General features: G+C 38.8%; 1 protein-coding gene across 11 annotated transcripts; it reads left to right on the top strand.

Annotated features, from left to right (window-relative positions):
* Nucleotides 1-42,584: 42,584 nt before the first annotated feature.
* On the top strand, nt 42,585-125,943 carry LRRC3B (leucine rich repeat containing 3B). 11 transcript variants are annotated; one of them, XM_058183316.1, is made up of 5 exons: nt 42,585-43,369; nt 98,023-98,172; nt 118,893-119,045; nt 120,599-121,569; nt 123,774-125,943. In XM_058183316.1, the coding sequence occupies exon 4, from the start codon at nt 120,764-120,766 to the stop codon at nt 121,538-121,540; it is 777 nt and encodes a 258-aa protein (XP_058039299.1). In that variant the 5' UTR covers nt 42,585-43,369; nt 98,023-98,172; nt 118,893-119,045; nt 120,599-120,763; the 3' UTR covers nt 121,541-121,569; nt 123,774-125,943. The 11 variants fall into 11 exon arrangements, with proteins under 11 accessions (XP_058039299.1, XP_058039296.1, XP_058039301.1 ...); XM_058183313.1 differs by adding an exon at nt 113,030-113,177 and having other exon boundaries at nt 120,599-125,943; XM_058183318.1 differs by having other exon boundaries at nt 42,585-43,198; nt 120,599-125,943.
* Nucleotides 125,944-144,179: the final 18,236 nt, after the last annotated feature.

Raw genomic sequence — 144,179 nt, 5'->3', positions numbered from 1 at the left:
TCTTTGCAGCAATTATAATATATTTGTCTAAAGTTATTTTACAAACATTGTGTAACTCTTCTTTTTATAATCGACCTTGTCTAATCATCAAAACCACAAATTGCAAGTTAATTTTTGCACTTTTACAAAAAAGTCCATAAGATAATTTCAGTCATCAATATAATTTCTTTGGCATCATGTACAATGATACATAATTTTATTTAAAAATTATCTTTGAGATCTTAACATGTAAAATTTAACCCTGCATATTATATTGTATATTTTAGAAGTCTAATGTTTATCAAAAAAACAAAAGATGCCTGTGTGTAAGAGTGCTTTTGCCTTCTTCGGGTTTTATCCAGTAATTTTATTTAGTACAGATAGTCTTCAACATACAGCAGTCCATTTAGTTACCTTTCAAAGGTAGAACATTACTGAAAAAAAGTGACTTATGACCATTTTTCACATTTATGATTGAAGCATCTCCTTAGTCACATGATCAAAATTCAGACAGTTGTCAACTGACTCACATTTATGACAATTGCAGTGTCTTGAGATCATATGATCACCATTTGCGACTTTCTGAAAAGTAAAGTTAATGGTAGCCATTAACAACCTTATTAAGATAATAATAATAATTATTATTATTATTATTAACAACCTTAACAACTGAGCATATACTAAGGCTTTATAAAGTCTAAGTAAGGCCACACCTGGAATACTGCATCCAGTTTTGGTCACCACATTACAAAAAAGATGTTAAGACTTTGGGAAAAAATGCAAAGAAGGGCAACTAAGATGATTAAAGGCCTGGAGACTAAAACATTTCAAGAACGGTTGCAGGATTTGGGTTTAGCTAGTATAGAGAAAAGAAGGTCTGGGGGGGGGGGACATAATATCAGTATTCCAGTATTTGAGAGGCTGCCACAAACAGGAGGAGGTCAATTTATTTTCCAAAGCACAGAGGGCAGGACAAGAAACAATAGATGGAAACTAATCAAGGAGAGAAGCAACCTGGAACTAAGGAGAAATTTCCTAACAGTGAAGACAATTAACCATGGAATAGCTTGCCTTCAGGAGTGCTTCACTAGAGGTTTTTAAGACTGAACAGTCATTTATCTGAAATGATATAGGGTCTACTGCTTAAGTAGGGAACTGGATTGGAAGATCCAGTTCCCTACTTAAGATCCCTTTCAGCTCTATTCTGATTGAAAAAATGACTAACTTAACAACATCAATGATTGACAACTGTATCAAGAAAAGTCACAAAATGGGGCAAAACTCACTTAACAATATACATTTTGGGGTCAATTGTGGTCGTAAAGCGAGGACTACCTGTATCACATTAAGTAAGTAAAATTAATACAATAATCTAATGCATATTGTGTGTGTGTGTGTGTGTATGTTTGTGTGTATGTGTAAACTGGATAACTTTATAATTTACCTTGCCTTAATCCATGCTGTTATTTACAAGCTGGCTCTTTGTGCAAAGAATTCCTAATAATTAATCTGCCTACCTCAAATATAAAAGTGACACAAATGAAGAGACGTGCCAGGTCAGATGTTAGATATTGGGGAACCAAGACAATCTGATAATAATTGAGCCAGGGAAACAAATCATGCATGCAAGAGACAAGATACCTTGGAATGTTACTATCACAGCATACCTAATGTGGGGGATACCTAAAATAAATGAGGGAACTATGGATTGACAGAAGATCTGAGTCCATACTAAGAAACAGTGAGTTACCCAATGCTTCAATATAGTGAAGAAGAAATTACTCTCATAACTTGAGATAGATAACTACAACTAGATCATTTGACTCATCATCATTGAGTCAAATGAACAAACTCTAAGTTAAAACCGTAAAGCCAGACCCCAATTTGTACTAACAAACTTTTCTTATCGGAAGCTAGTCTCCAGCTTGTTTATCAGTTTAGGAATGTTAAAAGCTAATACATCTTGAACATCACTTTAAAAGAAAAAACATAAATCAGATTAAGGTACAAAGTAAGTATGTTAGTTAACAAATAACAAAACCCATGTTATTTGCCCCTCAGAATTAACTAACTTATGGCAAGTGATTTAAATTTATATCCCATCTTTCTTGCAATGGGGTAATGTATTTAGAAATAGTTCTTTTTCCATTCATTCTCCACTTGCTAGTCTCTGGACTGTCTCCTCATAAATTTGTTATCAACCAGATTGATAGCATTAGGCAAGACTGAAGTAATCTTACAGATGACAAATCAATGCAATAGAAAATGGGTGTAATTAACAGGACACACTACTCATTAGCTGAAGTTAAAATGGGAAAAAATGAAGGGAATATCTGTAGATACAAGTACTCCATTATTATTCATAAGGGAGTACCTTATGTTACGTAAAGGTAAAGGTTCCCCTCGCACATATGTGCTAGTCGTTCCCGACTCTAGGGGCGGTCCTCATCTCCGTTTCAAAGCCGAAGAGCCAGCACTGTCCGAAGACGTCTCCGTGGTCATGTGCATGGAAAGGTGCATGGAATGCTGTTACCTTCCCACCAAAGGAGGTCCCTATTTTTCTACTTGCATTTTTTACATGCTTTCAAACTGCTAGGTTGGCAGAAGCTGGGACAAGTAATGGGCGCTCACCCCATTACGCGGTACTAGGGATTCGAACTACTGAACTGCCAATCTTTTAATCGACAAGCTCAGCATCTTACCCACTAAGCCACCTTACCTTATGTTAGGAACTCATAATTGTATAAAGCCATCTTTCTATTACTATGTGGATAAATTATTTCTAAGTATCCATTGATTTCCTCTGCTTTCAGCTGGGTCTTCTAAAATGCAATGACCACCATGAGTGTTTTGTATTATTTTACAAAAACAGTGTGTTTTGTTTGCATATGGCACTAGATTATTTTTGACTTTTAAGGTACATGGAAGTTAACAGATGACAAAGAAAAGGTTTCATGTCTTTGAAATTGTCCCTAAAAATTCAAATTCAGGAAGGCTCAGTTGACTCACTTATTTGTTTTGCATTAATTAGAAACTTTATAATCTTTTTCCTAGGCTTAATAATGTTTGGCTATTGCTTTGTTTCCCTCAGGAACATTTGAATTTGTTCTTTTGCTGTTTTTCTACTGTGATTTTTTAAGGGTATTTTTGTTACAAGTAAAGAATCAATAAAAAAAGAATCAGAACACAAAATACAAGCTGAGTGGACACGACTTTGTAGATGACCCTCACTCTGTCAAGGACCTTGGAGTACCCAAATCAGATGATCTAAATGCCAAAGCCCACTGTAACAACATCGCCAAAAAGGTATTAAGGGTTGTAAACCTATTCTTCTGTAGCTCTTCTCTGGTAATATTACACTACTAACCAGAGCATACAAAGCCAGACCAATTCTCAAATACAGCTTATCTATCTGGAACCCGCACTGTATATCAGACATTAATACAATTGAACATGTCCAGAAATATTTCACAAAAAGAGTCCTCCCCTGCTCTGCTCGTAACAAAATACCTTATGCCACCAGACTTGAAATTTTGGGCTTAGAAAATTTAGAACTACGCGCCTTCGGTATGACCTAAGCATAGCTCATAAAATCATCTGCTACAATGTCCTACCTCTCAATGACTATTTCAGCTTCAACCACAACAATACATGAGCACACAATAGATACAAACTTAAAGTGAACCGCTCCAATCTTGACTGCAGAAAATATGACTTCAGAAACAGAGTGGTCAATGCCTGGAATGCACTACCTGACTGTTCTGTTTCCCTCTCCCAATACTCCCAACAAAGAGTCTGTCAAAGGCCTCCTTTTCAAATTTATTTACATAAATGGCTGGATTAGGCTGGATTCCTCTGGCACAAAGATGTTTGGCCACGTATACCCACGTGCCTGCCAAGTCTCTGGAGATAACTAGGAAATTATAGATAAGGCCAGAGTTACTTACGAATATATTCTTTCCTCCATTGAAACAATTTGCCCGCACAAATTCACTGCTTTTCCAAGACACAAAGCCAGTAAGTTCTGCCTCCTGCTTTATAGCCCCTGTGACTCATCTGTGACTCATCATTCTTTGACTTTGTCCCAACGCCTCATCTGCTGCGCGCGCCGGTCACATCTGCACAGTCTTGCATCAAGTCAAGATTGTTCTTGGGGCGTTGCCAAATCAGAAGAAGGCCCGGGGGAATCAGGCCTTACTAGCCCCTCCTCCTCCTCCTGGGTGAGTGCCAGGGAGGGAGGGGGCCCAGGGGAAGCAGGCCTTACCAGTTCCTCCTCACTTTCTGAATCATCGTCCTCCAGGAGTCCGAGTCCGGGAACCTGGGTCACAACACTGACTCTGTAGTTTCATCCAAAAACCCCCAAAATTTTATTCTTAGACTGGTTACTGTTGACCTCACCCCATTCCTAAGGGGTGTGCATAAGAGCACCAGCGTGCCTACCGTCCCTGTCCTAATGTTCCCTTTAATTGTATTCATTTTATTTATTAAATTCATGCTGATACTTATATATATATATTATCTAATACACATGTGACACAATAACTAAATAAATAAATAAATAAATAAAATATGCTGGCCTACAAACCAGGATACTCTGAGTTCTGAGTCTGTCATATGGGCGACTTTCAGCCAGACCTTCTCAGCCCAACCCCTTTTGTAGGTTTGTGGTTCTGGGAAAAATAGTAATCAGGAATATTAAGTATGTTTGCTGTCTTGAGCAAATTTTCAAATAAGTGAAATAAAGTAATAACAGCACAATTTTTCAAAGCAAAATATATCAAATCCTAATCTCAATCGTCCAAATTCCCAGGCCTTGAGAACACAGAAACAAACATGCTCTGGAACTGTTGGATACAGGTTTATTCAAGCCTGAGGCCTGGCACAAATGAGTACATAGCAGTCCGTTGTAAAGTCAGCGCTGAGAACTACCGCCTCCTAGCACTCTATATAGGTGGGACCACTCCCCTCAGTTCCACCCATGCAACCATCATCCAGCGTTGGCATCCAGTTTTGTGTTAGCAGTCTACCATCTGATGCTTAGACCCCCCCCCTGGCCTCCATCCCATGGGCTATAGACTACTTCCGCCCTGCATGCTGTTGTATCCTGCGCCAGATAGCTGGGTCCCGGAAGGCTGCCAGTTAGCTGTGCGGGCGAGAATGTCATCATTGCCTCCCTCGCTACCGCATTCGCTGCAACGTCGCCGCCTGGGCCACTGCCTGGCATACCGCCATGTGGCTGTTCCTGCCACTGCGCTCTCCAATTCCCCCCTCCCCTCAGGCATGGCAAGTCAGTCAGGGCTTGACACCAGCTAAACACAGTATCTATGCTTTCAACTTCATTGAAATATATATTTTGATCATTAACATTATTTATTTTATAAATGATATTTATATTAGTCTATGTGGCCCAAATACAAGCCCAAAATAGAATAGAATAGAATAGAATAGAATAGAATAGAATAGAATTTTATTGGCCAAGTGTGATTGGACATACAAGGAATTTGTCTTGGTGCATATGCTCTCAGTGTACATAAAAAGAAAAGATACCTTCATCAAGGTACAACATTTACAACACAAATGATGGTCATAGGGTACAATTTAACACTTAATGATACAACACTTAATGATAAGCATAGGGTACAAATAAGCAATCAGGAACAATCAATATCAATATAAATCATAAGGATTACCAGCAACAAAGTTACAGTCAAACAGTCATAAGTGGAAAGAGATTGGTGATGGGAATGATGAGAAGATTAATAGTAGTGCAGATTTAGTAAATAGTTTGACAGTGTTGAGGAAATTATTTGTTTAGTAGAGTGATGGTCTTTGGGAAAAAACTGTTTTTGTGTCTAGTTGTTTTGGTGTGCAGCGTCGTTTTGAGGGTAGGAGTTGAAACAGTTTATGTCCAGGAGGGATCTGTGAGGGATCTGTAAATATTTTCACCGCCCTCTTCTTGATTCGTGCAGTATATAGGTCCTCAATGGAAGGTGTTGTGCCTCGTCCGCTTTCCCAGCAGCCGGGCCCGTCTTATCTGCTTCTGAACGCTGAGGAATGTCCTAGCATGCCTCCCGGCCCCAGCCCTGGCTCCATGCCCAGACAGGCCGAGGAAGAAGAAGCGCCTCCAGCCCCCAGCCCTGGCTCCATGCCCAGGCAAACGGAGCAACTAGACCCCTCCCCCTCCGCCACAGCATGTGAGCCTGAGGAAGGTCAATTACCAACAGCTGCAGACTGGAGTGTCCCTCGCTTCAGGAGAATTGATAGGCAGCGTCAACAGAAGGAAGGGAGGGGCAGGCCTGGATAAGTGCTGAGTCATGGAGCCACACCCCATGGCCTATATAAAGGATCTGCTTTCTGGCATTCTCTGAGTCAGGCAAAGTCTACCTTATCTTGCTGAAGTCACTTCCTGGTCTCCTGCCTGCCTTGAGAACTTTACTAGGACTTTGGCAGAGCTGTAGAGGCACACCTGATTCGGATTTCCCTGACCCGGCCGTCAGCGGAGGAGTGGGACACGACAGAAGGCAGGTTATTAGTAGCAATTATTTTTTCTGCAGTTCTAATTATCCTCTAAAGTCTGTGTCTTTCTTGTTGGGTTGCAGACAGACAGTTATAGAGGTGCAAATGACAGACTCAATAATTCCTCTGTAGAACTGGATCAGCAGCTCCTTGGGCAGTTTGAACTTACTGAGTTGGCGCAGAAAGAACGTTCTTTGTTGTCCTTTTTTGATGTTGTTTTTGATGTTAGCTGTCCATTTTAGATCTTGCAATATGATATGATAGAAAAATAGGCAAATGATTAGGATATTACTTAAAATTACAAGAATAACCAGCATTCTCAATCTTCAGTAAAATGTCATTTTCAGATTATTTAAATTTAAATATTCCTGTTAAGACGCAAAAGCCAAAAAGTCCATTAAACATCATAGTTTTATTATCTTCAGTCTTTTCTTTCCTAAGAGGAATGTTTTAAAGTCTTGGTTGTGGAAGGGATAAGAAGAAAAAGTAAAATCCCAAATTTAAAAAGCTGTTAAATGTAGCAGCATTGTATTGTGTGATGTTACAGTATAATCTGATAAGTATGTTTGTGTTCATTTTTTTAAATTTCAGCTTCTTTGTTTCACATTCAATTTCTCCTCAATGAAATAAAAGACACTATTTTTAGGGGGGTGAAATGCTTTTTTGGATTTAACTATTAATCAACGCTCTTTGTTGTTCGGCTTTGTAACGGCGTTTCCAGAAAAGATGTGTGCCAGACCTGGTGCCTCAATCTAAATTTAATACATAAATAAAAGCTATCACAAGCTTTGGGCCTAGGTCTGTATCACTATCCTCAGTCTTTTGTTGCTACTGGTCAGGAGTTTAGGTTGGATGGGAACCTTGAGTCCAGCCCTTATTCTGCGCTGGAATTCAAATTTAAAGTATCATGACAAATGCCTTTCCATCCTTTCCTTGCAAATAATCAAGTTACATTACATGCAAACTTTTGTAATTATTTCTAAAATTGTTTTTACTGATTCTTTTTTGACAAGACTTTTTTGTTACATATTGAACTGAGTACATATTTGGGAAACGTCTATTTATGGTTGGCTGCCAACAAGATCTCCAACGGAGATGCTAAAGCAGACCAACTGATTTCCACAATGCAATCATTTGACAAGAAACCCTGCTAAGTAGCCTGTGGGCCACAGTCTTGTATTAGATCGGCCAGTTTGGGCGAACCGATAGAAAAAATTCCGCCTGGCCCAGCCCTGCCCACCTGCTTGCCCCGGCCTGCCATACTCAGTCACTCCTCATCTTGCCTATTCACCCACCATTGCTGCTGCCTTAGCCCACCATTGCTGCCTGCCTTCTGCTGTGGCCCTGATCTCCCTGGGTGAGTGAACCTGCAAGCAAGCCCCAGTCAAGTTGACTCCTGGGCCTGCCTAGGCCATCATCTCGGGGTGGACACGGTGAGGCTCGGCTACCTTTTGGATCTGGCTCTCAGCATCCTACCACCCACATGCTACCCGCTTGTCCTCTGCCTTCCCCGGGGCATGCATCCACATACTGGCCACTCACCCTCTGCCTCAGATCAGGGGATGTGTCAGTCCCTGGCTCAGGCTTTCACCTGGGCCTCCATGCCACCTGCTTGCGCTCTGCCTCACTTGCCTTCTGAAGGACCACCTTGGTGGGGAGGGGACATGGCGAGGCTTGGTCACTTTTTGCAAAAAGCCTCCAACTGCCAGTAGTTTTCGGTGCAAGAAGAAGCCCCCAACCCTGCTGCTAGCTCAGTTCCAGCTGGCTGCTGGAGGCTTCTTGAACCAAAAACTACTGCCCTATGGAGGTTTCTCGCACCAAAAAAGTGCGGCTGCTGCAGGCTTCTTGCGCCAAAAACTCCTGGCAGCCGAAGGCTTCTCGTGCCGAAAAAGAAGCCTGAAGTCCAGTTGCTGCCATTGCTGCCCTATTCTTCGCACTGGCCACATATACACACCCCACTGCCTGCCGGTGGCACTCATGGCCAAACTTGGCTAGGAGAATGGCCTGCTGACAAGCTTCAGGCTGACACTGCATGGCATCTCCCTGAGCGCTTGAGGCTCACTGTGGTGTGCCAGATGCTTTTCCAGCAAGAGCAGCATTGGAAAGAAGTAGCCACTGATCCAGAAAACACATGGAGCTGTTTCATGTGCTTTCTAGGTCAGTGGTTGTTTCTTTCCTTCACTACTCTCACTGGGAAAGCATCTGGCACAGCACAGCAAAATATAGCAACTGGGAATTGCCGCTTTGGGTCCTGTAAATCCCATCCAGAAAGTGCTGCGGGTGGCAGAGAGAAACAACATTCAACCTGGCTGTTTCTCTCTTCACAGTGCTTTCCGGATGAGACTTAGAGGAAAGCAGCACCTCATGGCTGCTAAATTTTGCTGTGATGCAAAAAATGCTTTCCCAGGGCCCCAAGGGTCACCCTCCCAGAGCGCCACTGCCACCACTCTGGACCTCTCCTTCCACTGCTGCTGCCGCCGTAACCTTGGAACTCATCTTTGGGATGGATCAGTAAGTTCTTGTTTTGATCCCTGGGAATGGCCTCATCATGGAGGGCTGTCTGGGGTGTTTTCTCTTGGGCCTCCCACCTCGCATTGGGTGGCGGGAGGAGGAACTGTGTGGTGGGGAAGGTTGCCTGCAATTTTTGCAGCCAAAGCCTTGATGTCTGCATATGTATGAGGTCTTCTGCCTTGAGCAGAAGATTGAACTATAAGACCTCCAAGGTACCTTCTCCAAAACAAGGTCTCCAAAACAAGGGAGTATGCTTAAATAGTGTGTGAGGGAGGGGGAGGAGAAAGAGAGAGATGTGGCTTCTTAGGGGTGCATTTTCGAGAAGTATCAAGAGAAATGCTAAAAGGGCAATCAGTTTGGGATTAAATTCCAAATGAAATTGGGTCTCCAGGATAAGGAGAGAAGAAGAACTTTCAACTGCAGGTTTCTAAAAATCTTATTAAAATGAATGTCTAGAGGCAGCTCTTTAACTCATTACTCTGGAGCAAAAGAGATAGGGCCTGAATGACGGTCTTAGCTATTTAGCTCAGGAATAATGGAATAACAGAGTTGAAAAGGACTTTGGAGATCTTGTAGTTCAACCCCCTGCTGAGGCAGGAAAACTGAGTATGCCAAAATCTGAATGGAGGGACTGGGAAAGGTGTCAGAATAACAGAATAACACTTAGAGGGGACTTTGGGGGAGAAATGGCTATCCAGCCTTTTCTTAAAAAGTGATCAAGCACCCAGAATATCTGGAGACAAATAGTTCCACTGGTTAATTGTTCTCACTGTCAGGAAGTTTCTCCTTAGTTTTAGGTTGCTTCTCTCTTTGTTCAGTTTCCATCTATTGCTTCTTGTTTTGCCTTCTGCTTCTTTGGAAAATATATTGTCGTCCCCCCTCTTTGTGGCAGCCCCTCAAAAGCCTGTGTTGTGACCTGCCTATCACACTCTTAGACAAAGCATGTGAGCCATTTCCTCCTTTCAGTGGTCCATGAAAGTACATCTATAGTATGTAGATGCAGATAATAAAGTTGAAAAAAGATGAACAACATTTTTACAGAATTATAGATATGTTGAGGCTGGGCGTGACAAGGAGTGGCTGGGAGGGGAGGGACCCAGTCACATGACCATCTAGCCACGCCCACCCAGTCACATAACCACGCAGTCATGTTCACCCAGTCACATGACCACCAAGCTACTCCCATCCAGTCAGAGGATCATCAAGCCACACTGACCAAACCATGCCCAAGAACCAGTAGTAAAAAAAAAATTGAATCCCACTATTGCAATCAGTCAATTACAAAAGGCAGCTTTACTTGGAACAGCTTACATCCTGTAAGCATTCCTTTCACACCATCAAACTTTTGCCTATCACTGATATTGTGAAAGACTTGAAAGGTGGATACAAATATTAAATCCAGACTTAATATCTGGCTGAGTGTGCAGCCAAAGATCATAATAATAATGTTGGAAAAATCTAATGGGGTAATGGATCAGTTTTTGATATCCAAATAAGGAGTTATTATTTTTGGTAATTTATTTATTTCATTTTTATCCCATCTTTATTACTTTATAGGTAACATAAGGCAGCAAATATATCTAATGCTTCTTCCTTTTATTTTCTCCACATCAACAATTCAGTGAGATGGATTGGGCTGAGAGACAGCAAATGGCCCAGAGTCTCCCAGACAGAAATGTTTCATATTTTTAGCGGGGGTGGGGGGGATTGTAATGTTTAAATGTTAAGAAAAGGCTGAGGGGAAGTAGACTAAATGGAAATGGAAGATATACATTTATGTTATTAGATATTTTGTTAATTTTTATAGGATCTTTGTTGATTAATAAGCAGATTTGTTTGTAGAAAACGGGGTGAAGTATTGAATGAAGAAATATCTGGTTGAGTTTTAAGAAAGTAATATGTTATGTACTATTGTAAATTATATTGATAAATAGTTATATTATTAATGTAATTATAACTAATACAACAAATATGCAAACTTTTTAAAAAAGAATTTAAAGAGTTTTTAAAGAATTGTATCCAGTTCACAAATTGTTCACACTGTTCAATGGAGATGAAAAGTATTATAAATAAAACAGAGAAAAAAAGAAAGCAATATGTTGCTAATAAAGTTTTGGACTTTGTGAGAAACTAAGTGAAATGTAATTTTGATTTTCAGATTTGATTATTAGAATTATATGGAATTTTAGAATTAATACAGACAATAGTTAATATTAGAATAAATTGGGTGTGCTTTTTGTCTATATCTGTACCAAGGACAGCAAAAAGTCATTTTTTTATTTTCTTTTTTCCTTTATTTTTTCCTTCTTTGATCTCTTTTCTTGTTTTTCATTTTATTCTTTCATTTTTCCCATTCTTCCTTGTTTATTTCTTATTCATGTTTTTAAACTTTAATAAAATCATACATATAAAAAATAAAATCATGACATTATGACTTACTATTATAATTTGAAACCAAGAAAGCAGAGCTATTTAAAGTGAAGGTTTGAATTGCGGAAAATAATTTATCCAAACTCAAATATCTCTGAAAAATGATTAGCAGATGAAAGGAGACTCATTGTCATTAATAAAATATTCAGGGATGTAGAATTGCAAGATATTCAGAAAAATTGTGAAAATGGAATATCCAAAATAATAGTAGAATAGTAGGGGGCACCTGGATAACAACAAGTAGAAATATAAAACTGACCTCTCCACCCGAGAAATAAAATTAAAAGAGAAAATTATAGCGTATGCACAATTCTAGTTGAAAAGGAAACATTGATGGCATTGAAAGTAATTTCCCCACACTATAAGGAAGGATGTGAATAAAGCATTTGCAAGGATTAAAATAACATCTGTTGAACAGACCAATCAGCTTGCATACAATATAACAGTGGTAGTTTCAAAATAATTTGTTATTAAAATTAGGAAGCAAGCAAAATCATACTGAATCACAAAATGGAAGATCAGCTGGAGGCCATGATAAAGATACGAGTAATTTAACGAACATGGATGAGAACAAAATTAAAGACTGTAAAGATCAAGACAAGACTAATTTTTAAAAATGCCTTGGCACTAGAAAAATTGCAGAAACTCTGGAAATCATAAAGCAACAACTAACAGCAATGGCTTGACAAGTCATCCAATTTTAGCCATTTGAATCAGAGGCAATTCCATGAAAGTATATGTGGCCACAAACATTCTTAAAAATGGAAAATCAAACAAAAAGGAAACACTCCAGTTTTGGAAAGATCTATGGGAAATCTATGGTAAAAATGTTGGGTGGATAAAAGAATTTAAAGATGAATTTAGTAAAAAATCAAATGGAAGAATTAATAATAACAGTAGAAGTTGTTAAAAATCAGATGAAAAGGATTTAAAACTGGACGTCACTTAGAAACAATGAATTGCATGGCTTTTGGCTTAAATGTCTGATTAGCGTCTGATTAATGTCTGATTCAGCAAATTATAGCTAAATACCTTAATAAAACATTGCTTTAAGGAGACATCATGGTTAATAACTGGAAAAATTCATCTGATTCAAAAAGATCCAATCAAAGGGATAAGACCACACTTTCCTGGAAAATTGGTCAAAACTGTGAAACTGCAGCTCAAGTTTCTAAATGTAAAACTATGCATTTAGGAAAAAAGAATCCTCTGGCAAGGAGTGAGGAAGGTACAGTGTCAGAAGAACAACAGAAGAAAAGGATTGAGGGGTGCTTATAGCAGAATGACTGCAAAATGAGTAAATTGTGTGGCTAGGAAACTTTGAAGACGAACAAAATTCTGGTGTGGATCCCTAGAAGAGATCACCAGCAGGAAAAAGGAGGTTTTAAACCTGCTACATAAGGCTTTAGTTAGACTCCATTTGTCCTGTTCTGGAGACCTCACTTAAAAAATGTTATCAATATGATTGAGCAAATCCAGAGTGGGCAACAAAGATGGTGCAAGGTGTGAAGGACAACAGAAGAGATTGGAGGAATTGAATAAGTACCCCCTGGAGGACAAAAGAGAAAGGGGAGAAATGATTGAAACCTTTAAATATATTAAATATGAATAAGGTCCTAGAAAAGAGTATTTTCAATATTAAGCAACTATCAATAACATAAACTCACAGGAGGGTAGGGGCCTCTGGTGGCTCAGACTGGTAAGACAGTCTGTTATTAACAGCAGCTGCTTGCAATTTCTGCAGGTTCAAGTCCCACCAGGCCCAAGGTTGACTCAGCCTTCCATCCTTTATAAGGTTGGTAAAATGAGGACCCAGATTGTTGGGGGCAATAAGTTGACTTTGTATATAATATATAAATGGATGAAGACTATTGCTTGACATAGTGTAAGCCACCCTGAGTTTTCGGAGAAGGGCGGGATATAAATGTAAAAAAAAAAAAAAGCTAGAAAGTATTTAGAAAATATTACTTCATAGAAAGTGTAGGGGAAGCTTGGAACCAACTTCCAGTGGAAGTAGTGGGTCAATCATAAATGAGTTTAAACATGCTTGGGATAAATACATGTCTATCATCTAATAAAAGTTAAAAACAAATAAAAAAGCAAAACAAAATAAGGTAATAAATTAATAAATTAAAAAACCAAAAAAAAAAAATTAAAGGGCAGACTCATCAGACCACTGGATCTTTCAACTTTACAGTTTTCTATGTTTCTAGGTTTCTAAATTACATGCCAATAATGTTTAAATTATTCAGTCATAATACTAGGTGTCATAAAAGATTATTGTATTAATATCTTTCCAGTAGAATAGAAAAGAAAAAGCAGACATGCCAAAGTTCTGAGAGATGAAATAGTTTTGGAGAATTGTAAAAGCCAAAAAGCCAATTTACATAAGGTCTGGACTGATTATAAAAAAGAATTTGATTCATTACTACATAGGTGGATCATCAAATATTTGGAAACAACTGGTGTCAGTAAAACATTAGAATGTTTATAGAAAAAAATAAGTAGTGGAAGACATAATTGCTGGCAGGTAATGAAAAATATGGGTTGTCAACACTAAGAGAAGGATAACTCACTATCGCCCATATTATTTGTCATTGCCATGACCCTACTTTCAGTGATTCTGAATGTAAAAAACTACAAGCCCATAACGTTAATGTAACTTTTGCTCAAAATGTTCATTTTCGATCTGCCTCTTTGAAAAATCTGCAATGTGCTTTGCATTATGTGGGCATTATCCACATCTTTGTTAGTAGACACAAATCATTACTTTCATTTTTTTTCTTCCACTTATTTCAACACAGATACTCTCTATAGAAGTGATGGCAAACCTTTTGGAGACCAAGTGCTCAAACTGCAACCCAAAACCCATTTATTTATCACGAAATGTCAACACAGTAATTTAACCTGAATAATGACGTTTTAGTTTAGAAAAAACAACTCATACATGATAAACATATTTTCTCTGGAAAAAAAAACCACAATAAAAGAGGTTTCAATGAATCAAGAAACTTTTTACTGAAAGGTAAAAGTTTGCATTTGGCATGCTTTTGATTAATGTGACTTTTGCTGTTTTATGCACACTTATAATTTTTCTAACGTTGGCTCATACTTTGTAAGTTTGAGAGCAACACATGCAGCACTCAGGTCATCTGTTAATCTAGGGGTGTCAACTCAATTTCAATGAGGGTGGCATCAGATTGTGGTTGACTTCAGGGGGTGGGACTGGTGACCGTGGCCATGGTGGGCATGGCCAGCTCCCACTGCTGCTGTGCTCGCTCTCCTTGACCAGGTTGTTTGTGTGTGCGGGAGGGCAAAGTATGTGGGTCAGAGGGAGGCCCACTCCCTCTCCTTATGAGAAGACCTGGCTTTGTAACCAAAGCATCCTCAGTGATAGGATGGGAGACCACCAGGAGAGGTCAGGAGGATGGGACAAGGGGATGGCAAAAGGCAGCAGGGCTGCTGATGGTCAAGTGCTAAGGCAGGATTTATCTCATTCCCTCACTCTCTCTCATTATAATCTCCTTCTTTCCTTCCCTTTTCTTCTTTTTCTTTACCTCTTTACCTTTTCATTCTTTCTTCTTCCTTCCCCTCTTTCCTTCTTTTTCCTTCCTCGTTTCTTCCCATCATTCCTTCTTTTTCTTTGTCTTTCTTGTCCCTTATTGCGTGCTGAAACGCAAAAGGGGAAACATTTCTCGATGCCTCCTCGCCTTGTGATCAAATGCCACTTTTGCTTGTAGTTTGTGGCCACTTAAAAGACTGAGAACAGATCAGGCTCAGTTGATCCCATGCTTGCATTTCATGGGGATGTCCACTGACTACATTACAGCAAAACTGTCAAAATGATGGCTCTGATAGTCGATCAGAGCTCCTCTGTTTTTTATTTGCAACAGCTTTAGCATTTAAGAACAGAAGTAAGTTAGTTGCTTTTCTATTCATACATAATCCTTAAAAGGACTCTCCTGTAGGGATCCTGCCATGGTCTAATTCAGACTGGAAATTTAGCAAAGCAAACTATTTTTCCCACTTGCTTTGTCTTGTTTTCCCCACTGGAAATAGCTGTTTGCAGTGCACAAGGAGGGGATATTTTCTTAAAAAGCTCACAGTTCAAGAATACCAATGCGCACATGAGATATCTCAGTGTGGGGAAGGCCATGGGTGGGACTAGTGATAGAACAGGTCCTCAAGGCCTCCCCAAACCACTAAGATACCTCATGCTTCTCCGTCCCTTCCTGCCACAAGGACTCGCTTACCTTGCAAACCTTCCTCTCTTGTTTCTCTGTTTCTTTGTCTTTGAGGAAGAGAGTGGAGAATTGGCTGGGAAATGCGGAGAATGTAAACTCCTGGATGCTATAATATCATGCAGATTCAGGCACTCATCCTCTTTTGCAGAGAGTCAGGGTCCCAGAAACTATTATTCTCAGTGTGAAAAATGTTTACCAATCTCCTGCTCCCTCATCCCCCAGCTACTTTCCACTTAACTACTTAATGAGAGTTCTTTGTCCCACGGATAAAGCAATGCAAATGGGGTGAGGCAGAGAGAGAGAGGGAGAGAGAGCAAGAGAGCAATCCAATTGTGCATGTGTGTGAGTATGTATGGGAGACAGAGCGATCCGTACTTCAGCCAGGGCATCCAAACTGCTGGCAATGGCGTGGGTGACACCTGAGCAGCGAAGTGGGGGGTGGGGTTGAGTACAAAGTAAGATGTGAAACTTCCCCACAATGCTCCACACAGGCTTACGTAAGTGCCCTGCCAGCCAGGCACTGCAGCAGCAGTTCCAGGAGGCCCTCCCCCCTCCCCCCCCCGCATGGCAAATTTCAGCTTCAGTCGGGGCATGCAAGCTGCTGGTGGCAGCAGCCACTTAAGCATCATAATTGCCCCCTCCACAACCAGCCAGCCAGCCCTGCCTGACCTGCTCCATGTCAGCTGGCACAAAGCCTCACCATTCTTCTCCTCATCTTCGTTGTTGTCCTCCTTGCCCAAGCAGCAGCAAGTTCTCATTCCTGCCCCAGCACAGCGAACTCCCGGTGGGCTGGATATGAATGTGACGGGCCTGGCCCTGCAGTGCTTCCTCGCTTAGTTGAAGGCTTCATTCAGCCTTCAAACTATAAGGCGGCACATGTAAGTGAGCAATGCACCAGGGCCACCAACAGTATTGGCTCCTGCACCCAGCTGATTCTTATTCCACGGCCAGCCTTACTGTTTGAAGGCTAGTTGAGTGAGGAAGCACTGCAGGGCCAGGCCCTTCACACTTCAATACACTTTGGCCAAGCCCGGCTGCTTGCTTGAGGAGAGTATCCTCACTTGTGCACACCTTCCCGGCCCCACCACAGGCGGCCAGGGGGTTGTGTGAGGAGAAGGAGGTAACCACCGCTACAGTTCGTGCTTGCTGCTCAGCTGTGGGCCTGTTCCCCTTTCCATTGTATTCTCCTCCCGGATTCCATTCCTACCCCGCCAGCCCTCGTGTTAACGAGGTTGGCATCAGCCACGGCTGGGTTGGGCCAATGTCTCAGGACACAGCGATGTATGCCTATAAAGAGGGCTCTGCGTGACACCGGTGCGCCATCACAGCTATGTAGCATTGCCAAACTTACTCATTTTGATTTCTTACCAGGAATTGGGTTTTTTTAAACATGGCAACGCTCCCCCCTTCCTTTCTATGGTGTCTATTTCTTTTGAACAAACTGTATCAGCATTCTGCACAAACCGAAAAATATCCACCATCCTAGGAAACTCCAAAGACAAAATTGAGTTAGAAAATCAAGAGTATATGAAATCCCATGCACCGCCTGTCCCACCACATACATTGGACAAACCAACAGAAGAATAAGTGCACGCATTGAAGAACACAAGAACTCAATCAAAAAAGAGGAACCAACTTCTTCCCTGGTCCAACATCTTAAAGCCACAGGACACAATATTGACTTTAAAAAGACCAGAACTATCGCCAAAACTGAACACTTTAACAACAGAATAATCAGAGAAGCCATTGAGATAGAAAAACACCCACACAGCATGAACAAACGAGATGATACCTCCCGCCTACCAGCCATTTGGAAACCTGCCCTTATTGACAAATGAGTCCCTAACACGAGGAATGACACCAGACCCACACTCACGAGGTCCACACAGGATGTCACCACCACACATCCACCCAGAAAGCAGACCCAAATCCACACTGATCAAGGACCAGAAGCATGACCAAGGACCAGAAGCCAGACCGCAGCTGCAACATTAGCCATTTCAAATCCCTCCAATCCATACATGCAGCAGACTGACACCCACTATGAAGATGTAGCACAACCACAAACATGAAGCCAAACAACAGCAATGCAGCTCACCAGCTCAAATCCCCCTGCAATTTAGACTAATCTGAGCACAACCAAGCCCCCACCCAAACAGGACACACCCCCAGCCAATCAGAGCACAAAAAAAACCCATCCAATCAGAGCACACCCAAGCTCCCACCCAATCAGTTCAAACCCCCACTAGCAGTTAAAAAGGAAGAAACAGCTGCAATCACACATTGCTCCCAGAAGCACAAAGCTGAAGCCTGAAGATGACGAATGAGACTTCGTCGAAACGTCATGAACACTTCCAATTTTCTGTGGAGAAAACCCGAATAACCAAAACCTACATATATATATATATATATATATATATATATATATATATATATATATATATATATATATATATATGAAGAAAAAAGAGAAACAATAGGACAGGAACGGTAGGCACGTTTGTGCTCTTATGCACGCCCCTTATGGTCCTCTTAGGAATGGGGTCAGGTCAATAATAGAAAGCTGTTGGTTAAAGCTTTTGGGATTATGGGAAGAGACCACAGAGTCAGTTAAAGTGTTCCAAGCACCGATGATTCTGTTACAGAAGTCATATTTTCTGCAATCTAGATTAAAGCGATCAACATTGAGTTTATATCTATTGGTTGCTCTTGTACTATTGCAATTAAAGTGAAGTAGTCTTTAACAGGAAGGACATTACAGTAGATGATTCTATGAGTTAAACTTAGGTCTTGGACTTCCGGGTGGCTCCACCTCTTCGCTGAGCCCTAATTAAAGGGGCTCCGCACTGAACATCGTAAAAGCCAGGAAAAGCCGGCTTTAATCTTTTTCTCTGGATGAAAGAGGAAAGATAAGAGCGCAGGAATGTTGGTAGACCTCCCCAGAGGCTTTGTTTTAATTAAGCAGAGCTTCGAAGGGTCGATGGGTCCCATAAATATTTCTGCCATCTCCGACTTCAGTGCGTGTCTGCAAAAGCAGGAAAAGAAGAAGGTGTCCATCTCTGCTAATTGTCTTATCTTTATGGATCTCTTTAAGCAGACGGAATGAGTGCAAGCGGACGATTATTGGATTGCAAGTATTTTTGATTTCCTGACTTCTACTTTCTAAAAAAGAGAATTTTTTTCCTTTGTTCTAATTGACTCTAAGATGGCGCCTGAACGGGAGTGAAAATGACGAATGGAATTTTAAACAGTCTGTGCAACTAAGAAGATAAGAAATGTTATGTGTGGATTTTAATGAAGTGAACTGAGCTCTCCTATATTTAAAGGGAGAAGAGAAGTTTCTAGACTTATATTTTGTGAATTTTAAAACTGAAATGGCTACTAAACCACCTAAGACTGGGGGTAGAAGGGTTCTGAACCAGCTTTAGAAGATCTGATTAAAGAGCAAGGAAAGTGTCTGAAGAAAGGTTTAAGGAGATTATGGATAATAATGAGAAAATAAGAGAAGAAATAAGAGAATAATAAAAAATAAGAAGATATCTTGATGGCTTTTCAAGGTTTGGCAAAAAGACTGGAGGTGGTGGAGGAGGAGGTGCAAGAAATTGTTCAGTCAAATCAACAAATAGAAAATAGAATGGGGGGAATGCAAATCAAATTGGATAAAAATGAAGATCAAGTGGTGGTGATGCAGTATAGAATGATGGAAGGAGCTCTGAGAATTAGAGGTTTGAATGAAGACAAAGGGGAAGATTTAAAAAAAATTTTATCAGAAGCTCTGGCTGAATTTATTGAACTTGATCCACAAGAGGTTGCTTATCAAATTGACAAAATTTATAGAGTTAATTCTTGGATTGCTAGGCAAAAGAAACTTCCTAGAGACATTGTGGTTTATTTTTTGAAAAGAACAGTGAGGAATCAAATTTTGCAAGTTGCTTTTCAGAAAAACTTGAAAATAGGGAACAGGAGTTGAAGGTTTTGAAAGAGATCCTCCCAAGATGTTAAGGGATAGAAAAGACTTTACATTTTTACACAAGAACTTAAGAAATACCAGATTCAATTTAGATGGGAGGTTCCAGTTGGCTTGACAGTGTATTATCAGGAAGAAGATATCGATTGACACAGTGCTTAAGGCCAAAGATTTTCTTTCTACAGTGCTGAAATTTGAAATAGAAATAATAGAAAAAGAATTCAAGAGACTCAAATGGGTGTGGAAGCTGAGGTGATTCCAGTGATGTTACCATCAGAGGAACAACCACAAGAACAAAGACTGACGAGGGAGCCCTTAAGCGTAAAGAAAAGGAGCAACAAACTCAAAGTAAAGTTCAGGATTCTGCTACAGAAGCGGTGGAGGAGCACGGCCGAAGATACGGAGGACGATCTTCAGTTGATTGCCCAAAGGCTTCAGCAGCCCAGTAATGGCAAATAAAATCTTGACTTGGAATGTCAATGGTTTGAACTCAGCTCAGAAGAGAAGAAAAATATTTCATTATTTGAAACAATTTAAAATGATGTTATTTGCTTACAAGAAACGCATATTAAATTATCAGATCAAAAGTACCTAATAAACTCAAAGTTAGGTAAACATTTTGTTGCTTCAGCTTTGGAGAAAAACATGGCATAGTGGTTTATTTGAGAAAAGATATACCAGCCAAGTTAATAGAGGCAGATATTTATGGAAGATATATTGCTATTGAACTTACAATAGAAACAAAAGGACTCTCTTGCTTGGTATATATGCACCCAACCAGCAACAAGAAAAATTTTATAGAATGTTATATGATAAGTTGATCTATGGGATTATAAATCGTATTATATTGGGAGATTGGAATGGAGTAATAGATACACGAAGGACAAGAGAATTTCTTCCAAGAAGATACCTGCACATGCAAAGCTGCCTAAATCCTTTTTGATATGATAGAAGATTTTGAGTTAAGAGATGTATGGAGACTGGAATTTGGAGGAAAGAGACTATACTTTTTCTCTGATAGGCATCAATCCTTCTCACGTATTGATTTTATTTTAATTTCTAATGATTTGCTTTTTAGGGTGAAGAAAACTAAGATATTTCCAAGATGTTTGTCTGATCATAGTCCTGTTTGGATGGAATTGCAATATGGAAAAGAGGGTAGAAGAACTTGGAGATTAAATGAAAATTTGTTTAGATATCAGGATAATGTAAATCAATGTAAAAAGCAGATGAAAGAATTTTTTGATTATAATTTGAATAATGAAACATCGATAGAAATGGTTTGGGACTGCAGTAAAGCTTTTATGAGAGGTGTATTAATATATCTTAATAATAGACAGAGAAATAAGCAACAAAGACAGCGTAGGTATTTAGAAGAGGAAATTTATAAGAAACAACAATTATTAATACATAACCCACATGATCAAAAACTTAAAGATGCAATAAAGTTACTACAGAATCAATTTAATATGATAATGGCTGATCAGGTGGCAACAAATATACAATATGCCAAACATAATACTTTTGTAACGCAAATAGACCTGGTAGGTGGTTAGCATACACTTTAAGGAAAAGACAAAACAACGTACTATAGAAAAATAGAATACAAAGGTAAAGAGAGATATCAACAGGATAAAATTAAAAAGCTTTTTAGAATATTATACAAATTTATATCTTAAAGATAATATATTGAATAGGGATATTGATAATTATTTGAAGGAATATAAGGTTAAAATTTAACTTTAGAACAAACGGATGAATTGAATCGGCCTATAACCTCGGAAGAAATTATTTTGGTAATTAAACAATTAAAATGGGAAAACTCCTGGTACGGATGGGCTTACAGTTAGTTATTATAGGAATTTACAGGATGAGATGTTAGGTCCACTTAAGGAATTATTTAATCAGATACAACTAGGAGAATTCCCCTCATGGAGAACCTCTTTTATTTCATTGATACCAAAGAGGACCAGGTTTGTTCTAAACCTGGGAATTATAGGCCAATCTCACTTTTAAATAATGATTATAAGATTTTTGTTAAAATAATAGCTAATAGATTAATGTTGATTCTGCAGCGAAGAATTCATAATGATCAATCTGGATTTATAAAAGGGAGACAGATGAGGAATAATGTTAGGCAGATTATTAATTTACTGGAGTACTTAGAAAAGAAAAATTTTATTCCAGCAGCATTTATTTTCTCGATGCAGAGAAAGCTTTTGATCGATTGCATTGGGATTTTTTATTTAAATTAATAGAAAAGATGCAATTTGGAGATGGTTTTTTAAGAATAATTAGGGCAATTTATGGAGAGCAAACAGCACAGATTATAATCAATGGTAGCTTAACAGAACCTTTTAAGATTGCGAAAGGAACAAGACAGGGATGTCCTTTATCACCATTATTGTTTATTTTAACTCTAGAACCATTATTGGATAAAATACGAGAAGTAAAGGAGATAGAGGAATTAGAGTTAGACAGTATGAATATAAGTTAAGAGCTTTTGCAGATGATTTGGTGATTACTTTAACAAACCCTATAAATTCTACTAAATCTTTGTTGGAAATAATTGATCAATATGGGAATGTCTCAGGGTTTAAGGTAAATCAGAAAAGACAAAAGTGATAATAAAAATATGGCCAGACAACAGAAAGAAAAACTAGAGGAAGTAACAGGATTTGAAATTGTAAAGAAGGTTAAGTATTTAGGGTTTATATTACGTCATCAAATGTGAAATTGTATAAGAATAACTATGAGGTTTTATGGCAAAAGTTCAGAAGGAGTTGATTGTTTGGAAAAATTGCAATTATCTTTGCTGGGAGAATTGCTGCTATTAAAATGAATGTTTTACCTAGATTTTTATTCCTCTTTCAGATGATACCAATAATTAAGAAAGATAAGAATCTTGAGGAATGGCAGAAGGGAATTAACAAATTTATATGGGAAGGTAAAAAAGCTAGGGTTAAAATGAAAATAATTCAAGAATCTCGGAAAGGGAGGTTTAAAATGCCTAATTTTAAATTATATTATGAAGCAGCTGCTCTCTCTGCAATAAGTGATTGGTTTAATTTAACAGAGGACAGAATTTTGAATATAGAAGGTTATGATTTGTTATATGGATGGCATGCATATTTAATTTATGACAAAAAAGTGGATAAGGCCTTTAAAAATCATGTGCTAAGAAATGCCCTTCTGCATTAATAGAAAAATAAGTCTTATAAACTAAATTATAAGGTTCCTATATGGGCATGTCCTAGACATACAGTAGAAAATATAAACATAGAACAGAAGCAGGAAATGATTACATATAAAGATCTTTTGTATACTGAAAGAGGTAATTTGCAGTTAAAATCTCTGCAAGTATTAAGAGAGGAAGGGAAAAATTATACTTGGTTTCAATATGAGCAATTACATGCTAGATGGAAGGGAGATCAAAAAATTGGTATAGAGCAGAACGAGGAAAATTTGGTAAAGCAAATTAGAAATCAGACTCAGGAGCATATAAAGAGATTGTATAATGTGTTACTTGAAATAGATTCTGAAAGGGACTTGGTAAAGGACTGTATGATAAAGTGGGCACAAAATTTTCAGGAGCCAATATTATTGGAAACGTGGGAAAGAATTTGGGTTAGAAATGTTAAATTCACGCAGGCACAGAATCTGAGGAAAATTTTTATAAAATGTTTTATAGATGGCATCTAGATCCTAAAAAATTATCGTGTATGTATCCAGAAATGCAAGCAAAATGTTGGAGATGTAATTGTGATGACGCTACATATTTTCACATTTGGTGGACTTGTAAGGACATAAAGGCCTTTTGGATAAAAATTTGGTGGATTTTACAAAATGTTCTGAAAAAGAAGATAAAGTTCCTGCCGCAATTTTTCTTGTTGGGAATTATTACGGATTGTACAGTAATTGAGACTAAATTGATTTTAAATCTAATAACTGCAGCAAGATTACTAATAGGACAATATTGGAAGAAAAAAGAAGTACCAACAATACAAGAATGGATATTGAAAGTTGCCAATTTGGCTGAGATGGCGAAGATATCAGCCTTTTTGAAAGACAATACGCAAGAAAGATACTTAAAGGAATGGGAAAAATGGATTGACTATATTCAACGTAGATTTCAGACTAAGAGTTATCAGACTGTTTTTGAATGATTATGATGTATTATTTTGATTGCTTTTGGGGAAGTTAGAATTGATGATTGTAGGGGTATAATTAAGTTGGGACGAAAACTTTTTAGCATATGTTTGTTTTACTTTTAACTATACCTTGTGCTCGTTCCGGGAAGTCGGGGGGGGGAGGGGGGTTGCGAAGGGAGGGGGGAGGAGGGGGGGAAAGGGGGAAAAAAATTTTGTAAAACTTTTTGAATAAAAAAAAAAAAACTTAGGTCTTGTCGAAGGCGATGGAGTTCTAAGTTTTCTAAGCCTAGGATTTCAAGTCTGGTGGTATAAGGTATTTTGTTGTTTTCAGAGGAGTGGAGAACTCCTTTGCTGACTGTAGGGGCGACTGTAGGGGCGAGGCATTGGCCCCCATGGAAAGGGTTCGCAATCTAGGCATCCTCCTGGATGTACGGCTGTCTTTAGAAGATCATATGACGGTTGTCGCCAGGGGAGCTTTTTATCAGGTTCGCCTGATACGCCAGTTGCGTCCCTTCCTAGACCGGAATTCCTTATGCATGGTCACTCATGCCCTCGTCACTTCCCGCCTAGACTACTGCAACACTCTCTACATGGGGCTCCCCTTGAAGAGCACTCGGAGGCTCCAACTGGTCCAGAATGCGGCTGCGCAGGTAGTAGAGGGAGAAACTCGAGGCTCCCATGTAACACCTCTCCTGCGCAAGCTGCACTGGTTGCCGGTGGTCTTCCGGGTGCAATTCAAGGTGTTGGTTACCATCGTTTATTTTATTTTTATTCATTTTATTAGATTTTTATACCGCCCTTCTCCCGAAGGACTCAGGACGGTGTACAGCCAAAAGATAAAAACCCAATATATATACAATTAAAACAAAAAATTTAAAACAAAGCATATTACCAAATGGCCGACATATAAAAATTTAAAATTTAAAAACCCTAAAATAATAATAAAACCCCAATTAAAAATTTAATAAAACGAAGAATGGATACTGAAAGTCATTAATTTGGCTGAGATGGCTAAAATCTCAGCGTTTTTAAAAGACAATACGCAGGAAAGATATTTAATTGAATGGAAAAAATGGATTGATTATCTACAAAACAGATATCAGATTAAGAAATATCAGATTGCCTTTGAATAATCAGAAAGTTATTTTATGTAATGGGGAGGGGGTTGGGAGATGAAAAGCTTTGGATGTGGTTATTTGGATTGGAAGGGAAAATTTTATTCTATGTTTGGTTTTTGGTTTATGTATAACAATACCTTGTGATTGACCCGGGAAGCCGGGGGAGGAAGGGGTTTTTGGGAGGGGGAAAAGGAAATGTTTGTTTTAAAACTCTTTCAATAAAAAAAATAATTAATAAAACTATTAAGCCAGTCCCGCTTGAATAAATAAGTGTGTTTTTAGCTCACGGCGAAAGGTCCGAAGATCAGGCACTTGGCTTAGGCCAGGGGGAAGTTCGTTCCAGAGTGTAGGAGCTCCAACAGAGAAGGCCCTGCCCCTGGGGGCCGCCAGCTGACATTGTTTGGCGGATGGCACCCTGAGAAGACCCTCTTTGTGTGAGCGTACGGGTCGGTGGGAGGCATAAGGTAACAGCAGGCGGTCCCGTAAGTACCCGGGTCCTAAGCCATGGAGCGCTTTAAAGGTGACAATCAAAATCTTGAAGCGCACCCGAAAGACTACAGGAAGCCAGTGCAGACTGCGTAGCAGTGGTGTTACGTGGGAGCAATGAGTGGCTCCCGTTACTACTCGTGCAGCTGCATTCTGACCTAGCTGCAGCCTCCGGGTGCACCTCAAGGGCAGCCCCATGTAGAGAGTATTGCAATAATCCAAATGAGAAGTGACCAGAGCATGAGTGACCATGCATAAGGCATCCCGGTCAAGGAAGGGACGCAACTGGCGAACCAAGCATACTTGGTAGAAGGCCCTCCTGGAGACGGCCGCCAGGTGTTCATCAAAAGACAGCCGTCCATCCAGGAGGACACCCAAGTTGCGTACCCCCTCCCTTGGGGCCAATAACTCGCCCCCAACAGTCAGCCGCGGTTGCAGCTGACTGTACCGGGGTGCCGGCATCCACAGCCACTCCGTCTTGGAGGGATTGAGCTTGAGTCTGTTTCTCCCCATCCAGACCCGTACGGCTTCCGGGCACCGGGACAGCACTTGACAGCTTCGTTGGGATGGTCCAGGGTGGAAAAGTACAGCTGAGTATCATCAGCGTACAGATGGTAACTCACCCCGAAACCACTGATGACCTCACCCAGCGGCTTCATATAGATGTTGAACAGAAGAGGCGAGAGAATCGATCCCTGAGGCACCCCACAAGTAAGGCACCTCGCAGATGACCTCTGCCCCCCTGTCAACACCGTCTGCGACCGGTCAGAGAGATAGGAGGAGAACCACCGATAAACGGTGCCTCCCACTCCCAATCCCTCCAACCGGTGCAGCAGGATACCATGGTCGATGGTATCAAAAGCCGCTGAGAGATCTAATAGGACCAAGGCAGAGGAACAACCCCTATCCCTGGCCCTCCAGAAGTCATCCACCAATGCGACCAAAGCCGTCTCCGTACTATAACCGAGTCGGAAGCCGGACTGGAACGGGTCTAAATAGACAGCTTCATCCAGGTACCGGGGAAGCTGCCATGCAACTACACTCTCTACAACCTTCGCCACAAAACGAAGGTTAGAGACCGGACGGTAGTTCGATAAAATAACTGGATCCAGGGAAGGCTTCTTGAGGAGGGGTCTCACCACCGCCTCTTTCAAGGCAGCAGGGAAAACCCCTTCCACCAAAGAAGCATTTATAATCCCCCGGAGCCAGCCTCGTGTCACTTCCTGAGTAGCCAGTACTAACCAGGAGGGACACGGGTCCAGTAAACATGTAGTTGCATGCAACCTCCCCAGTAACCTTTCCACGTCCTCGAGAGCCACAGAATCAAACTCAACCCAAACAACCTCAACAAGATGCGTCTCCATCATCTCGGCTGGATCATCGCAATTTTGGTCCAAACTATCCCGAAGCTGAACAATTTTATCGAATAGATAACCATTAAACTCCTCAGCACATCCTTGTAAAGGGTCATCCCGTCCCTCCTGATGAAGGAGGGAATGGGTCACCCGAAACAAGGCGGCTGGGAGGTTATCTGCCGATGCAATGAGGGTGGAAACGTAGGAACGTTTTGCCTCCCTCATTGCCACTAGGTAGGTCTTAGTAAAAGACCTCACTAGTGTCCGATCAGCCTCGGAACGGCTAGACCTCCAAGTGCTCTCTAGGCATCTTCTCCGGCGTTTCATCTCCCTCAGCACCTCGGAAAACCAGGGAGCCAATTGAGATCTACGCTGGGCCAGTGGCCGCAAAGGCATGACACGGTCCAAAGCCCCAGCAGCGGCCCGTTCCCAGGCCGCAACTAGTTCTTCAGTTGTGCCATGGGTAAGATCCTCAGGGAACGGCCCAAGCTCCGTCTGGAACCTCTCCGGGTCCATCAGGCACCTGGGACGGAACCAACGCATTGGCTCCGTCTCCCTGCGGTGGTGGGCGGCGGTCCGAAAGTCTAGGCGGAGGAGAAAATGATCTGACCATGACACTGGTACCATCACTAAATCTCCTAATTCCAGATCATTAACCCACTGTCCAGAGATAAAAAACAAGTCTAGTGCACCTGCCCCAATGTGTGTAGGGCCATCAGTTACTTGAATCAGGTCCAAGGCCATCATGGAGGCCTGGAACTCCTGAACCACCGTTGATGACAAGCCAGCCAATGGCAGGTTGAAATCCCCCAAGACCAAAAGTTTGGGAATCTCAACCGCCACCCCGGCAAGCACCTCTAGTAGCTCAGGTAGGGCTGTAGTCACGCAGCAAGGAGCAAGGTACGTGATCAACAGACCCATCTGATTCCAATGGCCCCACTTCACAAGGAGGGATTCACAACCAGCTATCTGAGGTACAGTGGACTCCCTCGGCTCCAGACTCTCTTTAATCATAACCGTCACCCCCCCACCCCTACCTTGGGCCCTCGGCTGATGGAATGCGCGGAAACCTGGAGGGCACAGTTCAACCAGGGGTACACCCCCCTCTGTGCCCAACCAGGTCTCCGTAATGCCCATGAAGTCCGCGGACTCCCTCTGAGTAAGATCACAAATCAGGGGAGCCTTATTAACCACGGACCGGGCATTGCAAAGCATCAGCCGAAGACCCAAGCTCTGAGGATCCTGACCATTCGGGGAACGAGTAAGGACTGAGGGGCCGGAGCACGTGATCGCTTTTAAACATCGAACACGTGCTCCCGAAAAACGATACGGTCCCTTGCCTCTGCCATATCTGCCTCTCCCACTTACCGTACAGATGGAATGACACTCTCTACTCTGAACACTCCCCTCCCCCCCGTCTTCAGACCAACTAACATAATGCCGTGAGCGTGTGCTGGGACTGGACCTACCCCCCTGATGGGTTTCCCCCAACCCCCACCCTAACCCTCCCTCCCCTTAAAAATTCCCTATTTAAAAATCCCTAAAGGCTCTTTCTCTTCGCATGCCACCTCTGTGGGTCCCAAGACCCGTCATTGAGGCCGGCCCTAGATAATGAAGCGGGCCATTCCTGCGAGGCGGGGGCACCTCGCAGGCGCAAGAGTTCATATACAGAATATCGCATAGAAAATTAAGAATCGGCGAGAGATGGTAATATCCCGGTTGGCAAAGTATTATTAAATAATGATGATGATGCTTCCTCCAATGGATACCCATTTGTCAGGTGACAATTCAATTGGGGGCTGAGATATGATGACACAGATGATATAAAAAAGAAATAGACAGATAGCATCCATGGCAGTTAGTCCATGATAAAGTCCTCGTAAAAAGATCTTAATAAGTCAAGGATATACTGCTTATCCGTCCATAATCCAGTCTTAAAAATCCATTGGGTATAAGGTGAGTGGCGTTACCGTCCCCGCCATCGATGATCACCATTGATTCCTGGATGAGTCCCCCGGCAGATCTCAAACCAGTCCCAGGGCATCTTCCACAGTGGTCCTAAAGGTACCACTCACGGCCTAAGAATCCCAAAAGGCCATATAAAGTGCAGATGACATTGCACTAGTTAGGAAGAAACAAGCCAACTGGGCCAGGACTCCTCTGGCACCTGCCACGTCGCCACCCTCCGCCAAGCTGCTCCAATGGCAAGCTGCTCCAAGGTCGAAACCTGTCCACAGCAAGCCGCACACTCCAAAGGGCCAGGCCCTGCCCAAGGCCTGATCATTCGACAAGGCCAGGCCTTTCCCAAGAGCCAGGCCATGCCAAGCATCTCCCAAAGAGGGACAGCAAGCTGGAAAAGCTGGAAGCTGGAAAATGCCGCAGATCCCAATGCAGCGGGGAGTGAAATCAGAGCATTGTGATGACAAATCTCAGGGCAGGGAAGGCGACCGCAGGGCCGGACACAACCCTTCACCCCTTCCCCGCCCAAAAAGTCGGGGGGGGGGGTTGAAACGCCGATGGAACAACCGATGGAACATCGATGGGGACGCCGATGGAAAAAAGGCAGGTTACAGCCTCACCTCACGGCCCGATGCAATAAAACACCGATGATAACGCTGCAGCCTCGCCTCACGCCGGTGAAGCGCCGATGATCAAAGAGAGGCTGATGAAATAGAATGCCAATGGAATCGGCGATCAAACGCAGGACAGGCCGCGGCCTGTCGTTAAAGCGCTCCATGGCATAGGACCGGGTTACTTACAAGACCGCCTGCTGCTTTCAAATGCCTCCCATTGACCAGTGTGTTCCCATAGGGAGGGCCTCCTCAGGGTGCCGTCGGCCAGACAAAGTCGACTGGCGACCCCCAGGGGGAGGGCCTTCTCTGTGGGGGCTCCTGCCCTCTGGAACGAGCTACCTCCAGGGATACGTCAACTCCCTGACCTCCGGACCTTTAGACGCGAGCTAAAGACATTCTTGTTTTATCGCACAGGGCTGGCCTAATAGTTTTAATGGGGGCGTTTAATTGAGTTTTAGTTTTTTTATTGAATTTTAGTTGTTAGCCAAATTGAATAAGTCTTTTAATAATGTTTTTTAATTTTTATATTTCTGTTTTATTTGGCTGTAAACCGCCCTGAGACCTTTGGGAGAAGGGCGGTATATAAATCAAAATAATAATAAATAAATAAATAAATAAACCCTTCTTGTAAAATATTTCTGGACACGTTCAATTTTACTGATGTGAGAAATGTGGAATGGGTTCCAGACAGGCGAGCTGTATTCAAGGATTGGCCTAGCAAATGTTTTATATGCTCTGGTTAGTAGTATAGAGTTTTTGGAAAAGAAGCTACACAAGATTAGGTTTACAACTCTTAGAGCCTTTTTTGCTATGTAGTTGCAGTGGGCTTTGGCACTTAGATCATTTGATATGAAAACTCCAAGGTCTTTAACAGGGTGGGGGTCATCTGTAAGGTAATGTCCATCAAGCATGTACTTAGTGTTTGGGTTCTTTTTTCCAATATGTAAGACTGAGCATTTGCTGATTGAGATTTGGAGTTGCCAAGTTTTAGACCAAGCGGTTAGATGATCAAGGTCTTTTTGAATGGTAGATGTATTGTCGGTGGTGTTAAATAGTTTGACATCATCAGCAAAGAGAACACAACTACTTGGGATATGGTCACAAAGATCATTTATGTATAGTATGAAGAGTGTTGGTTCAAGAACGCTGCCTTGAGGAACACCACTTTTGACAGGAACAGGATTTCATAGAGCATTGCCAATTTCGACCACTTGTCTGTTGGACAGAAAAGCAGATATCCATTTGCGAAGGGTCCTGAAATGCCATAGGATTTTAGTTTTAGGAGAAGTTTATCATGTACTACTGAGTCAAAAGCTTTGCAGAAATCTATGTAGATTGCATCTATTGTTTTGCCTTGATCAAGATTTGTAGTCCATATGTTTTTACAATGGAGAAGTTGTAAGTTACATGATAATTTTTTCCTGAAACCAAATTGTTTATTAGAAAGTAGGTAGGTTGTTTCTAAGTGGAAGGTAATGGATTGGTTGATGATTGATTCCATAACTTTGCAAGTGACGCAGCACAGAGAGATTGGTCTGTAATTTTCCTTTTTTGAAGATTGGGATGACTGTGGCTAGTGAAGTTTGGGAAGAGAACTGGTCGTGAAAGCTTTATCAAAGATTATGCTTAGGGGTTCTGCTATATTAGTGGAAAGTTTTTTTAAGAAGTATGTATAATAATATTATACATACTTATAAATAAAAAAATATTTTTATAAATAAAAAAATTATAATAAAAGTATTATAATCCAATGTTCTTTTTAATCTTTCACTGAGTAATTTAAAAGGTCCCAGTTCTGCAACAATCTCGCTTTCTATTGTGAATAATATATTTCAGTTGTACAAAAGTGTTATGCACCTAAGCAAAATGAAAAAATAATAATCTTTAAACAAATACTTCAGAGAGAAATAATGAACAATTTATTCAATGTTATTTTGTCAGGAATATCTTAGCCAACTGACATTGAACATAAGTACAATTGATACCTTTTAGGATTAGAGAGATACTGATTTATCTATTAGTGTGGTTTGCTGAGCAACAAATGTATTTAAGAACAAAGTTCCAAAAGGCATTAAGTTTAGGGAAAAAGAACATTATTTACTTTCATGGATTCATTGAACCAAGACACATTGAGAATATAATGCACAAGAATCACGAGGATCTCCAAAGTAGCATCCTTATATTATTTTCTATTGTTTATTTATGCATTTTCCCCAAAATTAAAAATATTCTGACTACTTTGTTAGTTGCCATTATTATATACTATTTAACAGCATTTTTAAATAAAGTATTTGAGACTAAATATTTAACATTTTAATTATATTTCATTTATTTTTATATTATTATATATAAGTTAAAACCGGCCCATATTGAGAAAACAGTTAGGAAATTATCCAAAACCGGCCTTTTGTTTTCTGATTCTTGTTGGTTCTTGACTACCATAAGTATAGCCTAAATAAAAATAATCAACCCAGGCAGTGGTGGGTTCCAACTGGTGTTACCACCGGTTTGCTTCACGCATGCGCTGTGCACACAATCGGCATGCATGTGCTCGCTTCACTGGTACACATGCCAAATTTGTACTTTGCAGAAGCGCATTGAATTCCAGAACAGCTGAGGCATGGCAATCCACTCTGCCATGCCTTTTAGCTGGGCTAAAAATGAAGGAATAAAGGTAGATATAGCACAGGGTGGGGGAGAGCCCAGGTGACGGTTGGAGTGAACCGGTTCACTCTCACATCAACATTTCCACTACCGGCACTCCTGAATCGGGGAGAACTGGTAGCAACCCACCACTGTTATCATGTTATTCTAATTCTGACAAGCTTTAAATCAGTGTGTTGATTTTCATCTTCTTAGCATTTTAGCTTCTGCTATTTTATCAATTACCTTTTATGCTGTTTTTATTGTTCAATTTTAATTGTACTTGATATCTTAATTGCTGATGTAATCACATTTTAACAAAAAGAAGTAACAATACATTAAGTAAATGAAACAACAGGCACACTACTTTCGTCTATTGGGAACTGCATTTATTTATTTTTCAAACTCTGAGAACGGCGGGGGCCATAGAGGTAATACACTGATATCATCAGAAACAGCAGGGCAGCAATTTTCCACTATTTTTAATCACAATTTTTATTTGCTTCCTCTGAGTTGGGTAAAACTTACTTAAATCTATTGCAAAATTAACATATTTGCAAAAGCAAGGGAAGTCATATTCCAACTGTGACAGCTGTCAAACTTTTTGCTGGCAGTCCCATTGATAAGCAATGCGGTTGTTAAAAAAACAACACATGACCATCCTGCTTAGTGACAGCAGCACTGGCAGTCTCAGTTCCTGTCACTGAATGGATCCTATATGGTCATTAGGTGAGGACCCAGCCAAATCCAAATTATGCTTGCATAAAAGATTGCCTCCATTTCAGCTGCCCCCATCCATCTAGCTCTACTCCATCTCAGTCCTTTTGGCCGGCTACCTACCTGCTACTACTGTTGCTCTGCCACCCAGCTTTGTTATTACTGTGCCTGCCATATCACACCTCAGCTAGAGCCTTCTTTCACTCCACCTTCTTTCAAGCTGGTGCAGCTGGGGCCTTTTCACTCTCATCCCAGCTGGGGCTTCTCTTATGCGCCTCCATTTACGTCCCACCCAGTCTCCTTGGGCTATAAATTGGCACTCTTAGTAAATAAATTATATGAGGTAGATTGTAGCCTAGTGCTTTGTTTGTGTGTGCTGTTTTGCCTACAAAAAACAAACAAACCACAATAAGTATATAGTAAAGTAATAAATAGTAAAAAAAATTGAGAATGGAACACAAAAGTGTATTGCTGCCAACAACCTCCCCAATTTGCCTTTAGCTATAGAGATGGTTTGTGTTAGTGTAAATATATTCATGAACTGGAATAGGCATAGCAACAGGTCAGCCAATGGGGAACTGTTGGTAACTGAAATATAGTATTTGTTGTATGGGGCTATAAGAAACAGTTTGGAGCCTGGGTGTGGCTTAATTGTTCTGTATATAAGCTTGAGGGCACTAGCTTCTCCCTCATACATTTTGCCTTTTCCATTTTGTTGCTTATATTTGCTTGCCTACTTTTGCTTGCTTCCTTTTGCTGGCCTCCATTTTGTGCTTCTATTTTGTGCTGTGTTTGCACTTATTATTTCTCTTCTCTACAACATGGAAAAACCTACAAGACTTGTATATTTGCCTTATGTGTTATTATGTATATAAAGAAATTTTGAATCCTGCTGAATTGTCTGATTGTGTGTGCTGCAACAAACTCTGATAGTTTGTAATTGGTTATGTGCCCAAGAGCAATGAATACCGTGATAGGTATTTTATAAAGTTTAGTTATAATTGAAAGAAATAAGAAAACATTAACAGAACTTCTTTTAATATTATTAAAAGAAATAAGAAAACATTTTCATGCCATGGAAATTTGTTTGCCTCTTTCCTATATTTTAAAACAGTTTTTAAAAGCTTAATTTCAGTTTTACAGCTGAATCAGAAACTGATTCAGGGTTTTATTTTTTTTTTCACATCAGGTGCTTCATTTTTGTGGTTAAGATGGTCAAAATAATTTTATGATTTTATTATAACCATACTGTAAATATTGTGAGAACTATTTTGATGTAAAATAAAAGTATATATATAAAGCATAATAATAAGGTGAATATGAACTGTATTGCATTGACATTATATATTCAGCATAAACGATTCTTAAATGAAAATTCAGATTCACAAGATGACTATGTGCCAATACCAAGGCTTGGTCAGTCATGTGTGCTCCACCCATGAATTATGTTCAACAAAAGGCACATTAGTCTCATATAGATCATATTATTACCACAGAAGGATTCTAATCCATATTTGTATGAAATACTGATTTGTTGAAATTAGGACGACTTCTGCCATTTCTTCAGTATAGATAAGTTAATGGGAAGATTAGTTAATTAATGTATCAGCCTCTCATGCATTTTATAGCACTATGAAAAGGGAATGGATTAATTCTTTATTAAAAAGTGCATAACTTGAATGGCTAAAGTCATTTAACAGTTTTTCACATATTAAAGGATTATGTTATCTTGCTTTTATCCACAAAGCTATGAACTCCAAGATGAATACCATGAAAGAACTACACGACTTAGATCCTTAATAGGCCTAGGAAATAATTTTATTTAATATTTAGAAATTAAAACTACCACTTTATTGAGTTATTAGACCCTTCATAATTTATTATTAAATATTGATAGATACTAATCTGCTATATTTTAATATAAACTTAAAATTAAAAATTTCATTACTACCTTCATTTATAGTTTAATAGTAAGTTATAAGGATATCTTGCATATCGTAGTTTCTTACAACACTGACAAATAAATGACCTTTGAATCAATATTTGTGTTTAAATCCAAAAATGTCTAGCTTTTCACATGTCCATCAAACATGTTAAAATGTCCCGTTTTGTTCATTTTCCAAGATAAATTTGAAGTCCCTTTATTTACCAATGGTACATCATTTTATAAAAATTGTCTTAAGTTCTTAACATACTGTATACTTTAATCCATTGAACCACATATTTTCTCATCAATCCATCTCTATATTATATTCTGTGCATCTGTCATGCTGGCCATGTGATCAGACAAATATCTTGGGGCAATGCTGACTCCCTCTCTAAGAAATTGAGATGAGTACTGACCCCTAAAGTCAGACATGACCAGACAGGGGAAATCTTTATATTAAAACCAACATTTTTAGCCCACTTTATCATATATTCAATCAACTTTTTTCAAGCAATCAACTTGAACAAACATAAACTCTACTGCCTACTTTAAATCTTTCCAATAACTGTAACATCCTGCTATCAGTTCTTCTTTTAATTTTATTTTACATTCCCCTTGACAATTTTAGTATTTCATATTAAGTTAGCCATTTGTGTTTAACTATTATTTTAGTTGTATAAAATATTTCTTGAAAGTCACAAAGGTGCAGGCACAGTTCTGGGTGTATCTTTGCCGTATTGTCAATATGGTATGCCTAACAATATTTTAAAACAGTTTTTAAAAGCTTAATTTCAGTTTTACAGCTGAATCAGAAACTGATTCAGGGTTTTATTTTTTTTTTCACATCAGGTGCTTCATTTTTGTGGTTAAGATGGTCAAAATAATTTTATGATTTTATTATAACCATACTGTAAATATTGTGAGAACTATTTTGATGTAAAATAAAAGTATATATATAAAGCATAATAATAAGGTGAATATGAACTGTATTGCATTGACATTATATATTCAGCATAAACGATTCTTAAATGAAAATTCAGATTCACAAGATGACTATGTGCCAATACCAAGGCTTGGTCAGTCATGTGTGCTCCACCCATGAATTATGTTCAACAAAAGGCACATTAGTCTCATATAGATCATATTATTACCACAGAAGGATTCTAATCCATATTTGTATGAAATACTGATTTGTTGAAATTAGGACGACTTCTGCCATTTCTTCAGTATAGATAAGTTAATGGGAAGATTAGTTAATTAATGTATCAGCCTCTCATGCATTTTATAGCACTATGAAAAGGGAATGGATTAATCCTTTATTAAAAAGTGCATAACTTGAATGGCTAAAGTCATTTAACAGTTTTTCACATATTAAAGGATTATGTTATCTTGCTTTTATCCACAAAGCTATGAACTCCAAGATGAATACCATGAAAGAACTACACGACTTAGATCCTTAATAGGCCTAGGAAATAATTTTATTTAATATTTAGAAATTAAAACTACCACTTTATTGAGTTATTAGACCCTTCATAATTTATTATTAATATTGATAGATACTAATCTGCTATATTTTAATATAAACTTAAAATTAAAAATTTCATTACTACCTTCATTTATAGTTTAATAGTAAGTTATAAGGATATCTTGCATATCATAGTTTCTTACAACACTGACAAATAAATGACCTTTGAATCAATATTTGTGTTTAAATCCAAAAATGTCTAGCTTTTCACATGTCCATCAAACATGTTAAAATGTTCCGTTTTGTTCATTTTCCAAGATAAATTTGAAGTCCCTTTATTTACCAATGGTACATCATTTTATAAAAATTGCCTTAAGTTCTTAACATAGTATATACTTTAATCCATTGAACCACATATTTTCTCATCAATCCATCTCTATATTATATTCTGTGCATCTGTCATGCTGGCCATGTGATCAGACAAATATCTTGGGGCAATGCTGACTCCCTCTCTAAGAAATTGAGATGAGTACTGACCCCTAAAGTCAGACATGACCAGACAGGGGAAATCTTTATATTAAAACCAACATTTTTAGCCCACTTTATCATATATTCAATCAACTTTTTTCAAGCAATCAACTTGAACAAACATAAACTCTACTGCCTACTTTAAATCTTTCCAATAACTGTAACATCCTGCTATCAGTTCTTCTTTTAATTTTATTTTACATTCCCCTTGACAATTTTAGTATTTCATATTAAGTTAGCCATTTGTGTTTAACTATTATTTTAGTTGTATAAAATATTTCTTGAAAGTCACAAAGGTGCAGGCACAATTCTGGGTGTATCTTTGCCGTATTGTCAATATGGTATGCCTAACAATATTTTTAAAATCCACATTAACCTTGACTTTGTTGTATCGCAAATATGCAGCTGCCCAAATCCTAATTCCAAGAATCTTTTATTTCTTAGTAGCACATACTAACCAAATGGCAAATTGCCACACAAATTTAGATATATCTTTCTGCCACTGCTGCTACTGTTGAAATGTAGCATCAACTGGCAAAATAGCTATTATTTGAAATGAAACCATAATTCTAAGTAAAACATTAATTTTTATCTAGAAATTCTTTACAAAGGCAGTTATAGTTTCTCCCATTTAAACATGGCTTTTTAAAATTCATTCCATGTTTTATACATATTTTGAAATTACATATACAGTTCATATTTGTTTTACTTTCTTCTCAATCTTTAAACCATGTTTGCACCAATTCTGTTTGATCTTCTATTTGCATATCTTTCATTAACATCATATTTTGTTTATTAATCTTGAAACCTGCTAATGCACCATGGTTGGCTCAGGAATTCAGGGAGTTAAAAGTCCACAAGTCACAAAAGGATCATCATTTCCCACCGCTGGATTATATAAAAATATAGTCAAAATGCAAACAAGTTGTCAAGAAAAGGCTTATTGGGAAAGTTGGAGGAACAGAATACTTGTTAACTTATAACTTGAAAATTTCAATAAAAAGCTTGATAAAATTTTAAATCAATTCAAAGATGGTAACCAGATGCAAACAACAGCAGTACAACAAGATTTATACTATGACAGATTGGAATGTAATTTGTTGCTAGCTGAAAGATGGACTTGGAAAATGCAAGTTGGTTGCTGTTTTGAATTGAAAACTTTGGATTTAAAGACTCACAGTTGATAGAATTGACTAGTGATGAAGTTGACTTTTTCAAAAAGATTGAAGGAGATTGGGGGATGGTTTCATTATACCTATTTGGAAAATAAATGTTAAGAGATATTTCGTTACAATTTACAGGACACTTTTTTGTACAAGTGCTTTGGAAATATACACAACAGAGACTTACGACTTTTGGGAATAAAATCCAACTATTAGGAAAGATCCCGATTAATATCTTAAGGAAAAGCCTCATTATTAAGAATTAATTGAGGATATGTAATCCTGGATGGACCAGAAACAATGACTGTGGTGATGTATGGTAGACCAGAAATAATACTTTCTGCATGTGAAATACAATAAATAGACTGTTAACAGAGGGTTAAATGTAGCTGTTGGTTTTACCTGTTAATTTTGTTTCCATACATAGGTAATCCTCAATTAACAACAGTTCATTTAATGACCGCTCAAAGTTACAAAGACACTGAAAAAAGGATTTATGACCTTTTTCACACTTATGACTATTACAGCATCTCCATGGTCATGGGATCAAAATTCTGTTGCTTGGCAAATAGTTCATATTTATGATGACATACAGTGTCATCCAATGGCTTAGATGGTTTTCTTTGTAAGCAAAGGCTTGTCTTCCTATCCCAGACATTTGAAAAATATAAGAGATTGTTGTCACATGTAGTATACAACTAAGTACTTGGTTGCAACTAGTATGTAACTAAGCTACAGACATTCCTGCAGCTTCTTTGATGTTGCTATAGGCCTCTTGGCAGTCTCTGACCAGTTTTCTTATTGTTTTTTCATCAATTTTGGAAGAACATCTGGTTCTTGATAATATCACTTTTCTCCACTTGTTGGTGACTTTCTTTACTTTGTTCCTTGGTATATCCAATGCATTGGAAATTGTTTTGTACTCTTCTCCTGATTGATACCTTCCCACAATGAGATCCCTTTGATGCTCTCTAAGCTCTTTGAAGACCATAGCTTTTGCTGTACAAGGCAACTTTAAGGTCTTGGTTACCACCTTTAAAGCGCTCCATGGCTTAGGGCCCGGGTACTTACGGGACCGCATGCTGTTACCTTATGCCTCCCACCGACCCGTACCCTCACACAGAGAAGGTCTTCTCAGGGTGCCGTCCGCCAAGCAATGTTGGCTGGCGGCCCCCAGGGGAAGGGCCTTCTCTGTCGGAGCTCCTACTCTTTGGAACAAACTTCCCCCTGGTTTGTGCCAATTGCCGGACCTTCGGACCTTTCGCCGTGAGCTGAAAACGCATTTATTTATTCAAGCGGGACTGGCTTAAAAGTTTATTAAATAATTTTAATTGGGGTTATTTATGAATTTTAAGGGTTTTAAATTGATTGTTTTAAATTTTGGCCATTTATGAAATATGTTTGTTTTAAGTTTGTTTTTAATTTGTATATTGTATTGTTTTTATTTGGCTGTACACTGCCCTGAGTCCTTCGGGAGAAGGGCGGTATAAAAATCTAATAAAAATAAAATAAAATAAAAAATAAACTGAGTAAATGTCAGAAAAATCCTATTAGAACAGCTGAACTTTATAAGGATTTGATGAGAGTCACTTTAATTGATGACAAATACTGACTACTATTTAACTACAGTTTGAATATAATTGGTTAATTCTGAACATAGCCACATCCTTACTTATAAATAAGTGTGCAATTTATGCAACTTCAGTATTGTATGTTTTTATTGTTATTTCCCCCCTGAAATAGTTGTTTGTTTTTCAATTGAATTGTATAGTTTATATGTTATACTAAAGATCAAAAAAAATTTGAAATTATATTCCTTGGTCTGATTTTTTTACATCTCGAAAACCTGCCATTTTATCAGGGATATGTAGACTTTTTATTCTCATTGTGCATTTAAAAATATATGCATTTTGCAAGCATTTGGCACTACTCTTTAGCTATGTTTTACTTCTCACTTAAAATTTCAGTAGTGTGTTTTAAAAATACACTGTACAGTATAATAATACCATTAGTAACTATTTTCCAATAATTTGTATCAGTTCCTAATAATTACATTTGTCCCTGATTCTATCAAAAATTTTCTATGTCTGACCAGTGAAACATCAAACACAATGCTTTGATGCTGAATTAACTTTTCAGTAAAAAGGGGCTTTCATTTTCTAAAAATTGCAATGTCAACTGTCCAATTAGCAAGCCCAAAATAAGGAAACAATCTTGGGGATTTGAATTCCCAAAAGTAAAACTTTATTGGATATACCATGTTGGTACTAAAGACACCAAACCAGCTCTGGTTTTCCCATTCAAATGCCTGTTTAGTTAAACAATAGCTTCCCCTTCTCTGTACCCCTACATTGTCCAGTTATGGGCTGTCTTTTTGTTATGGGAACAGTCTACCTCTTTCTCAAACACCTGTAGTGGTGACCTTGATGGTTTCTATGTGTCTCACACTCTTGGCATTCTATTTCCCCCTTCCCCACTTCATTCACAAGTTGAAAAGCATTAAGGTTTGAAATAAGCAAAGCAGTTCAAGCTTGACACCTAAGGTAGCTTTTTCTAAATAATTGCTATCCAGAAGCATTAAGGTTCTTGGCACTATACTCCAACACCTCCAGTCAATGGACCAGCTGTTATTTGAATCTAGGCTCATCTGAGGAATCATATTAATATACAGTTCAAGTTGCTCATTTCAACAAATAACACTGGGTGGCGTGTATTATAAAATATACAAGATATATTTTCAGGAAATGCTTTACTTAGTACTCAACTGGTTTCTAAATAAGTTGCAGGTTTCCATATCTTGAAGAATACTCCAACGAAGAAAATGTATAAATACCTAGTAAACCAAGAGGGGGCAGAAGAAAAATGTGGTTTGGCTTAGGACCAATCGTAAACATACTGAACTATAAATTAGTCAATCTCTTTGAAGTCCATTGCGCTATGCAGATCAGTTGGAATAAGTACAGTGCAGCATTTATTTATTTATTTTAATTTGATTTGTTTGTATCTTACCTTTATTATTTTATAAATAACTCAAGGCCAGGAACATATCTAACACACCTCCCTCCACTTCTCTATTTTCTCTGCAACAACCATGTTGAGGCGAGGTATTGGGAAACAGTAACTGGCCCAAAGTCACCCAGCCAGCTTTCACAGCTAAGGCAGGACTATATCTCTGGAACCCCACCCCTCCCCACTGAATTAATTACATTAATTGTGATTTATCTAAACACTAAGTAAGCCTAATATAGCTGAAGGTTTATAAGGCTCCAGCTGACCACATAATGATATCACTGCAATATGGATTTCTGTTTTTAATGACAATTATATTGTCTTTTTTCTGCTCCTTTCTTTTTTCCTATTTCCTTTTCCCTTCCAAGATGGAGGAGAGCTTTGACTTCTCTTCAATATTGTACAAGCTCTTTGGACCCAGGCAGGCTCAGGCAAAGGTTGCCTTCAGCAGGCCAAAACCAAGGGGGCAGTCCTTGAGTAGCCATTTCATTCCTCCTTCTTCGTCATCTCCCTAAAAGGAAATAAAGAAAAGAAAAAAATTCTATGCTGTCCCTGTTGAATATGTAAATAGAGAGTCCCACACTTAACAGTCCCCCACTCCCCTGAAGCCTGTCCTCCCTCCGGCCCCCAAGCTTTTCACCGAGGCTCAAAGCTCGGGAAAAGGTAAGCCCTCGCCGCAGCCTGTTGCGTTAACGGGCACGCGTTCCTTTCCCATTGACAAGGCAAAGGCAGCTACTTCCTAGCCGCTCAGTTACTTGACAGTCGGAAAGGAGGTTTTTTCTGGTTCTGGGTGAGAGAGGACAGGTTTGATAAGAAAGACTTGGCTTTTTTGCAGAGACGATATTCTCCCCTCATAAGGGAACAGCACCGTTCTCTAGATATGCTCTCCTCAAGTACATCTTTCGAAGTTGCAGGGTACAATTCGTAAAAATAGAAAGCACGGAGGTCGCAGGCAGGGAGAGAGAATTTTAATTTGTGCCCAAAGGGGTCTTTGGATATTGATAGGGCGTTACATAAACAATACCATTCGGTGGTTCAGCCTGCAGACCTTTTCTCCAAAATGTATTCTCCCGCATCCCCTTCCCAGGTGTTTAAAGCCTGTTAGAAAGAAAATAAATTGCGCATATAGATTTCTAAGTAGATTTAGAAAGGCGAAGCTATATCACTGCAAATCATCAGTAGAAAAAGCAAGAGAATAGTACCGATTCGGAGTTGGGGTTATACAGCAATCTGGAAACGATCACACCGAAACGCTACTAGTTATTATCACGGCCGAATAAAACTAGGGTACATTTAGTCTTATGGGGGAGCTCTGATTAGCGGAGGAAGAATTGAAGCTGCAAGAGCAACAGTTTACTTGACAGTCGGAAAAGAGGCTGGGATGGAATGCAATCTGCGGTAAAAGTGGGAAGATGTTAACAAGATTGGGGCAACAGAGCAGGTTAAGGATAAAGGCTTCTATGTTTAGGAAGACTTGTTTCGATTGAGCACATTGAACATGAATCTCGAGAGGCCGGGTGCTTGTAGGGAGACTAGCAATCCGAAGCTATTCTGGACGTTGGCCGGGAGCAGGTTTTGCATAGCAGGGAAACAACCCGAGAACCCTGGATTGGTTTGTCAAGCTTGGAGAGCCGGGATACGGTAGCGCAAGCCCTTTCCCGAACTGGAGGAGGGAAAATCTGGGGTTACCCCTTTAGGGAGATTGTGCGGAATTGAATGCCTCATTTCTTTCCGCAGATGTTCCAGCTGCAGGGCAGGGTGGGGAAGGGAAATTTCAAACTAGACACCAGAAGCCTGAGATTCCCTTGCAGCACGTAAAACAAAACTCTCATAGCCTGACCCGTTAGAAAGCAAGTCATCTCCCGGATCGCAGAGGCTGCGCGCGCGCCTCTTCAGGAAGCAAGGCTTGAGGGTCTCGGAAAATACAAATCTCCCTGGAGTGGGGGAAAAAGGGCAACCTCCCCCTCCCAGCCCTTTACGCAGCACCTGTGGAGCACGAAGCAATTCAGCTGGTTGTTTCTCCAACATTCCCTACAACCTCCCCTCCCCCGCTTTTGCCACGCCCGGGTTGCAGGACGCCACCGAACCGTTGCTGTAACGCCCAACGCCGCTCATCATTTGGTAAGCGAAAGAAACCAAGTACGAGAGCGATTGGGACGTGCTAGACGGCTGACGGTGCAACATGAGGCGAAGAGCGAGCAGGCAACTGAGTCCCGCGGGGGGAAGAGCCGCGACTTGCCTTGGGATTTTGCTACAGTGAAAGGAACGAACGGAACAGAACGAGCCTCCCTAAGATCGTCATGGGGAGAAAAGGCTAATCCTACATGCCTCGTGTACGGTTTCTCCTAGAAGGCGTGCAACAAATGGCAGCCAAGTCTTTAATCCAGGCTGCAGTGGTGGCGGTAGCAGCTCCCAGGTGAGGCGCAAGACTCCAGTTCGCGAGCTGCGGCTCTCCATACTTGCCTGCTTGCCTGCGCCTCGCCTCCTTTCCTCCTTCTGAGTCATCCCGCTGCATCTGGTAAGGCGCTCGAACTCCCTGCCTTGCATGGCTCGGGTGGGCTAATCAGGGAGTCAACTTCATGCCCGGGTGAGAATCTCTCTTTTTTCTGGGTTTTTGCACATTCCGTTTAAAGCCTTAAAACACGAAGGCCGAGAATGGGAGTTGAATGTCCCGTTGCAAAGGGAGAAAATAATTAATGTATGAATCGATCCAAAACGGAAGAATGTCCCGAGGGACGTTGTGGCCGCGACCCCAAAATACGCAATTTAACGGCTGTGTAAATGAGGTGCAGAGATTCGCCGCAAGTGGGAAATAGCAGTATGTGTATCTCGATATGCTTTTCTAAAGGGAGCATCGAAATTCAATCACCTTGAAAAAGTCTGAAGAAGGAAGGGGACAAAAATACATTCTAGTAGCTGTTGAGAGGCTTAGACAGTAAATAAATCAAATAAATTGCTTTTACTAATAGTGTATTTGCTTAACTAGGAAGGACAGAGAATAACCAGTTGTGGAAAAGAGAAGCATAAAAGCTGTTGATATTCAAATATTCAAATAATAAAAGTCTAGTTTGGGAAATGGAAGATATTGAATGGAAAACTTGAGTTAACTTATAATTCTAATTCTATTGTATTAGAGTATTAGATAAGCTATGGTAATTAAAAACAAGAACCTTGGAAGTTTTTTTAAAGGTACTGAATACTTAATATACTTTTCCTTATTTCTTTGGCAACTACTTGACAAAAAATGATACATGCAGGTGAGTGTGTGAATTGGGGATAAAGAAGAAACTATTTATTTATTTATTTGGGCCTTCAAACCATTGTTGAGTCCTGGTGTAGCTGTGAATAAGTTGATACTATACAGCAACATTTCTGGGTTTGCCCTTGCTTCCTAGGGTTGTGAGAGAATGACTGCTCTAAAGTCACCCAGCTGGCTTCATGCCTAAGGCTTGGTTTCTAGATTGGTACTTTTAACCACCATCCCAAAATGGTTAAATGCTGGAATGTAAAATGGGCTTTCTCTTCTCTTGACTAAGGGACACTATTGGAATATTTTTGTACTGGACATTCTGAAAGTACTAGTGTGACCCAGAGCGGCTGAGCAATTTCAGGAATGTTGGTGCCAACTGTTTGTTCAGAATAATCCTTGTCCTTAGTAAAAGAAAGTATTCTGAATCATAAATGAACATTACAGGTGTTACATTTCAGATCTATAGTATTATCTGAGATTTGCAGTTATTTTAAGAGATTTGGTTTATCTTCAGAATTTGGATTTAGTGCTCCTCATCCTGCTTGACTTCCCAACAGGTTAAAAAAATGTTCCGCTCTTATCTAAATTTCTTTTCTTCTAAATTGCTAAAAATCCAACCAATCCAGACACATTTGATATTTTTATGGTGTTGAACTAGGAATGGGGGGGGGGAATATTTAAGGAGTTTTTGAGCAGGACTTAGTATTGCAGAACTCTTAACTTAGCTTTTGAGACTATCTCCATTTTATATCTGAAGAAGAACATAAAGAAAATAAAGACATTGCAAGAAATAAAATTAATTATATGTATAAAGATTCAAGGTGAAGCGGTTCAAAAGAAAATGAGGCCAGCATTCCAGCCATTCTAACATTCAGTTTCTTTCTGTGCTTAACAGTATATGCTGATGTTAATAAGCTCTTTAGTGCTAATGCCACTGAAAAGTAAGACCATCTATAACAAAATGCTTATTTATATAGTAAATCCAGTGATCATAATTGATTTATTCACTTCATCTCCTATTTTGTTTACTATACTAGGGACAAACTAAGGTGAAATTAAACTTTTACTTATTAAGTCAGTGTAACTTGCTCTTTTCACTCAAACTAAATGATCCTTTAAACCAGCAGGGTTATTTTGCCTTTAACACATTGGGAGGGGGCAGTGATTTGTTTCAGGGAAACACAATAATAATACCTAAATAACGTAAAACCATGAGCAAGGATATATTTCTAAAATATTGCATGCTAGGATTCTTGAATTAACATAATAGAGGGGAATCCCTATTAGAATTCAATGATAATTGAAGTTACCTAATAGAAGCTAAATCACAAATTTAATAATATCTCAATGGAGGGTAAAGATAATTTTGGAGATAATTAAATGTGATCTTGTAGCCGTTGGATCTAAAAAAAATCTTTAACATAATTAAATGTACTTATGGTTATTATGTGCTATAGGAATTGTCATTGGCTTTGATAGGTCATAGGAATAACTTGCCATGGATTGCTCTATTGGTAAAAATGAAAATGGAATTACCGTATTTTTCAGAGTATAAGATGCACTTCCCCCCAAAAAAAAGTGGGTGAAAATTTTGGTGCGTCTTATACAACAAATGTTGTGGTGGTGGTGGGAGTTGGTGAGGCACTGATCAACTGTTCTAGAATGGGCTGTGGCGGCAGTGGCAAATGGCCATGTCAAATAGGCCACAGCGGCAGTGAATGGGCCACATCGAATGGGCCGCACCGGTGGCGAATGGCTGGTGGTGAACAGGCCGTGGCAGCGGTGAACAGAGCATGGAGGTGGCAGTGAATGGGTGGTGGCGAATGGGCTGCAACTATGGTGAACAGGCTGCCACTGTGTCAAACGGAGGTGCACCAAATGGGGCACAGCAGCTGCAAACGGGCCACAGCAGCGGCAAATGGGTGCTGTGAATGGGCCACAGTGGTGGCGAATGGGCCACAGAGGTGAACAAGCCGCGGCGAAGAGGCTGCAGTAAATGTACCAGATGAATACCTAATGGATGCCGGGAGGCAGAGGCACATTTTTTTCTTGTTTTCCTCCCAAAAAAAGGTAGGTGCGTCTTATAGTTTGGATCGTTTGAAAAATATGGTAAGTCAACATGAAACATTCACTGGGAAAAATATAGGCATATACTTAAAATCATATAGCAATTGAACTGTTCTTCTATGCATGCCGATCCAGAAAAGAGCTCTGGATACTTCAATAGAATTGAGGCCCACCAGTCTTAGTCTGATGATCTTTTGTCTTTATTAAATATCAGAATTTATTTTCTGATTACTTAATTGAACCTATAATATAGAAAAAGATTTAACATAATTTCTTGAGCTTTCTCTGTTTCCCCCCCAATCATTATGACCACTAGTTGAGTCTGAAGGTAAATCAGCATACCTAAGCCTAACCCTATGGTAAAGACTGCTTCATGTATACTAATCGTAACATCAGATTTTTTTAAAAAAATATACTTTTATGTAGTTTTGAGCAGATAAAATCTTTCCATGAATTTCTTTGGGCTTGGGGAGAAATTGTGAATATTTTTTTAAAAAAGGGCAAAGAAGAATATTTTGGGGAAAAGACAATTTCTTGAGTAGGTTGGATCCTTACCACAGATACCTTGAAATGAAAGAGTTTACTCCCTACATTGCCCTCATTATTCCAATACTTCTACAGACATGATTAATTCAGCATCCAACCTTGGCACGTAATTCAAAACCGCATATAACAATTTTCAAAAATATTGGAATGTTTTGTGCTTGCTTTAGGAAGTATTATAAACTTCCTATTATAAACAATTATTTGGCCTTTAACTAAAATTAGTATTATTGTTTGACCGATAATATATATATTAATGTTCTTACTTAATATGTTTGACCAGGAAGTACCCACCACTATAGAATGTTACATTCGCTGTAGAGTGAACTGTAGAAATATATTTTTTCAATCCACATTCTTTAGTTTGTATTTAATGGAAACAGATCTTATTTCCATACTGTGATTTGATCATTAGAATTAAGTCTTTACTTCATGTGCCAACATCCTCCCATCATCAACTTCGATCCTATTGCATCCTCATTCCATCCCTTAGTTTTTAAGATATGGTATAGTTTGGAGAAAAAATTGAGTTCGTAATAATCATGGCTTGGTAATTTAATTCTGTTTGACATTGGAATGACTCCCAGAAAGCCCAACCACCGTCATAAACAGTGGTGAGAAACATTGAGTCGTGATGAAGCAATACTTCAGTAGAGAAATAAGAAAGAAGACTTACGGAACAAAATTATTATGAGGGAGTGAGAAAATAAATTCTGCAGTTCCAAATTTATAATACTTATTTTTAAGCAGACAGGTATTATTTCATGAGCATTATATTGAGCCACGGCGGTGCAGTGGTTAGAGTGAAGTACTGCAGTAGTAGTACTGTAGTACTGCAGTACTACTTCTGCTGACTGCTGGTTGCCAGCAATTTGGCCATTCGAATCTCACCAGGACCAAGGTTGACTCTGCCTTCCATCCTTCCAAGCTTGGTAAAAATGAGGACCAGATTGTTGGAGACAATAAACCGCTTATAAAGGGCTGTGAAGCGATATATAAGTCTAAGTGCTATTGTTATTATAATTGCCAGCAAGCAATACATCTACAGTTTTCTTTATATTTGGAAAGAAGAAAAATGTTTTTGATATTCCACAATATCCTCTTGCAAAGTTTATTTATTTAAATACACCCACACCCACTCATCCACACCAATAGACATTTTCTAGGTTTCTGATAGTTGCTGATAGTTGAAAAGTTTGTCTCTAAAAATATGTCTTCCTATTTTAAACCAAGATTTGACTCATATTGAACATGTCTCAATTGCCTGTCTTTGGATATCATATTAAGTAATAGCTGAGTTCACACTACTACATGAAGCCAAAATGAAACCATAATTTGGGTTAATATTATGTAAGGATCCAGTAGGATCCTCCTATTCTAGTAAATCCAGACTAAATTCTCACTGCTTATAACTTACTCTTATGCTAATATTTATAATCTTCCAATAGAAGTCCTTTCAATTACTCATTCTTCAAATTTAATTAAAATAGTTTAGAACTTTGGTTCTGGCCTACAGACTTTTCACAGCATGCAACATCAACTTTGTACAGAATCACTGATTCCAGGTGATTTGTACAATCAAAGTTGTTGATTGCATCTGGTTAGCAAGATATGGCCTTGCTCACAGCAAAGGCTGTGTGCTCTGCTATAATATATGAGGATCTTATTTGCTCACTGAAAATATTCCCAAAGAAGGAATTAGTGTTCCATGTTAGTAAATTTTGAGAATATTTACAAAGAAACAATACATTAAAATATCATTGCCTAACATGCGTAACCATTTATTTTTATTCTCAGGGTTATTTATCCAGTTCATATAAAATATCCTTTGCCTTTTTTCCCTTCTATTATTTCTAGATGCAAAGCTAAATTTCCTGAGAGTGCTGGATCATAACTCTTGATTTAAGAAATTGTCAAGCTCAGAGTTTGTTATCTTGTGATTGAACCATGACTAAGGGAAAAGCTTTTAATGCACTCAAAGACAGGTGCATGCAATGGTTTTTTTCTATTTATGGTCTTGTGTCTAGCAGTAATGTTCTGTAGATAGAACTGAACTTCAAAATTTTCATTATTTTGGGCTTCTGGCTCTCAAAAAAATCAGACTAAATTCTAAATTTGTATGTGTATATTTTTATGTGTTGCAAATGTTATAATTAAGATGTATTGTTCACAAAGTATATTTCAATACTAAATCTGCTTATCGCAGAAGGGAGAGGCAGGGTGGTCTAATTTTTTTTAAATCCCCTGGGATAAAGGACCTCCCATACCATTTGGTTGGTAAGAGACTATAGGTATTGTAATGTGATACACGACAATACCAAGAGATATTACAAGAAAGGGTAAAATAGGCATTTCAAAAAGAGGTAAAAAAAGTTGTGCAAGAAGACTGTGAATCATGCCTGATGGTAGCTAAAATAGCAAAGTTGCAATCCCAGAGGACTAATACTTATAGCTGGGCAATGCTTCAGAATCAAATTAAAGAAATACTTCGAAGCACATGGGCCCCAGATGAAGTACAGATAGTTCTTGACTTACAACAGTTCATTTAGTGACCGTTCAAAGCTACAATGGCACTGGTAAAAGGGACATGACCATTTTTCACACTTATGACCGTTGCAGCATCCCCATGGTTACGTGATCAAAATTCAGGTGCTTGGCAAATGGTGCATATTTATGATGGTTGCAGTGTCCTGGGGCCATGTGATAAACTTTTGCAAAGTTCTGCCAAGTCAAGTCAATGGGGAAGCCAGATTCACTTAACAGTCACATTACTAACTTAATAATTCACTTAGAACTATGGCATAAGAAAAGTCGTAAAATAGGGCAAAATTCACTTAACATATGTTTCACTTAGCAACATAAATTTTGGGCTCAATTGTGGGTCATAAATCAAGGATTATCTGTACTTGTCTGCAACTCCTTTGAGCAGCTGTGCTTAAAAGCACCTTTTGGCTGAATCCAAAGTCAGCTTGAAAACTGCTTTGTGTGGAATGCAGTCCTAATTATCATAAATATGACATTAATTTTCTTTCGTATTATATGCTTGTAATCAGTTGCTTAATCATTTAGATTGCGTCCCGTGTAGAATTCAGGAAGCTAAAATCATTTTTTTAAAAAAAGAACTGTAGTATTTGTCTAGAAGATTGTATGTTGTCTATGAAAATTAAAGCAGTGTTGGAGTTCTGAAGCTACAGAATTCTAGCAATGACAAAAGAGAATTTATACCTCAGAGGAGAAAAAACCCAGCTCTCTTTCAGAGTCAAAAGACTTCTTTTCCCAGACTAGGGCCTATTACTAATGGAAAATTCACAATTTCTTTTGGTCCTGTTCTACTTAGAAATACATAATACATAATTTTTTCTCTTTGATTGTGGATAGACTTATGAAATATCTGAGTAATGTGAGAGCATTGTAAGTCAGAATGAACTTTATTCTAGTGAAGAAAGAAAGTTGATAGAACTCAGATTGATTAACTCTTTAATGCCCGTCTTTGGAACATGTGAAACAAAACTTTGATGTCCATAGCAATCAAATTTTGCACACTGGTAATTAAACAACAATATTTTGGGATCAGAAACTGTGGCTTATAAGCCTATTTGAGTTCCAGCATGCTTTTTTTCAGATAGTGAAACCGCTGTAAATGCTGGAGGCTTTATTTCAGCTGCTATGCTTCTCTACCAGATGGCCAAACCATCAGTCATGCTGTGGTCAAATGATAGAATGTTCTGCTGTTGTGAACTGAGTCATATTGCTTCTTGCTGATGGTCACTGACCCAGCTAGGAGATTTGTGTTTTCAACACTCAGCAGTCATCTTTTAGTTAATTAGTGTGTGACTATGGAGGACAATTACAAAGGCCATGAACTTTAAAAAAAAAACAGTGGCAAAGTGCAAGGAACCTGTTTCCCTAAGGCAGAAAACATAATGGATAGGAAACTTTGTGTGGAATGCATGTTGTTTATTCTTTCATTCTCAAGCATGATATAATGTGCTTTATTGGAAGGTTGCAAAATTATTACCTCAAGAAAAGCTCTCTGGTTTGTTTGTGATCTCTGTCTCTGTACATTGTAAGTTATTTTTGGATATTAAAGAAATAGGCCCCTCCACAATACCAATTAATATGAAAAGAGGCGAACTCCAAAATAGTCCAGGACAAGAAAATGGATGGGGCCAGAAGAAAAACTAAAATACATTAAATGTAAATTTAATCAAATCAATAAAAGTTAATATCAAACCAAATTATTTATTACATGTCACCAACCCAAACTACAAGTTAACAAGTTATAATGAGAGTAGCATGGAATAGTAGAGTATAGCACAGGGATACCCTATAGCCATGATGGCGAACCTACGGCATGCGTGCCACAGGTGGCACGCATAGCCATATCAGTGGGCATGCCAGCTCAGCTCCAGTGTGCATGTGCATACCAGCCAGCTGATTTTCAGGCCTTCTGGGCCCACCAATAGTAGGGAAACAGGTTGTTTCCTGCCTCTGGAGGGCCTGTTTTTCTTTCTCACTTGCTCCTCTCTATGTATCTAGGGAGAGTGAAAACGGCCTTCCCCAGGTCCTCTGGAGGCCCAAAACGGCCCATTTCTCAACTTCCAGTTGGACAGGAAGTGATGTTTTTTGCTGTCCCCAGCCTCCAGAGACTCCAAATAGGCTCAAGAGGCTGGGGACAGCAAAAAAAGTCACTTCCTGTCCAACCGGAAGTTAGGAAATGGGCTGTTTCAGGCCTCTAGAGGGGCTCCGAGGGGGTGGGGAAGGCTGTTTTCGTCCTCCCCAGATGCATAGAGAGGATCTGGAGCTAGGTGAGAAAGAAAAGCGGGTCTACCGGACCATCGCATGCAAGGAGCTGGGGGGGGAGGGGGGGTTGTGTGTGCATGTGCGGGACGGGGTGCATAGAATTATGAGTGTGGCCACACATGCGCGCAAAACTCCCTCCCCATCCTGGCACACAATAGCAAAAAGGTTAGCCTATCACTGCTCTATAGCTTACTATATAATGGACCAATCATTATTTCTCAACCCCAAGGTGATGTTGTAAGAATAAAAATGAAAGAGACACCATACACGTTACTCTGAGAAATGCCAGCATATAAATATAATATAAACAACATATTCCTCACATATTTGATCATGTTTCTTTAACATTGCAAATAAGTAGTTAACATAAAATCTTGGAGAGGCTATATGAGATTATGAACAGTTGTGCTATGAAGTATTTTCTGCTGGAGGAAAATAATCTGTTTATACCAATACCAATGTCCAGAAACCAGAATGTTTTCTAGATGTATCATATTGCACCACTTGCTCTAAGACTAGAGCCTTTCTAGTAGTAGACTTCGAATGGAAATGTTTAATAAAACAGTAGTTTTATTATACTTTTCCTGTAGTTCATTAGTTAAGACTGAGGACAGAAATATAATTTGATTTCCTTAGTTGTCTGAAGGGTGAATATTTTGGCTTCTCGCAAAGGAGATGGGAATTATATTGGTAATGGAAAAGAAAGAAAAGTATAAGTTTCTTTCCAAATGCTCTGTCTGAATGTGGACAAGTTTGGCATCAGGAAAAAGAAGATATGAAATATATCAGATTTTCATTAGCCACAACAAGGCTTTATTAGGCTGAGATCATGGAAGGTAGCAGGGAAGAAAAAGAACTAGACTAGGTCTGTACCCAAAAAATACTTTCTGCATTTTACTGGGCACATCTCAAATTCGGAGAAGTTGTTACATGCTATTGTGTAGACTGGCTGTTATACTGCATCATAGAACAACTTCCTTACAGGGTGCAACCATTTACAGAACACTAGATTCCACCAGCCTCTTCAAAGCTCCAGATTGCTTTTGTTCATTTTTCTGGGCAGAAAGGTATGCTTACTATATGCCCTGAGTTGCACGTGTCCATTAAACTGTTTGCCTCCACCAGCAGTCTAGCTTCCTGTTTTATTTTTGCTTTAATCATTTCTTTTTTGAATATAAAATATTAGGTTGGGTAGAAAATCTGGCAAGTGTCAAAGGAGATATTGTAAAGCACCTGGATTAAATTATCACTTGAAAATCCATTTGTAGGATTACTTTGCATTCTGAATAGAGTGAGTTTCATTTTAAACTTATTTAAATGAAAAATTATTCCAGAAATTCTTGAATTTTTCTAGGAATCATGCTAAAATTTTAAAAGAAAAGAAAATATTGATTTTTGCTTAGATTAAAGAATCATAGAAGGACAGGTGATTGAGGAAAACAGTATCAAGCTATCCCCTCCATCCAAAGATTGTGTGACTCATACTGTACTTAATAGAAAAAGAAATATCTAGATTGTATTACTTGTTATTGTTCAAATAACATTTGAAATGACATGCTTCCAGTAGGCAGTCAATAGTTTGTCTTTGATCAACGTAGGGATAAAAGGAAAAATAATATACATATGGCTTAGGTCTTTTTCTCTTTTCCTTCAACAGAAAAAATGTATTGAAACATTCAAGCTATTTTCTGCTAGCTTGTTAAGTCTTTATTCAGCTTTCCAATCAAAATGTAGCCTTCTGAGCCTAGGTGTTTGCAAGAAGACTTGCAAAATGATGATAGTGCTGTCTAGTTATAGAACTGAAAGCAACTCATCAGGCCCTGTAGGATGACCTGCTGGGTTGACAGCTGTGTCATTTTTGCAGTTACAGATATAACAGGAAGTTTATGGAAGCCTCCCTTGATTGAGTTCGTTTTGCTGGTCATACATTTTGACATCAGAATATAATGAGTGTGGTTCACCATGGATACTTTCAGCTAATAGTAATGCTTAAAAAACAACAACCTGTCATCTGATTATTCTTATAAATGTTCCATTTATATACTTAAGGGTTAGAAAAGAGAATATTAGTATTCTCAATACAGGGATTGTGTAATAAAATATAAAATATTTTGACTTTTTAATTTGCAGAATGGACTCCCTTTAAAATATTTAACAAAGAAATATCTTACTTTCAAAAAAAGCATAAGATTAGGCCCTGCTGTTCAGAGAAAAATGGCAGTTGGGGGAGAGCTCTGGAATATATTAAGTATTAATTTAGAAATGAATAGATTTTGTTATTACTGCATCAAGGATATACATGTGTATTATCTTAATTCTAATAAAAAGAATACAAAAGTCATTCATTGGAGCATCATATGACAGATGGTGAGACAGGAAAGGGAGTGGTCTGAATGTGATTTGGAACAGAGGTTTGAATGGCATTAGATCTCCATAAACCTCCACTAGATAAACTACTTGTGATTAATAGCTTCTTAATCCTCTTAATGGCATGTAGAGCTTTAACTAAAATGATAGTTCAGAAGAGTCACCTTGCATTGAATATCTGATATGGAAACAATTTGGATGATATGTATATAGAATATAATTACTATTAAATTGCTTTAATGTTGTAGGGAAAAATGCTGGCTTTTGTTACAAATGACTCTTCAGTTCCTAAGTGGAATGTAGAAACATTTTCATGTCATTTATGTGGTAGTTTACAGTACAAAATTGTGCAATCTATCTGAAAGATGTAGTTTCCAGCATTGTTGACTTTTTATTATCTTGAGTTGTAAATTGGAGACTGTTAAGCAACAAAAGGTTTGGAATATGAGCTAATACTAAACATGTCATAAGTCTTAAGCATGCTGTTATTTTGGTCTGCTAGAGTATATGTACTTTGAAAAAGTGTTGGCTTCTGCTCACCAGTTATCTCAACCAACCCCTTTCAGATTCATTCTGTCTTAAGTTTGAGCTGTCTCTAAAACTTCTCTTTTCCCAGGAGTTCTATAATATCTCTTTCCACTTCCTTATTATATGCTCATCAAGTGTGCCTTGGTTGCTAATTGGTCTCTAGGTGAAATCATATTCAACAAGAGAGTTCCAGGAAGGATTGGAACAAGTCTATTAAAGCATTCTCCCATAGTGTGTGCTCCCCTGAAGACTCCATCACATCAGATCTGTAAATACAGGAATGTCAGTATCTACTTTTTAAGCCATCCTGGGACATTTAAACAATGATTATGATGAGTGCACTGATCAGGGGCATTTTCAGAAAAGATAAAATAGCCAAGAAGGTAGTCATGACCACACAATCAAAGCCCCATCTAAGGTGAGGATGGCAACCATGCAGTTGTGGTTGCCATCCTCACCTTTTTCCATCTCTGTGGGCACTCCTAGCTCTGACACCAAGCAATAACAAGTAAAAAGAGCATGGACAAAGAAAATAGAAAAAAGATAAACACATTTAAATATTTATAATAAGAAAGCTGTGAGAGATTACTAGAATGGTCACAATTTACCTAGTAACAAGCATTTTTAAGTCCTATGAACTTTAGTGGAATAGCTCAATATTTCTATATTTTGTGAGCTATTGGGCTGGTTTGTGCTCTGAGCTTGTTCTTCAATTTCCAAATATTTTGTCACCAGACTGAGTAACATCATCAGTTGAACTTAATGGGGCTGCTTAAAATTTAGGTGAATTGCATCCAACATGTTTTAAGTCAGCTGTTTTAAAAAAAGACATAAATAAGAGTATCCTAAGCTGAAGAGATTTTAACAGAAAAAATAAGTATCATTGCATAGGTATAGTTTTGGAAGTAGAGCAATAGAACTCTGTTGGCTTTCTTCCTTCCAAATCTATAGGATATGACCCATTGTAAAATTTCTTCTAGAGGCCAATTAGGTTGATTATTTAACTCAGTTACAGGTGGTCCTCCACTTATGACCATAATGAACCTTGTGGCAAGATGGGTGGCAAATAAATTAAATTAATAAATAATAAATTGGAACCTAAAATTTTCATTGCTGAGCAAAGCAGTTATTGAGTTGTGCCCCATTTTATAATTTTTTTTTAACCACAGTGTTAAACAAATCATCACAAAAGGGAATTTGACTTCCTCCATGACTCTGTTTGTTGGAAGCCTGCTGGAAAAGCTACAAATGGTGATCACATGACCCTGGGACAGTGCAACTGTCATAAATATGTTGAGTGTCTGAATTTTTATCACGTGACCATGAGGATGCTGCAATGGTTATAACCACTTGTAAGTCATTTTTCCCCAGTGTTGTTATAAGTTAAAACAATCACTTAATAAATGATTGTAAGTTGAAGACTATCTGTAGTTGATTAGCCTGCTTTTCAGAACGTTCCTATTTCTGAATCTTGCTTTGGTTAATAACAGCCACATCCTAACAGAATGGAAGAAATAACAGCATCTAGATAAAAATTTTAACTTGCAGAATTTCAAGTGCTTGAAAGTTATTCCAGTTACAGATTTCTGTTACATGATGTACATAATTCCCAACCATGATGTTGTATGTTTCATTGTGAAGCTGGTGTTTGTGAATCTCTCTAAAATTGCTAGGTATTCTTTTTGTAAAGCAATTGTGTATGTTGAATATTCCTAACACATCTGTTTTTTTCTGTAAATGTAATTTAAAAAATAAATATGAAAAGTTAAGATAATATCTCCAACTCAGACCTGGCTATTGATAATTTCATTAATTTGCCAACGTAATTTTCTTAGCAAAAATTCTGGAATAGTTTTTCATTTCCTCTTCTTGAATTTTCTTTTTTTTTTTCTTTCCCATCTTGCTTGGAGCCCCATTATTTTGGTCACTCTTTCACCCAAATTTTAAGCAAACCCTACTCCATTTAGCTTTCAGAAATCTTTAGAGACCTATTAAGTACCAATCTCATTGTTTTCTCTTCATGCCTCTATGGACATGACCCTTAGACATCAAGATATTTAAGCTTTAAGTTCATTATTAACACTTGCAGTGACTGGTCTGGTTTTACTTCATCTAGTATCAAATGATTTGTTCTTGCAATTCAATATATTCTCAGAAATTATCACCAATACATTTCAAAGGTATTCGTTTTTCCTCATTCAGCCTCTAGAATTGTCTTTCTTTGTAGGGATACATGACTCTGATTTTTGGTGCACTACGTGTCATCAAATCCATGTTTGACCCTTCATGAGGGGCCGGAATAGCTCAGGCTGTTAAGAAAGCCTGTTATTAGAACACAGTAGCCTGCAATTACTGCAGGTTCAAGCCCGGCCCAAGGTTGGCTCAGCCTTCCATCCTTTATAAGGTAGGTAAAATGAGGACTCAGATTGTTGGGGGGGCAATAAGTTGACTTGGTAAAAAATATACAAATAGAATGAGACTATTGCCTTATACACTGTAAGCCACCCTGAGTCTTCGGAGAAGGGCGGGATATAAATGTAAAAAGAAAAAGACAAATGGCACTGAGTTTTAAGTCTGAGGGAAGGACCTCAGGAGCAATAAGAGAGCAGGACAGACAAAAGGCAGAGATCTGGGAGATATTTGGGGGTAGTTGAGGCATGCTGTGATTGTAAATGCAGGCTGCCAAGCATCTGAATTTTGATCACGTGAATGCAGGGGCACTAGGCCATAAATACAATTCATTCAGCACTGTTGTAACTTTGAATGGTTGTTAAGTGAGGACAGGGTGGATTTGATTTAATTCTACTAGTAAAAAGTCTTGATTTAAATCAACTTGATTTAAATCATAATTTTTAAAGAGCAATTGTCATCTCTGTCCCGCAGCCGCTCCTTCTCTGACCTGCTATTGACTCACCTACAGTCCCAATATTGCAGAATATATAGCCTCATGCTACATAACCAAGCTCCATTTAATGCTGAATAAACTAAATTATTGATGTATCTTAAATAGAAAACTATCATGATAGATTTTTACTCCAAAAGCATTAAAATAAAATTAAAATAAATTTGATAAAAAATAAAAAGATCAGATTTTTTTTGATTTTTTTAAAATCATTTATTTTTATTCACCCTGAATAAGGACCACTTATACTCATTTTGGTTTGGGAGCAGGTTATTTTGATAGTCTTTTATAATTTTCTTTGTTATTTACTTACAGAAGCTACACACAAAAATGTATGTCACATATCACAACTCTTGCAATCCTTTCTTAAAAGTGCAATTATTGATTTGGTAAAGCCATAACAGATGAAATCATAATCTACTGCAGAAATAGTGTGAACACTATTAGGAAGATGCTTAAAATGTAATCTTTCATCTTCCATCTTGTTTTGCTTTTCAAGGAGATCAGAAAGCATTCAGAAAGTACTTCTTGATACTAATTGACCTGAAAGAGTATTATTTTGGAAAGAACATCCTTTTAATTCATTTCTTTGAATTTGTTTATTTAAAAATCATTAGTATAAAATAAAACATTTGAATATCAGTGGATGTTCTGGATGGTCACCTTGTTCTATGTTACCCCTTTCAGTCTGCTAGAAAAAGCTGTTTTTAATTAGCTGTGATAAGATTATCCCAATGTAGAGAGTACCTCTGGAGGCAATATATTATTTGAATTCAAGGAACTGTCTTTGGATTAAAGGTAAAATTAACTCACACGCAGCATATATCAGCACCTGTTAGGAATATATGTATTAAGTATTGGAATGAAATGGGCATCAAACTAGATTAGTATATATAATGGATACTCCATACATGTTTAAAAATCCAACGCTTCTTAGAGAGCTATTTTCATGCCTCTTCTACTATAATTAAATTAACTGAATACAGTAATATGTCAGAAACATCCATTTTACTAGAGTCTGCCAGTTTAGTTTACTCCCCCCACGCCCACCCCACCCCATCTTTTGTAGACAGATGGCCCTTTGAAATAAAGCACTTTAGTTTGTAATGAGAGAATAAAATTCAAATTGTACTGAGCAGATAATCTAACAGATCAACCAAGATGACTTGTGGGCAGGCTTGTGTCTGCTATTCTTCACTGTGAAGACTTCTAGAATAGACAGAGCAATTTAAATCAAGACTCTTAAAAATATACTCATGTAGTTGATTTTAGTGATGCTTTGTATGGGTTTGTAGCACAATAATGTTGGGTTTTTAAAACACTTTCATTTATTTGAGTTATTGTGTTAAGGACTAACTCACTGGCTATCTGAAATCAACTTTTTGTGGTTTCCACTGCTGTTATCATTACATCATTTTCTTTTGGAGCTTCTTTTAATTTGAGTTTGAAGAGATCAGCAGTCCATTAAAATAATCTTGCTCTCTGAGTCTGAATTTGTGTTCTTCATTTTCCACCCATTTAATAAAAGTGCTTCTGTTAAAACAACACAGCTTTGAATAGAATAGAATAGAATTCTTTATTGGCCAAGTGTGATTGGACACACAAGGAATTTGTCTTTGTGCAAACTCTCTCAGTGTACATAAAAGAAAAGATACATTCGTCAAGAATCATAAGGTACAAGACTTAATGATAGTCATAGGGAAACAGTCAATATAAATCTTAAGGATATACAGTCATAAGTGGGAGGAGATGGGTGATAGGAATGATGAGAAGATTAATAGTAATGCAGACTTAGTAACTAGTCTGACAGTGTTGAGGGAATTATTTGTTTATCAGAGTGATGGTGTTCGGGGAAAAACTGTTCTTGTGTCTAGTTGTTCAGGTGTGCAGTGCTCTATAGCGTCGTTTTGAGGGTAGGAGTTGAAACAGTTTATGTCTAGGATGCGAGGGGTCTGTAAGTATTTTCACAGCCCTCTTTTTGACTCGTGCGATATAAAGGTCCTCAACGGAAGGCAGGTTGGTAGCCATTGTTTTTTCTGCAGTTCTAATTATCCTCTGAAATCTGTGTCTGTCTTGTTGGGTTGCAGAATCAAACCAGACAGTTATAGAGGTGCAGATGACGGACTCAATAATTCCTCTGTAGAACTGGATCAGCAGCTTCTTGGGCAATTTGAGTTTTCTGAGTTGACGTAGAAAGAACATACTTTGGTGTGCTTTTTTGATGATGTTTTTGATGTTGGGTGTCCATTTTAGGTTGTGAGATATGGTAGAACCTAGAAATTTGAAGATATCTACTGTTGATGCTGTGTTGTCTAGTATTGTAAGAGGTGGTAGTATGAGAGGGTTTCTCCTAAAGTCCACCATCATTTCTACGGTTTTGAATGTTTTTTTTTTTATTTTGTTACAACAATATATATAAGCACTACACAAAAAGATTATATAGTATATAAACATATATATGAGGAAACATTAGGAGGTATAAGCATATATATATATAAGAAGAAGAAGAAAAGAAAAACAATAGGACAGGAACGGTAGGCACGTTTGTGCTCTTATGCACGCCCCTTATGGTCCTCTTAGGAATGGGGTGAGGTCAATAGTACAAAGTTTTTGGTTAAAGCTTTTGGAATTATGGGAAGAGACCACAGAGTCAGGTAAAGTGTTCTAAAGCACTGATGATTCTGTTACAGAAGTCATATTTTCTGCAATCTAGATTAAAGTGGTTAACATTAAGTTTAAATCTATTGGTTGCTCTTGTATTATTGCAATTAAAGCTCCAAATTGTTCTGGTCGCACCACGAGGCTAGTTGTTTAACCTTCTATCTGTATGTGGATTCATCATTGTCTCGAATGAGATCAATCATTGTTGTGTCATCTGTCAACTTCAGTAGTTTAACAGATGGATTGTTTGAGATGCAATCACTGGTATATAAAGAGAAGAGAAGTGGAGAGAGCACACAGCCTTGTGGGGCGCCTGTGCTAATTGTACAGATATCTGGTGTGATTCTGCTTAGCTTCACCTGCTGCTTCCTGTCTGTTAGGAAACTTATGATCTATGTACAAGTGTGTTCAGGTACCAGTAGCTGGTTTAGCTTAGTTAGAAGAATGTCTGAAATGATGGTGTTGAATGCTGAAATGAAGTCTACAAAGAGGACCCTTGCGTCTTTGGAGATTCAAGATGTTGTAGGATGTAATGCATAACCATATTAACAGCATAATCTGTTGATCTATTTGCCCGGTATGCAAGTTGCAGGAGGTCTAACAGCGGATGCGTGATAGTTTTCAAGTGGGACAGCGCTAGCCTTTCAAAAGTTTTCATGACTATAGATGTTAGAGCAAATGATCTGTAATCATTCAGTTCCTTGCTGGTGGGCTTCTTTGGCACTGTGATGATAGTAGAGCGTTTGAAGCAAGAAGGAACATGGCACAACTCTAGCGATTTATTGAAGATTTGGGTGAAGTTGGGGGCCAATTGGTCAGCACAGACTTTTAAGCAAGAAGGAGTTATCTTGTCTGGGCCTGGTGCTTTTCCTGGCTTTTGTCTGTAAAATAGATTTTGCATTTCCTTTTCTGTGATTACTAGGGGTTGTGAACCCAATGGGATGGGGTCAATTGTAGGAGACTTGGCTGTTGTTGGTGTGTCTGAGATGGGGTCAGTTGTGGGAGGCTTGGCTGTTGTTGGTGTGTCTGAGATGGGGGTTGTGGAGATAGGTGGCTGTAGTTTCCTTTCAAACCTGCAGTAAAACCTGGGAAGAAGGTTTGCCATATCCAGTGATACTTTTAAGAGTTTTCCACATATTTGCTGAGAACTGATTCTTCAGCTTTTCAGAGTAGCTTCTTTTGCTGCTCTGATCTCTCTTGTTAATACATTTCTGGCCTGATTGTACAGCATTTTATCACCTTTTCTGTAGGCTCCCTCTTCAGAGCAACATAGCTGCTTAAGTTTAGCTTGAATCAAGGTTTTTTATTATTGTATATTCACAAGTTCCTGGTCGGTACACATAGGTCTTCACAGAAGCTGACATATGATCTGTGAGTTCATCTAGTTCTGCAGAGATATTTTCGAAAACATTCCAATCAGTGCAGTCAGAGCTTTAACTTTGCCTCCTCTGTCCAGGTCTTCACTGATTTAATTGTAATTAGGTACAATGTGAACCATGCAATGATCAGAGTGGCCCACAGTTGCTTATGGTCAGGACCGATAAGCATCTTTTAGTGTTGCGTAACAATGGTCTAAAGTATTCTTGCTTCTAGTGGGACAATTGACATGCTAAAAGTATTTTGGTAGCTCTTTCCTTAAGTTTGCCTTGTTTACATCTCCCAATGAATTGGGAGTGAATTGGGGTATTTGGCTTCAGCCTCCATAACCTGGTCAGCTAGAGTTCATGGTGCCTTGTTTACACAGGCTTGGGGGGGGGGACATAAACAGCAATTAGTACAAATGAGAACTCGTGTGGACAGTAAAATGGCTTACAGTTGATAAGTAAAGACTCTTAAGTTTTTATCAGAAAATTTATATATTTTGGTTATATCCTGAGACCAGCTGTTGTTGATATATAAGCATAAGCCTCCTCCCTTCTTTTACCTGATGATTTTGCAATTCTGTTTGTTCTATGTATCTGAAACCCTGGAATTTGCATGTGTTGTCATCAATATCATCATGTAACCAGGTTCCAATAAAGCATAGGGCAGCTGCACTGTGGAAGTCAGAGTAGCATCTGTTTAAAAGGAGTATTTCATCCATCTTGTTAGCAAGTGAAGGTAAATTTGCCAGGAAGATCGAAGGCAGAGCAGTTCTATTTTCCCTATTCCTCAAGGTTGTTTAAAATTCCCACCCTTTTACACCATCTCCATTTCCTCTGTTTGGTCTTGGTAATCCATAACTCTGGAAAAATTGCTTCTTCCTGTGTTAGAATCGCTTCTGTGTTTGTAAAGACAAGATGGGGTGAGATCACAGAAAACTGCTCCTTAAAGAAATGTTGCTTAATTCTTAGCAGATGGTCTCATGAGTAAGAAATCCGTAGTGAGCAGAGAATAATTAAAAATAAAGAAACTATTAGAGAGCATTTCACCAAGGCAGCCTTCGGCGGCACCATCTTGGATCAACTTCATAAATGAGAGTAGAACATTCCTCTAACAGTTTCCAAGTACCATATCTGTATTTATGTTCAATAAGCATTAAAATGTGCCTTACTGAATTCTGTATAGTTCTTTCCCTTGCTTACTGTTGCCCAGCTGTGTGGGATATAGTACATAACTGGGGTGTCTTGGAAATAGTAAGATGATTTTTTACTCTCATTTATAGTAAGTTAATCAAAGCAAATTGTCTTTGAAATATAGAAAATGCTTTTTTCTACCTGGTTGGACTAAGTTGCCATTTATGAAATAAATTATCAAATGACTTTATTACTGTCTCTTGAGTTCCCCTTCTATTCCCCTATCTAAATCATTTATAAAGATGATGATGAGTACTGGGTTACCCCACTTCTTCCTTCCTTCCAAGTAGATATAGTTCCATTGAAGACAACATGTTGACTGCAATTTGTTAGCTGGTTACAAAGCCAGCTGATGGTGATGCTGTCTATCACACATTTTTTTAGTTTACCAAGAAATAGGTTATGGTCTATTTTGTCAGATGCCTTACTGAAATCCAAGTATACTATATCTACTATATTTTGGTAGTCCACTAATTTAGCCACTTTGTCAAATAATGAAATAAGATTTGTTTGGCATGATCTGTTTTTGACAAATCTGGTTATAACTTTGTTTGCTTCTAAGTGTTTGCAGTCAGTTGTTTGATTATCTTTTCTAGGATCTTCCCAGGTATTGATGTCAGGCGGATTGGTCTGTAGTTTCCTGGATCTGTTCCCCCTGCTTTTTTCTTTTTTCTTTTTAAAGATGGGAACCACATCAGCTCTTTGCCAGTCCTCTGTAGTTCCCCAGTGTTCCAGGATCTTTGAAAGATATGGTTCAGTGGTCTTTCAGAACTCTGGGATGTAATCTGTCAGGTCCCAGTGATTTTTTATTTTATTTTTTACATTTATATCCCACCCTTCTCCGAAGACTCAGGCCGGCTTACATTTGAACTCATGTAGTCCGGACAGGCGTTCTCTTATCATTTTCTGGTTTATTTTAATTTATATTCCTAGCCTGTCTTTTACAGATACATTTTGTTATAAGTTATGTATTTGGTATAAATGATATCTGAGTCCAAAGTAGGGATGATGATGGAGAATGCATCTTAGAATTGACTTTCCCTAGTTGTTTGGAATGTAAAGATTGTGTTACTGTAACTTTACAATAAGGGTAGTGTTAGCATTCTTGGTTTTGACGTCCTAGTCTGGAAAACCTTGAAGGGCAACATAATGGCATTTTGTAAATTCATTGTTTGTACATTCACTTGCTGCTAGTGTTGCAACAATACTGTAGCAAGGCAGTCAGCACATAGTGCTATACTCTGGGGGTGGAGATATCTTTAAAAACCAAAGCAGGATCTTTTGCCTCTTTAAAAAGAGAATAGTACATTTGCAAGATTGATCTCAGCCTTCAAGATAGTCCAGGCCAAGAAACCAAAATGAAGAATCAGGGAAGACTATAACCTGGAACTCTCATTGCTATCTAGTCCATCACTTTATTATTACACCATACTAGCTATTATATATCAATGATAATCCTGTTTAGGAATTCCCTTTGCACGTGGATCTCACAAAACAAGATACAGTGAAGAATCTTTCAATTCAGTAATGTCAGTGCATAGTCAGCTATTTGCAGGTATACCAATTGTCCTCAACAAAAAGTTTTAGCATGCATGTGCAGCATTGAATAGAAACTTTTGATTAAACACATATATTTTCCATGGGATATTTAACACCAACCATTCACTCTTATCAGGTAAGCGGTAATGAGTAAGAAATGTGCCATCAGCTATATGTGTAACTAGCTAGTTGTTACGATTTTTCTTTGAAGTAAACACAGTAGTGCTTATGCATGAAGAACTATGATATCCAATTAGAACTCCAGCCATTTTGTTTTCCTTTGTAGAAAAATGTGGGGGTATCTTAGATTTTTCTTCTGCCGGTTAAATTTAATATAATATAACAACAGAGTTGGAAGGGACCTTGGAGGCCATCTAGTCCAACCCCCTGCCCAGGCAGGAAACCCTACACCATCTCAGTCAGATGGTTATCTAACATTTTCTTAAAAATTTCCAGTGTTGGAACATTCACAACTTCTGCAGGCAAGTCGTTCCACTTATTAATTGTTCTAACCATCAGGAAATTTCTCCTTGGTTCTAAGTTGCTTCTTTCTTGATCAGTTTCCACCCATTGCTTCTTGTTCTGCCCTCAGGTGCCTTGGAGAACAGCCCGACTCCCTTTTCTTTGTGGCAACCCCTGAGATATTGGAACACTGCTATCATGTCTCCCCTAGTCCTTCTTTTTATTAAACTAGACATACCCAGTTCCTGCAACCGTTCTTCATATGTTTTAGCCTCCAGTCCCCTAATCATCTTTGTTGCTCTTCTCTGTACTCTTTCTAGAGTCTCAACATCTTTTTTACATCATGGCAACCAAAACTGGATGCAGTATTCCAAGTGTGGCCTTACCAAGGCATTATAAAGTGGCACTAACATTTCACGTGATCTTGATTCTATCCCTCTGTTTATGCAGCCCAGAACTGTGTTGGCTTTTTTAGCAGCTGCTGCACACTGCTGGCTCATATCTAAATGGTTATCCACTAGGACTCCAAGATCCCTCTCACAGGTACTACTATTGAGCAAGGTACCACATATACAGTACCTGTGCATTTTTTTTTGCCTAAAAAAACTTACTTTTTTCACTGTTGAATTTCATTTTGTTAGATAGCGCCCAATGTTCAAGTCTGTCAAGATCTTTCTGTAACTTGAGCCTATCTTCTGGAGTGTTGGCTATTCCTGCCAGCTTGGTGTCATCTGCAAATTTGATGAGTTCCCCATCTATCTCCTTGTCCAAGTCATTGATAAAGATGTTGAAGAGTACTGGGCCTAAAACAGAGCCTTGGGGTACTCCACTGCATACTTCCCTCCATGTGGATGTAGTTCCGTTAAGGACTACACGTTGAGTGCGGTTGGTCAGCCAGTTACGAATCCATCTGGTGGTGGTGATGTCTAACCCACATTTTTCTACTTTAGTAGTAGGTTATGGTCTACTTTATCAAATGCTTTACTGTCTAGGGTAGACAGGTGTTCACTTACCATTTTCTTCCCTATTTTAACTTGTGTTTCTAATCTGTTTTTTGTAGTGCTTTTTTGATAGATTGGTGTTTTTTTCCTTATGTGTAAAAACAGATGCAAAATATGAGTTAAGTAGATCTGCTTTCTCCCTGTTGCTTGTCATCTTCTTGCCACTTTCTCCCAGCAATGGGCCAATGGTTTCCTTGACTTTTTTCTTATTTTTAACATGTTGGAAGAAGCTTTTTTTGTTATTTTTTACTTTTGTCACTAGCCTTTGTTCATTGTGAGCCTTAGCTTTCCTCACTTCATCTTTACAGGCTCGGGCTATTTGCTGATATTCTGCCTTAGTTATTTGCCCCTCTTTCCACATTTTATATTTGTCCTTTTTGTCTTTCAATTTGTCAATTAGTTCTTTATGCATCCATGCTGCTTTCTTTTAGATCTATTATTTTTCTTCTTCATTGGTATTGTGCTAGACTGCACTTTTATAATCTCACTTTTCAAAATTTCCCAAGCTTCTTGAGTTGTTTTCCCCCTGAGGTTTCTCATCCATTGAATCCTTCTCAAGCTCTCTCTAAGTTTATTGAAATTAGCTCTCTTAAAGTCCAAGACTCTAGTTTGACTTTGTTCTACTACTTGTATTTGCTTAATGTCGAATTCCAATATTGCGTGGTCACTTGCCCCCAAGGTTCCTGTAGCTTCAACACCTTCTATCATTTCATCTCTGTTAGTGAGAATTAAGTCCAGTATGGCTGATCCCCTTGTTGCCTTCTCTAGTTTTTGGGAAACAAAGTTGTCTGCTAGGTTTGTTAGGAACCTGTTGGATCTTCCACTTGCTGCAGAGTTTGTTTCCCAGTTGATGTCAGGATAGTTAAAATCCCCCATTACTACTGTGATGTGCTTCCTACATACCTTAGTTAACTGACTAGCAAAAAATTTAAAGTTACAAATAATAATATATCTCCAAATTGTATTATTGTATTGTGACATTGCAAAATAATTCTTGTGAATCAAAAACAAAAAGCAACTTTAAAAAATAAGTTTACCTAAAGCTTATTGTATTGTGAAAAATGAAAAAATTCACCTGTTTTTCTTTTCTGAATTCTATTTATATCATAAGAATTAAATGAAAAGTATGATTCCTTGCATACAAATATTCCTAAATAATTTTTGTTCATATATTCAAGATCTTTTAGTTAGAATGGAAGCATCTGAGCAGCAGATTATATTTATGTTGGTCTTTTGCAATCAGCAAGTAGTCTGAAATAATTACTATATAAGTCAAAACCTATATCATTTTAAAGCTTGCCTTAAAGCCCAGAAAATATAATTGATTATAGCATGCATGTCTCATAGCATGCATTTTTCTAAAGCTGCTTTTTATATACTTCATTATGAATAAAATTATAAGTGGAACTCAAGAAGAGAATTTGAGAAAAATTTAAATGCAGGAATTAGAATTCTATGGATTCTTACTTGTTTTTTATGTTTTCGTGTTTCTTTTAGTTGGTGTTCTGTTCTTTGTAACTTTAAAAATGCTTGTAAATGATACTTTTTATGATTGTTCAGTAATTCACTTGCAGCTATAAGCAAATATTTATTTTAAAAATCAAAATAGTAACTTCTATTTAGCTCTTCCTTTAAAAAAAAGCTTGAGATTGAAAAAACTGAGCTCACTTCATAAAGCTGACAATAAATTAATAATGTATTCAAAAAGTGTTATAGATATAAATATAAATAAATATTAAATATATAAATGTACATAAATATGATGTTGGAAAATGGAAATAAAAACTTTAAAAAAAAAGTGTTCTAGATAAAGCATTCTGATGCAAAACAGAGGCCAAATAGTTTTCAGAAAAACATATATCTAAGAAATAGTATAATGTAGTTGCCTAGTTCTGTTTGTCTAACTTAAAATGTTTGTATTTTGTTCTTCAAGCAAACATACATTTACTTACGTAACTGTATGTACTTAATTCACAATGAGAATGGACATTAAACCTCATTGCTATCATAATACAGTGTCTATCTCCTATAAGCAAGAATATACAGACAAATCCCACAATAGAGCTATGACTGGATATAGCTTTTAGATAAATACAGATTTGTTGGAAAATTTATAGTTATCTGGAATAATATAAACATGGGGAACATAAAACCATATTGTTTCAGTGCTGTACTGCAGAGGAGAAAGTGTTAATAAACATAAGTGAGTTCTTTTTGAAGAAAACTGAGCATATAATAAGAGGAGCTTTCTTTGCCATGAAAGCAAAATGTTATTGTTGGTTTCAGTGAAGATGAAAATGATATGACATGTGGTCCAAATGCCAACAGGACTTATTTTGTTGCCTGAGAAGGGACTCCATGTACCTTCCCTCTGGAAGAGATGATGCAAATATCATTTCCTTACTGGTTGTGCTAGGACTATAGAAGTTTCTGTGTTGATTCTAAGACTACCTGTCAGTGTGCCTTTAAGCTTTTTTTTAAAAAAATGATGCATGGTCTGCAAGAAGTCTGCCTTTATAGCATAAGTTTATGACAGAAGTTGACAACTCAAGGTTGCATGTAGACTTCAGATGTTGTAACCATAAAACTCTCTGCAATTTTCACATGAGCCAGATTGTGACCACGTGGCAGCCAGAATTTTGATGACTGAGCCTAACTACCACTGGTTCAGTTTTATGTTTTAGATCAATTTGTCAACATATGCTGGATCATGGAGAAAGCTAGGGAGTTCCAGAAAACATCTACTTTTGTTTCATTGATTATGCTAAAGCCTTTGATTGTGTGGATCACAACAATCTGTGACAAGTTCTTAAAGAGATGGGAGTACCAGACCATCTTATTTGCCTCTTGAGAAACCTATATGCCGGTCAAGAAGCAATAGTGAGAATTGGACACGGAACCACTGATTGGTTCAAAATTGAGAAAGGAGATTGGCAAGGCTGTATACATCACACTGCCTATTTAACTTATATGCACATCATGAGAAAGGCGGGGCTGGATGAATCAAAAGTTGGAATTAAGATTGCTGGGAGAAATATCAACAACCTCAGAGCAGATGATACATTCTAAGGGCATAAAGTGAAGAGAAACTAAAGAGCCTCTTATGCAAGTGAAGAAGGAGAGTGCAAAAGTTTGCTTGAAACTCAACATTAAGAAAACTAAGATCATGGCATCCAGCCCTCTCAATTCCTGACAAATAGATGGGGAAGAAATGGAGGGTAGTGACAGATTTTATTTTCCTGTGCTCCATGATCACAGATGGGGAGTACAGCCATGAAATTAAGACACTTGCTCCTGGGGAGGAAAGCTATGGCAAATCTAGACAGCATATTAAAAAGCAGAGACATAACCTTGCCAACAAAATTGCATATAGTCAAGGCTATAGTTTTCCCAGTATTGCAGTGTATGGCTGTGAAAGTTGGACCATAAGGAAGGCTGAGCACCAAAGAATAGAGGCCTTTAAACTCTGGTGCTAGAGAAGACTCCTGTAAGTCCCTTGGACTGCAGGGCAATCAAACTGGTCAGTCCTAGAGGAGATCAACCCTGACTGCTCTTTAAAAGGCCAGATCCTGAAGATGAAACTCAAATACTTTGGCTACCTAATGAGAAGGAAGGATTCACTGGAGAAGAGCCTAATGCTGGGAATAATTTAGGGCAAAAGAAGAAGAGGAAGACAGAGAATGAGGTGGCTGGATGGAGTCACTGAAGCAGTTGGCGTGAGCTTAAATGGTCTCCGGGACATGGTAGAGAACAGGAAGGCTTAGAGAAACATTGTCTGTGGGGTCCCTATGGGTCAGACATGAGTTCCCGACTAACAATAACAGCCTGTATGCTAAAGTATTTGCTATTTTATTGGTGACAATTTGCATCTGTTGTAATTTTTTACTTTGGGAACCATGTCTGTCTTCTTTAGGGACAAAAATGTCTCAAATGAATAGGGATTGTTCTTATAACCTTTTTTTGTAATCTTTTCAATCTCTGAGGCATCTTTCCTTTCATTTTTAATGAGTCAAGCAGTGCTTCAGTTTATTAAAATTGAATCTTTAAGGATCATGTAGCCAGAGCTTGCCATGATCCAGTTTATCAAACTTACAAACTGACATAGTAGCCAGTACCAGTGGTCAAAGTGAGGCTTAATACTAAGAAACACTAATTAATATTAAGAACAACAAAGTGCTCAAATGGAAAATTTGTAAGTTGTGATAGCTTCAAGAAGAAAAAGTGGAAGAAACTACAGAACATGTTCCTACTGACTGCTTTTATTTGGAAAGTAACAGCTGTGTAGTCAAAACTATAATATTACTGCCAAATATTTTCTTCTACGTGGATTTACCATCAAAATGGTATTTGCAATAATATTTTTGAAGCCAAAGATACGGTAGTCCGAAAAGAATACTTTTGAGCAGGAGTTCCAATAAAGCTCATAATCCCAGGATAAGCATACTTTTGTAAATATGGGACTAATATATCTGTCATCTTATTCCAAAAAAGCAGGGACAGTATCTATATCACTAGAATGTTCTGGGACTGCTTACTGTCCTACAAAACGGGGCAGGAGAGACCAAAGGGCATTGATGGGGGAAATAGGCAGGTGTTGGATAAAAATCCCTGCAATAATAAGTGCGGAGGTTTTCCAAGTGCCTGAATTCTGAACTGCAGGGTGTTAACAACACCTATACTTTGGGCATAGGTCATAAGTCAATTTTAAACACCATCGTAATTTTGAATTGTCACTGAATAAATGATTATAAGGCCAGGACAACTTGTACAGTTGTAAGGATAACACTTCATATTTGTACCATTGTTTCTAAACATTTGTCTCTGCCAAGCTTTCACAGTGAGAAGCCCATCATACATCACAGCAGTATGGAAGTTAACCTGTGTGAAAACATTGGTCATACTAGATGCCTGTTGATCTGGAAATCCCTTCATATGCTGTTGTTTGTGCAAAGAGATCTTTCAGTACTGCTAAGAATATGGTGCCTGAAATAGATATTATGTATGTGTATTGTTTTGAACAATATGATGGAAGCTACAATCCAAAAAGGAGGACATCTACATTTAATTTCATCTTCTTGACATATTTTAAATTAAATAGAGTTGATACGAACATATACTGTAAAGAATATTTTTCTCTTCTTTTAAACTGGAAACTATAATTTGATAATTTCTGGAGGCCTGACTTCTTTTGAAGATATCATGGTCTATAGGAGGGGTAAGATTTATCCTAAATTCATTTGCCTAATTTTTGTAACTTATTATATAGTCATTGTTTATGTCCAGGATTGTGGATGCATACTTCAACCTTTTTCTCTGCTCACTCAGCAGCAAGATCTATAGGATATAGTTGGGCCTTAACCAAAATCAGTTACATCAGTTGTCAGCTTTTAAATATATTCAATATATTAGGATCCAATCTGGCTCACCAGGACCAGAGGTTTTTGTCTTTCGGGCTGTCAGACCCCTGCTGGAGCCCATCCAGCACGACTCTGAAAATTTGGGAGACAAAACTTCTGGTCCCAATGATTGACCCAGATTGGATCCTGCAACATTATCATAGGACACGTATATTCGTCTTCATTTGTGATAGTCAGTATACTTCATAAGTAAACATGTTTAGGGCTGCACTGAGCCTTTTGTATTCTCTCAACACAAAATGCAGTCAAATCAAATCAGTCTTTATAATTACACAGAAGCCTGCATTTATCCTCACAAAGGGCACAATATTTATAATTGTACAGTATGAAAAACTGTGAGAAGTATAAAATGGTTAATTTCTCCTAAGTTAATGAAGTTTCCTCAACTCCTTTATAACCTTTTTGCTGAAAAATTATTTTATATATCAAGAGCCGCAGTGGTGCAGTGGTTATAGTGCAATACTATACTACTACTTCTCCTGCCTGCCAGCTGCCTGCAATTTGGCAGATTGAATCTCGCCAGGCTCAAGGTTGACTCAGCATTCCATCCTTCTGAGATCGGTAAAATGGGGGCAATATGCTGACTCTGTAAACCGCTTAGAGAGGGCTGTAAAAGCACTGTGAAGCAGTATATAAGTGCTATTGCTTAAATTAAAAACATCCATCCTTTTTTTTTTAAATGTATAGTTTTGCATAGAGGAACTGTGTAAAGGAACAATTTGCTAATATTAGTTCAGTTGCTGCGTTTTCAATAAATAAGTCTATAGGCAAAAAAAGTGATAGTAAAATTCTGGGGAAAACTTTAATTGAAAGATCAGTATAATGCTAAGTACTGCTTGAGTAAAATTTAATTTTGCATCATTTTCTGGCACTGCTCTTTTAATTTTATTATCCAATATTACCAATGTTCAAGCTGAATTTTCTTAGGGTTAGGGCAGGGGTGAAATCCAGCAGGTTCAGACAGGTTCTGGAGAACCCGTAGCAGAAATTTTGAGCAGTTTGGAGAACCGGTAGTAGAAATTTTGAGCAATTTTGGAGAACCGGCAAATACCACCTCTGGGTGGCCCAGACTGGGGAAGGGATGGCAATTTTGTAGTATCCTTCCCTTGGAATGGGGTAGGAATAGATATTTTGCAGTATCCTTCTCCTACCAAGCCCACCAAACCATGCCCACCAAGCCACACCACGCCCACAGTTAAAAAAATGGATTTCACCATTGGGCTAGGGAGAAGGTCTACTGTTAGCAATGGCAGTGATGTCCATGTGATCTTGTTCTCTTAGTAATTTATTAGTAGTAAATGTGACCATAATATATATTTTCTTGGGGAGGAGGGGAAGGGGTTTTGGGAGAGAGGGGGGAAAAGGGGAAAATGTTTTTGTTTTTAAAACTCTTTCAATTAAATATATATATATATATATATATATATATATATATATATATATATATATATATATATATATATATTCTTCTAGAATAGTTAACTTCTTTGGATCCTTGAAGTGGGGTTGAAAACATTCAAAAACATTCAGATGATCTGATTACAGAAATCTTCTTAGAAAGAAACTATAGGGAAGAAAAATGGATCACTTTGTGATTTGAAGGCTTGGAGATAGGTCTTTTCCAAGCCTGTTAATTTAAGCATCTCTAAAGAAGTACATTCATTTATTCCCACCAAGAACAGGAATATATCCCCATTCCTCTATATTACTAAAACTTTCCTGTCTCAACCCTTCCATTAGCCCAAACAGTGCCTTGTATCAGAACAATTTTTGAATCAAGAACCTCAAATTGCTAACTTAAAAATGCATTTAAAAAACAGGACCTATTACTCTTATGGAATTGAAATTTCCAATATATTCACCCCACTTTTATTCACAAAGCATCCCTGCAATCATATTATTATAATTTCTGACATTCCCTGCCAAATGACAAATTTCAGATGGAATATCCCAATATTTTAAAGGATCTTCTGAATGTGTATTTCAGATTTTATGCAGGCTATAATACTAGGTAAGAGGTACAGGTGGTCTTCAACTTATAACCACAACTGGTCCACAAATCCAGTTGTAAGTCATTATAGTTATGTCATGTGACCAGACCCGATTTTTTTTATAATGTTCATGTTGTAATTAAGCAAATCAGGTGATTATTAACTGAATGGCATAGTTGTTATTTGAATCCTTTTTTCCAAATGGGCATTTTTTTTGTCATAAACTGGCAAATAAGAACTGTAAATTGGCAAAAAAGTCACAAATTACAGTCATGTGACCATGAGCCACTACAATGGCTAGAACTAGCTCTATGGCTTATAAACCATCTATTTTATGTTTTACACTCTGAATTGTCATAAGTCCGAAGCACATAAAATGATTGGTTGTACAAGACTACCTGCATTTCAACATTTTACTCATGTTTTTCTTAGCTATTTGTGTTTCTTCTATGGGGCAATGGGAGATTTTGTGGTCTAGAATGTATGTTTATAAAGTAAAATGGGATTTAAAGAAAACAACTGACAGGCCTAATTGATCCCATATGCATTGTATTCAACTTGAATAAATTAATGGCACTGTAAATAAATATCAAAAATATCAGTATTTATTTTACAGTGCCATTAATTTATTCAAGTTAAGTGTTTGGTGCCATCTATTGGTTATCTGGAGTTTTGCACCATAGAGAACAATAGCTCTACTACCAGTGCTAATGTAAACGCAATTTATGATAATCACATCTCCCAAAATGGACAGAGCCAGAACCTAACAACAAATTAATAATAGAATTAATTAACTTTAACTTTAACATTAAAGTTGATGATTAAGTAAAAGAAGGTGTTTATGATTTGAGTCTATCTATAAATAATTGTAGGGATGCAGTGGCTCAGTGGCTAAGACGCTGAGCTTGTCACTTAAAAGGTCAGCAGTTCAGCGGTTCGAATCCCTAGTGTCGCGTAATGGGGTGAGCTACTGTTACTTGTCCAGCTTCTGCCAACCTAGCAGTTTGAAAGCATGTAAAAAATGCAAGTAGAAAAATAGGGACCACCTTTGGTGGGAAGGTAACAGTGTTCCGTGCACCTCTGGTGTTTAGTCATGCCGGCCACATGACCACAGAACATCTTTGGACAGCACTGGCTCTTCCGCTTTGAAATGGAGATGACCACGATCCCCTAGAGTAGGGAACGACTATCATATACGTGCGTGGGGAACCTTTACCTTTACCTTATAAATAATTGTACAGTTAGTCCTGGGCTTACAATTACAATTGAGACTAGAATTTCCATTGCTAGCTAAGCAAGGTAGTTTTTAAGTGCATCATGCCTGGTTTTACAACCTTTTTGCCACAATTGTTAAGTGAATCATGTCATCATTAAGTGAATCTGGCTTTCCCCATTGACTTTGCATATCAGAAACAAGCTCAGAAGGTTGCAAATGGCAATTACATAACCCCAGGGCACTGCAATCATCATATACATATGCCAGTTGCTAAGCACTCAAATGCTGATTACGTGATTATGGAAATGCTGCAGTGGTCATAAGTGTAGGACTGGTAAGAAGTCACTTTTTTCAGCACCATTGTAACTTCAGACAATCATTAAATGAATGGTTGTAAGTCGAGGAGTACTTGTATAAGATATATTCATCTACAGAAACATATGTGGGTGCACACAGATGCACCGATCCACATTCCCCCCTTTTTTTCTGACAGAAAGAAAGAAGAATGAAATCCAAGATTGGCACTGAGATAAGAAGAAGTAGTATCCTTTACTGGAAAGAGAAGAGAATGGGGACTGCAGAACTACAAAGAGATAAAGCAAGAGCAACAGAGGTTAGAGACCTGCTTAGGCCTTAGAAAAAAGAATTACTTTCCACAGAGAAAGATTCCCCTTTAAACATCAACTAATCTTCAAGTTTGTCAAATATATTTGTAATTTTTCTATCTTCGCTTCCTTGAAAATAGAATCAGTATCTTAAAATTTCCTTTCCTTTCAGACAACTGTAGTATTGTTACGGCAGCTAAATCACATGTTTGGTCATAAGCCACTATGCAAGTCTTAGTTGAAATATATAATCTTAATAGGTGGTGTGGGATAGGACTAGGCTTTCAAAAAGCTTCTGTTGTATGAGAACTTCCTTTGGTAGAACTCCCAGGTTGAAATTGAAAAATTGCTATGTGGAAAGGCCCTTAATTAAGCTTTGCAGATTGTATAGCAACTGTATGTTCAACCGGCAGTAAATATAAATGATACCAAGACTTCTTTTTGTCTCTTGTTTGCAGCAGAGATTTAAAAATAGATTTGTAGTAGCTAGTTTAGTAAAACAAGCATGCCTCATCAGCTTAAAGACATTTGGCACAGTAACTTGTAACCTTTACACTGAAGACATCACAGATACAATTTTTTATTAATATTATACACGAGGGGTTGAAAGACAGTTCTTTGGATCTGCAAATAATTTTTGCAGTTATATTGATTTTTTTTTTCCGTATTTTTATACCGCCCTATCTCCCTAGGGACTCAGGGCGGTTCACAGCCAAATAAAAATATACATGTAAATACAAAATAAAACATCAGTTAAAAAACTTATTACAAATGGCCGAATAATTAAAAATAACAATATACATAATAAAACCCATTTAAAACCAATTTAAATTTTAAAATCTAGTCCAGTCCTGCGCAGATAAATAGATGTGTTTTAAGCTCGCGGCGGAAGGTTCGGAGGTCAGGAAGCTGATGAAGTCCTGGGGGAAGTTCGTTCCAGAGGGTGGAAGCCCCCACAGAGAAGGCCCTTCCCCTGGGCGTCGCCAGCCGGCACTGCCTAGCCGACGGCACCCTGAGGAGTCCCTCTCTGTGAGAGCGCACGGGTCGGTGGGAGGTATTCGGTAGCAGCAGGCGGCCCCGTAAATAACCCGGCCCTATGCCATGGAGCGCTTTGAAGATAGTTACCAAAACCTTGAAGCGCACCCGGATCATTATTAACATGTTGATTATGCAATCCTGTTCATGAAATTTTAGAATTTTATTTTAAATTGAATTAGTTAATATTTAAGCTTTTTCTTTTTACTTACAATCTATTCAGGTTTAGATTTAAAAAGGCACTCTTTTTTCCTATACTTGCTTCTTTACTATTTTTGTAAAATAGATGTGAGAAGAGCTTGAAGGACACAAATATTTGAGGATGGGGAGGAAGGGCAGTGATGCAAAAATGGGCCTGGAGGTGACTGCAGACGTGTCAGATATGTCAAGATGGCACCCACATGGAGGCATTTATTGGGTATAGGTAATGGAAGTGCACATTTCCATTACTTATACCAGGGGTGAAATGCTCCTGGTTTGGACCGGTAGCGATGGTGGTAGGTGGTTCGGAGAACCGGTAGCAAAAATCCCTGCCACCGCCCCCTGCCCCTGCTTAGCTGCACCATCATCAGAGAGTTTTTTTTTTACTTTTAAAAACAGTTTTTCTTCAGCCAAAAACATACCTTTAAAACTAAAAAAAAAAAGCCTTTGAGGATCCTGCAGCTCAGCTGAGATAGTCAGAACCCTTTTTTAAACAACCTCTTCGGCCGAAGAGATTGTAAATAAAAAAGGGTTTAAAATGCTCCTCTGGCGATTCCAGTTGAGTTCTCATCACCAGAATCTTAAAAAAATATGTTTTCTACAAGCTCTTCAGCTGAAGAGCTTGTAGAAAACCTCCTTTTAAGAGATTCTGGGCTGTGATGAAACATTTACCTTATACTGCTCCTTTCTGGCTGAGGAAGCCATGCTTTACATCAGTTGCATCAGCTAGCAACTGAAGCTGCCTGCCTGAAATCCATCTCAGTCAGGAACTCAATTTGCGTGCTTTGCTGGCTGAGGAACTCTGAGAATTGAAGTCCACAAACCTTAAAGTTACTAAGGTTGGAGACCCCTGATCTAAAAAATATAAATAAAATAAAATAATAAAATAAAATATTAGTGCAGTTTTCTGAGATTTTGTGTGTTTCTGTAGTGTTTCACTCTAACTACACAAACACACAAAATCTCACAAAACTGTATGTGGCATTTTGTGTGTGTGTTAGTCAGTTGTGTTGTGTTTGTAAAGCGTGAAAGTTGGTTTTTGAGCTTTTTGTGGCTGTGTGGGTTCCTACTTGTTGCAGGGGCCATTTTGGGTGAAGTGCAGCTGCTTTTACATTGTGTGTGAGTCAGTTATGTTGTGTGTGTGTAAAATGTGAAAGTTGGTTTTTGGTACCTCTTATTGTTCTGTATACTTTGTTTATTATTTTTATTATTTATTGTTATTGGCCACGCCCACCCAGTCATCTGACCACCAAGCCACGCCCCACCAATTAAGCCATGTCCACAGAACTAGTAGAGAAATTTTTTAGATTTCACCCCTGACGTATACCCAATAAATGCCTCTGCCTGGAATCTTCCTTTTCTCCATTTTGTTTAGAAGAGCTGGGATTGTTTTTGTTGCTGCTGCTGCTGTTCTTGTTTTCAATTTCTAAAGCTGTCTTATGTCTGATTTAGGAGTTTCCATTAAATGTTTTATGTTTCCTTTCTGAAAATGTTAAGAAACCACTACTGGTTTTCAGCAATTACACTGCAAAACTTGAATGTGTAAGGGAGGGAGGAAAGGAAGGAAGAAAATTTATAATCCTTGGCCATAGGTTGTCTGCTTCAGGGTAGAAAACCACTATGGCTCATTCTTTTGTGCTCCATTGTATTTTTCTAATCAACTGGATATATTTTAATTTTATATTAGTGCAGTATCATAGAATATTCTGCATGCCTCTGTTCCTTATGGAAATGAACATTTTTTCATCTGTCAGTTTAAATGTTTGCTTGCCAACTTTCTAGCACCATGAAAATTTTCATCTGAAGAAGTAATAAAAGCTTGCATCAAAATTATTTTGTTCATCTCTTATCTGCCCATACCTCCCTATTGCCCATCCAAAATAGCTTATAATTGGATAACACAAGACAATAAATCAATTGTAAATTTTGGATTTTCTCAGCAGATGATTTATTCATTGCTATAAAATATTTTTTTATTTTTGGGGGGACAACTAATTATGTTTTTAGGTAGAAAAAGCAGCTTTCCTGATGCTGTGGGCATCAGATTTGGATTTGTAAATTATATTCTATTCTTAAAATAAGCCATTGAGTTAAATTAATCCTGTTAGCTCATTTCAGCATATTAGAATAGAAGGAGAGGGAAGGGAGAGAAGAGAACAGAAGAGAAATCATAGGGCCGGACCATGGAGGTTTCCCTAATCCAACAAGTTGCTTAAGCAGGAGACTTCAATATGATCCCAGATAAATGATTGTACAAACTTGTCTTCAAATTTCCAGCAATGGAACATCCATAACTACAGGAGGCAAGTTGTTCTATTGATTAATTCCTTACTATCAGGAAATTTCGCTTTAGTTTCAGATTAGATCTGTCTTTGAAGAACTCAGCCTGTCTAGGAGGCTCAGTGGCTAAGACACTGAGCTTGATGATCAAGAAAGGTCGGCAGTTCAGTAATTCGAATTGCTAGTACAGGTTTCCTGCTTGAGCAGAGGGTTGGACTAGATGACCTCCAAGATCCCTGACAATAAGACAACCTCCTCTTCTCAGTGACAGCTCCTCAAGTACTACTCATGTCACCCCCAATCCTTCTTTTTGTAAGGCTAGACATACTCTGCACCTGTACATTTGGTTTTTGATTTTGCATTTGGTATGATGAACACTGAACAATATATTCATATTGTTACACACTCTTGGTATGTGTATAATTCTGTGAAATGCAATAGAATCTGTACACAATGAATTTGTGTTTAGGCCTTATCTGAGATTTGAACTATAAAATTAAAAAACCCATAAAAGTATAAGAATTCAATGTATTTCTGTATAAACCATCAACTTTTGCTACTTTATACAGAAATACAGGAATAAATTTAGGATACCTAGATCCAGTCATTTGTACACTTACCTAGAAATAAATATTGAAGGTATGAGGACTGATTTCTAAGTATAGTTGCATAAAACTAACTTCATTTATTTAACAAGCACTGGTTTCATTCACACAGAAATTGATCGTGAAAAATTTAGATTGTGTTCTTTTTGCAAAAATATTATGTTTACACATGGAAACATGTGTAAGGTCATTATTTTCTTCATCCAGTTATATCTACGTCTCACTTAAGCAAATTTACTTGGGTTACCAGTTATAGGAAAGCAAAACTAGAGCTTACAAACCGCAGTAGAGTGATTTGAGTTGTCACAACATGCTATGTCAGGCCATTTTATAATTTAATTTGATGGGGGGGAAATCAATTCTACAATGTTGATTTATTTTTTCCTCATGGAAAGCTGGTTGCATATAAGATGGTTCCTACTTAATGTTACCAACTGTTCCAACTGATAAAGAAGCAAGTAGTTTTTCAGTTAAAAAAACATTTAAACAAAAAAAAAATCAGTGAGTTATTTCAAATGAACACACACCCACATTGTAGATTTGTTTGAAATGCTATGATAACCTTTTTCTTTGCTTGTTTTGGTAATTTATAGGATTTGGGGCAAAAGCAAAGAATTAAAGAATATTGAAATCAGTTTCATATTGAGCATGGTCTGACTTAGGATTTATTTTATTAAGTCCAAATCTGTTTCTTAATCCCTCTTGGCATGTGGCACATACATTTGCAGTGGCATTGTGTGGTGCTCAAAACTCATGAAATGAATGAATCTCAGTTCATGTTCTATCCATTACGCAGAGAGTTTTGTGACACATCTGTCGGACAATTTCTACTAACAATTGTCCAGATTGCTTTTTCCAAATGGATTCTTCTGAGTTTTAAGAGAGATATCACATGGTAGCCTCATACCATTTAAAACCCTATCGTGAAAATCTTGATAGCTTTGAGACCTTTGAGGTGAGTCTGTGCTCTTTTCCTGATCTTTCTAAACCCTTTCAGACTCACAAATCACCTTCAATTGCTGTGTTATGGAACTATAGAGCATGTCCTTCAGTGAATCCTGTCATTCCAATCAACCTTAAAATAACCATGGTCCTTCATTCCCTGATTTTTCCAAGTAAAGTATACACATAAGTCCATATGTTTATTCCACACTTGTTTGTAAAATGGGTTAATGATCCTCTTATTGTAATTTAAAGAAGAGATTTTAGGACAAAAAAGAAGAAGGATAAGCAAGGAAAAGAATGAGTCTGTTGGGTTTCTAAAAACAATTGTACACTATCTCATGTTGTATTCTAAGTGTCATAGCTTCACACCATTCTTGATGGCCCTATCATGGGTATTGGTAATCATACTGATGCTGTTTCAAGACTTCTAAGGACAGACATGACAAAAAAAAAGTGTAGAAGATTTCAGGATCAAAAAAGTAATGAATGTTATTTTTTCCGCTTTCTGCCTCAGACTTCTGCTTTCCTGTTATAGTCATAGCTCTAAATATCAATATTCTTGTTAATTAGGCATTGTTTTCTTTTTATTCTTTCTCATTAAAAATAAATAGCTCAATTTTTATTTTCTGTAGTTTAAAAGGTAATTTTCTTTTCTTTTTCTTATGCCCTTTGCATAATACAATATTTCACATTACCCTATTTTTAATCTTTTGAACCCGTGATTAGAAAATGACCATTATTTATTAACCTTTTGAATGTTTGGTTTCACTAACACAGATACTTACACAAGAATTCAGTGATCAGCATTTTATGAGACTGAAATAAATAATTTGAAAGAAAACAAAGGAAAAGAGTAAAATAATTCCTATTTCCAATGTGGTATAGATCAGGGGTGTCAAACTCGATTTCATTGAGGGCTGCATCAGAGTTGTGCTTGACCTTGGCAGGCTGTGGGGTCATGGCCAGGATGGGCATGGCCATTTTGATATCACTCATGTTGGAGGCACGTGTGGTGGCCCGGGCAGGGCTGGGGGTATCCATCATCTCCAGTGGAGAGAGGTGAGACTAGGGAGAGTGCTAAACCCTTGTCTTTCAGAGGAGCCTTGCTGTCCCTCTCAGGCCACTCTGAGGACCCCTGGATGGTGAAAAAGACTGTCCAGAGCCCTAGGCATCAGAGTGCATGTGCCCACCCCACCCCTCAAACTCACAGGGCACCAGGACCCCACAGTCCAGCCCATCCCTGCTTCCCTGAGGGGGTGCCAGGCTGCGCTTAACTCCTTGAGGCTGCTGTTTCTGTGTTTGCTCTTCTTGGCTCATGGTGTGTGCGGGAGGGCAGAAAAAATGGTGTGTGTGCCCATACAGGCTCCATTTTCAGCCGTGGTGGCCTCTTGCAGCACTCTGCCAACAAAAATGGAGCCTGGGGATTCGCACAGCCCTCCCGGGCTCCATTTTCACCCGCAACAGCCTCCTGCAGCCCTCTGCCAGTAAAAATGGAGTGCGCACTTCCTGAGCTCCATTTCTGCTGGCAGAGGCACCGTGGACTGGTCCTTCACTGTTTCCAGGGCAGCCCCACTGTGGGCCAGATCCAGCCTGTGGGCCTTGAGTTTTGCACCTCTGATATAGATGTTCCAATAAGGATAGCAATAGCATCAGGACTTATATACTGCTTCACAGTGCTTTACATCCCTCTCTAAGCTGTTTACAGAGTCAGCATATTGCCCCCAACAGTCTGGATTCTCATTTTACCGATCTCGGAAGTCTTGGTGTCAGGGTTCCAAATAACACCCCCAACAAAATCGGGCCAGTGAGGCTCAAACCCCTGGCAGTCAACAGAATTAGCCTGCAATGCTTCATTTTAACCACTGCGCTACCATGGGTCTTGCATGCAAGGTAGAATACAAATTATTTTTTTCTGTAATTTTTCTTACTTTAGAGCTTTTTTCACACACGTTTGTATTTTAGCTGTAGTTCCTGGAATGTCCATGTGTTATATTAAGTTGCCATACTATTATAGTCATGGCAATATGGCTTTCCAGTAAAAGTTTATACATTTTAGCAATTGCATTTCATCATTCGAACATTGTACAACTGAGTTTAGAATAGTATGAAATGCTAAATGTATAAACTTTGACTTGGTATAATATAGTGATGGAAAAATATATGGTTGAAAAGATTATAATTTATACTTTATCATAATCATAAAGGAAATTTTTAATAAATTGAGTGACATATAACTTTGGTATATATTATAGAGAAATTGTCTAGAATGCATAAAAGGACTTCATATTATGTTGGAAATGTGAACAGGAAGGAATATTTTTTCATGTTTGGTAGATATGTAACAGAACTATAAAATTTTGATTCAAATGCACACTGATTTAGAGGATTTTAACAGATACAAATGAGATAAGGTGTTTTTCTTTTTGCATTGATGGACAAACAGTTGTAAAATGTCATGGCACTTTTTAATATAATAATTACAGTGAGAGCATTGTAAAATGGAAGGATTTGGCACAATGGAAGAATGATTAGTGAAGATGATGGGACATTCTGAAATGGCTAAATTGATTCCTTTGATGAGAGAAGAGACAAGTATCTGTATTTATTGCTGACTGGAAACCCTTTGTGGACTTTTTATATGAAACAGAAAAATGATTTACAGTTTTGAAAATTAGACAGGATAGATTATAGAAAGAAGATAGTTATGTTGTAACCATAGAGTAATAGATAAATTTATAATTGTACTATATAACTGCAATAGAAAAGATTGAAGGTTACTTCTTTGTGTCTTTTTTTCCTTCTATTTTTCTTTTACTTTCTTCTATTCTGTACTTTTAACTTTCTCTTTGATTTTTTTCCCCTTTACATTAGCTTGTATTAGTTTTTATCTTCCTTTTTAAAAATCATATGGGATATTGCCAGAATGGGATTGTAAGTGAAAAGAACAAACTACTGCTATGACCAAACATGGAATCTTTTAAAAATTAATAAAATAAATCCTCAGATATGTAAATATTTAGTATAGTTACACTGTTTCATCATAAACCATAAAAAAATCAGAAAAGAATGTCTGTTATACAGAGAAGAAAATACTATCTGAATTAGAGAATAGAAATCACAACTTCCGACATTTTTGATTGAAAGAACTGCTGGGATTATATGAACCGCTTAGTAGAATTAAGCCCTCGACTTTCCTTCCAAATGTGCAAGATAGGCAAGTTCAGAAACCTGCTTGAATGTGTGACAATTATGCAAATTCAAGCAAGCCCAAAAGAAATAATAATCACCGTCATCATATTTTGATGAAGTAGTACCTTTACATTTTTAACCACTTTTTCTATAGCACCTCTATTTCATTTGCTGGCTAGTCAGACCATGTTTCTTAAACAATTTGTGCCACCAGAATGAACTAGGTTTCTTAGGCTGTGGGTATTAATGTGCTTCTTGCTGGATATATGTCCCTCTGGAATATACACCTTTTCCATTATGCTGACTTATTATCAACAGACTTCCTCAGCCTAATTACAATGACGCTTTTTCTTGTATTTTCTATTTAGCACCTCTGATATCTGCTTCTCATTCATTATTCTTTCCAAATAATCTTACTGTATAAAAACATGTGCTAATTAGGAAAGGATAGCAGTGCTATAAAGTGTATAGCTTTACCCTTAGTCTGCTTTATTTGTTGATTCATCTGTGTTGCACAAGAATAGAAGAGAGAGAAAAAGAAGATTGTTTAGGTGATTCACTGCTTAGTTAGGGAGGATTTGTCTCTGACTCTTTATAATCAGTTTTTTTTAAATCAGGCAATAAAATCTACCCCATCTTAAGTTTTATCTCCTGAATCCCAAATTTTCACTGGGCTCTCTATTCATAATTTAATGTCACTAAGCAATATGTAGTGAATATGACGTTTATATGAAGATAAACAGAAAAGGGCAAGAACTGGTATGTCTAAAATAAGGGATGAACTTTATATTTTTTACTTTTCTCTTGCATGCTGTGGTCTGTAAGTGATCACATTCTTGACAGTGAAAGGCCCAAACTGGAGCTCAGTGTAGCCAAAACTATACTTGGGATGGCCCCGTGTTTCTTTTTAAAATCCCATTCTCCATGTCGGGGGAAACGGCCATCAGGTCTGGCGTTGTTTCTCCTCGTTGCTGATTGGACTGAGTCTGCAGATTTTTTGTTTGAAGTCCCCGCCTCCTCTTAGCCCCTTCCAGCTTTTTCGACTCGGTAGCTACGAGACCAGACGTGTTACTAAATACTCCAGATCTTTTCATAGTCTTACAAATTTTTTTCTTAGCAATTTTATTGTTTTAAAAAATAAAGAAAGAAAGAAAGACTTTCCTTTACAAGTAAGAGGAGGGAGTGGATCCCGATACCGCTGAGGGCTGCCTTGGCGGTTTTACTAATTTTTCGCCAGGCGGGCTATCTGTCAGGAGAGCGCTCACGGGCTGGTCCCCGACGCGCTGAGCCGTCTAGGACGTTCTGTCGCACTAATTGCCAACGGGTAAGAAGTGCTCACGGGCTCATCCCCGACGTGCTAAAAGCAGCCCTGCAAGTTTTTTTTTTCCTTTCGCCCGGCTGGCTGACGGAAAGGAGAACACTCACGGGCTTCTCCCCGTGGTGCTCCCAAATCGGCGGCTATCTCTCTCTCTCTCTCCCCGGTTCTCACCCTTGCCTATTTCGCGCCTTATCAGGGCGGCTCTGCAATGGAAGCCCGGGAGTCGTCGTACTCGGAGCCTTTACGGCGAGCGACCAGCCCAGCCCCTCGGTGGTCCATTTTTAGGGGCTGAAGCTTGGAAGGCGGAGAGTGTTGAAGGCACATTGGCAATGGCCTGTCCAGTTGAGTAGCAGCGGGGCCTCAGCGCCAGCTAATTTCGCCAGCCGCTTGGAAGGTTTATAGCCGGAGGGCTTGCCTCCTTTGCCTAAACGCGGAGGCCATTTTTCAGGGCGATTGGAGAAGGCCCTTATCAGAGGACTCATCAGGGACCATGAGTACTACGCCCCCTCCCCCATTAGTAGGCCCGAAGCCGCAATAAATTGGCGGGAGGAATCGTCAAAATGGCGGACAACCTCAATGCCCAGCCGGAATCGTCGGGTGCTTCACATGAGGCCCCCAATCGGGACAATCCTGGGGAAGGCACCTCTTCAGCCCCTCAACTTTCCCAAAAAAGGGGGCGCAAGGTGGCACGAGCTAAGGACAAAAAAGGGGCACAGGCGGAGGAGAGGCGCCATAAGGCGCTAGAAAGAGTATTCTCCAAGGCATCTAAGGGGGCTTACAGGTCTCCATCACCTAAGGAGAGGAATATACAGTCATCAACAGTCTATCCTGTCCCTCCTAGCCCAGCTCGCAACTCTCCTCCTATATAAGGGGATGGATCCTGGTCTCCTGATAGGATCTCCACTGTAGCCATTTCGCAGTCAGGGACTACCCCCTTGTTCTGAACTCTGTCGGAGATGGACCTCCATAGTAATCAGGGCTGTCTGACTGGTCAGCCAGTGCAAGTACACCAGGGAGCGGAGATTCCAGCACCGCAACCGGATGCTAGAATGGCCCAACCGCCCGTTTTTCAGCTCCCAGATTCATTTGGGCTGATGATTTCATAGGCAATTCACCAAGAGCTAGCTCAATCCCTCCAATGGGATACCCTGCATCCTTTGTCCTCTAGATCCCGTCATGGGGAAAGAGAAACCCTAACCCCTCAAACTCTGATGATGAGGTCACACAGGGATAAATCCCCCGACGAGGTTAGTCAAGTTTCAATGTCTGAAGACGATGAAATCGGAGATTTGGCCTTGTCGGATGACGAAGGCATAGGTCCGGATCAGCCATCTTTTGTGGGGCTCTTCAAGCCTCATCTGTTCCGTTCCCTACTGTTTAAGGCTTTGGCAACAACTGGTTTGGGTGCCTCTTCGGCCCCACAGGCAAACCCACAGACTCTTCCTGAAACTTCAACCAGTCTATTTGTGGAGCCCACAGTGGTGACAGAGGCTATCCCGGCACCTAAAATGTTTGTGGACATGGTACAGCGTCAGTGGACAAACCCAGGATTGGGGTCTAACTCCAATGCCATGGACAAAAGGTTCTATAACTGTGCTCAAGATCTAGAAAAGATCTTGCAGATACTGACGGTGGATGCCCCAGTAGTGGCCTTAACGACATCTTCACATGTAACGGGTCCAGAGAACGAGGCCCTGCAGCCAGAGGACAAAAGGGCGGACCAATCCTTGGTCAAATCCCATCAAGCCTCGGCCTGGGCCATTAGGTCTTCCATAGTGTCATCGTTTTTCAATCGAGTTTCCATTATGTGGCTCAAGCACTCCAAGGCCGGCTACCTTCGACAGACGTGAAGGCTCATCAGGACCTTAACAAAGTTATAGCAGCATTAGAATTGTCCACTGATGCGACATTGAACACGGCTAGATTCTCGGCTAAGTCTATTGGGTCTACGGTCACATCCTGCCGTCTCTTATGGCTTTGCCACTGGTGGGCAAACACTAGAAATAAGTGGCACCTAGCATCCTCTGCCTACTCAGGCTCACAGCTATTTGGAGCCGCCCTTGACCCCATCTTAGTGGAGACAAAGGACAAAAGAAAGATATTACCGTCTCTATCTCGGAGGGGTGAGCTACGGCAACAACCTTATTTTCGTCCCTCGACTTCCTCATCGTCCTTTCACAACCAGGAATTTGGTGGATCAGGATTTTGACATCAAAGAATGCCATCATCCAGAGGGAGCTTTCAACGGGGCGACCAGGTCAGAACAGGTTCCAAATTCAATGCCCGTAGAACCTTCCGAGGGGGGCAGGGTAGGCCATACAATTGTTTCAAGTAACCCTCTCATTGACCTTCCCATTGGTGGTCGTCTAGCTTATTTTCACTCCCAATGGGATTCTACCACAACCGACCACTGGGTCCGAGAGACAGTCCGGCATGGCCTTGCTTTAGAGTTTCTCTCTACCCCGCCGACGGTTTTCGTGCGATGCCCTGTTTCCAACCACAGTTCCAGCCTATCCCTGGTAGAGTCAGCTGTGCGCCATCTCCTAGCTATCAGGGCAATTCAACCGGTCCCGGTCGATCAACAGAAACAGGGTTTCTACTCCAGGCTTTTTGTCGTAAGTAAACCATCGGGTGTTGGAGGGCTATTCTAGATCTCAAGGCCTTTAACAAGTACATAGCCTATCACTGCTTCAAGATGCACTCATTACGTTCCATCCTGGAGTGCATCAGGCCAGGGGACTTTATGGCTTCCATAGATTTGACGGAGGCTTATCTGCATATCCCCATTAGACGAGACCATCGTAGGTTCCTCCGATTTTATTTTAATGGCTCTCACTATCAATACAGGGCCTTGCCCTTCGGGCTGTCCTCGGCCCCCAGGGTTTTCACAAAGATCATGGCGGTAGTAATGGCTCATATCCGGGGGATCCCCATCAGGCTTCAAGTATACTTGGACGATATCCTAATTCTTTCGTCCTCTAAGACAGGGGCAAACCAGGGATCTCTCCACAACCATAGAGATTCTACAATCCCACGGATTCTCGATTAACTGGGATAAGAGCCATCTCAATCCTTCTACCACCATTGTCCATCTAGGGGCTCAAATTGATTCGCAGAGGTCGATGGTTTACCTGTCGGCTGACCGCCAGTGTAGTCTGTCAGAGCTGGCTTGCAATGCTAGAATGTTAAGATTGGTTCCCCTAGAACAACTTTCACAACTGTTAGGGAAAATGGTCTCTTCCTATGATATTGTACCTTGGTCTCGCCTCCACAGTTGGCCTCTGCCGTGGTTCCTCTTACCATTGCAGAGGAACCACACCTGTTCATCCAGTCGAAGGGTGAATCTCCCGAAAGAGGTGTCCGACTCTTTAGCATGGTGGAATCCGGAAGTGGTGGCCAGAAGAACTGTCTTCTCGGAACCAGTATGAGTAGTTATCACCACTGATGCAAGTTTGTTGGGATAGGGAGTGCATCTCGACCAACACCTGGCCCAGGGCAAAGGGACCCCGACCGAGGCTCGTCAAGGCATCAACTTTCTAGAACTGTGGGCCATCCGTCTGGCCCTTCTGGCCTTCGAGAGCCTCATTCGGGACAGGAATGTTCTTGTCCTCACGGACAATGTGACAGCAAAGGTTAACGTAAACAAGTGGGGTGGCACCCATTTGCGCAGACTAATGAGGGAGACTCTCAGTCTAGGTCACTGGGCCGAGTCCCATCTACAGTCAGTAAAAGCAGAACATATCGCGGGGTCAGACAATCGTACAGCAGACTCTCTCAGTCGACAGACTATCGACCCGTCAGAGTGGTCGTTGTCCCCAGGGAATTTTCAAGAGCTCTCAGCCTGCTTCAGGCTCCCTCTGTGGACCTGTTCTCATCAGGGACAAACAATCAGATCCCCCGGTTCTTCTCAAGGTTCCCGTCAAGGGGAGCGGAGTCAGTGGATGCCCTCCGCGGCAGGTAACCCCTGGGCCTTCTATATGCTTTTCTGCCTATCCCTCTGATTCCCAGAGTGATAAGGAAGCTCCTCACGGAGAAGGCGGAGATAATATTGGTGGCCCCCTTTTGGCCCAGGAGGCCCTGGTTTGCGGATCTGATGACGTTTTCCATTCAAGAACTGTGGAGGATCCCAGACAACCAGTTTTTTTTGTTTTTTTGTTTTTACATTTATACCCCGCCCTTCTCCGAAGACTCAGGGCGGCTTACAGTGTATAAGGCAAGGACCAGTACTACACCTGGACCCACAATGGCTCCGTTTAGCCGTGTGGAGATTGAGCGGAGTATATTAGCTACGGCACAAGTTCCCGACCCGGTCATCGACACCATGCTGGCGTCTCGCAGGGATTCTACCAAAAGAATTTACGAAGCCACTTGGCGGACATTTGACACTTGGTGTTCATCCCAGGGGCTAGTGACTTCTTCAGCATCGGTTTTAGACATTTTGTCCTTTCTGCAGCGAGGTCTGAATTCTGGACTGGCGACTAATACGCTCAAGAGACAAGTAGCGGCACTTTCATCAGTGTTGAGATGTGGTTCAACGACTTCACTTTCAAGAGATCCGCTCATTCAACAATTCCTTCGCGGAGCTACTAATGTCAACCCACCGGTGGTTCATCGCTTCCCATCTTGGCGATTGAACACGGTTCTTAATGCTCTGACGAAGGCTCCGTTCGAACCTCTTAGAGAATTGCTGCTCCATTTTTTGTCGTTGAAGGTTTCGTTTCTGGTAGCCATAACCTCGGCCCGTAGGGTGTCTGAATTGTCGGCCCTATCAATCCGCAAGTACCTTTGTACTTTCTTCACCGATAGAGTGGTGCTACGACTAGAGCCTAGTTTTCTTCCGAAAGTTAACAGTCGGTTCCATAGAGCATAAGACATCGGTCTGCCTAATTTCTGTCCACATCCCAAACACCACTTAGAGCGAGTGTTGCACACTCTGGATGTACGGAGAGCATTGAAAATATACATTGACAGAACATTGGCCTTCCGCAAAACCGAGGCACTCTTCGTATCCTTTCAACCGCTCTCCATGGGCCAAAAGGTTACCAAAATGGTTCTAGTGAGGTGGATCAGAGCCACCGTAGCGGCGGCATATGAGAGTCAGTCTCTCCCGGTACCACGCAATATTACAGCACACACTACCAGAAGAGCAGCCTCATCAGCCACGTGGGGCGGTCAGGCATCAAACCGGGGCGCCAGGGAGGAAGGACCACTAATTCTCTCTCATTTCAGTTAGGCACGTCAGTCTGCATCGGATCCTCGCCGAAAAAGCTGGAAGGGGCTAAGAGGCGGGGACTGCAAACAAAAAATCTGCAGACTCGGTCCAATCAGCAACGAGGAGAAACAACACCAGACCTGACGGCCATTTCCCCCTCTCCAAGAAGGGACGTTCAGGTAAGACAATGTTCCCTTTTATTTCTGTTCTTCCCTTCTACTTTTTCTCTTCATGCAAAAGAAGGAGGCTAATATGTATTTACAGAAGAATGGTTTTCCATGGTGGATATTGCCAGTAGGACAGCACCAGTTTAGCAACAGGCAGACTGGCAGTGAACATTGTTTCCTGTGACTTCATTCTATTACCCTCTCTTTTCTCTTGGCAGGTGATCCTATGTCCAAAGAAAACACTGGGTTGCTGCTACTCTTCATCCCCAATTCTATTTTTCTAGAATATCTGTAGGTGCTATTCAGGCCCAGGGGCAGTCTTAGAAGTAAAAAACGATGCTGAAGGCTGGTATTCTGCTTTCCAGCATGCCAGTTTCTCATTTTAAAAGTTGAATTAAGAATAAACTTAAATAAACCATCAAGTGGTCAGTGAGCCTAGTGAATGATTGGGGAAATTGGCTTGGTTCCCAAATGGGTGATTGCAAATGGAAAAAAAATGTTGATAGGCAGCTAGAGAAAGACTGCATTGAGTATATTTAATTGTAACTATATATATGTAAATAAAATCGTTTCCCCCCTCCAAACATAGACATACCACATGTTAGTATCCACAATTTGTACTTTTTTTTTTTATTATTTACATTTATATCCCGCCCTTCTCCGAAGACTCAGGGCGGCTTACAGTGTGTAAGGCAATAGTCTCGTTCTATTTGTATATTTACAAAGTCAACTTATTGCCCCCCCAACAATCTGGGTCCTCATTTTACCTACCTTATAAAGGATGGGAGGCTGAGTCAACCTTGGGCCTGGTGGGATTCGAGCCTGCAGTAATTGCAGGCTGCTGTGTTTAATAACAGGCTATCTTACAGCCTGAGCCACCACGGCCCTTTTTACTGAGAGGAGAATTGCATGCTCAAGTAGAAAAAGCTTTCAGACATGCCCTGAATTAAAAGACAATTGGAGTATTTCTTTTTCTATTCCAGGAACACATTGCAAAGATTTCCATTCTGGCTTGCCACAAAAAGATTGTTTGATTTCTTTTTCTTCTTTAATTTTTGCAATTGCGATTTTTTTCCAGAAGCTAGACATTATATGATGTATTTATATAGCAAACATGGACAATAACACCAAAGGGAATGGTATTCTGTTTATAAAACCTATAGTACAGTTGGTGAAACTCTATACTGTAAATCAATGTATGACAATCTCACAAAAAAATCTACAATGAGATTTTCTCATCTACATGAGAAAAAAGGCTGATTTTAAAGCAAGAAAAGCTACGGTTTCTAATTTCAATCTTCCATATAAGTTAAACAATGTTATGCAAAATTGAAATTTCTGTTTAGGGCAACATCCTCTGGATTTGTTAATGGCAAAACGAAAGCTAATTCAATGCTGTAAGATTTAAAAATATAATAAATTTGAGCTCCTATTTACAGGTAGTCCTTGACCATATTTGAGCCCAAAATTTATGCTGCTAAGCAAGACAATTATTAACTGAGTTTGCCCCATTTTTCAACATTTTTTGCTACTGTTGTTGAGTGAATCGCTGCAGCTGTTAATTTAGTAACATGGTTAGGTAATGTTAAGTAAATCTGGCTTTGTCTATACTGCAAGTACATAAATATGAACCAGTTGCCAAGCATCCGAATTTTGATCACATAACCATAGAGATGCTGCAATTGTAAATGTGAAAAATGGTTAAAGGTGGGGTGAAATCCAGCAGATTCGGACAGGTTCTGGAGAAACTGGTAGCAGAAATTTTGAGCAGTTCAGAGAACTGGCAAATACTATCTCTGGCTGGCCCCAGAATGAGGTGGGTATGGAGATTTTGCAATATCAGGAATGGGGAAGGAATGGCGATTTTGTAGTATTCTTCCCTGGAGTGGGGTGGGAATGGAGATTCTGCAGTATCCTTCCCCTGCCACACCCAGCAACCACACCACGCCTACCAAGCCATGCCCACAGAACCGGTAGTAAAAAAAAATGGATTTCACTATTGGTTAAAGGTCACTTTTTTTTAGTGCTGTTGTAACTTCAAACAGTCACGAAATAAATTATTCTAAGTCAAGTACCACCTCTTTTTCCCTTTTTCTACAAAAATGAAGATTAGGTAGAAGTAATCACGTAAGTATTTCAGATATTAGAAGAGTGGTGTCTGCAGAATCTCACAAATTTCATCAGAATGTCATTGCAGTCAGCTCCACTTCTTATGTGTGTGTATGCAATGTCAAAATACATTTATAAAAGAAAAGAAACTGATATCAAAACAGTGATTTCATCACTTGTCCCACCTGCACTCTCATAGATGTCCATAGATGGCCATATATGAATTGAGTGGGCTCCTCAATTCAATTCAATGTTGGATAGCCATTTGTCTGAAATGGTGTAGAGTTTCCTGCCTGGGCAGGGGGTTGGACTAGAAGACCTCCAAGGTCCGTTCCAGCTCTGTTATTATGTTATGTTATGTTATATGTTAATTCAGTTAGGAGTTGATCGTTGGGCTGAAGTGGACTTTTTTATTTTTATAAATTGAATTTTAATAATGCATGCCACATAGAACGGCTAGTAGAATTGTAAGATATTGTTGCCAAGTCCTTGTGCTTTCATTGTCCTTTTCTCCCTTGTTCACCTTTTACAGGCATTAGAATCTATGTTTGGGGGGAGGGACAGACAGCATTTAAGGATTATCAAATGCTCCTTTGCGTACTTTCCTTCACATCATTATGTTTATCCTGCTGCAAGGTTTCTAAATATAAATTGACTTCGTATATGCTTTCATTTTATGTTGCTTCATTTTTAAAGAAAAATACATTATCCCAAATTCAATATTTTGATATATATTTTTCTGATGTGGGGTTTTAAGAGTTAAATTTTCAAGATAAATTTTAAAGGCCACTCTTCACATACATCCTTCAGGCGTGCAGTTTTTAGGATTTTTTTTCTCCCCAGAATTTTGATAAAGGAATGACAAATGTGAGTTGATTTTATTTGAGATTAACATTGTGCTAGGAATCGATTCTCCAAATGGAAGTTTAATTTGATATTCTAGGGAGAATGCTTTTATATTCCTAAAGTTGCAGAGGGAAATACTTTTAAGTCACAAAATCTTTTTGTGATTTTGTTACTTTGAAGATCTTAAATAATTATTTTCAATATATATTTCCTCAGTAAGACTACACACTATTTATTTTTATTGGATGGTAGACAGGCACAGTTGTTTATTGTTTACTTCCATGCCATGCTTAAGGATGTGCATGTGCATGTGTATTTGTATACTTAGAAACTTAGCCAATCAGTTCTTCAGTAAGCGCAATAAAATAATTTATGATTCAAGAGGTATAAAAGCAAACTCAAATGCCTTTTGAACATGAAGTGAACACATCGGTTGACAAGTGCTGATTCATTTATACGTACGATATAATTAAGGAAATTTTTAATCTAATACAGAGCAATGTATTTGGTGATCGTGCAGTCATTGTATAATTAAAGCTTTAAATATTCATGTGGGCTGTACTTACCATTTCATATTTCTGTAACTATTAGAGTTAATTGTTTATGACATAAGATTATTAACAGTTTTCTTTTCAGAGCCTTTGTAAAAGCTGAAAACCGATCTGAAATTTAAAAACAATAGAAAATTTTCAGGGAAAAAAAACCTGGGCCCCAAGAGCTGCATTTTATTTATTTGGGGCAACATACAAAAAGATAGAAATATGTATGTGTCTATATACAAACTTACACATACATTCAAACATACTAAAAACAGGAATGATTTAAAAGTTTTAAAAAATTATAAGGCAGAAGGCAGTGAGATCTTAACAGCAATAGCAGAACCACCTCAAGATCTCACCATTCCTGTGACTTCCAGGTCTGTTAGCCTGATAACATATCCAGATCTTAAGAGGCTTATGGAAAACAAATAGGAATGATGCAACTTCATTTTGGGAGAGAATGTTTCATAAAGTGGGCACCACAGAAAAGAAAATTCACCTCCTGGGATCTGCTAAATGTAGTTCAGTAGCAAATAGGATCTGTAGCATGCATCTTCTGATAGATCTGATGAAGTGAGCAAATATATTCAGCGAAAGGCATTTCCTCAAATAACCTAACCCTATGACATGAAGGACTTTAAAGATTAAAATCAGCATCTTGAATTGGACCTGGAAACAGAACTGGCAATCAGTGCAGCTTGTAAAGCAGAAATGCAACTTGTGCTTCTGTATAGGTACACCTATCTTCCAACACCACTACCTTTTGCAGTAGCTGAAATTTCCAGGTATTCTTCAAGGGTAGCCCCATGTACAGCTCATTACAGAAATACAGCTGGGTGGTGACCAGGGCATAGTGACTTTGAGCAAAATCCTCTCACCAGGGGTGAAATGCTCCCGGTTCGGACCAGATTAGCCGATCTGGTAGCGATGGCAGGTGGTTTAGAGAAACGGTAGCATAAATCCCTGGGGACCCCTGCCCATGCCCACCCAATTGCCTGGTCGCCCGCTTGCCGCTTCTTTTAAAAAATGCTATTAAAAGGGGGGAAAAGGCTCTGACAATCACAACTGAGCCACACAATGGTCGGAGCCTTTTTTTTACTTTTAAAAGCAATTTTTACAACCTATTCGGCTGAATAGGTTGTAAAAAATGCTTTTAAAAGTAAAAAAAGGGCTCTGATGATCACAGCTGAGCTGCCTGATCTATTCTATTCTATAATATTCTATAATAGAATAATATATTCTATTACATTCTATTCTATTGATCTGATCAGCTGAATAGGTTGTAAAAAATGCTTTTAAAAGGTAAAAAAAAGGCTCTGACGATCACAGCTGAGCTGCCTGATCTATTCTATTCTATTCTATTCTAGAATATTCTATTCTAGAATATTATGTAATAGAATAATATATTCTATTATATACTATTCTACTGATCTGATCGGCTGAATAGGTTGTAAAAAAATTGTTTTTAAAGGTAAAAAAAAAGATTGCGTGCCACAGCTGATCACCCCCCCTTGCATGCTGTTCTATTTACCCCATGCCTCCTTTTGGTGTGCACTGCGCATGCATGCATGTACCTCGCATTTGGTGTGTGGTATGCATTTCGCATGTGGACACATAGTGTGCATGCACAGCCAGCGAACTGGTAGTAAACTGGTTCAGATTTCACCACTGCCTCTGATTTTCGAGTGGGTGGAACTGGAAACACAACACAAAACTGTGCTAAGAACCTCCTATTCAAAACTGCCACTTTTTCTTGAAGTGGAGTTGTGAGTCCAGGAGGACCCCAAACTGCACACCGGGTCTGTCTGGAACAGTGCAACCCCTACCAGCAATAAAGATACTATTAGGACTGGCAGTCCTCAAACCCCAAAGCCATTCCAGTTTTGTCAGGAATTAGAGCAAACCTGTTGGTCCCCATCCAGACTTTGCTTAATACATCCATGACTTTGCTTAATTTGCTAGAGACAGAAATATATATATTGGACGTAATCAGCATATTGATGATACTTCATACCATGATGACAGATCAGCTCACCCAACAGCCTCATGTAGGTGTTGAATAGGAGTGGAGATGTTGTGTCTTGTCCGCTCTCACCGGGGTCTGCTTATCTGCTCCCGAACACGGAGGAATGTATGCCTCCCGGCCCCAGTCCTGGCTCCATGCCCAGACAAGCTGCAGAGGAGGGGGCACCTCCCGGTCCCAGCCCTGGCTCCATGCCCAAGCAGGCTGCAGAGGAGGGAGCATCCCCCGGCCCCAGCCCTGGCTCCATGCCCAGGCAAATGGAGCAGCTAGACCCCTCCCCCTCCTCCACAGCATGTGAGCCTGAGGAAAGTTTACTTCCAACAGCTGATTGGAGTGACCCTCGCATCAGAAGATTGGATAGGCGGAGGCAACAGAAGGAAGGGAGGGGCAGGCCTTAATGAGTGCTGAGTCATGGAGCCACACCCCATGGCCTATATAAAGGATCTGCTTTCTGGCAGTCTCTGAGTCAGGCAAAGTCGAACTTATCTTGCTGAAGTCACTTACTGGTCTCCTGCCTGCTCTGAGGACTTTGCTAGGACTTTGGGCAGAGCTGCAGAGGCAAGCCTGATTCGGATTTCCCTGACCCGGCCATCAGCGGAGGAGTGGGACACGACAGGAGAGAGTACCAAACACTGCAGTACCAACATAGCAAAGTCTGAGAGTGGGATCTCTCCTCCCCAATCACTACCAGTTGAAATCAAATTCAGAAAAAGATGAACCCACATAACAAAGTGCTATACACCCTCAATCCTAATACAGAAGTATACCAAGGTCAATGATATGAAAAAATTTCAAAGAGTTTAAGTAGGACATGGATTGATGCATAATCTCCATCCTGCTCTTGTGTGAGATTATTTCAAAATGTGACCAATATTATTTCCATCTGTTCTGACTCTGGTCATGAAAACAGGTGCAGGCACCAATAAAGTATTTTATTGTACTGCTAAACCAGGACAGATGTCTCTCCATTCTACTTTCCCCCCCAAAAAAAAAAACCAATCACCCAAAGTCAGTATAACACAATTCCATCAGCAAGAGTCCAATAGTCACCAGAACCAAACACCCAAACAGGAAGAAAGGTGAAGTCCACAAACTTGGTGCTGAGGCTTCAAAACAAGGTTCATAAACCATAATCCAGAGTCAGAGTTTGCAAAGCAAGATATGCAAATCCAGAGATTGAGACATGAGTTGAAGTCCAGAAGTCAACTCAGGGGAGTGAGTGCTGAGACAAACGGTTGTTCCCAATGAAAGTCCCCTGGCCTTTTGTTAAATCACTCCAAGCCAAGTGTTCCTTGTGATGAGGGATGGAGCAGCTTCCTCACAAGCAGCCTCACAGACCTCCTCTGAGGTCTTCCCTCTACTCCATTTTATGTACCTCCAATTGTGTGGGGGAGGCAGCTGTTCCTTGTCAGAGGGCATCTGTTTTCTCTCACCACTGCTTCCTATCTGCAGCTGATCCTCTCCTGTGTTCATGAAGGCATGCAGCTCCCTGTCTGGTCCACTTTCCCCAATGCCAGGAGCCTGGGACAATAGCATATTCAGCTCCTAAACTCTCTGAACATTCCAGGGGAGATGTACCATCCACATATGGTACTGGTTCTGACTCCCCCTTTCCCTCAACTGGGTTCCAATGGGACTGTGACATCATCTCACACCCAGTCTATATTCTGACTGAAAGGAATCCAGATAAACATCTTCATCCAAAGCTGACTGAAGCTGCTGCACAGTCACCTTTTCAATCACCTTTCCAAGAAAGGGAGATTAAATATGGGACAAAAATTGTCTAATACTTTGGGGTCCAAAGAAGGCTTCATGAGGAGAAGTGAACCAAGTCTTCTTTAAGAGGTAAAGGAACGTCACTCAAAAAATTCACTACTTGAAGCCACATGCTAGTTCCCCAGGCAGCTTTAACAAGTCAGGAGAGACAAGGTGATTAAACTCAGTCCTAAGGATTTCCCGTTTCCTCAGGCTCCAGAGGTTCATCTGTTCCCCAGTTAACTGGACAAAATTGCTCCTCAGGCATCTCCTCTGTTCCTCCAACAAAACTGGCATTCAGTTCCAAGTTAACCCCGTCAAAGACCTTGGAGTTTTCATATCAAACGATCTAAGTACCAAAGCCCACTGCAACTACATCGCCAAAAAGGTTTAAGAGTTGTAAACTTAATCTTGCGTAGCTTCTTCTCCAAAAAGATTACACTACTAACCAGAGCATACAAAACATTTGCTAGACCAATTCTCGAATACAGCTCGCCTGTCTGGAACCCACACCTCATTTCGGACATTAATACAATTGAGTGTGTCCAGAAATATTTTACAAGAAGAGTTCTCCACTCCTCTGTTCACAACAAAATACCTTATGCCACCAGACTTGAAATCCTGGGTTTAGAAAATTTCGAACTCCATCGCCTTCGGCATGACCTGAGTATAACTCATAGAATCATTTGCTACAATGTCCTTCCTGTCGAAGACCACTTCAGCTTCAATCACAACAATACACGAGCACACAATAGATTTAAACTTAAAGTGAACTGCTCCAATCTTGATTGTAGAAAATATGACTTCAGTAACAGAGTTGTTAATACCTGGAACGCACCACCTGAGACTATCTGTGGTCTTTTCCCAAAATCCCCAAAACTTTAACCAAAGTCTTTAACCAAAGACTATCTACTATTGACCTCACCTCATTCCTAAGAGGTCTGTAAGGGGTGTGCATAAGAGCACCAGCGTACCTACCGTTCCTGTCCTAATGTTCCCTTTGATTGTATCCAATTCATATGGTTATTTCATGCTTATACTTATATATACTGTTGTGTTTGACAAAATAAAATAAATAAATAAAAAATTCATATAACTTTGTCCAACAGATTCTGAACAAATTCTTCCTACAGGAGGTTCTGCAAGCCCCCTCTACCCAAGAAGGCATGCATCACCCAAAACAGGGCTGCGGGATGGCTATTTGCAGACACAATAGGGACGGAGAAGTAATAGTACTTCACTATCTTTACTGCCACAAGGTAGGCCTTAATAGTAGTTCTAATCTGGATTCAATCAAGTTCATCCTTTGTTGAGTGCAGCAATGGCCTAGATGTCTCTTCTCTCATTTCATCTCCCTCAACTACTTTATGAACCACAGGGAGTGACAGGATCAACAAAAGGGGAAAAGTTACACGGGCGCAATCTGATCCAGAGCCTCAGCCAGCTCCCTATTCCAAATAGTAATAAAGACCATGAAGCAGACCAGAGAATAGCCCCCAGCTTCCTCTGAAACTCACTAGAGTCCATTAGTCACCAGGGGTGAAGCAATCTAATTTAAGCTTTAAAAGTTCATATAGGCTCTACATTTCATATTTGTGTTAATTGTTCATGACATGAGATTATTAATGTTTTCTTCCCATAGTCTTCGTAGAAGCTGAAACCCAGTTTGAAATTTAAAAATAAAATAAAGGGTTTTTTTTTAAAAAAAATCTGGATTCTAAGACCTTTACTTTAAATTTGATCTCAGATAAAATGCCAAAGTTATTGGCATTATTGTATTAGATAATGACTGTGTTTTCTCATTTGGAAGTAAGACTTAGTGATTAATTGTGACATCTCTATTATTCATTTAATTAGGGATTGCTTAAACTTCTTGCTACCTGCCTAATTTACTGTTCATTTTTCAAAAACATTTTCTCCATTGATTAGTGTTTTGTCCTTCATGGTGTTATGGTCAGTTACTAGGAGCTGATGAGCTTGGGACTTTGAAAAAAAATCTATTCAGACACTACAATTTATTCACCTCTAACTCAGAATACCTGCCCACCTACCAGTTCAAAAGCATGCCTATGGAAGTAGATGAATAAATACCAGTTCAATGGGAAGTAACAGTGTTTCATGCACTTTCCATATATTCATGCAGGCCACATGACCACAGAAGTGTCTTCAGACAATGTTGGTTTCCTCAGCCAAAAAATGGAGATGATCTCTGCCCCCTAGAGTCAGATACAACTGGACAGAGGAACCCTTACGCTTACCTTTAACCCAGAATATCACAAATGGCATTACACTGATATAATAAGAGCCATTTTATATATTCAAGAACAGTATTCTAAATTCAAGACAATCTGATAGCACAAGTTTTTTTGGACTAGCATTTTGGGCTGCAGGTGGTAGGTCACAGTTTTACTGTTCTCTGTAAGTCAATGAGGCCCATCAAAGCCTTTCTTAACAGATCTCAGAGAGTAGTGTGGTCAGTATTGGCCACCAAGATTGTTTTTGTGATTAGTACTGAGCAGCATATCAGTTCTTACGTTTAATTATGTATATAAAGAAAAATGCATCCACATCATATTCAAGTTATTGTACATGAAATATGGGAGATGTGTGAGCGGGAAATCTACTTTCCTGTAAGATTTACAATCCATCTTTTCTTCTGGAACTTAAGGCAGTGCACACAATATTCCATCCACTCACTTTTCTCTTGGCAACCATTTCCAAACTAGGTTGACTGAGAGAAAATGACCAGTTCATGGTCCCAATGAGCTTCTGTGGTTGAAAGTAGCTTGGGAACATAGGGCTTCTTAATCTTAGTCCAACATCTTAACTACCATATAGACTAAGAAGCAGCATCTATTTGTGAAAGCTCCATTTCCATCAACGAACAAGTACCATTTCAGGGTCTTGATGTTCATCACTGCAAAAGTTTACAAGTTTGTTATGCAAATTACTGTTCTCTTAAGAAAAGTTTAAAACATAGAAGATGATATTGACAGTATTCCAAAGGGTAAATTTATATCAGACCCTGTGGTCTGCTTATCTCTCAAAATAATTATAAGAAAAAAACAAACCATTGATGACAAATAGCACAGAATACAAATGTGATAAATGAAGTTACATATCATGAAGAAAGGAGTACATTTATTTTCAGATATGGACGCTTTGGGCCTGAAAATCTCTTCAATTAACTTTCTAACCTCCTGTCTATATCTGCATTTCAGTTTACAGAATAGAAGAGATCTGACTGAGAGGTGTTGGTTTGAACTATCATGGTTAAAGTACTTTCTGTCTCTTAACATACACTTTGACATGGACAGGCAACATTGGATTAGTAAAATGTTTTCATCACAACTAAATTTTTGCATTAGCTAATTTCAATTCAAAATATTTATTACAGTCAAAAACCAGTACAATGAAAAAGTATAGCTAATTTACAACTCATATTAAATTTCGGCATATTGTAAAATATTGGCCTTTAAGCCTTTATATATTAGAATAATATATTCCAGAAAAGTGTTGGAAGTCAAGCAGAACAGTAAGACCATGAAATGTGTTGATATATAGTGATTTTCTTTTTAAAATTGGTATGTAGGCAAAGAAATAAATACTTTGGTTTCTCTTTAGTATTTAAAATATACACAAATCCTTATACTCGTCAGATTTTATGTTATTATTCATTGTTGAAATTTTGTAAAAGGTAAAATGGTTGCTATTTGTAAAGTTCCTGATTTATATTCTAATTATAGCTATATATTTAACCATATTACAAAAGCAATCTGGATTAATTAGGAATATAACAGCTCTTTTGCAAATTAAAAATGGTAGGCAAAGGTTAAGATTATTACCTATTTTCACATGTACAGCAAAGTCTTAGTAACCATTCCATTCTATTTTCAATCTCTGACCATCTTACAAAACTTATTCCATTTTAAACATTGTTTTAAACATTTTAATTTGGGTGCATTGATATTCAATGGCTATCCAGTACACCCAATACAAGCATATTTTTTGAAATTTAGCCATGAAGAATGATCTATCATAACATTCAAAAAAATACCTTTACACTTGTTAAGCAGTACTCAATTATTTTTTTAACTCTACAGGATTTGCTTCCCTGGATTCTGATATTTAGTTCCTTTCATTTTTTATCCTGCTGCAGTCAGAATTGACTATGGTGATCGCATGGTACCAGCAGAATTAAAACATCTGCTGTAGAGATTAAAATAATGAAAATGCAAAACAAAATCAAATCTCTCAAATCCAATAATAAGTCAAATTATGGTCATTCTTCACTAGGGAACAGCTTAGGCTTCAGCATCTTTCTGAAAATAATCAGGGAAGGTACCAATCTGAGTTCCACCAGGAGATTTCCAAAGACCTAACTCTTTTCCTGAAAAGGAGTTTTTTCTTGGCTCAGCTCTTTTATTTCTGAAAAGTAGGACTAAGTATGATTTATCTGAGATGACCCAATAGCTTAGGCCAATTTTGGCTAGAATGCACAACTGCAATTCTAGTTAGCATTTTGCTCTGCAGCTTTTCTATCTGTGAAGGAGCATCAGGAAGTGGAGATTTATTAGCATTATGGATTATCACTATGATCTATATGGGTATTTCATTGTAAAATGCTAGTTATTAATACTGGAATTCTCATTGAATATCTAGTTCTTTGTCATGGAAAATGAATTTTTAGAAAGTTAAAAACTGGAATTAACACTGTAACAACAACTAGGAAATTGCTTATATTGCACTCTAGTCTGATAGATGATAATACAGTATTTGTACCTCATGGTTAGAGTCTTTGGTGGTCTCTGCTTGTAGACATTTCATTATCCAACTATGTAACATCTGTACAAGTAAGTGTGGGCTTTGTTTCCTGTTTATGTACTGTAACTTGTCCTGTCAGTGTTGGGAGGGGTAATTGATGATTCTTGGTAATTTCTTGATTAAGATTTTTTTTCTGCTTAATTGTTTCTCTGGTGTTAATCCTTGCTTATCTGGTTTTTTGATTGCTGGAGAGATGTGTTCTGATCTTTTTGTTTCTTTCTTAGTTTTTATTGCCTTCTGAGTGTGTGTAAATAATATTTGTCTCTTAAATGTCTGTTGACATGGTTCATATATCTGAACAACAAACATTTGTTGGAAAAACCAAGAAGAAAACCACAACCTTACCAGGGCAAGCTTCTATAAATAAGAGGCAGATCCTACACTCTTTAGCATTGGTGATGTTACCTAGTCAGGTAATAAAACACCTCAAAGTTAACAAACAAGCTCAGATTGCACAAAGGACTCAATTGTAGTCCAAAAAGTCCTCATGAAGGGAAGAGATAAAGCCTTATCAATATATAGAATAATTTGATTGGAAGAATCACCCTATTACTGTATCTTTATGAATTTGCTCAAGGGCCTTTTATAGCTCTAATTATTTTTCTGTCATAAACATATTCCAGCAGTGAAAACTTTGTTTATTGTAGAATACTTAATAGTTCACTGTTGGTTTTGTATGTGATTAAATGCACTTGAAACAAAACATCATTCAGTTGTGCATAAAAAGTGACTTCAATTTTGTTTCTTCCAACACAGTCTGCTATATATTTTGAAACAAGCACAGTAATAACAGATAGTTTACACTACAAAGAGTAATTGGAGAGCAATATGTCTTGCTTTTATAATGTGTAGTTAATATGCAGAGCTATAAGAGCGAATAAGGTGATGATCCCATGTTTTTTGTGTTACCTCTTACAACAATGTTTCAGTCTTGGCAGCTTTAAAATTGGACTTCCACAACCTCACATCTTAAAGTTTCTGAGATTGAGAAATACTCTCTTACAATATCACTTTACAAGTGTTCATGCATAATCCAACTGCCTCTCTGGGTCACTTATCCTTCCCAGTTCACATTTTGTAAGCAATCCAGTCGCTAAGAGTTAGTGAATGGCCATGAAAATTATCTAAATAAATAAAAAGCAAATTCCTCAGTGGAGAGACAGAAAATTGAGCGCTGATTGTGCCTCATTCTCATACCTGTGTGGTAGAGAAAATAAATGTAGCAAATAAAATGGAAGCTACATACTTCTCCTTCCTGCTTTTTAGCCAAACCTTTCTGATGCAAAGACAGACAAAGTCCCCTGCAATCCCATAGAAGCCTCCTCATCAGCTCCTAAATCCAGCTCAAGGGCAGCACTTACAAGACGATTGCAGCCTAGAGAAAAGTTCCATCTCAATCAGCCTTATTATTTTCAACATTCCAATTCTTCAACAATGGACTTCCCAGCTCTAGTACATTCCTGAAAGACCCATTTGCAAAATTGTACAAATAATAGCCGGCAAATCAGATTCCTAAGATTTCTCACCGTATAGGCCTTAACATCAGTAAAAACTTTGCTTTTCCCTTTTTAGGCATCCCTATTCTTATAAAGCAAGTATACAGCAACTGTTACAATAAACATGGTTTCTTTGCCTCAGTATGGTAGATTGAAGAAGTTCCAGCCAAAGCATGGAAAAACAAATCTTCTTCTAACTACAAGAATCATATTTTGTGTAAACGAGTCTTGAAACTAAACCCTCTTTTGCAACTCTGATTGGCTTTTTCCAAAGACTATAATTTCTTGATTTGAATGTAAACTGATTGATGACATCTTGAATCATATATTTCTTTCCCAATGGGTTGTATGCAAATGAAAAACATTTACTTTGATATTTCAGCTTGATATCTCAATTTTTTTCAGTAATTGAACCAGTAAGTTAAAAAAGCCACAATCCTGCCCAGTATATAGAACTGTTGTTATGAAGTCATAATGCAACTTTCCTTTCCCCATTATCAGTTTCATTATATAGTTGAGTCACTGCTTTTCTGAATATACTGGGAAATTGCCTTTGTTAACTATGATTATAATATGTCAATTTTTAGTATTTTATTCATCATCATCATCATTTTAGCCATTGTCTATCCATTGCAGGATAAAGGTCTCTTTTGCAAGTTTGCAACCAATATGGTCCTGACCTTTTTTTTTTCAACTCAGACCACGATACTTGCTGATACCATCGATCCATCTCTTTCGTGGATGCTTTTTATCAAGTGGGATCCATTGTATGGCTGTCTTGGTCCACCTGCCATCAGTTCTTGCTATGTTACCAGCCCATTTCCATTTCAATTCTTTTACTCTCTTAATGATATAGTATACTTTCATTTGCTCTCTAATCCATGTGAGGCTTTTCTATCATGTCTTGTAATGGAGAACATGTGTCTTCCATGGCTCTTTGTGCCACTCGTAGGTTTTGTATTGATTGTGAGGTTAATGTCCATAAAGCTATTATAGCTATTTATTTTCATGATTTTTATTTTTATTATATCTTATGGTTTCCAGCCAGAAGTTTTTCAGACATGTTAGATCTGATAACCAGCCAGCACGATCAGTGCTAGCTGAGAGAATTACAGATAAGATGTAAAATAGCTAGAAAGAGCCATATTGAAGAGGCTGCATGGCAGCATGTATTTTCCAGTCAGTTCCGTAGCTCCTTATATAATAAACCAAGTTGCAAAACAGACCTCTTAATTCTCCACACTGTGTAATTTACTTTTATTGTTGAAACGGTGAATGGAACTTTGCAGTAATCATGTGCTTCTTAAATTGAAATAAATAACTGTGCTTGATGCAGTAGCCATGATTTCATATGTGGAAAACTAAATGTGTTATTAATGCTGAAAAGAGACAAAGAGTCATTTTCGTTTGTCTAGGGTATAAGCAGTTTATTTTGCCTTTATTGTACTATACAGCAAGTGTGATGAGGTGTACCTGCCCCAAATACAAGCCTGCAGATTTTCTCTGAAATCTGTACTTTCACACCTCTTTGATCCTGAATTCTGGAATACCTGATTCTTTCTGGGTAGATGGTTTTGAAAAGAATACACTCCTTATGTGGAATTGGTGTGAGGGACAAGATCCCCACTCTTTCCCAACAAATAAGCTTTTAAATGAATGGCATTGGTTTCCTATTTTTACACTGGTTTACCAAGTCAAGGTGGATTTGAAGTGTGTGACCGGAATAATGTGCTGAACATTTGAGTGATAATTGAAAATGAGATTTAATAAGGGAATAAATGAAAAATGAGAGAGGTGAGCTGGTTACATTAAATTACAAGAGATTGAAAGTCAGTCCTAAAGCTCCAAACAAAGAGTTACAGGGACAAAGGTTGAATGAGTTAAAATAGTGCTTTTCACCTCAACAAAAACAGCACTGAAAAGGAACTAAAAATTAGTGACAAGACTGCCAAATTCTTTCCCTGTGTAGTTTACCTTACTTTATCTTACTATTCCCAGGCATTACTTTTCAGATACAGACCTGCATCCTAGGCCTAATAAAGAAATTTCTCATTACTGAGTTTGTTTCTATGAGGATTATCAACCAAGGTGCAAACAAATTTCTGCTTTGTCTCCCTAATCCTACCTCCTATTAGAAGATGATAACAATTATGTTCGTAGAATACGAACTAGAGATTCTCAGTTGGCTCATATAAACAGAGGAGGAGGGGAGAGAAGGAAGGTATAGATATAGATATATAAAATGTTTATATATCTACGTTATAGTGTTTATCTTTAAATTAATACTAAACTGACTTCCTTTTAACTGATCAGTTTTTCAGAAGTTTAGGGATCTTGTTCTAAAGCAATAAGTTAGTACTTATAAAAGAAAACCTGTAGGAAACATTGCACAGCATGTATGTCCTGTTTATATTCATAAACTGCAGTAGTGTTTAATATAGCTCCCAGCATAGACCATCTGCCACAATGATAATTTGGCTCTAGGTGTGCACAATAGTAATGTGATGTCATCTTCTTGCAAAGCCAAGTTTCAGTGCACTTCTTTTTGTCACAAAGCTTATTTTTCTCCACACCGGTGAGAAACAGCAGTCAGAATAATGGGGTTGACCTGTCCGTCAAGCTTGGAGGACCGAGTCTGCAACTGTTTAAGCCCCGCCTCTTCCTGCTGGCTCCAGTTTTTGACTCGGTCCCAAGCTGGACGAACGTGTCTTTCTGGACTCTTAAATTCTTATCTACAAAATATTTCAATTTTCAATAATTTTTCCAGTGTGAAGGACTTCTTACATTTGATACCGCTGAAGGCCGTGGACAGGCATCAGACTGCCGGCTGGCAGTTCTGACAGCAGCATTCTTTTTTGCCTTCGTGCAAATTGCTAAACCCGGAGGTTGGCTAGGTTCTCAGGTGCTCCCTCTGCTGCCTGCAATTTTAATTGCATTTTCAGCTCCAGAACAGCCTTTCAGCAGTGCGCGCGCCTCAGAACAGCTGAGAGGTGCTTATCTTTCTGATTGCAGTATCGGGACCGCCTGGGTTGCTGCGAGGTTCGTCCGGACTGGATTCAAGTCTCTCCCAAGGCCCGTAAATCGCTGTTGGTACAGTGGGCTCTCTTCCTGTGTGGGCAGTAGCTGGCTGGCCCTTTAGCACAGGCGCCTTGCTGTCTGACCGGGAAGCTTATTTTTGGCGCGAAAATTCCGGTCGCCATTTTGGAAGCCCCTTTTTCTCTAAACGGAGCTGCCTTCTCTTCTTTGTCCATATTATCCGGCTGATATACTCTCTCACAGAGGACAAGTCTAATTTAACCATAAATCCAGCTTCTTATTGCTCTAATCATCTAGATTAAATTTGATATCCCTAATTTCTACTCTGTATTATGGCGGATCAGCCACAGCCTCAGCCAAAAAAGGCTACTGCAAAACGCCGCCATCTTCAAGATCCCTTAGAGGGAACATCTGGAGCTACAGCCCCCAAGAAAGGTAAAGGGTCTAAGCCTACTAGAGAGGAGGTTAGGCGCCACAAGGCACTGGAGAGGGCTGTTTCTAAAGCCATACAGCAGGATCAGGGGGAACCCAGCTCCCTTACCAGGGCTTCTGAGGTGGTTTCCACTCAATCACAAATAAATGTGCCTTTCAATCTTCCTCTTAATTGGTCTCCCAACACTTCAGGGTTAGTTCCCTCCATTGACCCTGCATCTCTTTTTCAAGAGATTCCTCATAGGTCCACCATGGCACCAGCAGTTTCAACTCCATCAGAGGAACCTGCTGAAATTATCAATCCTAATCCAACATGGGAGTTCAAGCACAACAACTATTCCATAGATCAGATCTTTCTATCTCAGAACATGGTGGGGCCCAGTCACCAGGCCACTCTGATCAGGAATTCATTTATGATGAGGGTATTCTACCAGATGATGCATTATCGGAAGATGAAGGTTTGGACCTGGATCAGCCTTCCTTTGTAGGCCTGTTTAAGTCTCAACTCTTTAAATCCCTCCTTTACAAGACTCAAGTCTCTACGGGTTTAGGAGACATTTCTACCCTTAAGAACCGCAATCCAGCAGGGGAGGGTCCCTTAGGTTCACTTTTTTCGGAACCAACTATTTCTTCTGATATGGTTCCTGCACCCAAACTCTTTACTGAGGTAGTACAGCGTCAATGGTTAGTTCCTGGATCAGAGCCTTACCCTAACACATCGACAAACGCCTCTACAACATGGCACCAGAGATGTCCAACATTCTTCAGGTTCCGGTAGTAGATGCACCTATAGTTGCTTTATCATCAGCCACTCATCTCACGGGTCCACCTGAAGAAGCTCTTCGTCCTGAGGACAAACGTGCTGAGAAGGTATTGATCAAAGGACACCAAGCTGCACCGTGGTCGGTCAAAGCAGCTGCCTCTGCCTCATTCTTCAGTAGGGCTACGATTATCTGGCTCAAACAGTTACAAGCAAGGACTCCTTCCACTGATACCAGGTCTCATCAGGACCTCAACAAAATCATCGCCGCTCTAGAATATTCAGCTGACGCTACGGTCAAAGCTACAGATTTGCTTCTAAAGCTTTAGGCTCTTTCATCACTTCACTCAGATTATTGTGGCTCAGAAATTGGCAAGCTGATAACAGAAACAAATGGAGGTTAGCTTCCTCCCCCTTCTCAGGAGATAAGTTGTTTGGCACCTCATTGGACCCCATCCTCATTGATACCCGCAATAAGAGGAAGATTCTGCCCTCCCTTTCAAGCGGAGAAGCCCGCTTTTCATCATATTCAAGGCAGCAGTCCTTTCGTCAGTCAGATACAGGTTTCTACCAGCCCAGAACGCACAGGTCATTTCAATCCAGAGGAACCTTCTCCCAGGAAGGCCAGGTCAGATCCAACTAAAATTTTTCCCCAAGAAACCTTTCAGAGGTGGCAGGGGCAGGGGATTCCGTAAAAACAGATAGTTCCCTTTATTTCCTTCCCATTGGCGGCAGACTCTCCCATTTTGCTGATCAATGGGACATTTCCATTTCAGATGCTTGGGTTAGACACACAATTCGTTTTGGCTTGTTCATAGAATTCCTCTCCTTCCCTCCAGATAATTTCCTGCCATGCCCTGTATCTCGTGACAGGTCCAACCGGGCTGTGATGGAGGAAGCCATTGCACATTTATTACATAATAAGGCCATTGAACGGGTCCCCTTTCCCTCTCATGGTCAGGGGTTCTATTCACGCCTATTTGTGGTATGCAAATCTTCGGGGGGTTGGAGAGCAATTCTTGACCTAAAATCACTAAATTTTTATGTTTCCTATAGAAAATTTAAAATGCATTCATTGCAATCAATTTTGGAGTCAATTCGGCAAGATGATTTCCTATCTTCCATTGATCTTATGGAGGCTTACCTCCATATTCCCATAGCTCAGGAACATAGGAAATATCTTAGGTTTTCTTATCAGGGGTCCCATTTTCAATACACTGCCTTACTATTTGGGTTATCATCGGCCCCAAGAATATTCTCTAAGGTTCTGGGAGCTTTAATTGGCCATATTCGCTCTAGACCCATTTGTCTCCAATTCTATCTCGATGCTATCCTTATACTATCTAATTCGGCCCAGACAGCTTGTTTAGACCTGTCTTTCACCATAGATACTCTTCAGAAACATGGTTTTTCCATAAATTGGGAGAAAAGCCACCTAATACCTACCACCAAGCTTCTTCACTTATGGGCGGTAATTATTCTAAACTTTCCATGGTCTACCTCTCCCCAGAACGACAAACTAGCCTGAAACAATTAGCAACACAAACCATTCAGGCTCATTCAGTATCGCTAAAATCCTTATCTCAATTATTGGGTAAGAAGGTTTCCACATTTGGAATTGTACCTTGGTCTCGCCTACACAGCAGGGATCTGCAGTGGTTGCTTCTCCCGTACCAGAAAAGGTCCTTAGCCACTTCGCTCTCCAGACTCCGTCTACCACAGCCAGTTCTCACATCTCTTCAATGGTGGACCTCCAACGCCATCTCCAAGGGGAGCAGGTTCCGGGAGCCTGCCAGACTCACCCTCACCTCCGACGTGAGTCTCACAGGCTGGGGGGCCCATCTCGGCCCATTCATGGCTCAAGGGACCTGGTCTCCCCAAGAACAGTCTCTCCCCATCAATCTTCTAGAGTTGAGAGCCATTTCCAGGGCTCTCCTACACTTCAGCAATCAAGTGACTGGTCACAATATCCTAATCCTAACAGACAACGTCTCAGCGAAGGCTCACATCAACAAGTGGGGAGGGACTCATTCGAAATCACTCATGACAGAAACATTCAAGCTGGGTCATTGGGCAGAGAAACATCTTCTATCCACCTGAGCCGACCATATCTCAGGAACAGCAAACATTCAAGCAGATGCTCTCAGCAGACAAAAGATAGACCAGTCAGAATGGAGTCTACCTCCAGATCTCTTTCAGGAGATAGTTCACCGGTTCGGCACCCCAGAGGTAGATCTGTTCACTTCAGAGAGCAATCACCAACTTCCCAGATTTTTCACCAGATTCCCTTCACCCAGAGCCGAGGGAGTCAATGCCCTACGATCTCCTTGGCTGCAAGACCTGCTTTACGTGTTCCCTCCTCTCCCAATTATCTCCAGAGTGATTCACAAGCTTCTAGAGGAGAAAGCAGAGTTAATCCTCATCGCACCTCATTGGCCTTGCAGGCCATGGTTTGCAGATCTGGTAGCTCTGTCTGTAGTCAGGCACTGGAGAATCCCAGACTCGAGGATCCAACTACTACAGGGCTCTCTGCACCACCCGGAACCCCAATGGCTCCAATTAACCGTTTGGAGGCTGAGCGGGACATCTTAATTCGCTTTAACATTCCAAATATAGCTATTCCTACCATCCAAGCTTCTCGCCGACCATCAACTATTAGGATCTACGAGACTACTTGGAAGAGTTTCGGTAGGTGGTGCCGTAGGAGAACTATCATACCCACACAAGCTGAGGTACCTCATGTCATAGGGTTTCTACAGGAGGGACTGAACTCTGGCTTATCATCCAACACTCTACATCGACAGGTGGCGGCCATTGCCTCGGTCCTCACCTGCACATCATATAAGTCTCTGGCTACTCACCCAGTAATTCGCAGATTTCTTTGAGGGGCCTCCAATCTTCATCCTCCTACAGTGCACAGATACCCATCTTGGGATCTGAACAAAGTTCTTTCAGCTCTGACTAAGGCTCCATTCGAACCACTTCGAGATGTTTCCCTCAAGTTTCTAACTCAGAAAGTTTGTTTCCTCATTGCCATTACATCAGCCAGACGAATTTCTGAACTTGCAGCTCTTTCTATCCACAAAGATCTCTGCATCTTCCACCCGGACAGAGTTGTCTTACGTCTCGATCCCACATTTATGCCGAAGGTCAATACTCTTTTCCACCGGTCACAGGAACTGGTTCTTCCCAATTTCTGTCCTAATCCGACTCATCACCTGGAGGTTCTATGGCATACATTAGACGTTTGCCGTGCTATCAAGATTTATTTGCAACACACATCATCTCTCAGGATGACAGAAACTCTCTTCATATCTTTCATCCCAAAATCCTTGGGTCTCAAGGCTTCAGGCTCCACCATTGGCAGGTGGATCAGGTCTACTATTGCATCCGCCTATGACCTTCAATCCCTTCCTCGACCTTCCAACATAACTGCACGTTCTACTAGGAGCGCTGCCACCTCGGCAGCTTGGGCCACCCAAGCTCCTTTACAAGAGGTATGCTGGGCTGCTACGTGGACAACGCCTACATCTTTCATTCGGCATTACAAGCTGGACACCTATGCCTCGTCAGACACAGCATTTGGCAGGAGGGTGTTCCAGCGTGTACTGGATGCATAGCGGACCGGCGGCCGGCGTATTCCTACCCGAATGGATCAACGAGCTTTGGTATGTCCCATCATCCTGACTGCCTTTTCTCACCGGTGTGGTGAATGGGGCGTTGGACTTACCTAACATGCCCTTTCTCACGACGGTGAAAATGGCAGTCAGCCCCTCCCTGTTTTGGCCGGCCGCCAGTCGTGGGGGGGGGACAACACTAACTGTTTATAATTTCAGAAAGACATGTCAGTCTGCGACAGTCCCTTCGCCAAAAACTGGAGCCAGCAGGAAGAGGTGGGGCTTAAACAGTTGCAGACTCGGTCCTCCAACCCCATCATCCTGACTGCCGTTTTCACCATCGTGAGAAAGGGCGTGTCAGGTAAGTCCAACGCCCCATTCTCACGTTGTAGCCATTGGAGGGATGCATGATCTCTCCTAAACTCAAATTAGCAACTCCTCAGATGAAGTTGTATAATACCTCTGAAAGTTAGATAATAGAATAGCATCCTTTTTCAGAATTGGTGGCTAGGATGGTATATTCAATTCATGTCAGTTGCAATGTTGCCAGACTTCTGTCGTTGTGGCTGGTTTGGGGATTGCGGGATCTCGGCTGTTCTGTTCTCATGCCAATTTCTGAGCAGAAATCAGAACACTCATTTCTTCCATTAGATCTCCCGTTATATTAAACTCAGCAGTTTCTCATCCACAGTAAGACTTGAAAGTTCATGTAGTTCGACTGAGGTTTACATCAGATTTTTGGAAATTTAGTCACACAATTCACAGAAACCCTGCTCTCTTCTTAATCTGGTATCGCCCTCTATCAATTTGCAGATTGATCCTATCATCTATCTATCTATCTATCTATCTATCTATCTATCTATCTATCTATCTATCTATCTATCTATCTATCATCATTCTTTTCAAAATTTGAAGAATATCCCTGAGATGGAACATATATTTAAAAATTAAATGACTAGATTGTGAGCCTTCATTCTCCTGAAATCACTATTTTAACATTTTTACCTCAGCAAAGCCCACTTTGAGTATTTGCTTCTATTAGTGTAACTGAGATCTGCATGCTACTTTTTATGGTTCTCTTTTCTGAAAATTTATTTTACTTCTGAAATTTTACAGTTTGCTTTCTGTAGGGGATTCAGTGTTGTCCACACAGGGGGGATAAAAGCTCAAGGTAGCTGTTGCAATTCCCCCATTCCATGCCAGAAATGGATGTAAGCCACCAGGGCAATTATAACTAACTTACATTTTTTTTTTAGAGATTTATTTATTAGGTAGAAGTATTCCTGTTTTGTATTCTTAAATAATTTGCTATTTTATATTACTGCAACTTTCCTAGCTTGAACTCCTTCATATGTCTTGATCCCTATGCTTCCAGCTAGCACACTAGTTGGGTACCTTGAAAGTTAAAATCCAGCTCATCACAAGAACAGTCAGATTATAGAAGTTGTATACAGGTAGTCCTTGATTTACAACTGCAATTGAGGCCAAAATTTCTGTTGCTAAGTGAGACATTTGTTAACAGAATTTTGCCCCATTTTACAACCTTTATTGCCATATTTATTAAGTAAACCATGGCAGTTATTAAGTTAGGAACATGAATCTGGCTTCACCATTGACTTTGCTTCTCAGAAGGCCACAAAAGGTGATCACATGACCTGGGGACACTATAACTCATAAATATGAACCAGTTGCCAACCATCCACATTTTGTTCACGTGACCATGGGCATGCTGCAATGGTCTTAAGTATGAAAAAGGGTGATAAGTTAATTTTTCAGTGACATTGTAACTTTGAACAGTCGCTGAGTGAACTGTTGTAAACCAAGGACTACCTGTATTAGAATCCAAACAAATTTTTCACGATTACTTTTTTCCCATTAATGTAAATGGAATGTTTGAAGTCCTCTGCCTAATTATATTTTCTGTATTTATTTTTTTCCCTTCTCCAAATAGGCTTGCTGTTATTTGAGCCCCTCTGGCTTATTTATTTATGCATACATTACATACTGTGCATACCTACATTTTGAAAGCATTTTATATTTTACTTGAAAGATAACCACCTATACTTTTTTCAATTATTTAATTATGGAAAATATATCTGGTAAGTGTTTCTTGTTTTTATTTCATTTTATATCATTTTCTCTTCCTGGATTCTATTTCCTTTAAAAACATAATCTGCTCTGTTGGTTATATATTATTTAGATTCTTAATGCCTCATAAAAAGAATGAAATATTTAAATCTGCTTCAAATATTCTTATTATTTCATAATTCCAAATATACATTCAATAAGGACGTATTATGTGCACAAGAATAATTATTACTGTACTTGATCAGTTTTGGAGTTGATGGGAGAAATAATGCTGGATATTTATCATGCACATACACAAACAGAGAGAGATCTACAGGCCAAGCTGCCAAAAAGCAAGTCAGTATAACTCATATAACGTGTGTATTATACAATTATAATTTGTATATATATATGCATTATAGATACACATAAACCCTTGATTTAATTGATTACTGCAGCCATTACCTAACAGGGAAGAAAGGATATTGTGTTAAGTAGAATGAACATGGAGACTGAATGAAATTTTATGCATCCATATTTTATCCACTTTGAGCAGGCATAAAACAGAAAGCAGAATACATGTATGCAGAACATATAGTAAGTGGATAATTTTGGTCTATTTGTTTCAAAGCCAGTTAAAGCAAAGTTATAATAAATTGAGGGTCTGCATATTCATAAATTAAATATAAATTTATCCATTGAGACTCATGCCCCTAGTGAAATATCAGGCAAAATCCACAGAGACTGGATTTCTGCATCTTAATAAGATATGATGTGATTTGTCTGGTTTTTGGCTTAATGATATATATGAATCTGGCTGTAATAATTTACAAATTCGATGTCCTCTGAAAATCATGTCACTGACATTTTATTTATTTGATTTATACCATATCACTCCAAGCAGCTCAGGGCAGCATATTGGTTGCTTCCTTCTCCCAATTTCCCTAAACAGCAACCCTATGAGGTAGGTTATGCTGGAAGATAGATTGGCCTAGTCACCCAGGGAATTTCTATGTCTGAACATGGACTAGATCCATATTTGCTTATTAGTACTTTAACCACTATGGCAACCCTTTTCAAAAATCATGATTAAAACAAAAATACTTTAATTATTTATTTATTTATTTATTTATTTATTTATTTATTTATTTATTTATTCGTATTTGTATACCGCCCTATCTCCCGAAGGACTCAGGGCGGTTCACAGGCAAGTAAAAACATATATGTACAAATTAAGAAAACCATTAAAAAACTTATTCTAAAAGCCAAATTTTTTAAAAATAGTATAAATATTAAAACCAATTAAAACCCCTATAAATTTAAAAACTAGTCCAGTCCTGCGCAGATGAATAAGTATGTTTTAAGCTCGCGACGGAAGGTTCGGAGGTCCGGAAGTTGACGGAGTCCTGGGGGGAGTTCGTTCCAGAGGGTGGGAGCCCCCACAGAGAAGGCCCTTCCCCTGGGCATCGCCAGACGACACTGCCTAGCTGACGGCACCCTGAGGAGTCCCACTGTGCGAGAGCGCACCGGCCAGTGAGAGGTATTCGGTAGCAGTAGACGGTCCCGTAAATAACCTGGCTCTATGCCATGGAGCGCTTTAAAGGTGCTTACCAAAACCTTGAAGTGCACCCGGAAGGCCACAGGTAGCCAGTGCAGTCTGCGAGGATAGGTGTCATACGGGAGCCACGAGGCTCCTCTATAACCCGCGCAGCCGCATTCTGAACTAACTGCAGTCTCCGGATGCCCTTCAAGGGAGCCCCATGTAGAGAGCATTGCAGTAATCCAGGCGAGACGTCACGAGGCGTGAGTGACCGTGCATAGGCATCCCGGTCAGAAAGGGGCGAACTGGCGCACCAGGCGAACCTGGTAAAAGCTCTCCTGGAGACGGCCGTCAAATGATCTTCAAAAGACAGCCGCTCATCCAGGAGGACGCCCAAGTTGCGCACCTCTCCATCGGGGCCAGTGACTCGCCCCAACAGTCAGCCGTGGACTCAGCTGACTGTACCGGGATGCCGGCATCCACAGCCACTCTGTCTTGGAGGGATTGAGCTTGAGCCTGTTTCTCCCCATCCAGACCCGTCGGCCTCCAAACACCGGGACAGCACTGATAGCTTCGTTGGGGTGGCCCGTGTGGAAAAGTACAGCTGGGTGTCATCAGCGACAGCTGGTACCTCACACCAAGCCACTGATGATCTCACCCAGCGGCTTCATATAGATGTTGAACAGAAGGCGAGAGGATCGACCCCGCGGCACCCACAAGTGAGGCGCCTCGGGCCGACCTCTGCCCCTGCCACCACCGCCTGCGACCGACGGGAGAGAAAGGAGGAGAACCACCGATAAACGGTGCCTCCCACTACCAATCCCCCCAACCGGCGCAGCAGGATACCATGGTCGATGGTATCGAAAGCCGCTGAGAGGTCTAATAGGACCAGGGCAGAGGAACAACCCTTATCCCTGGCCCTCCAGAGATCATCCACCAACGCGACCAAAGCCGTCTCAGTGCTGTAACCGGGCCGGAAACTGGACTGGAACGGGTCTAGATAGACAGTTTCCTCCAGGTGGGACGGAAACTGATAAGCCAACATATTTCTACAACCTTCGCCAAGCGAAGGTTGAGACCGGACGATAATTACCTAAAACAGCCGGGTCCAGGAAGGCTTCTTGAGGAGGGTCTCACCACCGCCTCTTTCAAGGCGGCCGGGAAGACTCCCTCCACCAAAGAAGCGCTCGTAATTGCCTGGAGCCAGCCTCGTGTCACCTCCTGAGTGGCCAGCACCAACCAGGAGGGGCACGGGTCCAGTAAACACGTGGTGGCATTCAACCTACCCAACAACCTGTCCATGTCCTCGGGAGCCACAGGGTCAAACTCATCCCATAAAATGTCACCAAGACCACCCTCAGACGCCTCACCTGAGTCACCGCAATTTTGGTCCAGACCGTCCCGAAGCTGAACGATTTTATCGTATAGATAACCGTTAAACTCCTCAGCACGTCCCTGCAACGGGTCATCCCGCTCCCCCTGGTGAAGGAGGGAACGAGTCACCCGAAACAGGGCGGCTGGGCGGTTATCTGCCGATGCAATGAGGAGGAGGCGAGCTACGCCGCTTCCTCAATGCCACTAGGTAAGCCCTATTATAGGACTTCACTAGTGTCCGATCAGCCTCGAACGGCTAGACCTCCAGGAACTCTCTAGGCGCCTTCTCCGGCGCTTCATCCCTCTCAGCTCCTTGGAGAACCAAGGAGCCGGTTGGGACCTGCGCCGGGTCAGAGGCCGCAAAGGCACGACACGGTCTAAGGCCCCCGCCGCGGCCCGTTCCCAGGCTGCAACAAGTTCCTCAGCCGTGCCGTGAGCCAGACCCTCAGGAAATGGCCCAAGCTCCGTCCGGAACCTCTCCGGGTCCATCAGGCGCCTGGGACGGAACCAACGTATCAGCTCCGTCTCCCTGCGGTGTTGAATGGTGGTCAGAAAGTCCAGGCGAAGGAGAGAGTGATCTGACCATGACAAAGGTTCAGTGACTATTTCCTTCAAGTCCAGATCTCTCAACCACTGACCAGAGACAAAAATCAAGTCCAGAGTGCCACCCCCAATGTGAGTAGGGCCATCAACTACTTGGGTCATGTCCAAGGCCGTCATGGAAGCCGTGAACTCCCGAGCTGCTGTCGATGACGAGCCGGAAGATGGCAAGTTAAAGTCCCCCATGACTAAAAGTCTAGGGGTCTCAACTGCCAACCCAGCAAGCACCTCCAGGAGCTCGGGCAGGGCAGCTGTCACACAGCAAGGAGCCAGGTACGCGACCAGCAAGCCCATCTGACATCTAAGACCCCATCTCACAAAGAGGGATTCGCACCTGGCAATCTGAGGTACAGTGGTCTCCCTCGGCTCCAGACTCTCTCTAATCACAACCGCCACCCCCCCCACCCCTACCCTGAGCCCTCGGCTGATGGAATGCACGGAAACCCGGTGGGCACATCTCAACAAGAGGCACGCCCCCTTCCGCGCCCAACCAGGTCTCCGTAACGCCCATAAGGTCCGTGGCACCCCCCTGAATAAGATCATAAATTAGGGGGGCCTTATTGGCCACGGACCGTGCATTGCACAGCATCAGCCGAAGGCCCAGGCTCTGAGAATCTTGACCATCCGGAAAACGGGAAAAGTCTGGGGGCTCGGGGCGCGCGATCGCCTGCAAACATCGAGCGCGCGCCCCCAAAGAACGATATGAGCCCCCACTTCCGTCATATCTGCCCCTCCCACTTACCGTACAAATAAGACCACCCTCAACCGGCAGAACACAAACCCCCCCTTGACCTTCGAACCTATTAACTTACCGCCGCGAGCGCACGCAGGAACTGGACCCCCACCCAACGGGTTTCCCCCAACACCCGCCCTTGCCCTCCCACCCCTTAAAAATGCCCTATCTAAAAAACCCCAAAGGCTCCTCCTCTTCGCATGCGAAGAGGTTATCTAGGTTGCAATCATCTCCTCCCAACAATAAGAAAAGCAAAACAATAAAAGGGAATAATTAAACAGTTTTCAAATTTTACACTTTTCTTAAATTGCAACTTCTTGTTTGTATGTCAAAACAAATTTACAAAATTGGAATTCAGAAATGTAAAACTGAACTCCGCAGGAATTCTGTAGAGGAAGACATCTAATTCTTTCTTTTGTATCTGGACTTTGTACCTTATTGCACTGATTTCTTTCTATGTTATTGATTGCTGAGTTATTAATAATGGTATTTCCTAGAATTTTGTCAAGATTTAATTTTGTACATAGTCCCTAAATGCTAATGCTGTTTGTTGGTGTAAGTTTTATAGTCACCACCTCACGCTAGTGACTGGACATAAATCCATGAAATCCTGGTTAAGCAATAATCCTCAAAGCAAAAAGCACATCACCTGCAGAACTCTTAAAACTTGTCTAAAACCCCTGAAAACCCCAGCCCAGTTTTCAGAGCCTTACAGAAAGCTAACAGGCTCACAGCCTTTTACAGATAGAAAATCTGAAAACTTCTTGGTTGAGTTTAAGTTTAATATTTTAAAAATAATTTTATTTTTCTTTAAATGTATATCATATGGCAGAAGTGGGGTATAAGAATGAGAAATAAGAAATAATTTTAATGCAAGGGCAAGGAGAAATTGCGGTTTTGTTTTTGTAAAGTTTCATTGGTAGGAGTGTGATTCACAAGGATTTCCTTTAGAGATGTGTCTATAAATAGGACTGGGTGTTTTGTTAATATGATTTATTGGGTTAGGGATTTTCTGTCTTCACTGTGAGTTGTATTGTGTTGGGGAGGGGATGCACTTAGGAAGCTTAATCAATTTCATTGGACATACGTTGGCTGAAAAAATATAATTCGCCCTGACAAGACAGAAAAGAGATACTCTAATTGTCATCTGGATTTATGCAGCCCAAATCCCCATACACTTACCAGCTCTCTTCCCCTCCATCCCAATATTATATAAAACTCATCTTTAGTTTTTTTAAGTATGTACGCTACCTTTTGATTTCTTCTCAAAAGCAATTACAGGATCAAACTTTATATTTCTCTTAGAATTCAACTAGAAGTTCCCTTTCCTTTGATATTGCTATCAAAACAACCTTGTATGTTCCAGTCATCAAAATACATGCATTTACTTATTTCCTATGGATCATAAGATTTTTCCAATTTAAACTAGACTAGAACTATTCTACTCTTCAGCTTTGCACAATCTTATAAAACAATCATTTTGTTTCTCTTTTCTTTAAGATCTCCTGACCATATGATATGAGATGGCACAATGTGATTCACTCAGCAAGATCTCTTTCTACCTCTTTGACAGAAAAAAGGAGCAACTTAAGAAGCTTCCTTCCAATCCCCAAGGCACTTCATCAAAGTAACTGAGCTACAATAAGTTGACAGGTTCTTGGATCTTATTTTACTCTATATTGTGTTTTTTTTAATGTTATAGAGAGGTTAATTGCAATTTTTTCAATGCTCAGATCCTAGGTCAGAGATAGCATTCTCTTGATATGATAATAATTAACTCAAATTCTAAGATTATATTGCTGTATATTTTATTTATTCATCACATTTGTGAGTATTAAAGCTATGCTAAAATATACTTGGAGAGCAGTTTTCATATTAAAAGGTGTTCAAAATTATTTTTCTCTTAGCATCTCTGCTGCCTCCATTTACAAATAAAATCTGTTGGGAAACACTTCTCACTGTTATTGGGTAACATAAGAGATTAATACTTTCTGCCTTAATTTATTTATAAAATTTATTTGCCGCCCATTTTGCATCCAACACCTCTCATATCCAAGTGACCTTTCCTCATTTGTCTTCAAAAATAGTAAGATATCCATCATGTATCAATAATGGAAAACCTATTCATTATCAATGGTAAATGTTTACGTGATCTACCCATTTTCCCAACTGCTGAAATGATTTTCTCCAGATTACATCTGAAAATAAAAGAGTGGATATTTTACTCACTACTAGTCCTAGTATTATTTTCCTTACATGTTATTTAAAAACAGTTTGAAAAAATGCAAACTTCTCAGCTTGTTGGTAAAAGTATATGTGTTTGTGATATATATGTTTGAAAAGATGGAGGTACTTCATAACGAAGAAATTAAAGATTCTGTATTGCACCATTTTATAATCTGTCTTTAAGTTCTGTTCAAGTTATTGCAACCCTCTCCCCTTTCAATAGATTGAGTTCCTTGAAAAAAGAGGGATTTTTTATGTCATTAGATTTTATTTTACATTTTACATTAGATTTTATTTTTATAGCAAAATTCTTTACCATACAAGCAGATGAAAACATTCAGTCTTCCCTAGATTGGCAACTCCAGTACACCTCCCATAATTTTCTAACAGGATGCCTGTGAACTTGATGCAAAAACATATTCATGACTTCAGATCTATCAGGATTTGGTTTGTCTGAAAAATAAGTATATTCTTGTAAAAAAAAATGACTTCCTCTCTTAAATAGTTTAGTTTGGATTTAAAGCAATATGGAACATTGTAGTGCAAGGTCATTAACCACAAAAATGCTTGCTTAATTTGTCACTGCTGCATGAGTCTCACTGTAAATCTCGTTAATGTGTCTGCTACTGTAAATGGAAGAAAGTAATTAAGTTTTATTACCACTGTTCTAGAAAACCTGTGTTTAAAAAAGAAAAAAGAAATAGTCTGCTTTGGAAATGGTCATATTAGAGTGAAAGAACATCTTAAGGTCATTTATAACAGTGAACCCATTGGACATTTAATAAATTAGACTTTGCCATCAAGGTTTCCCATTTGATTGCAATCCTCTACATGTTTGTCTGGGGACAAGATCCAGTGAACTTAATGGAAGATTATTTCTGAATAGTTTTGCCTTGGTTTGTACCTTAAGCTATATTGACATCATTTAAAACATACCCCTCACAGTCTTCTAAAAGGTTTTTTTTGTTTTCCTTTTCCAGGAATGTCCTTTTAAAAAGCAAACCAACCATGAAGATGTCTATATACTAATCTGTTCTTGACCTCCATTGTTGGTGAGAATGAGGTTGCAGTTTTGTTCCTGAGACACTTTGCCACCACTGTTGGGTAAATGAGAAGCTGTTGGGTGATTATGCTGACATTCCAGCATGCATTTGGTAGACCTGTGGTTAACTCGCTCCCTCTCCATGTGTCTGCTTCTACAAAGCTTTGTCCTCATGATACTATGCTTTCATTCTGCCAGTATGTGCCCCAAAGGTTGCCTTTGCTCTCATTCTGGAGGTTTGAATGTCAGCTGCAGCAATGCGAACCTGAAAGAAATACCCAGAGATCTTCCTCCTGAAACTGTCCTTCTCTATTTAGACTCCAATCAGATTACATCCATCCCAAATGAGATTTTCAAGGACTTGCACCAATTGAAAGTCCTCAACTTATCCAAAAACATCATTGAATTCATAGATGAGCATTCCTTCAAAGGGGTAGCAGAAACCTTGCAAATGCTAGACTTGTCAGACAACCGGATTAAAAGCGTGCACAAAAATGCTTTTAACAACTTGAAGGCTAGGGCTCGAATTGCAAACAATCCTTGGCACTGTGATTGCACCCTTCAGCAAGTCTTGAGAAGCATGGCTTCCAACCATGAAACAGCCAACAGTGTCATCTGTAAGACCTCTGATTTAGATGAACATGCTGGGAGGCCATTTCTCAATGCAGCTGATGCTGACCTATGTAATATTCCTAAAAAGACAACAGATTATGCCATGCTAGTCACCATGTTTGGCTGGTTCACCATGGTGATATCCTATGTAGTTTACTATGTGCGGCAAAATCAAGAGGATGCACGCCGGCACCTGGAGTACTTGAAATCTCTGCCAAGCAGGCAGAAAAAACCAGATGAAGCAGACGACATTAGCACTGTTGTATAATGCGCCCAAACCCTGTGACAGACCCTTAGGTATGGAGAGCACGGATACCAGCTGTTTCCTTTTAACATTCGTGGTCAATGTGTTAAAGACTTTTTCCAATTAAACTGAATTCTGCCACTGTCAACCTTTCTTAAAAAAAGATGTCTGTTTTGGGATAATAACAGTACTCTTTTATTGTTTCTCTGGTGGTATTCTAAACAAAGTGAACTAAAATGTAAACATTAGTTTAGACTCATTCCACTCTTTAATAATGAAATTTATTTTTTTAATTTAAAACCAAATAAAAGCTAAACTTTGAACCATGTAAATGCAGAGTAATTTATTGACCCAAAGACTGCCTTATAAACCTTTTTTGGCTATTGCTATGTGGACAGATCACAGATTTACACTGATCAAAAAGTGTTTTTGAATCAGGCCAGTTCAAAATCCCCGAAATTGGCTCTCTGAAGATATATCTAAACCTTGATATGTATTAATATATTTATGAGAGAGCTTATGTTATTATATGACATAGTACCATTCTATGCTCCAAGAATATACATAGTATACAACTGCCATTTAGATATTATCAAGTTAATGTTTGGTTAGTTCCAATCTGCTGAATTCAAATGATCCACTTACTATTGATTTTGGAACTCATATATTTTTATTCTGGCTGCCATGCAACACCGCAGCTTTCCATAACCTGGTACTGAGATTTTGAGTTTCAAGTCTTATCTGCTGCGGATTTGGGGAGTTGATTTCTAAAACATCTGGCGAATTTGGGAAGAAGTTTATTGTAATGAACATAAAGTGTTGCATTTGAATAGATGTATACTAAGTGTTAGAATAGTTTTTGTTTTAGCTTAAAAGAGAGCATTGGAGAATTTATCTGCAAATCTATTCCGAATTGAGATTGAAGTATAATATTTCTTCCCTCTCCTTTCATTCTAAATTTTAGAAAATCCACATCCATTATTATGTAAATTGTTTTTCATATGTATGAAAGAGCATATGCAAATAGTTCGCAGTTCTTTGGCTCAATCTTCAATTTTTACTGTGTATCTGTAAGTGAGATAGATATAGAAAATCTTGTCAAGATTTGATGAAATGGGCTGGATCCTAACCAAATAATATAATGGGCTTCTTAAAATCCATAGGAGCTTGTTGTATAATTAGAACCTGTGTAACAGATCAAGATTCCTATTATTGAAAGCCCAACTTTCCAGCTATTGTCAGTACTAGGTTAGGGGAATCCCAGAGCTATTGACTATACTAGGAAGTTTTTTTTAAAAAGCAGTGGCAAACCATTTCTGCAACCTGCTAAGGGAACCATATAGAGGTTTTCTATTGGAACCCCTTTTATACAGAACTGTTGAGCTGATGGGGACCATCAGACTATTATCTAGCTCCCTTTTCAGTGCAGAAATCCAGATTAAAGCAGTTCTGGGTCTAATAGATAGCTATGTATCCTCCAGCTTCACTGAATGACAAGGAGAAAACTAGCTCTGAAAGTAAATTTTTCCCCTAACAAAATATTGTTAATTTCTTTTACTAATGTTCTGTCAGAATTGTTTTTTCTATCCTTTTAATCTATCAAGCAACTTGATTAAAATATGACAAACTTAATCTAGCAAGATTTATTATTAACAAATATATGCTGAAAATAGTATCTTTATTGTTTTCAAGGTGCTTACAGATTGCTGTCTTTATTTCCATCTTTAGATCTTCCCAGCCACACATCAATTTTAGATTGGTCTGTAGTTTCTTGAGTCCATCTATTGAACAAATATATGAACTTCGACTTTCTCCAGTCATCTAGCATATCACAAGGTCTCAAGGATTTTTTCAGAGATAATTCATAAATGTTTGGTCAGACCATTAGCAATTTACCATGTAGTTCATAAAGCCCTAGATATTTAAACCATTCGAAAGAAATTGCAATTTCCTGACCTTGCTTATGTCAGTCTTGAGCTTCATTCCTTCTTGTTCAATATGCTCATGAGTGATAAAATATATGTCTTCGTGTTAGAGATGATATGGTCAAAACAGGACTTGGATAGTTCTGTTCGCATTTCGCTTCTGTTCCTTTAAATATACTTTAAGAAAACCTGTTCATTTTTCTAATACTCTGCTAATTTCAGCACATTCTGAATTTTAGATTTTGTGCCACCATTTTTACAATTTTGGGTGTCTCACTGTATTCTTATCTTGGTAATCTCTCTTTACAAGTTTTTGTTTATTTGTTTTTCAGAACTCAAGTGTTTCTGGAACTGGGCCTTATTGATTCAGTATTTTAATACCTTTATTTAGTTAGACTGTTTCGAATCTCTTGTTCTTCATTATATACGAAGAAATATACCCAAAGTGAACTGGCATCTGAAGGTAATGGAACATAGGCCTGCCTTTGGGCCTCAGTCTGTTAAGTACAAACATACAATGCAGTACAATTAATTCTTCACACAAACTTGAAATGCGTAGAATAATCTTATTTGATGTTGTGCTATGTCTCACATACTCCTAAACTAACTGTGAATTTGGAGAACTAAAATCCCAACACTAACCTAATCAGATTAGTGATTATCTGAATTTGGTTCTGATTTCAAAGGTATCTGCTTTCACTTCAGATTCCTTCGATATCAGAACCAAAATCAGATAATCACTAACCTGATTTGGTTAGTGTTGGGTTTTTAGTTATTAAATTAATTGATTAATTATGGAATGTTTTATTACTATAATATTGAGTATCAACATTTTCTAAGCTTTTTAAAGGAAGAAAATATACTGGATGACTTCTTGAATCACTTAAATTTCTTCATATGCTCCTCATATATTCTGTAACATATTTCAGTTGAGAAATTTCAAATTCTGAAATTGGAGAACCAATCACTTATTTTTTCCTTCCAGACAGCCTTTATTTGGAATATATAATCCAGCCAGTGTTTCAGTGTTTTGATTTACTATTGAATTGAATATTGAATTAAACTATTGAATTGAATTCCAGAATAAGTAGATTGATGAATATTACAAAATATATATCTCTAAAGGAAATACCCTCCTTGGAAATAATATGTGTAAGTTTTAAAAAATTGGATACTTTTCTTTTTTTAATTGTATTTCCCGACATTTTACTCTGGCATATCAACGCAACTTGAGAATGTCTGTAAATTAGTGCAGTTTCAATTTTATTGAACAGGGATGATGTTATGTATTGATTATATGCTGTCTCCCCTGCTGTATGGAACAAGTAGTAATCTTCATCACAAAGTAGCTAAATTGGGCAGTTGCTTTATGACATACTAGTTTTGGAAAGGTTATGAAATCAGCATAAATTTACTCATTAGTAAAAAAAATACAGGTAGCCCTCAACTTACAAACATTTGTTTAGTGATTGTTTAGAGTCACTGAAAAAAGTGATTTATAACAATTTTCATGCTTAATGACCTTTGAACATCCCCATGGTCACATGATCGAAATTTGGATATTTGGCAACTGGGATGTATTTATGACAGTTGCAGTATCCTGGGGCCATGTGATCACCTTTTGCAGTCTTCTGACAAGCAAAATCAATGGGTTTGCCAGATTCGCTTAACAACCATATTACTAACTTAACTACAGTGATTCACTGAACAACTGAGGCAAGAAAGATTGTAAAATGGGGCAAAATTCACTCAACAACTGTCTTGCATAGCAGTGGAAATCTGAGGCTCAATTGTGTTTGTAAGTCGAGAACCACCTGTAGTCAAAAGAAGCCAGGGGCATTGTCTATTTATTAATGAACAGCACTAATACATCACAAACAATACCCATCCAATTTATAAAATTAGTGTCCATTTTTCAGTTACCATATCCTCTATTTGAACTGTGATGCTATATTCAGAACTTTATCTCTCCTTGCCAGGCTTGAAATTAATTAAACTATTCCATAATGGAAACAGAAATAAGCCTTTTTATTTTATGAATGTAACAGAAGCCTACTTTTTAACTCTAAGAAACATCTAGGGTTTTTTTCCCCTTCAAACTTACTTTCTCTTTTCTTTTTCTGACTCAGTTCAGTGATCAGGCAAGATAATCCTTGAAAAGGGGGAAATGTCAACAAAACAAAAGAGAAAGAAGAAAATCCAATTGCTGTTGATAAAACATGTTTTTCATTAGATCAATTAGCTTTTTTCAACAGTAATACAATATAAATAGCAACATGGCAAAAGCTTGAAAGAAAAAATGTTAAGTCACTTGAAGCATACAATAAAGTAATTTAATTATTCAGATATGTGTATAAAGTCATCTATATAATTAGAAAATAGTACATTTTGGTATTATAAAAAAACAGGTATCAGGAATTCCAAATAAGGGATCAGAATTCATACATGCACTTACTCCCACAAACTCCCACAAACAGAATGGATAAAATACCTTTATAATAACTGAAAAAGAAATGGGGGGGGGGAAGGAACATCTCTGAAATCCTTAGCTTTTGAGGGGGGGAATCACTTACAAACATTTTCTGTAAAATAGAGGAACATTTAAATGCTCATTTATATTAATAAAAAACAACTCATATTAGTAATTTAGAAAGTCTTATAGAAGTGAGCAACATGAAGACAGAGTATTTAAACATTTCAGACATTTATATATGCTTATGAATTAAAATCAAACTCACTACTAAACTCTGTAGATTTAATGGAGTTCCCACTTCTGTATCACTTTCTTATTCTATGAATTATCTTCTTGGTATCTTCAAAAACTCAACTGCATACATTGCAGGTAATCCTCAAGTATGACAGTTCATTTAGCAACTGTTCAAAGTTACAACATAAACCCCTCCCCAAGTACTTACGACAAAGTCCTGAAGTTTTGAATCTTGCACCACCACAGCAGTCGCTCACCCTTACAAATGACTGTAGAGGCACTGCAAATATTCGCCCTGTCTATTTCCCACTCCCCGGCTGGGTCTCCACAGGCACCTGGCCTGTGAAGACTCATCTTGTGAAGATCTAGAGAGTCTTTGGTTTCTTTGCCTACTTCGTTGCTTCAGGCCTTTGGTGCATTCACAGAGAACAGAGGCCTAGAGTAGTGCGAGATCACGTGAGATCAGTAGCAAGAGATCTCACACTAGTGATATTGCACTACTTTAAGTCTCTGTTCTCTGGGAATTGAGGCCTAGGCAAGATCTGCGGCCAAAGGCTTTCTAAACAGAGGAAAGGCTTCGGTTCTTCAGGCCTTCCCTCCGTTTGCCATTTTCTTGCCAAAGCCTGCAAGGGCAAGAGGTTGTGTCCCTCCGATCATCTTTGCAAAAAGCCTTTGCTGGCAAGAAAGGAGCCAAGAGAGGCTGGTGCATCCCTCCTGGGCTCTGTTCTTCCCTGCAAAGGCTTTTTTGCAAAGACAGTCAGAGCCTAGAGGGACACAATATCCCTCTAGGCTCTGCCAAACCTTTGCTCAAGATGAAACTGCAGCAGAGAGGCTGGAGAGGAGACAGTTCATCGAGATCTTCCAAAGGTAATTTCGCTTGGTCAGGCAGAATTAGGGGGAAGGGAAGCATGAGATGTCTCTGGGTTGGTGGAGGCCTTGAATGGTCAGAAGCCCTCCATGATCTTCCCCATCCTGAGATATCATTTAATAACCCACTTGAGTAGCGAATGCATGGGTGAAGACATAGAGTTTTCATGATCATTCAAAGTGATTCACTCCAACAAATCCTCAGGTTGCGAATGTAATTGGCAGGCTCCATTACATTTGTAACTCAACTCCATTACCTGTATTTTTCCAGTTCCGCCAAAGTGGCTTACAATTTGGCATTTTGTAGTCCCTTAGGCACTAGATCCAATCCGGGTGCCAATCTCAACTATTATCCTAGGAAAATATACATAAATTCTTTATCCATGTTAATTTTCTGGGGGGAAAAAAGTTAATCTAGCTTGTTATTAAAAAAAATAAAGCAAAGCTAATAATAAAAATATCCTATTGTTCTTTTGACTGTTTCAGTTACCAAGACTAACAAGAAAATATGTATAAACATAAACATATTTAGTATTTCTGAATAAACATGTTACTGAGTTTCATTTTGCAACAGCCTCTTGTCCTGCCCATTAATAAATTGTATAGAAGTATTGAATAATTTATAGCAGAGTGCAGTGACTTGGGAGAAATTTCTGCAAAGAAAATTTTATCTCATTTCTGCTAAATCTGGATTTACTAGAAATTTAAGATGCTAGTCTCAGATCTATGAAATATATCTTTAAAAAATGCAACCAACTTTTATGAATTGAATGAAAATCTCATCCTAGTGCTGAAGTTCATAGGTAGGATTAATTAGATTGGTGTAAATACATGATAATTATGGTCAGAGTATATCTAAATCAATTAAAACAGTAGTAATAACAGTAAATCCATAAAATCAGGACCTAAAATTCAAAGGAGAAGAAAACTTTTGAAATAATTAAATATATTTGATTTTCCACCAACTTTTATGAATTGAATGAAAATCTCATCCTAGTGCTGAAGTTCATAGGTAGGATTAATCAGATTGGTGTAAATACATGATAATTATGGTCAGAGTATATCTAAATCAATTAACAGTAGTAATAACAGTAAATCCATAAAATCAGGACCTAAAATTCAAAGGAGAAGAAAACTTTTGAAATAATTAAATATATTTGATCTTCCACTAGTGATTAGAATGTTGTCTTATTCTAAGATATCTAATCTAGGTTTCCCAAGATTTTAAATAGCTAGTTCCCCCCCACCCCCAATACCCAAATCTTAATCTTTTTAGAATCCATAATCATCATTGTAATAAACTTTGCATTCTGGGAATAATTGGGAAAATGGGAAAGCTTTGGTTCCCATCCATCCTTATAATACCTCCTTTTTATTCTTACTTGTAAGAGTGTAAAAATGAGTTAAGGTAATTCTCCACTTACAACCATTTGTTTAATGATTTGTTCAAAGTTGCACTGAAAAAAGTGACTTATGACTGTTTTCCACACTTACGACTTTGCAGTATTCCCATGGTCATGTGATCAAAATGTGGATGCTTAGCAACTGGCATATATGCAGGATTGAATGAAAACTATTTATGTGAAGTATAATTTCTCTTATGTTAGAGGTACCAACTATCTCGCCTCATTTAATCTCTAACCCTAGTTTGCACCAACCTGGAATCTTTTATGTAGGTGTTTGTTTCTTTATATATATATATATATTGTTTGGCAAGTGTTTTTCCTTTATCCTCAAGCTGTTAAGAAAAAAGAATCGTATTATTATTGAAACATAGAATTGAAAGCGCATCTAAAGCATCCAAGCCACCCTTCTCTTCCATAAAGGAATTCAAATTAAAGCATTCATAACAGGTGTCCAGTTTTTGTCTGAATATGTTCGGTAAAAGAGAATTATTTAGAACCAGATCCCCACCCCGGTCCATGGACCGGCACCAGTACACAGCATGCAGCAACTGGTCCACATAAACAAGCAAAGTCCCATCCATGGGATGAAGGCAGCATGCAAAACCACCACCCCACCAGTCCGCAGAAAAACCCTTTCTCCATGGAACAGTCCCTGGTATCCAAAAGGTTGGATGCTGCTGATTTAGAAGATGAGATAACAGAAGATAAGATAGAAAAAGATCAAGAAGGAGAAATAAGAAAATGATGATGAATTCTTCCAAGCCAGAAGTAAATGCTTTACTTACATGCATTCATATCCAGATTAAGCAAATACAATTGAACGCTCTTGCTATTTTTGCCTGAATTAATCCTGGTTTTATGAGTGATGGATGACCCTAGAGTGTGCTACCTATTATATCTTGTCCTGAAAGACTGCAATAGAAGCTGATTCATTTTACAGAAGAGAGGAGCATAGTAAATTCTACTTAGTCCATAGCCGATGTCAAGAGATATGTAATGTGCCTGGAACAAAACTTGGAATATGTTTGTTGGCTTTGTCTTCAATGGAATTGTTATTTTTGCTCTGTTTGCATATATAGCATTAAAATAGTTTCTATAGCTATACAGTGTATATAGATTGGCTTTGTACATTCTAGAAAATCCTCTGTATATATCAGAAGAGAGTGGACATTTCTAGGCCTCCTATTGTTCAAAGATTACAAGGTGGGAGAGTTAAGGAGGTGTAGCCATCAAATGCGACACAAAGCAAGGCCATAATTATAAGGCAACTCTCAGAACAGTGAAAGACAAAGCAACTGTTAGGATTCAATGTTTCCTTTGAGATCCTTCAAGGTAGAATTCATTATTTCTCTGAAATCTCCCTAGACTGAACTCCTTAATATCTTTTCAGTTTTTCAGTATAGTATATTTATGTGCTTAGACCTTGTTAGTCTTTTATTTTTAGGTTTATTTCTCACTGGTATGACATAAATTCCACTTTTCCATCCTTCAGCGATTTTTTATAAAGTGCTACTAAATTCCAAATATAGGCTGCATTCTGAAAAATAAATACATTACTGCAAAACAGAGGGAGGAATAGAACCAGAGGCAATATACAAATTTCATCTCATAAAAATTATTTTTCTCCAGAACAGTGGAAGTCTTTCCTCTTAGCTACTAGTATTGTAGCACAGATGGAAGGGAAATTGGATTTCTGTTTTTTCCTTAAAACTTATGCTCCTACCATGTCATTCAATAGCATAATCTAAATTATGGCAAACTAATCACCTCAATTAAGCTTGAAGAATATACCCAATAGCAAAGAATTTTTGGAACTGTAGTCCAGAACTTCTGGAAAGCATTTGCTTTCAGTAAGAAGGAGGATAATGGAACTGAAAGATTGATAGAATATTTTGGCCACTGTGTTGGTTGGATGGATGAAGGCAGAATGACTTACGGTTATGGTAAGAGAAATACTTTTTCAGGAATGACAAACATAGAACACCTATTTGCAGCACGTAGTCTAGGGCAAGCTTCAGGGGAAATAAATGCATCTGCCTATTGTTTCATACCAATTGCTATGTTTCCAACACAGAAAACAATTCATCCACCCCTATTACAAATGATTAAATACAAATGATTGCATTCAGGTTTAGACATATTTAGAATGAATTTCTTGCAACTACTGAATCTGCTTGAGCATACTTTAGTAGTTAACCGGTAGAACAAGTTAACTAACTTGCTCCATTGATTATAAAAACACTATTTTAGGATTGATGAGAAACAGTTATCTTAACATACATTTGTAAAATACTAGCCTTGGCAGTGATATTTCAAAACATTGTCAGAGCCATTTTTAAACATTTTCCAGAAGAAATTTCTGTTTCTACTCAGCCAAATGTCTGTCCATCCCCACCTGCTATGGACTTGAGTTAACAAGTTGAGAACACTTACAGCCTGTTTCCTCTAGTTGCCACAGCAGCAAAATGTTAGAAAAGGTCATTCTCCCTTTGATCTGTGTAAGCCTAGATGATTGTGTTGGCAGCCTTTCTTTCTATTATTGTAAAAACACAAAGAGATTTATTGTAACTTAAAGATCAACACATTTATTACAGCATACATTTTTTCCAGGCTCCAGTTCGCTTTGTTATGTTATACTGAAGAAGACAATGTGGAGGAGGGAACTTTTAAGAAGGTTATGACAAAGTACAAGTTGATTGCTTTGAATTTGTTGAAGAATTTTATGCTGTTTTGTCTGATAGAAGCAAATTTTGCTCTTCTGAGGATAAATACCTAATGACCTACAGAAGTTCTATTGATCACCACAAGAAAACACTATTACAGTTTTTTGTGGGGGATTTTTGGTTGAATTTCTGGAATATTAATTAAGAACTAAGACAGAATATGTTACTACTTAGTACAAGATATTAACAACAAAAAAGTCTACTCTAAATATTAATGTAAGAATCAAAGCGCTATAAAGAAGTTGATTTTGAAGTGTTCAGTGCCACAAAACTTTGCTAGAGCCGATCAATATGGGGTTTTCAATGAAGGGCACCAACAAAACAGAGCCCAAAGTAGCACCTAGCTCTGCTGATACTATTAATTAATTACATTGTCTTTCTTTCAACATCCTTAACATAACAAAGCTTAGCCATTCACATGCTCAAGGCTATTAACAACTTGTTAATAGGCCAGAGTGGCAGCTTGTTGATTTAACCTTGTGAGTTACACAGGCTGGCATGATTTTCTTTCCATTGTTTTACTTTCCAAATAATTCCCCCTTCCCAAACACAGTAGAAATAAAAGAGGCCATTTCATAGTGAGTGAAACTAAAGCAGAGCCTTGGTTTTTCCATAAATCCTTAGTTGCTACCCCACCAGTGATTGGTCAATGTCCTAAATGACCCCCGGTGGCTAAACATGAGTCCAATTGTTTTAAGAAAATGTTTGGAATTTAGAATGCTAATAGTTAAACTCCAATTTGGTTCTGTCTTCAAAGTCCTCTTAATGCCCCAAATTCTAGAACTTCCCCATTTATCCTCATAAGGAATGGATCCCAAATTCAACTTATCAAATGACAGTAGAAGGCAAATAATTTCCTCCATCTTAAAAGTCAAGGACACTTCATTTACTCAAATCAATCCTTTAATTAGTTTGGGTTTTGATTTACTTTTGTGAGGAGATTAGAATCCATGGCCTCCCTTTTCTAGCCTGCTGCCTTAGCTATTACTCTAATCAGGCTCTCTTACATAATTTAATTATATTTTGATGCATTTTCTCAAATTTTTTTCAGAATGAAATTATAGATTACTTTACAGATACAGTACACTACTATGTATGTTTTTAAATTATTTTTCCAGAGCAGAAGTGAGTAATTTGCAGCTCTAAGACCACATGAAACTCATTGATTTTAATTTGAAACCTTAAAACCCTCAAAAAAAATTAGGACAGACAACTGACAAGCATATGCAAACTTGCATCAGGACGGTACAAGGGAAAGAAAAAAAATTCTGCTTTCCCTAGGAGTTGCCAAGGTTCAGACTTGTTTATCCTATTTGGAATCTACTGGAACCACGTGTGCATGTGATGGCCAGAGAATGTCAAGCTCTAGAGACACCAGATCTTTTTGTGTGATAAAGCTTTGTGCCAACATTGTTAATATCATTTCACATACTCTGTACACTTCTGTAAAGGATACATGTACTGTATATTCAATGAAATGAAAAGATTGATACATGAATTGATATTCAAATATTTAATGCCGGCATATAACAAGATAGTCTTCTAAATTAAATGCTTTTTACTGCAAAGTGGATCTGTTAACTTCTTTCTGTTATTCTTGGGTCACTGAGATGAAAACAAACAAATTAAAGAATGCAGGCAGAAAGACTCTGTAGTAGTAGCCTTTTCCTTCTACTGGTCATAGCACTAGTATGCTATATCTGGTGCACCTTGATAGCACTAGTTTTGGGAAACCTGAACACTGACATACAGTATAGGATTATAGATGACAAGAAATGGGTTAGTCTCTAGGTGCTGCAAGTCTTTGTATGATAAAAATAAAATGGATTTGTTATGATGTCATATCATAGACTGTACATCTTGCCTCTAAAAATTTCCAGGCAACAGTTGTGCTTTAAAATAGTAAATGATTAATGGAAAGAAAACACAGTCAATGTACTTGGAACTGACTGTTATGAATGAGACTAAAAAAGAGAACACGCTTTTATTATTCATGGGCAAATTGCAGAGGCAACTTGATAATATAAAGATACATGAACTTGGAAGCACTGCTTATCTTAGATGATAACCTTTACTGTCTTGTGCCAATTTCTCTCCAAATGGAAGTCTGCTAAAAGAAGATAAAAACTATAATCTCACGGTGACATGGAGATCTTTGCTGAGATCTTAACATTTTCAAAATACATACTTGTGACAGAAACAATTGCTGACAGTGCTTTTTCACTCTTAGTCCACAGCAGCAGTCCTCAGAACGATAAAACATTTTGAAATAGACTGAGATTCATTCCTATAGCCAATTAAAGCAGTTATTTTCACATATGGACCAGGGTGTACGATCACATTTTCAGTGTCTTGAAACAACCATTGTTATTTGCTTCATTGAACATCTGCTGAAGCAAATCCTCTCTACCTACCCATTGATGAGTGGCAAAGCTTGGGTTGCTGAATGAATTGTTTGGAATGTCTCATTCCAAATTCTGCAGAGTTTAAATGTAAGTATCAGTCAGTTTTGTATCAAAGGAGCGTCTTTGAAAAACATACATAAGAGCAGGTTTGGCGGAATGGATGGAAATAAATAGAATGATAGAAATAAGATGACGGATGGATGGTTGGTTGGATAGATAGATTAGATAGAGACTGATTTGATATACCACCAAATTCCCAAAAATGCATGCCAGTAATATATTCAAATAAAATCAATAAACAAATAGTTAATACTAATCAAAATTGATAAAGCCATTAATTCATTTGGCATCTATTATCCAGTGACAATGCTTCAAATATATATATATATAAAGAAAGAAAATGAAAAACTCTGCAAAAAGGGTTAGTCTTTACTGCTTTTCTAAAAATTGTTTAAAAGAATGTTATCTGGAACTCTGGATAGGACTATTCCAGTGAGATGGGGTGACATTGGAAGAATATTGTCTTCTGCTTCATTTATGGGTGGGATTATCTATACATTTACTTAGGATCAGAAACAATTGATGAGTTGATTTTATTTGAAAGAAATTAAATTAGGGATACATGAATGCTGAGCTGTAAAAGAAATATTCTGAAGTCTATTGTAAGCCAATGCTATGCTTTCAAGATTGGTTTCACCTGCTAGCAGACTGGTCCTAATGCTGCTTCTGAGAAGTCTTAAAAGCAACTCCATGTAAAATGCCCTGCAGTAGTCTAATGTAGACATGATGTGTGTGTAATTGTTGACAAGCAAAAATAAAAGCAAAATCTAAACAGTTACATTTCCCAGATAATTACTAGGTGTACTTAATTGCCATTAACACAGACTTTTGTAGCAGAAAAAAAACTAAAATTAATAGGAGGTTCTAGAGAAGATGATTAACTGAAGTGTTTCTCACTGCAATATTTTGTTGTACCATCCACTTGTTTAGATTTATAGGGTATAGCCCAGGTTGTGTCCCATAAGTCTGTGAGAATTGTTCTTGTATGAATCCATTCTAATTTTTGTTTTCAAAAGATTGTTAATGCAACTCATAAATGTCTGGAGCATATAGGCTAAATGCTAAACCATATATTGCTATTGTATTTCCTCTTATTTATCTTTCTGTCTTAAACTTAATCTAATGTGTGAATAAAGTGCCTCTTAGAAAATTCCCATTTACTCCTATTAACTTTGTCAAATATTGAAGGAACAATGGCTATTTTTAACTGTTCTTATCATAAGTGCATCAGCTCCGATTTTTCAGCTGGCTTAAATGCATGGGTTCCGTAATATAGACTCTGATGGAGTTTTTTATATTTCCAAATGCCTGGTGTAGTTCCCCCATGATTAACTTTTGTTCTCTTCTATTTTTAGTTTAATTACTCAGTTTCCGTCCCATTACACTAGAAGTCAACACCTGTCCTTCTAAATATAAAGAATGTAGAACTGATTTCATTTTGTCTCTGTGATTAGTTATCATTATATTGCTTCCTGAATTGACCTCTATGATTATAAAATAGCATGGGAGATCATCCTTTCCTCTGAAGGAATTATTCATCTAGGGTGACATGCTATTTGGACTGCATGATTTCCAAATGGGAAAGCCCAGAAAGATGACTTACACATTCCTTTCCCCTTTTTAATGGCCATAGTAATACCAAAGGCTTTCACTGTATACATTTGGAATGATTACATGTTCGACTGAGATGAGCAAAACCATTGCCAGAGGTTAAATTCTGCTTTACTTGCTGTTGTTATTTTCTTTGATGATGCAGAAAAGAAGGTATCTCCCAATGTTCTATAAGTTGTACATTGAGAGGAAATAGGTTTTAAATATATTTCTCTTCAGAGCCATCTAGTACAACTTATAGAACATTGGGAGATACCTTCTTTTCTGCATCATCAAAGAAAATAACATTTTACAAGATGACTGGGACCAGCTCTCATTAACTCCAACCTATATGGCAAGAGGCTGGGAAAGAAATAATCTGGCAGTCATTTGGTTACTTAACTACAGAAGCAATATGGGTAGGAACAGGAAGCTAAGGATAAGAACCACTAGGGCACATAATTATCACAATTTATCCTAGGCTTACCATCTCTGCAATAAATGCTATCCTGACTAATTTGTTGCTGCGGCAAGTGTTGCAGTTGGGGCATCAGGTGCTGTTTCTGTTCATGATGAGAATCATGATTGCATGATTGAAGCTGTCATCTTGATTATTTTTTTTTACAAACATCCGCATACCACCCCCACACATACATTATAGATGCCTCTGGCTGTAGTGCTGCTAAATTGTGCAACTTGTACAATATCTTTTTTTTTAATCCAAAACTAGAACCTTAAAAAATTATTCTGAATTTTATAAAAAAAAATCTGGTCAGAAATTAGACAATAAAAATACAAGAAAATCTTGGTAAAAGAAGTTTAAACCAAATATACTTTGAAGAATATTGATAAAAATTATATTTGTAATTTGTACCCAACTTTTTAGGGCATTGAAATAAGAGTTGGAAACTTATGAGATTTGTTTCTTTGCTTTGGTGACTAATTTACCACATGCAATTTACTCAAAACTTTGAAAGAAATTCAGCTCAACAACAACTCTGTTTGATTTCCAAGCAAGTATCCAAGCTGACCATTTCCAAAGCTGATTGTGACTAAAGAACAGGTGGTCTTGAATTCAAGGTCTCATCAGCATGGCCAATCCAGTGAGATCATGGAAACTGAGACCTAAGAATAACTACATAAACCATATATTGCCCAACTATCTAATAATACAAAATAGGATGCATATTGATCCATTGCCTGATATTTCAAATTGACACTGTTTCCAAGGATTAAATTCAGTGATACTAAAGATTGCTTTTTCTGGAAAGAAAATAATGCTTTGGGTCTCTTTACATATCAGTTGTACATGATACGGTAAGCTAAAAAGCTTTGATTAATGTATGTGTTTGTGCCATCATCAAATTTTACTTTATTTTATTTATTTTTGGCTACTCCTTACACTGATTACACAATGCTTGTGTAATATCTTGGTAATTACTACATTACCCAGATCAAAATATTGGGTGTATAGATGGCGGTGAGATGGAAAGTAAAAAAAATGCAAAATTGCAGCACACTTTTGTTCATTCTGTGCTTTCTACCTTCGCATGCATGGCAATAATGAATTCTTAACATCTGACAGTTTATTTCACTGGGGTGCTAGGAAGTGAACAGCAACCTTTCATATAAACAGCATTAACTCTCCTACTGTGCTATGGTTCCTGTCCTCCTCTAAATCTATTTTGTTCTTTGTTAAATCACAGGCTGAATAAATTTACCATAAACTATTTTTTTAAGTGCAACCTTTTCCTACTGCCTGAATGACAAATCTGAATAATTAATTTTAGTTCTGTTTTTTTCTAAGCTGACATTTTCTTCTTAAAAGGAAGAAATGGGCATGTTTAATTAAAGAAGAAAGTGCTTGGGTTTCACAACACTTCAATCGCACATATAAAATTTAATAAGATGCTGTCCTTTCACAGCAATACAGTGGCTTTTCAAGCAATATTTAGTTTTTCCCATTACGTTTCTAAAGTCTGTTTTCTCGGAGCTGGAACAGCAGCAAACTGCCAAAAGCTTAGCAGAAACACAATTAACAGAGATTAGAAGCATGAAATTTGCACAAATTTCAGAATGGTTGCATCCATTTATTCTGTTATATCTTTCAGTATAGCACAGTCATTTATTTTACCAGCCTCCATGTATTTCAGTGGGTTTGAATCAGTCCTTTAACTAGTTTGGTCTTGTAGACATATTAAATTTTGATGCATTTTCTTTCAGGTTGAAATTAAGCTTAATATCTAGCAATTACCGGTATACTTTTACATTTTTAGAGGAAAATTGGGCAACTTGTAATCTTAAAATCATATGCAAGTTTTCTTCAAAGAGTTTGGTTCAGACTAGTGATTAACCTGTCTGACCCTTCTTACTGTCTCTTGTTAGGAAGAAAAAATTGCCAGAGGTAAAAAAAATAAAAGGATCATTAGCAAAACATATATATATACACACACACATACACACACACACACACACCCCTCAGAAAACCTCAGAAAACAAATATACACATACATACATACATACATATACATACTTACATATATATATACATACATATACATACCGTCCCAAATTTAAAACACTAACAGTGCTAATTAACTTGAAAATTTACAAGGACTGAGGGAAGGGGATGATGTTGGCAAGGTTTTGGAAAGCTAAGAAGAAAAGAAGCTTACTGGAAAATCATAGGCTTTGAGAGTCAAGGTAACTTGTTAAGAAAGCAAGGATGGATGCAAGCAAAGAAATGATTATTCATACTATTCATAATGGCATCATCAATACATAATATTTAAGTTGTGAAAGGATTTACAGGGACATTCATTAAACTCTTAATAATTTCTGAAAACTCATTAAAACAGGTCGGGTACTAGTTGGTTGAGAGATAACACAGGAAGTTCCAACAGTAAATTGAAAGTTAAACAAGAAATTGCCTGGTATTGTATTCGCCTTTAATAACTGGATTAAAATATAAAGATCATCAATAACTGCAGGGCAAACATTTAATTAAGAAATTCTAGTTTATGGTAGTAAATCAGTGAGGGAATCATTCTGAATGCATTTGGATCATCTTCTTTGCAACCAGAGGGTATCTGTCCAGAAGTATTTCATTTCATTTATTCAATTTATGATTATAAACCAAAATAATTAGAGAAAGCAATTAAGAGGGGAAATTACTGAAAACATTATACCATTTTGATCAATAATAAATTATAAATGGCATAGATTAATCATACAAATTATCCGGATCATAGCAAAGAACATTCTTAGAAGAATGTCCTAAAGGTGCTTTTTTAAGAGGCAACGAGATTTTCTTGTTTTTTCTTTTGAAGATGTTTCATTTCTCATCCAAGAAGCTTCTTCAGCTCTGACAGAATAGTATGGAATGGAATCTTGTCAGAGCTGAAGAAGCTTCTTGAATGAGAAGCGAAATGTCTTCAAAAGAAAAAAAACCAGAAAGTCCAGTTGCCTCCTGAAAAAGCACCTTTGGGACAACCATAACCTGGATGACTGAGAATCTCTACAGATTCTTAGAAAAAATCATTTTGTCAAATAAATTAAGACTTAGGCTTTCAAATTCTGTAAATGAAAGTTCAGATTAATCAAAACATTTTTATACTTTTGGTGCTCAAACAACAATATATTTTGATAGAATAAATCTGATGAATCAATAATGAATCAAGGGAGAATTTATCAATTGGTGGCAATGCTTCCTGCAGTGAAAGCACTTTTCCTTTGCTAAATATTTTCTTTTTTTTAATGGTACAACTCTTTGCTTAGGCACTTCCTGATATTAAACGCTTTGCTGAATATTTTGCAAACTAGTATACAGTTGTTTTTTTCATGTTTGTGTAATTACAGGTAGTCCTGCTTAACAGCCACTTGTTTAGTGATCATTTGAACTTCTGGCAATGCTGAATGAGTGGCACTTATGAGCAGTCCTTGAAATTTTGGGTATTAAAGTTATGTAATCATGATTTGGGCATTTGGAAACCAGGCCAGATTTCCAGCTATTGCAACATGTCATGGCCACATGTTCATGATTTGCAAACTTTGCTGCTGGCGAAACTTTGGGAAGCCAGCAGGGAATCAGAGGTTGAAGTTTAGTGAAATCCTTGCTTAATGACAGTAACTGGGAACTGCTGTTGCTTAGCAGCATGGTCACATAATATCACACTTTATGACTGCATCATTTAGCAATGAAAATTCTGGTCATAATTATAGTTGCTATGTGAGGACTTCCTGTATTTTGTTCATACTTCTATTTACAGATAGTCCTCAATTTAGAAGTGTAATTGATTCAGAATTATGGTCATATGTCGAGGTAGTAGATAACTGACCCAATTTTATGACATTTTTTTACAATGGCATTTAAGGGTTGTAAAGCAAACATGGCAGTTATAAAGTGACCATGAAGTCATTAAGCAAACACCATGGGGTTTGCAAAGACTGCAGTTGTTAAGCAACCTGTTGTGTCAAATGAATGTTTTTTGCCAGAAACCATAAGTGAATATCTTTTTCTAGCAAAAGACATAATAAAATGTGGTCATGTGACTGCAGGACACTGCAAACAGCTGTAATGTGGATCAGTTACTGAGCACCTAGTGCAATCGTGTGATGTGGGGGGGGGGGCAGTTGGCAGTAAGTACTTTGGGGAAGTTTGTTATAACTTTGAATAGTTGCTAAGCAACTGAATATAAATAAGGACTACTTGTATATTGTAAGTACTCTAGAAATATTTTAACATAAATAAAAATATAAATAAATCAGGCTGATTTTTTTTATCATATTACTGCATAGCAGCTTAAGTTTCAAGCTGAAAATTTTTATCTAATTCTGTAAAATAGAATAAGTTAGGCAAACATTACTGAACTTTTAGGGGGGAAATTCCAGATGTCAATAAAATTAATCATTCGCTTCATGCTGTTTTCTTAATAAATCTTGTTTTCTGTGTAATACATACACAGAGACACCCACCAACCAAGCTGCTGTTTGCTCATTGGGGGAAAAAACTTATTGGCTTCTAGGTGTTACATTTAAAAATAGCTGAAATATGGAAGCCAGAAAAATATACATAGTGACAGAATAAGGAGGTAGAGAAATGTAGACTTAACTCACCTATCATGTTTTGACATTTATTGTGTACTGGATGGAGACCAACTGAAAGTGGAATATTCCAGTAATTCTTATTTGTCAAGCTAGATATTGTCATGTGGTGTTTCTTTCTGAAAAATCACTATTGCTAGGTTTGCCCTTTAACAATCCTAAAGTTGGGCGGGGACCAGAAGGAATAAAAAGTGGCAGATGGCCCATTAGTCCCAAAGCCAGGTCATTAACACTATGTTTGAAATAAAGGGCTTGAAGTCCCTTCCCTCTTCTTCAGTCAAACAACAAATCCTATTCTTTTTTCTTTTCTTATAAATCAAAGAGGTTAATTAACTACAGCAGCACCAGCCAAGGATGCAGGGAGAAATCATTTAATTTTATACTTTTCTGAGTACTTTCACAACTCCTTTCCCTTCCCTTGGCATTAGGGATCCAGTTAGTAGGCCAGGGACATGGCCAGACTGTTGACAGATGTCCATCTTAATGTTGTTGCTGACTGGCATGAGAACAGAACACCTTGCCATTCTCTTGTCAGTGCTACTTCTCCCCTCTCCCCCTGGTTATGTCATTTCCCAGCATGCACATCCATCCTGAGCTGTAAATTCAAGGCATCCAGAGAATATCTGCATATGATTTCCATCTCTTGTCCTAGAAATAACAGCTGGATTCTGGAGTGACTTCTGTTATAAAAATCCCAATGAAATTGAAGAAAACCAGGATTCAAATCCAGGAATGTTAGGATCCAGGACAGGCTCTACAGGCAGAGCCAGAAAAAGTCAAGATGGAAATCACAACCATGCAATCAAGGTCTTGGGTTGTTTTTTTTTACATGCAACATGAGACACATAGAAAAGGATAAGTTTTGACTAAGGTTGACCTTCAGCTTGCACCTTTCCCTGAAGACAGATATATTTATATTGAATGGATAAACTACACTTTCATACTAGCCTATTATATTGTAGCAAGCCAAAAAATGTTTTTGTAGCTCTAATAATTTGAATGTATGCTTTGGTTTTTCCCTGGGAAAAAACACTCCCAGAATGGCACTGCTTCTACATCAGTTACATATGTTCTATTTTGTGGAATCCATCTATTAAGGCATGAGATACAAAATGTATGCTGCAGCCAATAAAAAGGAGGAAAGTTGTGCACTCACAACTGGTAAAACAATCCCTTCTTCAGTACTATCTGTCTATTCAGATATTTTTAAAAGGGTGATTCTGACAGAACAGGGCCACATGAATATTACAAAATCAGCCTTTTAGATGTGTCATTTCTAACCCTGTTCCTTCTTACCTGCTTTTTCAATTGCTAGGGGTTATGTATATCAATAGTCTGTTTGTTTTATTCTACTCTTGCTTTATCAAAATGTTGGTAAATAAGCTCTTGAAAATGGCTTTATATTTGATCACTTAATGATGGCTTTTCTGCTCTATCTCATCCAGCAGAAGTAGCACCACCTTAGTTGTTAAATAAATGAGAAAACAAACTTGCAGCACTGGCATTCCCGTATGTGTGTGCGCGCGCATTAAAAAAACAACAGCACCAAATGGCAGCTGAGGCTATGCCCTCACAGCCCTGTAAATTTTGTGTGCATAGCATGTAAATAAGGTGACATCCCAATCATGCAAACCTAGCAGACAACTTTGTTTCCCAAAAAGTAGAGAAGGCAACAAGGGGATCAGCCATACTGGACTTAATTCTCACTAACAGAGATGAAATGATAGAAGGTGTTGAAGCTACAAGAACCTTGGGGGCAAGTGATCATGCAGTATTGGAATTCGACATTAAGCAAATACAAGTAGTAGAACAAAGTCAAACTAGAGTCTTGGACTTTAAGAGAGCTAATTTCAATAAACTTAGAGAGAGCTTGAGAAGGATTCCATGGATGAGAATCCTCAAGGGGAAAACAACTCAAGAAGCTTGGGAAATTTTGAAAAGTGAGATTATAAAAGCCCAGTCTAGCACAATACCAATGACGAAGAAAAATAATAGATCTCAAAAGAAACCAGCATCGATGCATAAAGAACTAGCTGACAAATTGAAAGACAAAAAGGACACGTATAAAAAGTGGAAAGGGGCAAATAACCAAGGCAGAATATCAGCAAATAGCCCGAGCCTGTAAAGATGAAGTGAGGAAAGCTAAGGCTCACGATGAACAAAGACTAGCAACAAAAGTAAAAAAATAACCAAAAAAGCTTCTTCCAACATGTTAAAAACAAGAAAAAAGTCAAGGAAACAATTGGCCCATTGCTGGGAGAAAGTGGCAAGAAGATGACAAGCAACAGGGAGAAAGCAGATCTACTTAACTCATATTTTGCATCTGTTTTTACACAAAAGGAAAAAATCAATCCAACCTATCAAAAACAGCACCACAAAAAACAGATTAGGAACACAAGTTAAAATAGGGAATTAAATGGTAAGTGAACACCTGTCTACACTAGATGAGTTCAAATCACCAGGACCGGATGGAATACACCCCAAGGTTCTGAAGGAACTGGCAGACAAGATCTCAGAACCACTGAACTATATCTTTCAAAGATCCTGGAGCACAGAGGAGCTGCCAGAGGACTGGAAAAGAGCTGATATAGTTCCCATCTTCAAAAAAAAAGGGGGGGGAAGGTCCAGGAAACTATAGACCTATCAGCCTGACCTCAATACCGGGGAAGATTCTGGAAAAAATAATCAAGCAATGAATCACCGAACACCTAGAAGCAAACAAATTAATAACCGAAAGCCAACATGGGTTTGTCAAAAACAAATCATGCCAGACTAATCTTATTGCATTCTTTGACAAGTGACAAAATTAGTAGACCAGAGGAATGCTGTCAATATAATTTACTTGGACTTCAGTAAAGCATTTGATAAAGTAGACCATAACCTACTACTAGATAAAGTAGAAATGTGGGTTAGACAGCACCACCACCAGATGGATTCGTAACTGGCTGACCAACCGCACTCAACATGTAGTCCTCAATGGAACTACATCCACACAGAGGGAAGTATGCAGTGGAGTACCCCAAGGCTCTGTTTTAGGCCCAGTACTCTTCAACATCTTCATCAATGACTTGGACAAGGGGATAGATGGGGAATTCATCAAATTTGCAGATGACACCAAGCTGGCAGGAATAGCCAACACTCCAGAAGATAGGCTCAAGTTACAGAAGGATCTTGACAGACTTGAACACTGGGCGCTATCTAACAAAATGAAATTCAACAGTGAAAAAGTAAGGTTCTACATTTAGGCCAAAAAAACAAAATGCACAGGTACCGTATATGTGGTACCTTGCTCAACAGTAGTACCTGTGAGAGGGATCTTGGAGTCCTAGTGGAAAACCATTTAGATATGAGCCAGCAGTGGGCAGTAGCTGCTTAAAAAAGCCAACACAGTTCTGGGCTGCATAAACAGAGGGATAGAATCAAGATCACGTGAAGTGTTAATGCCACTTTACAATGCCTTAGTAAGGCCACACTTGGAATACTGCATTCAGTTTTTTGGTCGCCACGATGTAAAAAAGATGTTGAGACTCTAGAAAGAGTACAGAGAAGAGCAACAAAGATGATTAGGGGACTGGAGGCTAAAACATATGAAGAACGGTTGCAGGAACTGGGTATGTCTAGTTTAATAAAAAGAAGGACTAGGGGAGACATGATAGCAGTGTTCCAAAATCTCAGGGGTTGCCACAAAGAAGAGGGTGTTGGGCTGTTCTCCAAAGCACCTGAGGGTAGAACAAGAAAGAATGGGTTGAAACTGATCAAGGAAAGAAGCAACTTAGAACTAAGGAGAAATTTCCTGACAGAACAATTAATAAGTGGAACGACTTGCCTGCAGAAGTTGTGAATTCTCCAACACTGGAAATTTTTAAGAAAATGTTGG

This window comes from Ahaetulla prasina, chromosome 4 (assembly GCF_028640845.1).
Source record: "Ahaetulla prasina isolate Xishuangbanna chromosome 4, ASM2864084v1, whole genome shotgun sequence".
NCBI classification, from domain to species: Eukaryota; Metazoa; Chordata; class Lepidosauria; order Squamata; family Colubridae; genus Ahaetulla; species Ahaetulla prasina.
The sequence above is the reverse complement of the archived record's forward strand: the minus strand, read 5'-3'. Positions and strand labels throughout refer to the sequence as shown.

Coding starts and splice junctions, on each gene's coding strand:
- LRRC3B (XM_058183322.1), top strand. CDS start 120,764: ATGCATTTGGTAGACCTGTGGTTAACTCGCTCCCTCTCCATGTGTCTG.